This window comes from Schistocerca piceifrons, chromosome 9 (assembly GCF_021461385.2).
Source record: "Schistocerca piceifrons isolate TAMUIC-IGC-003096 chromosome 9, iqSchPice1.1, whole genome shotgun sequence".
Taxonomy (NCBI): domain Eukaryota; kingdom Metazoa; phylum Arthropoda; class Insecta; order Orthoptera; family Acrididae; genus Schistocerca; species Schistocerca piceifrons.
Window position 1 is genome coordinate 216,541,980 of NC_060146.1, and position 144,179 is coordinate 216,686,158.

General features: G+C 44.1%; 1 protein-coding gene and 1 non-coding gene across 2 annotated transcripts; one reads left to right on the forward strand and one right to left on the reverse strand.

The window, feature by feature from the left end:
- Positions 1–42,506: 42,506 nt before the first annotated feature.
- On the reverse strand, positions 42,507–110,465 carry LOC124716874 (extensin-like). Its single transcript, XM_047243426.1, has 2 exons — positions 109,535–110,465; positions 42,507–42,568 (listed from the first exon to the last, which is right to left on the reverse strand). The coding sequence occupies exons 1-2, from the start codon at positions 110,463–110,465 to the stop codon at positions 42,507–42,509; spliced, it is 993 nt and encodes a 330-aa protein (XP_047099382.1).
- Positions 48,200–48,274, forward strand: Trnat-ugu. Its single transcript has one exon. It is a non-coding gene; the product is annotated as a tRNA-Thr (tRNA).
- Positions 110,466–144,179: the final 33,714 nt, after the last annotated feature.

The following is a 144,179-nucleotide window of genomic DNA, read 5'->3' on the forward strand; positions in this document are numbered from 1 at the left end:
TGTTGTGAGAGAGTGGGGCAGATGGAGTGTACACTGCATAGAACAGAAGTCGTATAGAAAAACGCACGGAACGAAAGCTATCGACGACACTGTCTGAGAAACGGTGACAACACCTGCACTGGGGGTGAGCGACTGGTGTAGAGAAGCAGTGGGGGAGGCTCAGTTCGCAAACACCTCGTTACGGAGCCGGTTGCTCGGGACAGCTTCGCTACCTGCTGCACCCTTGTAGGAAACCCCACGGTAGGAAACCCCACGTAGCCGAACAGCCGACCTCCCTAATGCGAGTGCAGTGGGCGTCTGTGTAGAGAGATGTCTGCGGATGATCTCACGAAGTTGGGGAGCTCTGGTCACTGCGAGGAGGAGTCGGAGGAGGTGAGGGGGGGGGGGGGTGGCGAGAGTAGAAAGGGGGGAGAGGGTATGATGGGAGGGGGCAGGGGGGACTTCCGCGTGCCTCGTTCCGCATCGTCCCGCCGTCTCAGCGCTGCGGCCCACATACTCGGTTGCGGGCCGCTACCGCCACTTGCTGTCACACACATTAGCTCCCGAGGACCTCTGCCTGCGTCGCGCTGACCTCCGCCTCCCCCTCCCCCTCACGCCATCGCCCTCCTGGATCAGGCCGACACACACATACTGCACTCACCTTCTGCAGCGGTGAGGGTCGAACCCCGTCCCGGCATCCAAGTTTTCGACTTCTGCCTTCTCTCCAAACTTCTTCTACACTACTGGCCATTAAAATTGCTGCACCACGAAGATGACGTGCTACAGACGCGAAATTTAACCGACAGGAAGACGATGCCGTGATATGCAAATGTTTAGCTTTTCAGAGCATTCACACAAGGTTGGCGCCGGTGGCGACACCTTCAACGTGCTGACATGAGGAAAGTTTCCAACCGATTTCTCATACACAAACAGCAGTTGATCGGCGTTGCCTGGTGAAACGTTGTTGTGATGGCTCCTGTAAGGAGGAGAAATGCGTACCATCACGTTTCCGACTTTGATAAAGGTCGGATTGTAGCCTATCGCGATCGCAGTTTATGTATCGCGACACTGCTGCTCGCGTTGGTCGAAATCCAATGATTGTTAGCAGAACACGGAATCGGTGGGTTCAGGAGGGTAATACGGAACGCCGTGCTGGATCCCAACGGCCTCGTATCACTAGCAGTCGAGATTACAGACATCTTAACCACATGGCTGTAACGAATCCTGCAGCCACGTCTCGATCTCTGAGACAACTGATGGGGACGTTTGCAAGACAACAACCATCTGCACGGACAGTTGGACGACGTTTGCAGCAGCATGGACTATCAGCTCGGGGACCGTGGCTCCGGTTACCCTTGACGCTGCATCACAGACAGGAGTGCCTGCGATGGTGTACTCGAGGACGAACCTGGGTGCACGAATGGCAAAATGTCATTTTTTCAGATTAATCCAGGTTCTGTTTAAAGCATCATGAGTGTCGGATACGTGTTTGGCGACATAGCGGTGAACGCACATTGGAAGCGTGTATTCGTCATCGCCATACTGGCGTATGACCCGGCATGATGGTACGGGGTTGTATTGATTGGCGACTCCATGTTGTCTTGTGCACTACGACCAGATAACAGGTATAGACTCTATGTGATTGCCGTAAGCTTAGTGACAACAGTGCATCCCAATTTAAGTTATACAATATAGCACTGACGATGGTCACTCAGTGACAGAAAATCGATTTTGCAATAGTAAAAAATATACGAACATTGCTGTCTCTTTTTTCAAGTATATATGGTACGGGGTGCCATTGGTTACACGTCACGGTCACCTCTTGTTCGCGTTGACGGCACTTTGAACAGTGGACGTTACATTTCAGATGTGTTACGACCCGTGGCTCTACCCATCATTCGATCCCTGCGAAACCCTACATTTCAGCAGGATAATGCACGACCGCATGTTGCAGGTCCTGTACGGGCTTCTCTGGATACGGAAAATGTTTGACTGCAGCCCTGCCCAGCACATTCTCCAGATCTCTCACCAACTCAAAACATCTGGTCAATGGTGGCCGAGCAACTGGCTCGTCACAATACGCCAGTCAGTACTGTTGATGAACTGTGGTATCGTGTTGAAGCTGCATGGGTGGCTGTACCTGTACATGCCATCCGAGCTCTGTTTGAGTCAATGCCCAGGCGTATCAACGCCGTTATTACTGCCAGGGGTGTTTGTTCTGGGTGCTTATTTCTCTGGATCTATGCACCCAAATTGCGTGAAAATGTAATCACATGTCAGTTTTAGTATAATATATTTGTCCAATGATTCCCTGCTTATCATCTACATTTCTTCTTGGTTTAGCAATTTTAATGGCCAGTAGTGTATATTTAAACACAAGTCATCAAATATGAAGGAACCTATTCAATATGCTCGAACATTCGCTTTAGAGTTTGCAGTGGGGCAGCGTGTGAAACGCTTTTCTGAGATATATGAATACAGCATCTTCCTGTCGTCCTTTATCCATGGTTCACAGGATATCATCTTAGGAAAGGACAAGGTGAGTTTCGCAGAAGCGATGCTCTCCGAATCCCTGATGATTTGTGAACAAAAGCTTCTCCGACTCAAGCAATTTTTTTTACTCTCTAAGTGTGAAGATATGGAAGAATTCAGCAGCAGACCGATGTTAAGAACATTGGTTCAAATGGCTCTAAGCACTATGGGACTTAACATCTGAGGTCATCAGTCCCCTAGACTTAGAACTACTTAAACCTAACCAACCTCAGGATATCACACACATCCATGCCCGAGGCAGGATTCGAACCAGCGAGCATAGCAGCAGTGCGGTTCCAGACTGAAGCGCTTAGAACCGTTCGGCCACAACGACCGGCTAAGGACAAATGTACAAAATTTCATCAAGAGCGGAGGAACACTGTGGCTTTTGTTGAAATCCGGGTTCGTCCTTTCAACAATCTTATATACAGGAATCACCTGTACGTTTTTCTCGTCTCTTGGGACTTTGCGGTGGGAGATAGATTCGCGTAAAATACAAGGCAGCTAAGCGGTCAGCGCCGTAGAGTACTCTTCGTAAAACTGTATTTGGTTTCCATCCGTAGCTGGCGACGAATTTGTTTTCAGCTCTTTCATTTGCTTCCGTACGTGCTCCTTACGGGAGTCTGAGAGATGGTCGAATGATCCTCTAGCGTGAACAAATTCTTAAATGAGAAATTTAGAAGTTCAGCTTTCCTTTTGGTATCTTCTGCTGCCACACCAGACTCATCAGCGAATGACTCGATAGAAGCCGCGTGGTTCGAGACGTCTTGTCACGGTTCGCGCGACTCCCGCCGTAGGACGTTCGAGGTCTCACTCGGGCATGGGTGTGAGTGTTGACCTTAGCGTAAGTTAGATTAAGTTAGATTCAGTAGTGAGTAAGCCTAGGGAGCGATGACCTCCCCTTAGGAATTCACATACATTTGAAAAATTTGGTAGAAACCTTCGCCCGCTTATCAATTTTATGTGGAACCAGAATTTTCTCGGTTTCTGGGAATGATGTTTAGCTCATGTATGAAACTGATAGTTGTTGTGTGCTTCGCGCACCGATCTTTTTACAGTCGCGCCTTACGTCCCGACAAGTACTTATCTTTACAGGCGAGAAGGTGTCACTTTCGTTACGTCGACACAGGCCAGGTGTAGCAGTTAGCACTGCTTGGTTGAAGTTCCTTGTTACTAATCACAGTGTGAGAGATAACAGTGGGAACATCCTACATTTTCCTGGATACAGGTTCAGCATTTTCCGCAAAGCACTGTTTTTTCTTGTTACGTAAATATGTTTCGGCACCTCTGTGTCGGGGTCAGCGGAATTTGTGTATTGAAAACGTAGTTTTACGTTATACGGTTTTGCACGGCCAACTGTACGGTGTCCTGCACTGTTTCCTTGCGACTGATTCTTCTTTTGCGTTCTCAGGGCACTGCACACACGTATTAAATGTAGTTTGTGTAACTTCGTTTTTACAAGCACCTTCTCACTTCGCAAAACGCGGTGAGCACTACAGAACAGCAACATAGTGATCACTGCGTTTTGTGAAGTGAAAAGCTGCTTGTAAAAACGAAGTTACACAAAGTACATTTAATATGTGTGTGCAGTGCCCTGAGAACGCAAAAGACGAAGGATCAGTCACAACAAAACATGACAAGCTATCAGTGCGGGACACCACAAAGCTAGTCCCGCGAAACCATATAATGTAAAATCACGTTTCCATTAAATAAGATCCACCAATGATATCACAGAGATGTCGAAACATGTTTGGGTAACAGGAGAAAACAGTATTTTGTATAAAAAGGCGGATCATAAAGCGAATAATTTAATTACGAACAGGGAAAGATAGACAGGAGCTGCAGATCAAAAATATGAACAATTTAACGTTGGTGGAGTGCAGAGGGATACTGGTTTAACGTTTGTAATATGTTACGTAAGACTGTGACAAATCACAATAAAAAATTCCAGTTACTGAAAACTAAAGTTGACAGCGATAACTGTTAGTGCATCGGAATGTGTGTGTCCGCCCAGAAGAGGCGCCGACACACATACCTGCCGCAGTTCCTCCCCCTTCCCCCCCCCCCCCCCCCCCAGCGCACAGTGCGGCTGCACCCCTACCTCCCTCCCACCCTCTCACTTTCCCGCAATCCCAACTAGCCAACACTGCAGCTCGACGTCGGTGCGCGGACATTTGCCACGCTGGACATTTGCCACGGTAATCTCTGCTCCCTTGTCTCTGTCCCCCCCCCCCCTCCTCCTCCTCCTCCTCCTCCTCCTCCTCCTCCTCCTCCTCCTCCTCCTCCTCCCACCCCCATCGCTTACTGAGTCTATCCGCTGCTTTACTTAACATAGAACCAGAATCTCTCTGGATTTTCCGCTAAATGTCTAGAGGGAGTTTCGTTGTGGAAACAATTAATTGCATCTCGTATTGAAATCCGCACCTAATTTCGAGCCTCAGTAAAACTTCGCCAATCTTGGAGATTTTCCCTTCGTCTAAATTATACGTGCCTTTTTCGGTGCTCCTGCAGCAGCTTTCTGTCATGTTTTGTGTACCGTGGGTGATCAGTTCCGTCTCTTATTAATTTATTTGGTATGAATCTCTCGAGTGCTGTTGATACTACTTCTTTGAACTTAAGCCACACATGGTCTTCACTTACATGGTTTGGAAGGATTGCAGACTGTCTCTTAGAAAGGCGTCAACCGAATTTTGAGTTGCTTTTATAAATAGATATATTTCACGTTTAGTTTTGGTGAATTTCTTTGTTACGGAATTGAGCCTCGCTACGACTGTGTGTTCAGTAATCCCTGGATCCGTCGTGATGCTCAGGATTATTTGTGACTAAGAGGTCAAGTGTGTTTTCGTAACCATTTACAATTTGAACGGCCTCGTGAACTAATTCTTCAAAATAATTTTTTAAAAAAGCATTTAGAACAATTACGGAAGTTGCTTTCTGCCTACAATATAGTCTGAAAATGTATTTTTGTCAAAATAAGGAAGGTAGATTGAAGTCACTGCCAACTATAATTTTACGAGAAGGGTACCTATTTCTGATGAGACTCAAGTTTTGTTTGAACTGTTCAGCAACTGTTTCATCTGAGACCGGGGGTCGGTAAAAGGAGCCAGTTATTAATTTATTCCGGATGTCGAATATAACCTCTGCCCATACTAAGTCACAGGAACTATCTGCTTCAATGTCGCTTGTGAGCTGGAACATACATTACATTATTTTTACTTAAGTTGTGCTTCTTGTTTCTGTTCTAATGCAGATCATTACAATTACGGGTATTCCCTCCAAAACCTAGGATTCTTTCTCTGTGACTCTGTAAATACGAGAGCTATACAATGTGGAACAACAACGTACGTTGCAAGCATAGCATTCTGTATTACTTCATTTCCTTATTTCTAACATTTTGAAATTGTACGTCGACATTAGATGACATGTCAGTCATAGATGTTCTTATTTCTGTTTAGTGAACGTATTTTCAGTCATGTTTTAAATATTGTCCCGCTACACTTTATTAACTAACGTTTCGCCGCAAGGGATATCGGATTTTAGAGAGTAAATTAATATGGAGTATGTCGTTCTTCTTTTCAAACGTTCACATACCCATTTCTTCTTTCCTTGTTGTCTTTTGGGTGTGCAGTTGTCGTAATTAAAGTAGGCACAAATGCAGTGATCAAAAAGAAATGATTAGCGTACATTCGCATTCTCCTGACATCGTTCTTTTCTTGTTGCTCCCATGGCGATGGACCTTTTCTATCGCAATCAGTAAGCGTGAAAGGAAGCTACCGTACAGACAGAGGAATCTATATTTATACTTGGCAGAACTAAATACATACTGACATAATCGTCGGAATTGCTTTCGTTTCCCAAAAGATGTAAATATTTCGATTTCGGAAAAGAAGCTCTGTATTTCGCCAAGACGTCGAAGAAAAAGGTCCCTTACGTACTGGTTGTATCGAGTAAGATGTGGAGACGGCGGTTTGAAAGCAGACACAAGTAGTACGTGGAATGGCGTCCGTTACCTGAGGGATCGCTACCTGGCGAAGGGGCAAATGTGGCAAATGTCCGGCATTCCTCGACGTCTGCTTCGCCCAGTGTCAGCGGAGTACACACTGAGTGACGGGCCTGGTCGCTTGCTGTCACACACGTCACAGAACGCCTCCCCCACACCGGCAGTCAGCCGCTACAACAGCCAGCGTGCCGTAACGAACACCTGTCTCTCTCTCTCTCTCTCTCTCTCTCTCTCTCTCTGTCTCTGTCTCTGTCTCTCTCTATGCTTTGATCGGGACGCTTTTTTCCAAAGTGTGTGCCGGAAGAAATGAGGCAGACCCGTGACTGGGCGCCAGTCGAACGTTACGTCAGCGTCCCATTCAGTCGGCGGTTGGTAACTTTTCGTACGAGTTACGGTTCTGCTCCCAGTAGCACAATAGATACATCGGCGTGTGGCCACTCCGAGCGGAACGAACGTTACCCGAGTGCAATAGCCACTGTCGTGTGGTTCCGGCACTTAGAGGGGTAGTATGGAGTTGCAATTTCTTACAGTATTGGAATTGCATACACAACACGATAACGTCTGGTTCGCACAGCTGGTAATCAGTACTGCATTCGTTACATTTGTGACGTGCTAAGGCCGGTGGGTGTAAAGTGTCACCGAGGTCTCCGTGATATAGATGATTCACAAGTCATACAGTAAACAGTTTTTTAATACGGCTACGAAGTCTTTCGCGACGGATTTCTTGAATAAAAATCATTCGGTGTATATGCCGCGTCAATTCAGGATAAAACGCCAAGCTTTCGGCCACTACCTCAATGGTCGTCGTCAGGGCCAAAACTGACTGTCGTGAACTGGCGATGCTCCCACTTTTATATGCAAAGGACGGCACCTGATTGGCTGGAATACGTCATAGCAACAGCGATATGGCGCGTAGCGAAGTGGTGCCCTCTACTTCCATAGATGTAGTTTCTATCCCGCGTTGCTTGCAGCGCCATCCCTTGAATCAGGAGGTAAAGTGCGGGACGTTTTCCTCTGCGATTTTTCTTTATCCAGTGCACTCTTCCAGGTGTTGCTAAGTGCATAGCCGTTGTCTCTGTTAAAGTTATTATCGCTAAGTCTAATTTAGACTGCTTCCCGGATCACAGAGTCCAAGTAATTCGATGCGTGGGCTATTACCCTCGTTTCTTCAAATCTGAGACTGAAGCGCCTAGAACCGCTCGGCCACACCGGCCGGCCGGCCCTCCCTAACAGTACACTCCACTACATTTCTCGCGCGACAGTCTTGACTGTACGTAGAAAAGTTGTGTAGGAGCGGCTCTCAGCCGTTCTGCCGAGTAAATAACATTCTTAAAGAAAAGGGAGAGAAGAACCTTTCCATACTATGTAAAATAATAGCATTCTTATCCATAAGAGGCAATCTACTGTTCCGAAAAGAACCTGGAAATTTATTATTCTTTTATAAGAAAAAGTTTCACTTGATTTCTCAGAATTTTTTGTAACAAATAGTATTTTTCGTTCGTTTGATGTTTTTCTTACACTAACTAGCGATACTCCAGTACCCAAGTATTCCACTAGTTACGTAAGAATATAGAATATTTTTGTGTCTTTTCCTTACAGCGGACGACTCCAGAAGATTTTGTTGCTGAATGTTTTTCAAGCAGTTCTTGTTGGTACATTAGGAGCGTCTGTCTGACTTCTGTAGTAGTGTGAGGTGGAAATTGTTTCTTGCACGACCCAAAGGGTACTTTTTGGATGAATTCATTGCGCAACTTGACAGAATAAAAGCCACACACTCACAGTCCGGCTGCAGAAAATTGCGGACAGTGCTCCCACACCGGCGGCGGCAGCAGCAGCAGCAGCAGTTTGGCGGGTAAATTCAGTAAGGACCAATCAGAATACTCCATTCACACGAAGTTCAATAACGTCAGAGTGTCACAAGACATCATAGCAATACATAGAGACTCGTTCGAACGAGACGGGGCAAGGTATCTCCGTAGGGTTCTGTGAGTTCCGAGAGTCATGTAACGTCTTCTTTGTTCAAGTGTGGCAGTAAACATCGCAAAATTGAAGCAATCTACTCTTCAGCGCACTTTTTGAAAGTGTATTTAGAGATACATTCAAATGGGCTTTGTATTGTATTGTATGGAACTGGGGACCTAGAAACGACGGAGAGGCTTCGTCACCGCCGTAGCCCGCAGTGGTTCACAACCCCACAACAGGCTACAGCAGTCCACCCACCCCACCGCCGTCCCACACCGAACCCAGGTTTTATTGTGCGGTTCGGCCTCCAGTGGACTCCCTTGGAACGTCTCACATCAGGCAAGTGTAGCCACAATGTTTGCGTGGTAGTGTAATTTTGGTGTACGCGAACGTGGAGAAAATGTTTGCGCAACAATCGCCCAGATAGTGAAACTGAGGTGGAATAAGGGGAGCCAGCCCGCATTCACCGAGGCAAATGGAAAACCGCCTTAAAGCTGGCCGGCACACCACACCTCGACCCCAGTCCGCCGGGGGCCGTGCCTTCCCGCACGGAAACCAGTGCGTTAGACCGCACGGCCAACCGGGCGGGCCAGTTTGGTTTTACTAACTCCTGAAGCAGCCCATGCTCAAAGACAAGGAAAGCCTGTGGTACACTACTGGCCGTTAAAATTGCTGCACCACGAAGATAACGTGCTACAGACGCGATATTTAACCGACAGGAAGAAGATGCTGTGATATGCAAATGATTAGCTTTTCAGAGCATTCACACAAGGTTGGCGCCTGTGGCGACACCTACAACGAGCTGACATGAGAAAAATTTCCAACCGACTTCTCATACACAAACAGCAGTTGACCGGCATTGCCTGGTGAAACGTTGTTGTGATGCCTCGTGTAAGGAGGGGAAATGCGTACCATCACGTTTCCGACTTTGATAAAGGTCGGATTGTAGGCTATCGTGGTTGCGATTTATCGTATCGCGACATTGCTGCTCGCGTTGGTCGAGAGCCAATGACTGTTAGCAGAATATGGAATCGGTGGGTTCAGGAGGGTAATACGGAACGCCGTGCTGGATCCCAACGGCCTCGTATCACTAGTAGTCGAGATGACAGGAATCTTATCCGCATGGCTGTAACGGATTGTGCAGCCACGTTTCGATCCCTGAGTCAACGGATGTGGACGTTTGCAAGGCTGTAACCATCTGCACGAACAGTTCTACGACGTTTGCAGCAGCATGGACTATCAGCTCCGAGACCGTGGCTGCGGTTACCCTTGACGCTGCATCACAGTCAGGAGCGCCTGCGATGGTGTACTCAACGACGAACCTAGGTGCACGAAGGGCAAAACGTCATTTTTTCGGATGAATCCAGGTTCTGTTTACAGCATCATGATGGTCGCATCCGTGTTTGGCGACGTCGCGGTGGACGCACATTGGAAGCGTATATTGGTCATCGCCATACTGGCGTATCACCCGGCGTGATGGTATGGGGTGCCATTGGTAACATCTCTCGGTCACCTGTTGTTCGCATTGACGGCACTTTGAACAGTGGACGTTACATTTCAGATCTGTTACGACCCGTGGCTCTACCCTTCATTCGATCCCTGCGAAACCTTACATTACAGCAGGATAATGCACGACCGCATGTTACAGGTCCTGTACGGGCCTTTCTGGATGCAGAAAATGTTCGACTGCTGCCCTGGTCAGCACATTCTCCAGATCTCTCACCAACTGAAAACGTCTGGACAGTGGTGGCCGAGCAACTGGCTCGTCACAATACGCTAGTCACTACTCTTGATGAACTGTGGTATCGTGTTGAAGCTGCATGGGCAGCTGAACCTCTACACGCCATCCAAGCTCTGTTCGACTCAATGCCCAGGCCTGAGTACTGATTTCTCAGGATCTATGCACCCAAATAGCATGAAAATGTAATCACATGCCAGTTGTAGTGTAATATATTTGTCTAATGAATACCCGTTTATCATCTGCATTTCTTCTTGGTGTAGCAATTTTAATGGCCAGTAGTGTACCTAACTACTACCTAACTTACTGGACGAACAGTAATCAAGTTTCCGTAAACATCACAACACAGCATTTGCCTTAATGAAGGTAACAGATGTACATCTACATCTACGTCTACATTCTTACTCCGCAAGCCACCTGACGGTGTCTGGCGGAGGGTACCCTGAGTACCTCTATCGGTTCTCCCTACTATTGCAGTCTCGTATTGTTCGTGGAAAGAAGGATTGTCTGTATGCCTCTGTGTGGGCTCTAATCTCTCTGAGCGCCTCTCCTGCAGAGTCTTCCACTGGAGTTTATCTATCATCTCCGTAACGCTTTCGCGGTTACTAAATGATCCTGTAACGAAGCGCTCTGCTCTTCGTTGGATCTTATCTATCTCTTCCATCAACCCTATCTGGTACGGATCCCACACCAGCGAGCAGTATTCAAGCTGTGGGCGAACAAGTGTGTTGTAACCTACTTCCTTTGGTTTCGTACTGCATTTCCTTAGGATTCTTCCAGTGAATCTCAGTCTGCCATCTCCTTTACCGACGATTAATTTTATATGGTCATTCCGTTTTAAATCACTCCTGGTGCCTTCTCCCAGATAATTTATGGAATTATCTCCTTGCAGTTACTGACATGCTATATTGTAGCTAAATGATAAAGGATCTTTCTTTCTATGTACTCGCAGCACATTACACTTGTCTACATTGAGATTCAATTGCCATTCCCTGCACCATGCGTCAATTCGCTGTAGATCCTCCTGCATTTCAGTACAATTTTGCATTGTTACAACCTCTCGATGTACTACAGCATCATCCACAAAAAGCCTCAGTGAACTTCCGATGTCATCCACAAGGTCATTTATATATATTGTCAATAGCAAGGGTCCTATGACACTCCCCTGCGGCACACCTGAAATCACTCTTATTTCGGAAGACTTGCTGCGTTCTGTTATCTAGCAACTCTTCAATCCAATCACACAAGTGGTCTGCTAGTCAATATGCTCATACTTTGTTCATTAAACGACTGTGGGGAACTGTATCGAACGCCTTGCGGAAGTCAAGAAACACGGCATCCACCTGGGAACCCGTGTCTATGGCCCTCTGAGTCTCGTGGACGAATAGCGCGAGCTGGGTTTGACACGATCGTCTTTCTCGAAAGCCTTGCTGATTCCTACAGAGTAGGTTCCTAGTCTCCAGAATTGTCAATATACTCGAACATAATACGTGTTTCAAAATGAGCTGGGGGTTGCCATGGATGCACAAGACACAACTGTAAACTTCAGCAAAGTTTTTGACACTGTCGACTTCGACGTTTTGCTTACAAAAATTAGCAGAGTACACGCACCGGTCCCACTCTCGCGTCCCCTAATTTCCAGTTCTGCAGTCTGTATAGTTTTGATCAGATGTTTGTCGGCTGGAGACACGTACACATATCCTGGCGCGGCGAGACTTGTTTACAGTGCGAACGACTTCACGCAGACACTGCCTGCCTTCGCGCTTGGTCTGGGAGGAGCGGCAGCGTCCGCTGGCTCGACAACCGCATCCGCCTCGGTGTCCTGTTCAGGATCCCACCTGCTGGGCGTCGGCCGCCGTGGTTTCCCCCCGCGATACAGTATACGGCTGGATTCTCCAGGCCGCTGGAGAAGTGCCTGTCGGCGCTTGTCTCCAGCAGGGACACTGCGCCAAGGCCGCCCACTGCCGCTGGGTTCTGCCACCTCAGACGTCACACACCTCACACATCACACGTCACGCATAACCGCAGCTGCCTCTGGGCTGTGTCGCTTCTGGAATAGCAACCGTCGCCGCAGTCAACGTACAGTTTGATGACAGAATAATAAATGTAGATTACTTCTTACAAAGAAGAAGACAGAAACAAGCCAATACACTAATGGCCAATAAAATTACTACACCAAGAAGAAATGCAGATGATAAAAGGGTATTCATTGGACAAATATATTGTACTACAACTGACATATGATTACATTTTCACGCAATTTGGGTGCATAGATCCTGAGAAATCAGTACCCAGAACAACCACCTCCGACCGTAATAACGGCCTTGATACGCCTTAGCATTGAGTCAAACACAGCTTAGATGGCGTGTACTGCTACAGCTGCCCATGCAGCTTCAACACGATACCACAGTTCATCAGTAGTGACTAGCGTATTGTGACGAGCCAGTTGCTGGACCTACATTGACCAGACGTTTTCAATTCGTGAGAGATCTGATGAATGTGCTGACCAGGGCACCAGTCGAACATTTTCTGTATCCAGAAAGGCCCGTACAGGACCTGCAACATGCGGTCGTGCATTATCCTGCTGAAATGTAGCGTTTCGCAGGGATCGAATGAAGGGTAGACCCACGGGTCGTAACACATCTAAATGTAATGTCCACTGTTCAAAGTGCCGTCAATGCGAACAACAGGTGACCGAGACGTGGAACCAATGGCACCCCATACTATCACGCCGGATGAAACGCCAGTATGGCGATGACGAATACACGCTCCCAATGTGCGTTCACCGTGATGTCGCCAAACACGCATGCGACCATCTTGATGCTGTAAACAGAACCTGGATTCATCCGAAAAAATGACGTTTTGCCACTCGTGCACCCAGGTTCGTCGTTGAGTACACCATCGCAGGCGGTCCTGTCTGTGATGCAGCGTCAACGGCAACCGCAGCCACGGTCTCCCACCTGACAGTCCATGCTGCTGCAAACGTCGTCCAACTGTTCGTGCAGATGGTTGTTGTCTTGTAGACGTCCCCATCTGTTGACTCAGGTATCGAGACTTGGCTCCACGGTCCGTTACAGCCATGCGGATAAGATGCCTGTCATCTCGACCGCTAGTGATACGGCGCCGTTGGGATCCAGCACGGCGTTCCGTATTACTCCCCTGAACCCACCGATTCAATATTCTGCTAACAGTCATTGGATCTCGACCAACGCGAGCAGCAATATCGCGATACGATAAACCGCAATCGCGATAGGCTACAATCCGACCTTTATCAAAGTCGGAATCGTGATGGTACGCATTTCTCCTCCTTATACGAGGCATCACAACAACGTTTCACCAGGCAACGCCGGTCAACTGCTGTTTGCGTATGAGAAATCGGTTTGAAACTTTCCTCATGTCAGCACGTTGTAGGTGTCGCCAACCTTGTGTGAATACTCTGAGAACCTAATCATTTGCATATCACAGCTTCTTCTTCCTGTTAGTTGAATTTCGAGTCTGTAGCACGTCATCTTCGTGGTGTAGCAATTTTAATGGCCAGGAGTGTATTAATATTGCTACTTATTTAGGTAAATAGCGCCGTAACCGATTTCTAGCTGGCAAGGCTCTCTTTGTGTGTGTGTCTGGTGCTTTGCACAATATCGTTATGTACAAATTACATAAGTGCTCGATATATTTTGGAATATTTGAAAAATACAATCCTGCAACTTCGCAACAAAATTGGGCGAATTTTTCGACGGCACCAACACACCAAGAATATTTCGCCACAGTGGAAGAATAAGAATCGAAAGCTGACGAATATGTAAAGTGTATCTTGAAAATCACGCGAACAGCCGTCTGATGATGAACTTGCCAGTTCGAAACCGGTTACGGCGCTATTTACCTAAATCAATAGCAGTATTAATAGTGGTTGGTTGCTGTCTTCTTCTTTGTAAGAATTAAACTACATTAATTGCGGACAGCCACGGTCTCACTATGTGAGTTTTAGACAAAATAGTGACAGAATAATACTTCCGATTTTTATGCTGCATTCCATCATAATACAATCACAAATAATGAACAAAAGGTAGTTTTTTTTTCTTAACCTACATCTACGTCTGTTACTCTGCAAGCCTTGCAAGGTGTAAGGTGATAGGTACATCCGGCACCACTGCCATTTGCGTCGAATGAACGCCTATCGACAATCTCCCGTATGAGCTGTAATTTATCTGATTTTATTGTCATGGTCATTTCGCGAGACATATCTGGCAGGAAATAATATCTTGCCAAATTATTCTTGATCCGCAGCTCGTGGTCGTGCGGTAGCGTTCTCGCTTCCCACGCCCGGGTTCCCGGGTTCGATTCCCGGCGGGGTCAGGGATTTTCTCTGCCTCGTGATGACTGGGTGTTGTGTGATGTCCTTAGGTTAGTTAGGTTTAAGTAGTTCTAAGTTCTAGGGGACTGTTGACCATAGATGTTAAGTCCCATAGTGCTCAGAGCCATTTGAACCAAATTATTCTTGGAGCGTACATTTTCTGAATTTCGACATCAAACATGTGGGTGATAGGCGACCCCTGGATTTCAGCGTCTGCCCCTGGAGTTTGTCGTCCTTCTCCACAACGCTCCCTCGCCGATCGGACGGTCTGCACCCGTAGCCCACCTTAGGTTCAGTAGTGAATCGAACTCGCGTGTGTAAAACAACTTCACATGTCTGGTTACTTTATAAACGAGTTAATGTGCCAAATATTTGACTTTATACTTGATAAAAGCACAACGGTTGAAGACGCCAAACCATAACTGGGTTGAAATTTCCTGACAGATTAAAACTGTGTGCCGGACCAAGACTCGAACTCGGGATCTTTGCCTTACGTGGGCTAGTGCTCTACCATCTGAGCTAGTTTTAATCTGCCAGGAAATTTCATATTTCAAGGTAACAGGGAATAATATGGAGCTGTTTCAAGTAGTTACGTAATTTAAATTTAAAGCACAACAGCAGAGATAATATGTTGGGCAAAATACACCGGAAAATACTTGTTTTGTGTTTTGATGGGCATTGTAGTTCCGTTGCATAGTGTTTTGGCTTTCTTTTAATTGCAAGGAATTATAAAAGTGTGGTGATAAATTTGTCAAATATTATATAATGTATTTAGATTTAAGTATTTAAATCTTATTTAAAAAATTGTAAACGAATTGTGGCCACGTTTAGGGATTATTTTGATTAATGTACTGTCACTTGACCCGACTCAAGACTGGGAATATGAGCGGAAAAATAGTGTCTTCTGTCGTTGGTCCTTCGTGGTGGTAAGTTGGGAGCGGCAAAGTGCCGCGAGTGTAAGCATGGACGCCAGTGTATGTGAAGGAACAAAGTGATGGTGTGTGGGTGCGGTACAAACAGTGTACTAATTGCACATATTAATATTTGTACAGATCGGATTTATTTGTAAACTTAAAAATGCATGGCCACAAAGTTAAAGTGTTTCTTTTGAATAAATAAGTTTCAGTCCGAACGTGTATAGTTCAATTCACTGCTGTTCAAAAGCTAGCCAATATATGACTCAATAGTAGGGGCGCAAATGCAACCGTTTACTACCACCCCATTTGAGTTGAACCACGTGAAAAATAGGTAGTGATCGAGCATGAGTTCAGCTGCAATATCAGCGCACACTCCGCTGCAGACTGAAAATCTCATTTTGGAAACACCCCCCAGGCTGTGGCTAAGCCATGTCTCCGCAGTATCCTTTCTTTCAGGAGTGCTAGTCCTGCAGGGTTCGCAGGAGAGCTTATCTAAAGTTTGGAAGATAGAAGACGAGGTACTGGCAGAAGTTAAGCTGTGAGGACGGGGCGTGAGTCGTGCTTGGGTAGCTCAGATGGTACAGCACTTGCCTGCGAAAGGCAAAGGTCCCGAGTTCGAGTCTCGGTCCAGCACACAGTTTTAATCTGCCAGGGAGTTTCATATCAGCGCACACTCGGCTGCAGAGTGAAAATCTCATTCTGGTGGTATAACTGGGTTGGTTTTATTAGTTTCCGAGTATTCACCAGGAGACTAATGAAAAAGTCAAAAACAAAAACAAGTGTATTGAGTTGTGAAAAGATTTGAAAACATGTTTAAAATTATTTCGAAGTGGCAATGTGCTCTCATTCCGAAACACTGACTGAATGTACACTGGCTTGACAGAAGTCACAGGATAGACATATGCACACATACAGATGGCGATCGTATGGCGTACATAAGGTACAGACCTCATGTAGCGACCTCGGGGAAGATCAGTTTGGATTCCGTAGAAATGTTGGAACACGTGAGGCAATACTGACTCTGCGACTTATCTTAGGAAATAGATTAAGGAAAGGCAAACCTACGTTTTAGCATTTGTAGACTTAGAGAAAGCTTTTGACAATGTTGACTGGAATACTCTCTTTCAAATTCTGAAGGTGGCAGGGGGAAAATACAGGGAGCGAAAGGCTATTTACAATTTGTACAGGAACCAGATGGCAGTTGTAAGAGTCGAGGGGCATGAAAGGGAAGCAGTGGTTGGGAAGGGAGTGAGACAGGGTTGTAGCCTATCCCCAATGTTATTCAATCTGTATATTGAGCAAGCAGTGAAGGAAACAAAAGAAAAATTCGGAGTAGGTATTAAAACCCACGGAGAAGAAATATAAACTTTGAGGTTCGCCGATGACATTGTAATTGTCAGAGACAGCAAAGGACTTGGAAGAGCAGTTGAACGGAATGGACAGTGTCTTGAAAGGAGGGTAAAAGATGAACATCAACAAAAGCAAAACAAGGATAATGGAATGTAGTCGAATTAAATCTGGTAATGCTGAGGGTATTAGATTAGGAAATGAGATACTTACAGTAGTAAAGGAGTTTTGCTATTTGGGCAGCAAAATAACTGATGATGGTCGAAGTAGAAAGGATATACTGGCAATGGCAAGGAAAGCGTTTCTGAAGAAGAGAAACTCGTTAACATCGAGTATAGATTTAAGTGTCAGGAAGTCGTCTCTGAAAGTATTTGTATGGAGTGTAGCCATGTATGGAAGTGAAACATGGACGATAAATTGTTTGTACAGGAAGAGAATAGAAGCTTTCGAAATGTGGTGCTACAGAAGAATGCTGAAGATTAGATGGGTAGATCACATAACTAATGAGAATGCATTGAATACAATAGGGGAGAAGAGGAGTTTGTGGCACTACTTGACCAGAAGAAGGGATCGGTTGGTAGGACGTGTTATGAGGCATCAAGGGATGCTCAATTTAGTATTGGAGGGCAGCGTGGAGGGTAAAAATCATAGAGGGAGACCAAGAGGTGAATACACTAAGCAGATTCAGAAGGATGTAGGCTGTAGTAGGTACTGGGAGATGAAGAAGCTTGTACAGGATAGAGTAGCATGGAGAGCTGCATCAAACCAGTCTCAGGACTGAAGACCACAACAACAACAACAAGGTACAGAAGGGTAGTGCGTTGCCAGAGCTGTCATGTGTACTTAGGAGATCCATGTGAAAACGTTTCCGACGAGATTTTGGCCGCACGACGGGAATTGTCCTGTGACTATCGCCTCCTGTCGAGTAGATTAGATTTACTTTCATTCAAGTTGATCCGTAGTGAGGAGGTCCCTCAGGATGTAGAACATGTCAGAAAAACAATAGTACATGACAAATATTTACTACTCAAACAAATAAGCTAATGTACCATTCCACAGGTCCCAAATGGAATGATCGTCATTTTTTTTAATGAACACTAATGAAAGAATCACGTTACAAATACTAATGCACTGAATTTAAAATAAATTTTTATTTATTCATAAGGTAGTAAATGTGTAATACAACTACTACATTACTGCACTGAAATTGTGCAAAAGTTACATTGTAATATATATAAGTTGGTTCTACTGAGAAATTCATCAATGGAGTAGAAGGAGTTGGCCACCAATAAATCCTTTAGGCTTCTCTTAAACTGAATTTCATTGGTTGTTAAGCTTTTTATGCCTGCTGGCAAGTTACTGAAAATGTGTGTCCCTGAATAATGCACACCTTTTTGTACAAGACTTAGTGACTTTAAATCCTTGTGAAGATTATTCTTGTTTCTAGTATTGATTCCATGAATTGAGCTGTTGATTTGAAAAAGTGATATATTTTTAATAACAAATTTCATTAAGGAATAAGTATGCTGGGAAGCAGTAGTTAGTAGCCTTAGTTCCCTAAACAGGCTTCTGCAGGATGTTCTTGAGTTCACACCACATATAACTCTTACTGCACATTTTTGTGCCCGGGAAACTTTAGCTTGGCTTGATGAATTACCTCAAAAAATAATCCCATATGACATTATGGAATGAAAATAAGAATAGTATGCCAGCTTTTTCATTTTTATATCCCCTATTGCAAATAGAGATTTGTTAAGACGCTTCAGCAGTTGTGTGGTGTGCTCCTTCCAGTTGAATTTTTTATCAAGCTGTAATTCCAAGAATTTAACACTGTCCACTTCTTCTATCTGTTTGTCATCGTATGTTAGGCATATTCTCGTGGGACACCCCTTACAAGTTCTGAACTGCATGTAGTGTGTTTTTTCAATGCTTAGTGACAAAGAATTGGCTAGGAACCAGTGATTAATGTCCACAAATATTTTATTAGCCGATCTTTCTAAGACTACACTTGATTTGCTATTTATTGCAACGTTTGTATCATCGGCAAACAAAACGAACTTGGCATCTGGTAATGTTACTGATGGAAGGTCATTGATATACACAAGAAAAAGTAAGGGCCCCAAAATGGAACCTTGTGGGACCCCACATGTAATTAGTTCCCAGTTGGATGATGCCTGATATCTTGATACATGTCTCTTTCCTAGTAACACCCTTTGTTTCCTGCTAGAGATATAAGATCTGAATCATTTTGCAGCATTTCCTGTTACACTATAATATTGTAATTTACTTAAAAGGATATTGTGATTTACACAGTCAAATGGTTTTGACAGATGACAAAATATAGCACTTGCCTCCAATTTTTTGTTTAATGAATTAAGCACATTTTCACTGTAAGTTTAGATAGCCTTCTCAATATCAGAACCCTTTGAAATCCGAACTGGGACTTTGACAGTACGTTATTTGAGATAGGATGGTAATAAAGGCAATTGTACATTACTTTTTCTAAAATTTTTGCGAATGCTGACAAAAGTGAAATTGGACGGAAATTTGATGCTATTTCTTTATCTCCCTTCGTAAACAGTGGCTTAACTTTAGCATATTTCAACCATTCAGGAAATATTCCACTGATAAACGACTGGTTACACAGATAGCTTAATATGTTGCTTAACTCAGAATCACATCCTTTGATTAACTTTGTTGATATTTCATGACAGCCACTAGATGTTTTTGATTTTAAAGATTTTGTGATGGACGTTATTTCTACTGGGGTAGAGAGGGTCAAATTCATATTACGGAAGTTACTTGAAATGTTTGGTCTGAGGTATCGGGTCTGATTTTGAACGCGAAATAGTAGTTGAAGTTGGCCGCATGGGACATTTCTTTCCGGCAATCGTTCAGGAATTTAGTTTTCCAGGATCCACCCGTCAAGAGTGTGCCCAGAGTACTAAATTTCAGGCATCACCTCTCACCCACCACTCTTGCCCTTCACTTAACGACCGGGAGCAGCAGTGTCTGCGTAGAGTTGTCAGTGCTAACAGACAAGCGGTACTACGTGAAATAATCGCAGAAATAGATGTTGGACGTACGACGAACGTATCGTTTAATACAGTGGAGCGAAATTACGCGTAAATGTGCTATGGTATCGGATGACCGACGTGAGAGCCTTTGCTATCAGCACTAAATCACCTGCAGCGCCTCTCGTGGGCTAGTGACCATATCGGTTGGTCCCTGGACGACTGCAAAACAGTGGCCTGGTCATATCAGTCCCGATTTCACTTGGCTTAGCCGGCACGGTAGTTCAGCGTGCTCGGTCAGAGGGCTGGTTGCCCCCTGCAATAAAAAACTGAGTAAACGAATCAACGATCAACTTAAACGGATGTCATGTGACGTCCACCGAAACCAAACGCAACGAACAATGCCCAATAAAATGAAGAGAATAAAAAAATGAATAAAAATCATCACCAGTGGGGCGGCCGAAGACTTCCGCCAAAAGATGTCACCGTCAAAGAGGGCGGAGGAGCGGACACTCTCTTGTCCTGGGGGTGGGTTCAAATGGTGCAAATGGCTCTGAGCACTATGGGACTCAACTGCTGTGGTCATCAGTCCCCTAGAACTTAGAACTACGTAAACCTAACTAACCTAAGGACATCACACACATCCATGCCCGAGGCAGGATTCGAACCTGCGATCGTAGCAGTCGCCCGGTTCCGGACTGCGCGCCTAGAACCGCGAGACCACCGCGGCCGGCTGGGGGTGGGAAAACTGCCCCTAAAGGCGGAAGGATCAGCAGTGATCAACGGCATGAGGATGCAGAAGGCAATGGAAACCACTGCATTAAAGACACGTAACGTGTATCCACAGGACATGTGGCCTGTAATTGAATAAGTGTCATGATGATCTCTCCATTGGCAAAAGATTCCGGAATAGTCCCCCATTCGGATCTCCGGGAGGGGACTGCCAAGGGGGAGATTACCATGAGAAAAAGATCGAACAACAAACGAAAGGATAACGTTCTACGAGCTGGGGCGTGGAATGTCAGAAGCTTGAACGTGGTAGGGAAACTAGAAACTCTGAAAAGGGAAATGCAAAAGCTCGATCTAGGTATAGTAGGGGTCAGTGAAGTGAAGTGGAAATAAGACAAGGATTTCTGGTCAGATGAGTGTAAGGTAAATCAATACCAGAAGAAAATGGTGTAACAGGAGCAGATTCGTAATGAATAGAAAGGTAGCGCACAGTGTGTGTTACAGTGAACATTTCAGTGATAGGGTTGTTCTTATCGTCGCAAGCAGAATATGAAGAGATACAGAAAGTATATCCAGAACATAAAGTGAGATGAAAATCTAATAGTCATGGGGCAGGAGTAGATGACAGGGTTACGGGAGAACTTTGACTTGGAACTACGATTGAGAGAGGAGAAAGACTAATTGAGTTCTGGAATAAACCTCAGATGATAATAGTGCATACTCTGTTGTGGATTGGCAAGAGAGCCAACCCACTATGAGAGGAAGCCGAAAGGCACGCGTTTTAGCTCACGCAGGCTGGCGTGAGGTCTGGAACAGGTCAAGGAAATGAGACTAGCAAAAAAAGGACGTAGCTGTGGAATACTTAACTTTAATCCATAAATGGTGAACATCGCTCTTGACGGTACATGTTTTACAGCATCAATAGTAACTGGTAATGGCACCTTGCTAGGTCGTAGCAAATGACGAAGCTGAAGGCTATGCTATCGTCTCGGCAAATGAGAGCGTAATTTGTCAGTGAACCATCGCTAGCAAAGTCGGCTGTACAACTGGGGCGAGTGCTAGGGAGTCTCTCTAGACTAGACCTGCCGTGTGGCGGCGCTCGGTCTGCAGTCACCGATAGTGGCGACACGCGGGTCCGACGTATACTAACGGACCTTGGCCGATTTGAAGGCTACCACCTAGCAAGTGTGGTGTCTGGCGGTGACACCACATACTCTGTTCAAGAATCACAAGAGGAGGAGGTATACTTGGAAAAGGCAGAGAGATACGGGAAGATTTCAGCTAGATTACATCATGTTCAGGCAGAGATTTCGAAATCAGATACTGGATTGTAAGGTGTACCCAGGAACAGATATAGAATCAGATCAGAATTTAGTAGCGATGAAGAGTAGCATGAAGTTTAAGAGACTAATCAGCAAGAAACAATACCCAAACAAGTGGGATACGGAAGTACTAAGGAATGATGAGATACTCTTGCATTCTCTAAGGCTATAGATACCGCCATCACGAACTGCTCCGTAGACACTTCATTTGAAGGGGAATGGGTATCTCTAAAAAGGGCACTCACAGACGTAACTGCCAAGAAACCATGGATAGCAGAAGAGATACTTTAGTGGATCACTGAAAGACGGAAGTACAATAAGGGTCAGGGAAATTAGGGAATACAGAAACACAAGTCACTGAGGAATGAAATAAGCAGGAAGTGCAGGGAACCTGAGACGAAATGATTCCCTGAAAAATATGAAGAAATCAAAAAAGAACTGATTGTCGGAAAGACTGACTCGACATATAGAAAATTGAAAACAGCCTTCCGTGAAACGAAAAGCAAGTGTGGTAACATTACGAGTGCAAAGGGAATTCCAGTATCAAATCCACAGGAGAGAGTAAATAGTCGGAAAGAATACACTGAAGACCTCTGTGAGGGAACAGATTTGTCTGAGGTCATAGAAAAAGAGACAGGAGTAGATATAGAAGAGACCGGCGGAACCAGTATTAGAATTTAAAAGAGCTTTGAAGACTTATGATCAGATAAGGGATAGATAACATTCGTCAGAATTCCTAAAATCTATTCGCGACTATTCACGTTGGTGTGTAGAATGTTCGAGTCATGTGATATACCATCTGATTTTCGAAAATATATCATCCTCACAATTCCGAAGACAGCAAGAGTTAACAAGTGAGAGAATTACCGCACAATCAGCTTAACAGGGGTTGGGTTGTTTGGGGAAGGAGACCAGACAGCGAGGCCATCGGTCTCATCGGGAAGGAAGTCGGCCGTGTCCTTTCAGAGGAACCATTCCGACATTTACCTGGAGGGATTTAGGGAAATCACGGAAAACCTAGATCAGGATGGCCAGACGCGGGATTGAACCGTCGTCCTCCCGAATGCGAGTCCAGTATCTAACCACTGCGCTACCCCGCTCGGTCCATCAGCTTAACAGCTCATGATTCCAAGTTTCTGAGAAGAGTAGTACACAAAAGATAGAGTCACCAGAGGGGCAGTTCCGATGTCGCGGTTGATAACGAAAGCAAGACTGAAGAAAAATCAAGACACATTCATGGGATTTGTCGACCTAGAAAAAGAGTTCGACAATGTAAAATGGTGCAAGATGTTCGAAATTCTGTGGAAAATGGTGATAGGTTATAGGGAGAGATGAATAATATAAAACTTGTACAAGAACCAAGTAGGAATAATAAGAGTGGAAGGCGAAGACCGAAGTGTTCGAACTAAGGGTATAAGACAGCGATGTAGTCTTTCGCCACTACTGTTCAACTATAGACCCTAGAATCAATGATGGAAATAAAAGAAAGGTTGAAGAGTGAAACCAAAATTCAGGGTGAAAGGATATTAATAACAAGATCCGTTGATGACATTGCTATCCTTTGTAAAGTGAAGAAGAATTACTGGATCTGCTTAATTTAGTGAACAGCCTACTGAGTGCAGATTATGGACTGAGAGTAAATCGAATAAAGAGGCAAGTAATGAGAAGTAGCAGAGATGAGAACTGCGAGAAACTTAATATCAGGATCGGTGCTCACAAAATAGATGAACTTAAGGAAGTCTGCCACCTAGGGAGCAAAATAAAATGTGACGGACGGAGCAAGAAGGACATGAAAAGCAAACTGGCGATGGCAGAAAGGGCATTCCTGGCCAAGAGAAGTCTACAAGTATCAAACATAGTTCTTAATCTGAGGAATAAATTTCTGAGAATGTACGTTTAGATGACAACATTGTACGTCTGCCCCCGGTAGCTGAGCAGTCAGCGCGACAGAATGTCAATACTAAGGGCCCGGGTTCGATTCCCGGCTAAGGTCGGAGATTTTCTCCGCTCAGGGACTGGGTGTTGTGTTGTCCTAAACATCATCATTTCATCCCCATCGACGCGCAAGTCCAATAGAAAGACTTGCACCCGGCGAACGGTCTACCCGACGGGAGGCCCTAGTCACACGACATTAATTTACGACATTGTATGACTGAATAACATGGATTGTGGTGAAACCAGAAAAGAAGAGAATCGAACCATTTGAGATGTGATGCTACAGAGGAAAGTTGAAAATTAGGTGGACGGGTAAGATAAAGAATGAAAAGGTTCGATGGGGAATCCGTGATGCTAGCCGTAGTGGCCGAGCGGTTCTAGACGCTTCAGTCTGGAACCGCGCGACCGCTACGGTCGCTGGTTCGAATCCTGCCTCGGGCATGGATGTGTGTGATGGCCTTAGGTTAGTTAGGTTTACGTAGTTCTAAGTTCTAGGGGACTGATGACCTCAGATGTTGCTTAGTGCTCAGAACCATTTGAACCATTTTTGAATCTGTGATGAAAGGATTGTATCGGAAACACTGACAAGAAGAAGGGACAGGATGATAGGACATCTGTAAAAACATCAGGGAATGACTTACATGTTACTAAGGGGGCTGTAGAGGGTAAAAATTGTAGGTGAAGACAGAGACTGGAATGCATCCAGCACATAACTGGAGACATGGGTTGCAAATGCTGCTCTGAGGTGAAGAGGTTGGCACAGGAGAGGAATCCTTTAGAATTGTTGGCGGGCCGCATCAAACCAGTTAGAAGACTAATGACTCAGAAGAGCTGATGGTAGGGTTCGAGTGTGGCGGAAACCCGCCGAAGCAATGAAGCCAGGTTTTCAACAGGGCACTTTACAAGCTGTTAATGGCTCTATAATGGAATTAGCTGTGTATACGTGGAATGGACTGGATCCTCTGATCAAACTGTTCGATCGCTGAGTGGGAATGGTTACGTTCGTCTACCTGAAGACCATTTGCAGCCATTCATGGACTTCATGTTCCCAAACAACAGTGCAATTGATGTGGATGACAACACGGCATATCACCGGCCACAGTTTTTCGCTATTGGTTTGAAGAACAGTGTGGACGGCTAGAGCTAATGATGCGGCCTCCATATCGCCCGACATGACTCTCAATGAACACATTTGGGACATAATCGGGAGGTCAGTTTGTGCGCAACATCCTGCACCGGCAACACTTTCGCGATTGTGGACGGCCATAGAGGCAACATAGCTCAGTACTCCTGGAGGGGACTTCCAGCGACGTATGGACTCCATGCTGCATGGAGCTGCCGCACGACGCTGGACAGAGGGGGGCCCAACAAGATATTAGGAAATATCCCATTACTTTTGCCACCTCAGAGCAGTCTGGGTAGTTTGCCACTATTCCTTATGCTGCATCAAGAGAGGTACACCGTTTCAAACTGCAACACTTTTTATGATGTTAAACCATTAGCGTAAGATTATGCCGCTCTTCGAATAGCTTATTTCAGCTTTTTAAGCATGAAATTTCGTCAAAAGCCTATGAAATACTGAAAAGTATAGTTTTGGTGCCCCTGGATCCGTGAGACAGGGAACCTGCAAATGAGATTGGGTGACGGTTTCAGCGGTTCAGTTATACACGTGTCTTCAATCAATCCCACTTGGCAAGGGTGCTAGATTTGACGAAAAATATTGTGCAACCGGGCGAATAAGTGAACGTATGCCTGCTCTTCCGTAGATGAATCGCATTTCCTTAAGACTGACGCAATCAATCTCAGACTGGCATACGTTTTGCCTGCAGTTTGCTTTATGCAGTCATCCCGCTTTAGCATTTCCCGGGCGGATATTTGTAGGTGTTCCGGGGTTGTTACTGTTTGCAGTGACTTTTTGGCAACAGCTTAATCCAACAGCGCAGGATCTTTTCGCCTTTTTTATGCTGTGTATCTTATATTTCTACTACCACTAACGTGAATTGACAGTCTCTGCGTCAGTCATCGATGCTCCACAAATATTTCTTCTGTCCTCTGTCGCTGCAACCTTCCCGCAGCCATCCACATTATCCGTGACATCATTCACTGAATGCTGGGTGGCTATAATTAAAGTTCTGCTTCTCAACAGAGGTCCAGTGTGGGCTGTAATTATCGTATGGCAGCGAAATTTGGTAGATAAGCAAATGCGTTAATGTGATATCGATTGATGCTGGAAAAAAAAATTACATCCAGTTTTGGCCTCCAGGCGCAAATCTGGCGCCGTACACTGTTTGTATGACGTCATCACACCCAGGCTGTCATTTGATGAGCCACAGCGTGAGTGAGCAGTACGGCTATAGGGAAGAGAAACGGTGCGCTGTTAATGAAACTGTTTCAAGTGAACGGCAGCAATTAAAGTACCGGTACTGCATTGAGAGAATATCGCAGGCTGAAAAGTCTGAGGAAGAGTCCGATGTCGTTAAATATGATGAGGACGATGGTGGTGGTGGTGGTGATGGTGGTTTTGGTGATGAGATTCGAAAACAGGGTGGTCCTGGAATGGCACGTGGAATAGGAAGACGTCTTATCCCGGTGGAAGTTACTGACGAGGTTGCTGTTGCTCTAACTGACAATGCAGCTCGTGACCCGGCTAGTGTTAGTGTTCATCCAATGTCGCGGGAATTGTCCTCCTCATGTTCAACAATGCAGAAGATCTTTCGGTCTGTTTTACACTGCTACCAGTACAAGATCCAGACGGTGCAGCAACTGAAACCTCATGATCCGCAGCAAAATTCCGACTTTGATTTTCGGTTTATGACTCGGATCTAAGTTCACCAAAGAAGACGAAGTAGATATTCCTGAATTACAATGAAGAACAACTGCCAAGATGAGAAACATAGAAGTAGATATCCTCGGTGTAACAAAGCAGCTTACAACACTTAATAAAGGCAAGGCCTCCGGTCCAGAATGTATACCAGTCAGATTCCTCCCCGAGTATTCCGATAAAACAGTTCCATATTTAGCAATTATACACAACCACTCGCTCACAGAAAAATCCACATATAAAGACTGGAAAATTGCTCAAGTCACACCAATACCCAGAAAGGGAAGTAGGAGTAATCTGCTGAATTACAGGCCTATAACACTAACGTCGAATTTCAGTAGCGTTTTGGAACATATACTGTATTCGAACATTATGAATTGCCTCAAAGAAAACGATTTATTGACAGATAGGCAGCACGGATACAGAAGATATCGTTTTTGTGAAACACAACTAGCTCTTTATACTCATGAAGTAATAAGTGCTGTCGACAGGGGACGTCAAATTGATTCCATATTTTTAGATTTCCAGAAGGCTTTCGATACCGTTCCGCACAAGCGTCTTCCTATCAAACTGCGTGCCTACGGAGTATCGCCACAGTTGTCCGACTGGATTAGTGATTTCCTGCCAGAAAGGCCACAGTTCGTAGTAATAGACGGCAAGTCATCGAGTAAAACAGAAGTAATATCCGGCGTTCCCCAGGGAAGCGTTATAGGCTCTCTACTGTTCCTGATCTATAATAACGACATAGGAGACAATCTGAGTAGCCGTCTTAGATTATTTGCAGATGATGCTGTCATTTACCGCCTTGTAAAGTCATCAGATGATCTAAACGACTTACAAAATGATTTAAATAAGATATCTGTATGGTGCGAAAAGTGGCAATTGACCCTTAATAAAGAAAAGTGTGAAGGTACTCACATGAGTACTAAAAGAAATCAGCTAAATTTCGATTACGCGATAAGTCACACAAATCTGAAGGCTGTAAATTCAATTAAATACTTAGGGATTACAATTACAAATAACCTAAATTGGAACGATCACATATATAATATTGTGTGTAGAGCAATCCAAAGACTGCGGTTCATTGGCAGAACACTTGGAAGGTGCAACAGGTCTACGAGAGAGATTGCTTACACCACGCTTGTCCGCCCTATTCTGGAGTATTGGTGTGCGGTATGGGATCCGCATCTGGTGGGACTGACGGATGACATCGAAAAAGTTCAACGAAGGGCAGATAAATAGGGCATAGTGCCACAGACATGATATGTGAATTGGAGTGGCAAGTATTAAAACAAAGGCGTTTTTCGTTGCGACGGGATCTTCTCATGAAATTTGAATCACCAGTTTTCTCATCCGATTGCAAAAACATCCTGTTGGCACCCACCTACGTAGGGAGAAATGATCATCACGATAAAATAAGAGAAAAAAAGGGCTCGCACAGAAAAATTTAAGAGCTCGTTTTTGCCGCGTGTCGTTGGAGAGTGGAACGGTAGAGAGACAGCTTCAAGGTGGTTCATTGACCCCTCTGCCAAACACTTTGTTGTTTATAGCAGAGTAATCACGTAGATGTAGATGTAAGTTGATGACACGTGGCCGGGCAATATTCTGTGGAGGGACGAGGCACATTTTACACTACAGGGCGCAGTAAATATACAGAGCTGTCGAATTTTTTATACTGGTCAACCGCGTGCTGTGTACGAAGAGACATTCCACTGCGGCTGCGTGGTATGGATTCACAGGCGCTTTTAGTGTCAGTACGTTCTTTTCTTGGAGAGAATACACCCAGAGGACATATCAGGTGTACAGTGAAGTCCACACGATACAGTTCTTTTCTTGGAGAGAATACACCCAGAGGACATATCAGGTGTACAGTGAAGTCCACACGATACAGTTCTTTTCTTGGAGAGAATACACCCAGAGGACATATCAGGTGTACAGTGAAGTCCACACGATACAGTTCTTTTCTTGGAGAGAATACACCCAGAGGACATATCAGGTGTACAGTGAAGTCCACACGATACAGTTCTTTTCTTGGAGAGAATACACCCAGAGGACATATCAGGTGTACAGTGAAGTCCACACGATACAGTTCTTTTCTTGGAGAGAATACACCCAGAGGACATATCAGGTGTACAGTGAAGTCCACACGATACAGTTCTTTTCTTGGAGAGAATACACCCAGAGGACATATCAGGTGTACAGTGAAGTCCACACGATACAGTTCTTTTCTTGGAGAGAATACACCCAGAGGACATATCAGGTGTACAGTGAAGTCCACACGATACAGTTCTTTTCTTGGAGAGAATACACCCAGAGGACATATCAGGTGTACAGTGAAGTCCACACGATACAGTTCTTTTCTTGGAGAGAATACACCCAGAGGACATATCAGGTGTACAGTGAAGTCCACACGATACAGTTCTTTTCTTGGAGAGAATACACCCAGAGGACATATCAGGTGTACAGTGAAGTCCACACGATACAGTTCTTTTCTTGGAGAGAATACACCCAGAGGACATATCAGGTGTACAGTGAAGTCCACACGATACAGTTCTTTTCTTGGAGAGAATACACCCAGAGGACATATCAGGTGTACAGTGAAGTCCACACGATACAGTTCTTTTCTTGGAGAGAATACACCCAGAGGACATATCAGGTGTACAGTGAAGTCCACACGATACAGTTCTTTTCTTGGAGAGAATACACCCAGAGGACATATCAGGTGTACAGTGAAGTCCACACGATACAGAGACCTCGTTGTAGAGCACAGCATGTGGTTGCTGCTTTTGCGGAGCACAACTATGTGGAAAGTACTGTTTTCGTGCAAGATGGGGCAACGCCTCATGTCGCTCGCTCAGTGAAAGATCGACTCTGCAACTTTCAAAAATGGTTCAAATGGCTCTGAGCACTATGGGACTTAACTTCTGAGGTAGGATTCGAACCTGCGACCGTAGCGGTCATGCTGTTCCAGACTGTAGCGTCTAGAACCGCTCGGCTACCCCGGCCGGCAATGCAACTTTCGACGAACGTGTTATCTCCAGAGGTTTACCAGATGCGTTGCGTGTAAGATGACCTGATCTGAATCCATGTGATTTTTGGGTCTGGTGATATCTAAAACGACGGGTTTACCAAGGACACGTTCTGTCTCAACCTGACCGGAAGGTCAGAAAACAGGGACACGTTGCCCCTAATCCCCCGGACCTGCTGCGAGCAATTGTTGATCACGACTTTTGACGGATGTAGCATTTCGTTGACGTCTACGGTGCTCATACTGAACAAAGAGTGTAAACGGCGGTTAATGCTAAATCAAACATCATTCCTTTCTCACTTGCCTCACTTTTTTTTCCACCCACGTACCATCCCTAATTCACTGCATATGGAAACATTTAGATACGTGCTTCTCGCACTCACATCACTAGATTCGTACCTGGTGGCCCAATTTCGCGTTAACGCATTAACATGTCTGACAACCTTCGCAGCCGGCCGAAGTGGCCGTGCGGTTAAAGGCGCTGCAGTCTGGAACCGCAAGACCGCTACGGTCGCAGGTTCGAATCCTGCCTCGGGCATGGATGTTTGTGATGTCCTTAGGTTAGTTAGGTTTAACTAGTTCTAAGTTCTAGGGGACTAATAACCTCAGCAGTTGCGTCCCATAGTGCTCAGAGCCATTTGAACAACCTTCGCTGCCATACGACAATCACATCGCACACTGTACGTCTGTGAGTTGAAAACACTTTATAAGCGCCCAGTCAAACAGTAACAGTCGTGTCGCGCTTGTTGCGCACTTCTGAAATTTCCATCGTATCTGTCAGTTTGATTCCGTTAAGAGCTACGTGTTGAGTCCTGTCAGCAAGAAAGACCTGCATCCAGCCGCCGGTCTGGTCCGATGCACGGTAAGCTCGGACTTTCTCCACTCTGAACGACAGTGAGGAACCGTGTCACACGCCTTCCGGGAGTCACGGGATGCGGCATCCATCTACGTGGCCGCCTTTGTCTATGGCTCCTTGAGTTCCGTTCTCCAAAAGCATGGAGGTAAAAGTAAGAGGAGTTGTCATAACGTCACAAACTTGGAGCCGACCCAACTGAAGATCCGCCATGTTAGCTACCCCAAAACATTCGCTTGTGGTAGTTTGATTCCGTGTAGTTGTGAAGTGTTTTGATAAAAAATGCCGGCTTGCGTCGCTTACTGGTGAACTAATAGTTCTGATTGTAGCCTAAAGTTTAAACAAATCACACTTCATTCGTAAGTGGACTTATTTAAGCGCTATTTTCTTATATATACTTGAAATTCTGATGCACTGCAAAGTTTTACAGCATGGTTTTATTTCTGTGATTTGACTTCAGATTTCCTATCAATCCAATGCGAAGAGCTCTCTGGAGGTGAGCAATACACGTGGTTTTCATTGCTTGGTTATTCCCAAGTAACTGAAAAGTCCTGGCAAGAAATATCCTGGAAATGGGGCTAATGTTTCAAAATGCGGTAATTTAATATAAAAGTAATGTAACTACATGTATTTCATTAAATCTTAAGTAACCTGTTACAGTGGTTAAATTATGAGTACTTAAAGGGTTTGCCACACTGAATGTCACTTGGTAGGTACAATTTAAAAGCAAAGCAGATGTGTAAAATACAATGGGCCCTACAATCTTAAATTCCATTTTTTTCCTTCGTAATTTAACAAATCTTTCACTTTGTTGACATGACAGCTGGCTTGTTTGTATCATCCCTGCATACATCTATGGGACACCAAGCGAAATACGGCAAGTTTCTTGCAAACTTGAACATTTAAAATTTCCATTTGACTTGAAAATGCAACGAATACAAATCGATGCCTCTAAACTATCAATCACTGCTTTTAGAGTTCTGGCTTTATCAGTTATCGACACAAACACAATGAAAGTGAATAGAAATTGATTATGAAAGCACGCTTGTCATAGCACATACGTCTCTTCTCGGTTATTCGAAGTGTATAAACAAAAAGGAATTACCGTACTGAGGCCAGAAGCGTCATATTCTCGTGTCGTATTACTGTATCGAATACGCGTTTAAGACCAGAAAAACGTTAGAAGTTGCGTTCCTTATGCTGTGTTGTTCACTAAAATAGTGCAACATTAACTATATAAAATAAATATCGCGTGCACACGACAGAAATAACGAACAAAAAGGAATTGTAAACACTCGTCTGCTAATGTTTTGGGTGATCCAAGATGGCGGCAAGCCCAACCCATTGGCTTCAAAACAACGTACAGCGTAAGTCTGTAGCGCCATCTCCCCTTATTCTATCTCCATGTCCAAAAGCATCTTAACGTCTGAGCGTAAAACACCTTCGATGATTTTGCATCAGATTGAAGTCAGCGATATGAGCCCACAATTGTGGGGTAGGGAGAACTGGTTTAGAAAAATTCATTCGAGAGTTGCAAGTGAAAATTACAAGACTCTGTAGGTCATAGCTGTGTCTCCTAAACCGGTGGCCGCCTTACAGAGACTATTAGATTGAAGTCTGATCCTTTGTCTAGCGAGTAAGTTATTCATTAAAAAGGGGTAAAATCGGTGTGATAATTTTCTGTGTGTTTACAAGACGAGACAGAGACGATAATTAGGTAAGTTTGGTCCTTCTGCACGAATGTGTTTTCGGATCTTTTAAATTACTTTGTAGCTCAGTCAATTTGTAATTATTAATTCTGTGGCTGACTTACATTTCCTCAAGATTCTCCTCATGAACCACAGCCTGGTAAGTAGCGTCGAGTTACTTAAAGTGGCGCCCCTTATCTCCTGTGCTGATAACAGCTTTCGACAAGTCACTGAACTGAATCTCTCTTGTCGTGTTCCACTTGCCAGAGCAACCGGTGGGCAGTGTAAGTGTAAAAGCACGGTCTGCCGACGTACATAAAACTCCCAGAGGAAATTCTCTTTTTCGTGATAATTTTATTCGCTTGAGCTACTTGTGCTGGAAACAACAGTTACTCACCGAGCGAGGTTAGCACACTGGACTCGCATTCGGGAGGACGACGGTTCAAACTCGCGTCCGACCATCTTGATTTAGGTTTTCCGTGATTTCCCCAGATCGCTTCAGGCAAATGCCGGGATGGTTCCTTTGAAAGCGCACGGCCTACTTCCTTCCCCAATCCGATGGGACCGATGACCTCGCTGTTTGGTCCCCTCTCCCAAATCAGCAGAGTGCCCCCCCCCCCCCCTGCCCCCCCCCTCTCCCACTGATAACAGCTACTGTCAAATCTGAAAGGTATAGTATAGGAAAAGATGATAAGTTCTGTTATTTGGGCATCGTAATTATAAAAATCGACAGATGTTGGACGGAAATAAGAGAATGTATTGCAACAGAAAATGTTGTGTTCTGTGAAGGAAGACAACTATTCGCGAACGAAACGTTTACTATAAAAGAGAATAAAATTGTTATCTTAAGACGTTTACTTGGAGTGAGTCCCTGTATGGCTTTCAAAGTCAGGCAGGCCTAAGGGCGATTGGAACGCTGGTTCGGAGAAGGCAGGCGAGGACCAGTGGGGCAAAAAGAGAAACCAACGAAGATGTTTTCAAGGAAGTTAGCGAACGACATAAGTATTGAAAACATTATAACCAAATTTTTTCACATTTATGTAGAGACGAAACATGTTACTAAAGGAAAATGCTAAGGAGGAAAACCAAGGCGTGGGCAAGAAAGGAATTTGAAACAGTAGTAATGGAGATAGCCGAATGTCAAACTATAAAAAAAGGAGTCGGAGTGGGAGAGAGAGAGAGAGAGAGAGAGAGAGAGAGAGAGAGAGAGAGTGTGTGTACTACACGAAGTGAAAAAGAGTGGTTGTGGCGACAAGTTAGAGTATTCAGGAGTTGTTTGACCGATGGCAGTCCAAAAGCAAAAACGTGTAAACTGTATTACGCTACAAAGCAAACCGCTGAATCACCGCAACTGTCCCTGAAAAATGTACTGTATTACAATGAGTTTTTCGATCAACGCAACGAATCCCACGTCTTTCTTTTGATTTCTTTCAAACCACGGCGTGGTCCTGGTAATACTTTCAGTATTATGGAAACTCCATTTTTTTCTTTTACTTGCGCTTCAACGGCGATACTACTGATATATTCAGTTTTTAAGAAGGTAATTTAGCAGTTGAAGGTTGTTTAGTCCAACGTTTTGAAACACACCTATGGGGGACCGTTTTGTCGATGAACAAGATGTAATCCGCTGTGCATTGCTTTTCGATGCACGCCGGAAATTCTGCACTAATTGCTACTCAAATTGGTTAATTCTCTCCGCGTAGGCCGCTTCGAGCAGTAATTGAATGTCAGAAGACCCTTCCTGTACTGTCAATCATCAACTATTGCTCCGAGCAGGTATGAATGTTTATCAACCAACAATTTCCGCAATCATTCAGTATGCTTATGCGATGACTTCGCCCGTTCTCAACCACGATAGATTTTTATAATCAAGCGGGACACATATTAAAAGCACTTCCTTGTGATTGTATGCCGTAATGTGACAGGGTGTCCTAATTGTCCCTTTTCGATATTAACCTCTTTTCTGAGTCCTATAACTAATCTTGCTCTAATATGTATTACTTACGAGGTATGTTTTAGCTGCCTCTTTAAATAGTGTATTTTAGTCATCTTTTTCATCAGTTTGGGTAATTATTTATTATTATTATTATTATTATTATTATTATTGTTATTCACGTACGGACCCATTAGGACCACGCGAGGTACAGTCAATCAATGTCGCTTTTGATGGTTGGCCTTGCTTCGTGTCCAAATTTGTTTCATCCTTTCAGAATGAAGTCTCTTTCTTTCATCAAACCACTGTATTCCAGTCCGTTCTCTAATATCCCTCTGACCAACTTTGCAGTCACACATCTTTTGTCTGGATGTTTTGCTATCTGTAACGTCTGTCTGAATTATACAGGCTACTTTAAGATCCCCCCCCCCCCCCCATGAACCATGGACCTTGCCGTTGGTGGGGAGGCTTGCGTGCCTCAGTGATACAGATAGCCGTACCGTAGGTGCAACCACAACGGAGGGGTATATGTTGAGAGGCCAGACAAACGTGTGGTTCTTGAAGAGGGGCAGCAGCCTTTTCAGTAGTTACAAGGGCAACAGTCTGGATGATTGACTGATCTGGCCTTGTAACAATAACCAAAACGGCCTTGCTGTGCTGGTACTGCGAACGGCTGAAAGCAAGGGGAAACTACAGCCGTAATTTTTCCCGAGGGCATACAGCTTTACTGTATGATTAAATGATGATGGCGTCCTCTTGGGTAAAATATTCCGGAGGTAAAATAGTCCCCAATTCGGATCTCCGGGCGGGTACTACTCAAAAGGATGTCGTTACCAGGAGAAAGAAAACTGGCGTTCTACGGATCGGAGCGTGGAATGTCAGATCCCTTAATCGGGCAGGTAGGTTAGAAAATTTAAAAAGGGAAATGGATAGGTTAAAGTTAGATATAGTGGGAATTAGTGAAGTTCGGTGGCAGGAGGAACAAGACTTCTGGTCAGGTGACTACAGGGTTATAAACACAAAATCAAATAGGGGTAATGCAGGAGTAGGTTTAATAATGAATAGGAAAATAGGAATGCGGGTAAGCTACTACAAACAGCATAGTGAACGCATTATTGTGGCCAAGATAGATACGAAGCCCACACCTACTACAGTAGTACAAGTTTATATGCCAACTAGCTCTGCAGATGAAAAAATTGAAAAAATGTATGATGAAATAAAAGAAATTATTCAGATTGTAAAGGGAGACGAAAATTTAATAGTGATGGGTGACTGGAATTCGAGTGTAGGAAAAGGGAGAGAAGGAAACATAGTAGGTGAATATGGATTGGGGCTAAGAAATGAAAGAGGAAGCCGCCTGGTTGAATTTTGCACAGAGCACAACATAATCATAGCTAACACTTGGTTTAAGAATCATGAAAGAAGGTTGTGTACATGGAAGAACCCTGCAGATACTAAAAGGTATCAGATAGATTATATAATGGTAAGACAGAGACTTAGGAACCAGGTTTTAAATTGTAAGACATTTCCAGGGGCAGATGTGGACTCTGACCACAATCTATTGGTTATGACCTGTAGATTAAAACTGAAGAAACTGCAAAAAGGTGGGAATTTAAGGAGATGGGACCTGGATAAACTGAAAGAACCAGAGGTTGTACAGAGTTTCAGGGAGAGCATAAGGGAACAATTGACAGGAATGGGGGAAAGAAATACAGTAGAAGAAGTATGGGTAGCTTTGAGGGATGAAGTAGCGAAGGCAGCAGAAGATCAAGTAGGTAAAAAGACGAGGGCTAGTAGAAATCCTTGGGTAACAGAAGAAATATTGAATTTAACTGATGAAAGGAGAAAATATAAAAATGCAGTAAATGAAGCAGGCAAAAAAGAATACAAACGTCTCAAAAATGAGATCGACAGGAAGTGCAAAATGGCTAAGCAGGGATGGCTAGAGGACAAATGTAAGGATGTAGAGGCTTGTCTCACTAGGGGTAAGATAGATGCTGCCTACAGGATAATTAAAGAGACTTTTGGAGATAAGAGAACGACTTGTATGAATATCAAGAGCTCAGATGGAAACCCAGTTCTAAGCAAAGAAGGGAAAGCAGAAAGGTGAAAGGAGTATATAGAGGGTCTATACAAGGGCGATGTACTTGAGGACAATATTATGGAAATGGAAGAGGATGTAGATGAAGATGAAATGGGAGATAAGATACTGCGTGAAGAGTTTGACAGAGCACTGAAAGACCTGAGTCGAAACAAGGCCCCCGGAGCAGACAACATTCCATTGGAACTATTGACGCCCTTGGGAGAGCCAGTACTGACAAAACTCTACAATCTGGTGAGCAAGATGTATGAAACAGGCAAAATACCCTCAGACTTCAAGAAGAATATAATAATTCCAATCCAAAAGAAAGCAGGTGTTGATAGATGTGAAAATTACCGAACTATCAGTTTAATAAGTCACAGCTGCAAAATACTAACACGAATTCTTTACAGACGAATGGAAAAACTAGTAGAAGCCAACCTCGGGGAAGATCAGTTTGGATTCCGTAGAAACACTGGAACACGTGAGGCAATACTGACCTTACGACTTATCTTACAACAAAGATGAAGGAAAGGCAAACCCACGTTTCTAGCATTTGTGGACTTAGAGAAAGCTTTTGACAATGTTGACTGGAATACTCTCTTTCAAATTCTAAAGGTGGCAGGGGTAAAATACTGGGAGCGAAACGCTATTTACAATTTGTACAGAAACCAGATGGCAGTTATAAGAGTCGAGGGACATGAAACGGGAGCAGTGGTTGGGAAGGGAGTAAGACAGGGTTGTAGCCTCTCCCCGATGTTGTTCAATCTGTATATTGAGCAAGCAGTAAAGGAAACAAAAGAAGTATTCGGAGTAGGTATTAAAATTCATGGAGAAGAAATAAAAACTTTGAGGTTCGCCGATGACATTGTAATTCTGTCAGAAACAGCAAAGGACTTGGAAGAGCAGTTGAATGGAATGGACAGTGTCTTGAAAGGAGGATATAAGATGAACATCAACAAAAGCAAAACGAGGATAATGGAATGTAGTCTAATTAAGTCGGCTGATGCTGAGGGAATTAGATTAGGAAATGAGACACTTAAAGTAGTAAAGGAGTTTTGCTATTTGGGGAGCAAAATAACTGATGATGGTCGAAGTAGAGAGGATATAAAATGTAGACTGGCAATGGCAAGGAAAGCGTTTCTGAAGAAGAGAAATTTGTTAACATCGAGTATAGATTTAAGTGTCAGGAAGTCGTTTCTGAAAGTATTTGTATGGAGTGTAGCCATGTATGGAAGTGAAACATGGACGATAAATAGTTTGGACAAGAAGAGAATAGAAGCTTTCGAAATGTGATGCTACACAAGAGTGCTGAAGATTAGATGAGTAGATCACATAACTAATGAGGAAGTATTGAATAGGATTGAGGAGGAGAGAAGTTTTTGGCACAACTTGACCAGAAGAAGGGATCGGTTGGTAGGACATGTTCTGAGGCATCAAGGGATCACCAATTTAGTATTGGAGGGCAGCGTGGAGGGTAAAAATCGTAGGGGGAGGCCAAGAGATGAATACACTAAGCAGATTCAGAAGGATGTAGGTTGCAGTAGGTACTGGGAGATGAAAAAGCTTGCACAGGATAGAGTAGCACGGAGAGCTGCATCAAACCAGTCTCAGGACTGAAGACCACAACAACTACTTTAAGATCCTCATTAATCGCTGTGATCAATTTAATTGGCTCAGTTTTGACCTTACTTCTGTTTTCGTAGAATTTTACTGTTCGTTTTGTCAACCTAGTGGGTCCCGTTCTTTTAATGTGCCGATAAAACTAACATCTTCGTTTTCTCATGTCACCATGTATGGCTGTGTATTCTTCTATTTCCTTATTACTTGTCACCCTATAAGTTTCTCCATCAGTAATTTTGAGGCATAATATTTTTCTAATAGTCTTTCTTTACTTCTTTTGAATTTCTTCAATATCCCTATTTCTATTTAAAATTAAAGTTCCTGCTCCATAAAGACATTCATGTTTGATTACGGCTCTGTAATGCGTAAGTTTACTGAATTCAGAAAGTTATTTTTATTATAAATATTTTGTGTTAACCTGAATGCAGTTGCCATTTTTTGAAAGCGAACTTAGTTCGCAGCTTTTTCCAGACGGTTTTCTTGTATGATTTCACCCCAAGTATTTAAGCTGAGAAATCTTTTTGTTTTCCATATTTCGTGTTCAAAAACTTTGGTGCTTCTTTGTTGCAAGTTATATATTCCGATTTTTAGAATGATATTTGTAGTCTTACTTTTCCTGCAACTTCCTTAAAATTTCAGTTTTTTTTCTAGCTGTGGTAATATCCCTAGTTAACACTGCCAGATCATCTTCAAAGGTGAGCCAATCTACTCTAATATTAGTTCTACCTAAGTTCATTGATTGATATAAATTTTGACTCGAGATTTGCGCTCGCCATTTCCAAAACACAGTTAAACGGTAATAGGGAGAGTTCATCTCCCTGTGTTGCACCAATCTTAATGTCAAATAGTTCACAAATTTCTCCCGTGGATGTAACTTTAGAACTAGCGTCGGTTAACGTTTCCTTAATCATTGTCAGACTTTCATTTCTAGCACTGGTTAATTTAAAATTTGGAAAAGAGATTCTACATCTACACCTACATTTATACTCCGCAAGCCACCCAACGGTGTGTTGCGGAGGGCACTTTACGTGCCACTTCACCAAGTGCCCATCCGCTGCAGATCTTCCTGCATTTCGCTGCAATTTTCTAATGCTGCAACTTCTCTGTGTACTACAGCATCATCCGCGAAAAGCCGCATGGAACTTCCGACGCTGTCTACTAGGTCATTTATATATATATTGCGAAAAGCAATGGTACCATAACAGTCACCTGTGGCACGACAGAGGTTACTTTAACGTCTGTAGACGTCTCTCCATTGACAACAACATGCTGTGTTCTGTTTGCTAAAAACTCGGCAATCCAGCCACACAGCTGGTCTGATATTCCGTAGGCTCCTACTTTGTTTATCTGTTTCGAACGCCTTCCGAAAGTCAAGGAAAATGGCATCTACCTGGGAGCCTAATATTTTCTGGGTCTCATGAACGACTAAAGCGAGTTGCGTCTCACACGATCGCTGTTGCCGGAATCCATGTTGATTCCTACAGAGTAGATTCTGGGTTTCCAGAAATGACAGGATACGCGAGCAAAAAACATGTTCTAAAATTCTACAACAGATCGACGTCAGAGATATAGGTCTATAGTTTTGCGCATCTGCTAGACGACCCTTCTTGAAGACTGGGACTACCTGTGCTCTTTTCCAATCATTTGGAGCCTTCCGTTCCGCCGGTACACGGCTGTTAGAAGGGCGGCAAGTTCTTTCGCGTATTCTGTCAGGTCCAGTGGACTTTCCTCTGTTGAGTGATTCCAGTTGCTTTTCTATTCCTTGGACACTTATTTCGATGTCAGCCATTTTTTCGTTCGTGCGAGGATTTAGAGAAGGAACTGCAGTGCGGTCTTCCTCTGTGAAACAGCTTTGGAAAAACGTGTTTAGTATTTCAGCTTTACGCGTGTCATCCTCTGTTTCAATGCCATCATCATCCCAGAGTGTCTGGATATGCTGTTTCGAGCCACTTTCTGATTTAACGTAAAACCAGAACTTCCTAGGATTTTCTGTCAAGTCGGTACATAGAATTTTACTTTCGAATTCACTGAACACTTCACGCATAGCCCTCCTTACCCTAACTTTGACATCGTTTAGCTTCTGTTTGTCTGAGAGGTTTTGGCTGCGTTTAAACTTGGAGTGAAGCTCTCTTTGCTTTCGCAGTAGTTTCCTAACTTTGTTGTTGAACCACGGTGGGTTTTTCCCGTCCCTCACAGTTTTACTCAGCACGTACCTGTCTAAAACGCATTTTACGATTGCTTTGAACTTTTCCCATAAACACTCAATATTGCCAGTGTCGGAACAGAAATTTTCGTTTTGATCTGTTAGGTAGTCTGAAATCTGCCTTCTATTACTCTTGCTAAATAGATAAACCTTCCTCCTTTTTTATATTCCTATTTACTTCCATATTCAGAGATGCAGCAACGGCCTTATGATCACTGATTCCCTGTTCTGCGCTTACAGAGTCGAAAAGTTCGGGTCTGTTATCAGTAGGTGCAAGATGTTATCTCCACGAGTCGGTTCTCTGTTTAATTGCTCGAGGTAATTTTCGGATAGTGCACTCAGTATAATGTCACTCGATGCTCTATCCCTACTACCCGTCCTAAACATCTGAGTGTCCCAGTCTATACCTGGTAAATTGAAATCTCCACCTAAGACTATAACATGCTGAGAAAATTTATGTGAAATGTATTCCGGATTTTCTCTCAGTTGTTCTGTCACTAATGCTGCTGAGTCGGGAGGTCGGTAAAAGGAGCCAATTATTAACCTAGCTCGGTTGTTGAGTGTAACCTCCACCCATAATAATTCACAGGAACTATCCACTTCTACTTCACTACAGGATAAACTACTACTAACAGCGATAAACACGCCACCGCCGGTTGCATGCAATCTATCCTTTCTTATCACCGTCTGTACCTTTGTAAAAATTTCGGTAGAATTTATCTCTGGCTTCAGCCAGCTTTCCGTACCTATAACGGTTTCAGCTTCAGTGCTTTCTATCAGCGCTTGAAGTTCCGGTACTTTACCAACGCAGCAACCCTCTGCGATGGCGCCTTCCACTGCAGTTTCAAGTCTCTCTTGGCATGTGTTCGTTATAGAGCCACTGGTTCACTAATTAGTCTTACGAATCCTGAAGCCTTTGGTTTTCGGGCGTGCTCTCCTGAACACACAGGAAACCATCGTTCAACAATTGTAGGGCAAGATGTACTAGCGCAGAACACATTCTTACGTGACAGCGAGCGTGTTTCCTCGTTTTGTTTCCAGTCTGCAACGAGGTTGAAACACGTATGTATTTAGTGTATTCATTGACAACGATGGCGAGGCATGACAGAATCTCTGACCAGAGAGTTATTTATCGTTGCTAGTCTGCGCTTGACCGCGCGAGAGTGCAGTTGCGCTCTGTCTGCAGTAGTAGTCAGTTGCTGTTGCGTGTGTGGAGTCGGCAGAGCGAATGGTTCAGTTGCAGTTGTGAGCTGGAGTCGGCGGGCGTCGACATGGGTCTCTGGTCACAGTTCTGGACGAGGTATATTGTTATCGAAGGTAATGAAGCAGCATTGCGCTCAGCTAATGACATATGTTAATTGTAATTAATTTGTTCAAGAATTGCCCCAATAATAATTTTTCTACAAAGTAACCTTTTTAAAGAAAAAGATTCATTTCAAGTTAAATAATATTTCCTATGCATTCCCTCCAAGAATCAAAGTTAAACATGGGCAGCATTGCACGAAGCTGTGCCGAAAAATAAGAGCAGATATAGATGCAGTTTACTGAGGTAAGAATTTTGGTTTTTGTGTTCAGGTTTAATTATTGCACAGGGCCGTAGGTCAGCGTAGCTGCCCTTGTAAAATTTATCAGGTTCATCTTAACGTTAATTTTGTGAGGACTTAACATTTTTGCACATTTTTATTATCATTGAGATTTATTACTGTGGGAAGCTAACATTTGGCTCTATTTGCATTTTTATTCAATTCTTTTCATAAAAAATTTCACGGGGAGTTTACATTTGGGCCATTATTATTCTTTAATTTTGCAAGGAGGTTACGCACGACTCATTTTTATTATTCGTTTTTGTGTGGAGTCAACATTTGGCTCAGTATCATTGTCGTTTATTTTCACGGGGAGGTTACAAGGTCACAACACTGAAGTTGTTTTCGCAAACGCTGAATGCAACAACTGCAGACAGTAATTCAATACCAAGAAACAAACTTATAACTGCTTGGCCAACTGCAATTTAGAAATCCATCATCACAGATGCAGGGCTCCATCCAGGCACGTTACATTAATACATTAGTAGCTTAAAAGAAAAAAGCGTTCATATGTTTCTCGCTTTTCATTTGGCAGCAAAGCGTAGACAGCTGGAATGGTGTTTGTTTGCTCTCAATAATTATTAAGTCGTTATGGAGTATAAACAACTGTCCAAACTGCTTGCTCGAACTCTTGCAACATTCAATCCACAAAGAATGATTCAGAGTTTTCCGTTTTCGCTGGTAAACACCAGTATTCTAATGGTTCAAATGGCTCTGAGCACTATGGGACTCAACATCTGAGGTCATCAGTCCCCTAGAAGTTAGAACTACTTAAGCCTAATTAACCCAAGGACATCACACACATCCATGCCCGAGGCAGGATTCGAACCTGCGACCGTAGCAGTCACGCGGTTCCGGTCTGAAGCGCCTAGAACCTCTCGGCCACCGCGGCCGGCACCAGTATTGGAACTTCCAGTCCCCTGTTATCATCTGAAAGTAAAAAAGCTACCATTGTTCATCAGTAAATTACTCTCTTGGAAGAATATCCCTCTGGAAGCGATAGGATCTTGCGTAATTCCCATACATTTTCGCCTAATGCTATGTAACGATTGTCTCGCACTTCTGTGTGTCGGTAACGATGTTACTAGGTCGTAGCCTTGACTGAAGAGCCGCCCCACTTGTTCAACGTAAACTCATGAAGCTGTAGCGTCTGCTTCTTTTTGCCCGCTTCTTTGCGCCGATAAAATGGTGTCACACTTCATTTGCTGCTTCATCTGGAAAACAAACATGGCTACCTTCATGCCGTTTTTTCGAAAACTGACATTCCGAGCCCGTGGCTGTGTATAGAGAAGACAACAGCAACCAACCACTTTCCACATTGCTATTTATTTACCGAAATAGCGCCGTTACCGGTTTAGAGCCGAAAGGTTCATCTTCAGATGGCTAGTTCACGTTTTACACTAGCTTTCACTCTTTTCTTTCCCAACTGACGATATTTTCTTGGATGGTGGTGTCCTACAAGTGAAACAAGATGTGAGACAATGTCTCTTTAACTGTAACTGTGGCTCACAACGATTTTAAAGGAAGTAAACGACTTATTCTACTGAAGATGTTTGGGTTACTTACCTTGAAAAGCACGCGTCATTACGCTCCAGTGCGGCATGATCACAAGCAGTCAGCACTGGAACGTGTTAGCGCGGTTTTTTCAACGTAAGTAACCAAAACATCTTCACTGGAGTAAGTTGTTTACATCAATTAAAGTCGTTGTGAGCCGCAGTTATAGTTAAAAAGACATTGTCTCACATCTTGTTTCACTTGTAGGACACCACCATCCAAGAAAATATCGTCAGTTGGGAAAGAAAAGAGTGAAAGCTAGTGTAAAACGTGAACTAGCCATCTTAGGATGAACCTTTCGGCTCTAAACCGGTAGCGGCGCTATTTAAATAAATAATAGCAGTGTAGAAAGTGGCTGGTTGCTGTTGTCATCTCTGCAAGAATCAACCTATATGTGGTCACCTTCCCCTAGAACTTCGCTATTTTTTTCTGGACAGTCTTCCTTTGCATATGTACTTTTTAAAGTTTAGACAACGCCAGTAACTCACTTCTGATTATTTGTGAAGTCCACTATATGCTGACCCCATTGTGAATCAGCAAAAGCTTCCCTTTGGTGACTTCAGGGAACTCCATTATCTCAGCACTAAAACACGGACCACTACTTGCCAGTCAGAGGTCAACTGCAGCACTGGACTCTGGTAGAGAGCCACAGGTGAAGTTGGCTGTGATTGGTTGATCAGCTTTGGCGCCATTTTTCTGCCAAACGTCTCTCGCGTTTCCTATGTTAGCCGTGCTTTTGAGTTTAATTGAAGTTCAGAGGACTTTTAGGAAACGATTAAAGGGTATTTGAATTATTGAGAGACTTGTTATGCGTTGTGCATGCATGTTCGATTTAGTTGTATATCGTTTTTAGTACGTAATTAGCGTTTGCGTGCATACTGGTAGCATCAGAAGCTTTTCTGAAGCCAACATCTGACAGTCCTTGCTGGAAACGGAAAGTTCCTGTAATTTTTGTGCCATGCTCATTCGACTTTACAGCGTCAAGCTTCATTTCGTTCCGAATCAGAACACTAGGTATTATTTTGGTTTCAGTATTACTGCCTGACTGTTGACGCAGGCAAGTTGTAAGCACGTTTTCCGCGGTTGTTGTGGTTGCTGAAACATTATTCGCAGTAAATTATCGTAGGTACTCTTGAAGACAGTTTTTAATAGGCCTACTTACTGTGGGGTAGAAGGGATACGGTAGTTTTCTTGTTATAAAGAAATGGCTCTGAGCACTATGGGACTTAACTTCCGAGGTCATCAGTCCCCTAGAACTTAGAACTAATTAAACCTTACTAACGTAAGGACATCACACACATCCATACCCGAGGCAGGATTCGAACCTGCGACCGTAACGGTCGCGCGGTTCCTGCCTGTAGCGCCTAGAACCGCTCGGCCACACCGGCCTGCTTTCTTGTTATATTTGGTCGTTATTACAGTAGCCTACATTTAACATTACCCGATTTTTGTAATCTTTTTCGTTTGTTATCTACGAGAGGTATTCTGTACATATATGAAACAAAGTCGGAAGCAGTTGTTTACTTGCGACATGCAAAAAGTTTGAAGACCTGACACGAAGTACTAACACATCTCACACTTTTTGCATGTCACAAGTAAACAACTGTTTACGACTTTCATTCATCTGACGTAACAGAGGTACGTTAAATCTTTAGCGTTATGCACTTCCGATACAAAACAAATGCTATACACTATATTTTTTTTATTTACGTTACTTTCATTTCAATATGCGTAGTAAACGAACTTTAAAGGAGATAAATGCAAGTAACGAATAATTTTTGCAGCCACTGTATCAAATTTTCCCCTGCTGTACGTAGTAGGCTACTATGAGTATATTATAACTCTAAAGAAAGTCATTTATCGAATGACTTCGCCATATTTTCTTGTGCTTTTGATTCTGTGAGTTTGTACTCCAGTACTCCACTACTGGCCATTCAAAAGTCCCGCCCGCAGTTTGGCAGAAAAATGGCCGCCGTATCGTCCGGTTGGCCACTCTCCCTATACAGGGTCTCTAAACTCTGGGAGAAAGCCGCGCTCACTAAGAACTGGTGCGGGGACAAGGAACTTACGGCAGGAGATGCGCTTTGTCCTTCTCCGGAATGCGTCACAGGTATCGGCGGACACGCCGGCGTATCCTGCTTCTGGAACACCCTGTCTATCACCTGCAGTGTCCTGGTATCCGAGAAGACGTCAACACTTTCCCTCTCCGTATAAGTGTCACTCGGTGCAAGTGTCACTAACTGCAGAGACGCGGCGTACTTTCTGAGACGATACTTCTGAGACGTGCTGCAGGGCGCACTCTCGGAAGAGGCTCTGCTGATGCACTGCTGAGTACCTGCAGAGTGGCCAGGGTCAGCAGTAGAGGTGGGTAGTTCGCGAACGAACGGGTGCAAAGGAACGGTTCACGAAGATGAACGAAAGGACCGAGGAACGAATTCCGAGGAAAGATCGGTTCATAGTTCACTAGTTCACTTCGGTCGCGGCGGTCACTTCGGCAGTTCTCGCTCCAGCCTCGGTCGCATGCTCATCTCACTGTCGGTCTCCCTCGGCCGCACTCGTCTTTCTTCGCATGTCCACCTGTCTCAGTTCCACTGCCGACTGCTCCTAGTTAGTTCAGTATCCAGTTGTTCGTTTCGTTCACTGCGCTCGCCTATTTTACATCTGTTCCAAACTGTTCTTGCTCTTGGTTCTGGCTATTCAGCGTCCACGACCGGTAATCAAAAAGTATTTGATAGTAACGTAAATTACATAAAAATTACGTTGTACGTAATAGGTACGTCTTTTCAGGTAACAAAAGGGCACATCAGCTCATTTCATTATATCGATGAACAGCAGAAGACATAACAAGGCGAGTTTTTTTCTGTTATTCATATATTTTTTTGTTTCATCGACTTGCTTTAGCAACTAACTTTCAATAATTTGCTTAATTTTTAGTGTAAGGAAATTCATATAAAACGATTTTCCTGCATCTTTCATATACAAAACATTACATTTAGAAGGCTCTAATTATTTTTAAGTTTGGTTGTTTCCAATTTCCATTACCTGCTACTTTGATTTCTTTGAGAAAAAAGAAAAAGTGGGTTGTGGGTCATTTTGGCTCAGTAGGAAAAGCGGTGCCTCTCCATTTGTGAAGACATAGATTGCCATAAAATCGTATTTACTTATTATCTCAAAAACATTTCTTCAGAAGGAGCTTTCAAACGAAAAACTTTATTGCGCGAACTTAATTATTATGATTATTATTATTGCTGCATTAACTTTAATAATGCAACATAAAAACCTAATTTTTACTAAGCGTGTGACGCAAGTATGATGAGAAAACCACATTTTATTTTATGCTTCCATAAAGTCTACTTCGCCTACGAACTCAGAGAGAACGTGACGTATATATAGGGTATAAACGATTATTGTTTACAACGTAGCATAGCTATATAGTGGAAGTCGAAACGAAGAATTTTGTACATGACACTTATGGTCTATTAAGTTGGGAAACAGCCACCAACAGGTTTACCAGACTACATGTGCTATAGCCCATGCGCATGCGGTAGCGTTCTCGCTTCCCACGCCCGGGTTCCCGGGTTCGATTCCCGGCGGGGTCATGGATTTTCTCTGCCTCGTGATGACTGGGTGTAGTGTGATGTCCTTAGGTTAGTTAGGTTTAAGTAGTTCTAAGTTCTAGGGGACTGATGATCATAGATGTTAAGTCGCATAGTTCTCAGAGCCATTTGATCCATTTTGAACCCATGCGCGTCGCGTGAGATTTTCATGTTCTCTTCTCCAGCTCTCTACACATCGTCATCGATTGTTTCGCAATTGTTGCTTGCATTAGCTTGTTATTTCTTTACTGCCTAATTATTACATGTTTGTCTGTTTGTTGTATCTGCTCGTAACGGGCAACACATCGTCGGTAATTGGCGAGCAGTCTGTACTCGGGGCCGGTTTTCCGTGCGCCACCCTATATTATTTCCCTGCGATCAGCCACACAACGCTACAGTTGGCTAAACGAGAGGTCCTGCAGAATCACAGAAATTACTTCTAAAAGTGTGCAAGAATTCTGTAATGAATGAAAACTCTATACTCCAGGGTGGGGGAGGCAACTGACCCCTCTTGGTGCCCTCCATCCTTCAGTCGTGTACACTACTAGTTTTCAGTTTTTCATAAGAACCATATACCATATACCAATGAACGGTGAACGAAAAAAAAATGAACGGTTCTCAAAAGAGAACGATCAGCAGTGAACTGGTTCCCAAGGATGAACGAGTTTGCCCATCTCTAGTCAGGAGACCGGGCAGGACAGCAGGCGGCTGTGACGTGTGGGCGCACGCGCGCCTCTGCCAAGGCCGGCACAAAGCGATTCTCCGCCATCACTCCCTCCCTCCCCCTCGGTCAACTCGCTCTGTGAGGCAGTACCTGCCGCCCGCCTCTCACGCGGCGTACAACACACCGGCTGGACCTAGTGAGCGGCCCCTGCGTTACAGAGCAACACGATTCTAGGTCCACTGGAAGTATGTTATAGATTTTCCAGAGTAAGTTTGCGAGTAACTGAATTTGCGACAAAAATAGCTGTGTCTTTTGACTGCGTTGGCTGAGATGTTCAAATATTTTGCACCGCCTTAGCACGGTATATAAATTTATACTCGATATCCTATCGCGATCTTTAGAAAACTGAGTGTATCAACGCCTGCTTGCAGCTAGGGTGTCCATTTAATTATCATTTCATTTCTAGCAAAGCTGCGTGGTCATTGACGGTAACTGTTTTTTCGGGAACAGATACTACCGTCATATATAGTTAAAAATATGGGTTCCCGGCCTTTGACCTTCTTGTGCGAACGCACACGCTATGCCCGAACTCGTACGGGACTTGGTAGATTAATCTGCCACGAGTAATGGGTATGATGGGCAAACATCTATTAGGCGCACTACGAATGTAGTGGTGTGGACATGTTGGGAATGTGGATCTCACGGGGAGCGTGCAAGGGATAACCCTGCAGACGCACTGTTCTCTGTGCCCGCGGTGGCTCAGATGGATAGAGCGTCTACCATGTAAGCAGGAGATCCCGGGTTCGAGTCCCGGTCGGGGCACACATTTTCAACATGTCCCCAATGAAGTGTATCAACGCCAGCTTGCAGCTAGGGTGTCCATTTCATTATCATTTCATTTCTAGCAAAGCTGCATGGTCATTGACGGTAACTGTTCTTTCGGGAACAGATACTACCGTCATATATACACTCCTGGAAATTGAAATAAGAACACCGTGAATTCATTGTCCCAGGAAGGGGAAACATTATTGACACATTCCTGGGGTCAGATACATCACATGATCACACTGACAGAACCACAGGCACATAGACACAGGCAACAGAGCATGCACAATGTCGGCACTAGTACAGTGTATATCCACCTTTCGCAGCAATGCAGGCTGCTATTCTCCCATGGAGACGATCGTACAGACGCTGGATGTAGTCCTGTGGAACGGCTTGCCATGCCATTTCCACCTGGCGCCTCAGTTGGACCAGCGTTCGTGCTGGACGTGCAGACCGCGTGAGACGACGCTTCATCCAGTCCCAAACATGCTCAATGGGGGACAGATCCGGAGATCTTGCTGGCCAGGGTAGTTGACTTACACCTTCTAGAGCACATTGGGTGGCACGGGATACATGCGGACGTGCATTGTCCTGTTGGAACAGCAAGTTCCCTTGCCGGTCTAGGAATGGTAGAACGATGGGTTCGATGACGGTTTGGATGTACCGTGCACTATTCAGTGTCCCCTCGACGATCACCAGTGGTGTACGGCCAGTGTAGGAGATCGCTCCCCACACCATGATGCCGGGTGTTGGCCCTGTGTGCCTCGGTCGTATGCAGTCCTGATTGTGGCGCTCACCTGCACGACGCCAAACACGCATACGACCATCATTGGCACCAAGGCAGAAGCGACTCTCATCGCTGAAGACGACACGTCTCCATTCGTCCCTCCATTCACGCCTGTCGCGATACCACTGGAGGCGGGCTGCACGATGTTGGGGCGTGAGCGGAAGGCGGCCTAACGGTGTGCGGGACCGTAGCCCAGCTTCATGGAGACGGTTGCGAATGGTCCTCGCCGATACCCCAGGAGCAACAGTGTCCCTAATTTGCTGGGAAGTGGCGGTGCGGTCCCCTACGGCACTGCGTAGGATCCTACGGTCTTGGCGTGCATCCGTGCGTCGCTGCGGTCCGGTCCCAGGTCGACGGGCACGTGCACCTTCCGCCGACCACTGGCGACAACATCGATGTACTGTGGAGACCTCACGCCCCACGTGTTGAGCAATTCGGCGGTACGTCCACCCGGCCTCCCGCATGCCCACTATACGCCCTCGCTCAAAGTCCGTCAACTGCACATACGGTTCACGTCCACGCTGTCGCGGCATGCTACCAGTGTTAAAGACTGCGATGGAGCTCCGTATGCCACGGCAAACTGGCTGACACTGACGGCGACGGTGCACAAATGCTGCGCAGCTAGCGCCATTCGACGGCCAACACCGCGGTTCCTGGTGTGTCCGCTGTGCCGTGCGTGTGATCATTGCTTGTACAGCCCTCTCGCAGTGTCCGGTGCAAGTATGGTGGGTCTGACACACCGGTGTCAATGTGTTCTTTTTTCCATTTCCAGGAGTGTAGTTAAAACGGAGTCTGAAGACAGACAGACAGACAAGAAATGACAAAACAAATGTTTTTTCCTGTGATGTAATTATAATTCCACAATTTTCTCACTTTTTCTTTTGCTTGTACTACGAAACCTTGCTTCATACCAAATTTTACACTACTGGCCATTAAAATTGCTACACCAAGAAGAAATGCAGATGATAAACGGGAATTCATTGGACAGATATATTATACTAGAACTGACATGTCATTACATTTTCACGCAGTTTGGGTGCATAGATCCTGAGAAATCAGTGCCCAGGACAACCACCTCTGGCCGAAATAATGGCCTTGATACGCCTGGGCATTGAGTCAAACAGAGCTTGGATGGCCTGTACAGGTACAGCTGCCCATGCAGCTTCAACACGATACCACAGTTCATCAAGAGCAGTGACTGGCGTATTGTCACGAGCCAGTTGCTCGGCCACCATTGACCAGACGTTTTCAATTGGTGAGAGATCTGGAGAATGTGCTGGCCAGGGCAGCAGTCGAACACTTTCTGTATCCAGAAAGATCCGTACAGGACCTGCAACATACGGTCGTGCATTGTTGTTGTTGTTGTGGTCTTCAGTCCTGAGACTGGTTTGATGCAGCTCTCCATGCTACTCTATCCTGTGCAAGCTTTTTCATCTCCCAGTACCTACTGCAACCTACATCCTTCTGAATCTGCTTAGTGTATTCATCTCTTGGTCTCCCTCTACGATTTTTACCCTCCACGCTACCCTCCAATACTAAATTGGTGATCCCTTGATGCCTCAGAACATGTTCTACCAACCGATCCCTTCTTCTGGTCAAGTTGTGCCACAAACTTCTCTTCTCCCCAATCCTATTCAATACTTCCTCACTTATGTGATCTACCAATGTAGTCTTGAGCATTCTTCTGTAGCACCACATTTCGAAAGCTTCTATTCTCTTCTTGTCCAAACTATTTATCGTCCATGTTTCACTTCCATACATGGCTACACTCCATACAAATACTTTCAGAAATGACTTCCTGACACTTAAATCTATACTCGATGTTAACAAATTTCTCTTCTTCAGAAACGCTTTCCTTGCCATGCCAGTCTACATTTTATATCCTCTCTACTTCGACCATCATCAGTTATTTTGCTTCCCAAATAGCAAAGCTCCTTTACTACTTTAAGTGTCTCATTTCCTAATCTAATTCCCTCAGCATCAGCCGACTTAATTAGACTACATTCCATTATCCTTGTTTTCTTTTTGGTGATGTTCATCTTACATCCTCCTTTCAAGACACTGTCCATTCCATTCAACTGCTCTTCCAAGTCCTTTGCTGTCTCTGACAGAATTACAATGCCATCGGCGAACTTCAAAGTTTTTATTTCTTCTCCATGAATTTTAATACCTACTCTGAATTTTTCTTTTGTTTCCTTTACTGCTTGCTCTATATACAGATTGAACAACATCGAGGAGAGGCTACAACCCTGTCTTACTCCCTTCCCAACCACTGCTTCCCTTTCATGTCCCTCGTCTCTTATAACTGCCATCTGGTTTCTGTACATTTGTAAATAGCCTTTCGCTCCCTGTATTTTACCCCTGCCACCTTTAGAATTTGAAAGAGAGTATTCCAGTCAACATTGTCAAAAGCTTTCTCTAAGTCTACAAATGCTAGAAACGTAGGTTTACCTTCCCTTAATCTTTCTTCTAAGATAAGTCGTAAGGTCAGTATTGCCTCACGTATTCCAGTGTTTCTACGCCATCCAAACTGATCTTCCCCGAGGTTGGCTTCTACTAGTTTTTCCATTCGTCTGTAAAGAATTCGCGTTAGTATTTTGCAGCTGTGACTTATTGAACTGATAGTTGGGTAATTTTCACATCTGTCAACACCTGCTTTCTTTGGGATTCTACGTGTTTGCGTTTCTCAGATACACGTATTTAGTTATGTAACTGTGTACAGGCATATTCTCTCTTTGTTTGCAGATTTTACATTTTTTTGAGATGAACTTTTTAGTAGATGCTATCGAGAACTCTGAGATCCATTACTTCAGTTGTTAAATTAGATTTTGCGTTATTCATGTTTGTATGTCTCACTCTGATATCTTTCATTACTTTCTTTCTTTCTTTCTTGTACATTATTTTGATATCTCTTGTATATTAGTTATTACTTTCGGCATAAATCTTCTAGATTAATGAAGCGATTAGTTGCTCAATGTAATCTTCGCTCGTGCAGCATTTCGAAGTGTAAAATATTTTGTTTCACTTACAGTCTTTCTTTACTTGAACAGGTGAAGACTGTTCGGCAAAATAATCTGACTGAAACTAAATTATTACCTTATTGCACTCGACTGACATTCATTGGTAGTTATCGTCTGCAGTATTATACTCCACAATTTCAGAGCATGGTGACAATTTTTGAGTTCGATCATATGTTAGGCAGCCTTCCAGTGCGAGTCAAAAAGATAAAGGCTGAGCATTACAACAACACCACGTTTCCGACTTTGATAAAGTTCGGATTGTAGCCTATCGCGATTGCGGTTTATCGTATCGCGACATTGCTGCTCGCGTTGGTCGAGATCCAATTACTGTTAGCAGAATATGGAATCGGTGGGGTCAGGAGGGTAATACGGAACGCCGTGCTGGATCCCAACGGCCACGTATCACTAGCAGTCGAGATCACAGGCATCTTATGCCGCATGGCTGTAACGGATATTTCAGCCACATATCGATCCCCGAGTCAGCAGATGGGCACGTTTGCAAGACGACAACCATCTGCACGAACAGTTCGACGACGTTTGCAGCAGCATGGACTATCAGCTCGGAGACCTGCGGTTACCCTTGACGCTGCATCACAGACAGGAGCGCCTGCGATGGTGTACTCAACGACGAACCTGGGTGCACGAATGGAAAAACGTCATTTTTTTCGTATGAATCCAGGTTCTGTTTACAGCATCACGATGGTCGCATACAGGTTTGGTGACATCGCGGTGAACGCACATTGGAAGCGTGTATTCTTCATCGCCATACTGGCGTATCACCCGGCGTGATGGTATGGGGTGCCATTGGTTACACTTCTCGGTCACTTCTTGTTCGCATTGACTGCAGTTTGAGCAGTGGACGTTACATTTCAGATGTGTTACGACTAGTGGCTCTACCTTTCATTCGATCCCTGCGAACCCTACATTTCAGCAGGATAATGCACGATAATATAAAAATGCAGTAAATGAAGCAGGCAATGGATAGGTTGAAGTTAGATATAGTGGGAATTAGTGAAATTCGGTGGCAGGTGGAACAAGACTTCTGGTCAGGTGGCTACAGGGTTATAAACACAAAATCAAATAAGGGTAATGCAGGAGTAGGTTTAATAATGAATAGGAAAATAGGAATGCGGGTAAGCTACTACAAACAGCATAGTGAACGCATTATTGTGGCCAAGATAGATACGAAGCCCACACCTACTACAGTAGTACAAGTTTATATGCCAACTAGCTCCGCAGATGACGAAGACATTGAAGAAATGTATGATGAAATAAAAGAAATTATTCAGATTGTGAAGGGAGACGAAAATTTAATAGTCATGGGTGACTGGAATTCGAGTGTAGGAAAAGGGAGAGAAGGAAACATAGTAGGTGAATATGGATTGGGGCTAAGAAATGAAAGAGGAAGCCGCCTGGTAGAATTTTGGACAGAGCACAACATAATCATAGCTAACACTTTGTTTAAGAATCATGAAAGAAGGTTGTATACATGGAAGAAGCCTGGAGATACTAAAAGGTATCAGATGGATTATATAATGGTAAGACAGAGATTTAGGAACCAGGTTTTAAATTGTAAGGCATTTCCAGGGGCAGATGTGGACTCTGACCACAATCTATTGGTTATGACCTGTAGATTAAAACTGAAGAAACTGCAAAAAGGTGGGAATTTAAGGAGATGGGACCTGGATAAACTGAAAGAACCAGAGGTCGTACAGAGTTTCAGGGAGAGCATAAGGGAACAATTGACAGGAATGGGGGAAAGAAATACAGTAGAAGAAGAATGGGTAGCTTTGAGGGATGAAGAAGGGAAGGCAGCAGAGGATCAAGTACGTAAAAAGACGAGGGCTAATAGAAATCCTTGGGTAATAGAAGAAATGAATTTAATTGATGAAAGGAGAAAATATAAAAATGCAGTAAATGAAGCAAGCAAAAAGGAATACAAACATCTCAAAAATGAGATCGACAGGAAGTGCAAAATGGCTAAGCAAAAAGAAACACGGGGCGCACCACGCCAAAGCTTCACACAACCAAAACACGATGAAATAATAATTCTACAAACTACCTTTAATAATGTTAGAAGTCTGTGGTAATGAAACTAAAGAAAATTAGATTATATGAACCTATCCTCTTGGTTGTGGTTTCAGTCCATACTATAGATGAATACTCTGTTTCACAGTGCCTGCACGGTTATGTGATTTAGGTAAAAACTTATATCTCCGAAAGTATTGGAGTTATTGATTTGAAATTTTAACGGTGTGGTTGTGTTAACCATAGAATTTAGTATACAAAGTATGAAAAAGATTGATTAATATTTAATAGTACTTCTTTAGATCCTTCGAGAGTATGTGCAACGTATTGCAAGCAGCGTTAATCAAGTACACTGCTCGCTCGGCCGGCCCAGTAGCCAAGCGTGAGAACCAAACATCTGCTGTCCTACCGGCTACACGGCAAGCTAAGCTTTCAGTCCAAGGTGACAATTCTCAACGATATGCTAACGTTACACACCGACTCATAAAAGTGAAGTGGCGACAGAAGTGCCTCGACGGATAAATAAATGCTAATCGCATCTTCTTTAGTCTGTGGGCCCGTCTACGGTGTCGTGGGGTTTCCTACGAGCAGTGGCGCGTCAAACCTGCCAGAGGCACGGGCCGGCAGAACAAATTGAGCCTCCCCTTGCTGCCCCCTCCCACCGTTCCCCATCGCACAGGATTTCTCCGAGAGTTTCAAACGCAAACGGAAGGAAGTCCCACATTGCTTATTATCTTCATTTTGTGTCGTGATAATTTACAAGGTATAACGATATTTTACGTAACACTGAAAGTGACTGCTCTCGTAATCTCGTTACTATTATTTAATAGCTATATTGTCCCTTATACGACAGAAATCATTACATGATTTCTGCTGTTCGAATCTATCATTTATGTTTCGCATCTAAGGCGGCATAGAGCGAGCGGGGTGTATAAAAATGAATTCCTATTTCCCAAACCAAGGGGAAGGTCACTGTGTACATAAAACTTTGTTCAGTGCATGGCGGAGGGTACTTTACTTACGGATTTCAACAACAGCCACAGTGTTGCTACGATCTTGATGAAATTTTGTACATTTGATCTTCAAAAGAAGGGGAGCCTCACCGTCTACGTCAAATTTCATGCGGTGTATGGCGGAGGGTGCCTTACAACAGAATTACACACCATTTGACTGATCAGCTTGGGAGTTGACTCGCGTATATACAGGGTTATTACAAATGATTGAAGCGATTTTACAGCTCTACAATAACTTTATTATTTGAGATATTTTCACAATGCTTTGCACACGCATACAAAAACTCAAAAAGTTTTTTTAGGCATTCACAAATGTTCGATATGTGCCCCTTTAGTGATTCGGCAGACATCAAGCCGATAATCAAGTTCCTCCCACACTCGGCGCAGCATGTCCCCATCAATGAGTTCGAAAGCATCGTTGATGCGAGCTCGCAGTTCTGGCACGTTTCTTGGTAGAGGAGGTTTAAACACTGAATCTTTCACATAACCCCACAGAAAGAAATCGCATGGGATTAAGTCGGGAGAGCGTCGAGGCCATGACATGAATTGCTGATCATGATCTCCACCACGACCGATCCATCGGTTTTCCAATCTCCTGTTTAAGAAATGCCGGACATCATGATGGAAGTGCGGTGGAGCACCATCCTGTTGAAAGATGAAGTCGGCGCTGTCGGTCTCCAGTTCTGGCATGAGCCAATTTTCCGCGGGCTACGCGTGAAACTTGCCCGCACGCGTTCAATCGTTTCTTCGCTCACTGCAGGCCGACCCGTTGATTTCCCCTTACAGAGGCATCCAGAAGCTTTAAACTGCGCATACCATCGCCGAATGGAGTTATCAGTTGGTGGATCTTTGTTGAACTTCGTCCTGAAGTGTCGTTGCACTGTTATGACTGACTGATGTGAGTGCATTTCAAGCACGACATACGCTTTCTCGGCTCCTGTTCCCATTTTGTCTCACTGCGCTCTCGAGCGCTCTGGCGGCAGAAACCTGAAGTGCGGCTTCAGCCGAACAAAACTTTATGAGTTTTTCTACGTATCTGTACTGTGTCGTGACAATATGTCAATGAATGGAGCTACAGTGAATTTATGAAATCGCTTCAATCATTTGTAATAGCCCTGTATCTTTTCGTGGTGAAGGCATTTACACAAGCCAACGTAGGCTGGATGGCAGATGGTTGGCCTACCTTTAAATAAATTCAACGTCGTCTCGTCAATCAGCATGAAAGTTGGCAAATATACATATTTTTTCGTAGACGTGGAAAGAGAAGATGGCATGACGGAGGCGGTGGAGGAGATATACGGAGAGAGGAGAACGTGATAGGGGCGGGGAAGGGGGAGGAAGTGCATCCAGAGAAGTGAGAGAACCAGATTAAAAGAGAGAGGGAGCAGCAGGTAAACAGAGAAAGGGGAAGGTGATGAATGACTAATGGAACACAGTAATAAATACATAAATTAGGGGTGTTACTGTGAATTTGATGCACTATTAAAAAAAGCAGAGGAGGAGGTGGATAGAGACGGGAAGATGGATGGAGAAGGAGAGGATGATGGAGAGGAGGAGGAAGTGTTGTAAGAGGGGGGGGGGGCAGATGGAGGAGATGGAAAGAGAGACGGATAGGCGGAAGGAGGAGGTGGATAGAGAGACGAGATGGGACTAAGTGGACAAGAGAGATGAGAGAAGAGGGAATGAACTGACATAAAACTGGGATTAATAAATATCCGGTCAACGCCGGGTTTACAGTTAGTAATTAGATAAAGATTTACGCGACAACGGGCGTGTTCATCTGAAAGAAATTACAGAATATTTCCCTATGGTTAGATGCGGCGTATAAAGTCTCGATAACTCGAGTGTTGCTCTTGATGTCTACAGATGATAAAATTCGTTGCTTAATATAGATGACTCCACGAAAGTTCATCTAGTTGGAATTTCATCTTTATAAAATTAACTACATAATAATCAGCTGAAAAATACTCCTGTTGGAGCACAATAAAGGTAAATATGATCGTGTTTAATAGTTTCTGACAGAAAAGTGGGCCACCAGCTGTCTGAGTCCTCATTCCGCCTTCCTCACTAAAAATTCTGGAAGCTTCACAGGACGAGTGACCATGTTATGTAAGAAATTTACGAAATAAAAGTTCAGTTTTGCTGAGATAAAAATTCAATAAATAGTAGATTGTGTATTAGAACTTTAGAAATACCGTGAAGAGCGTACTTTTGTGAATGAGATCCGCCAAATACAAATAATTAGTTTCGTATGACATATATGACGAAACTCTAGAATCGGCAAGTTAACTTTGCGAAATTATTGATGCTGATCGACGACGACACTGTCTGAGAAACGGTGACAACACCTGCACTGGGGGCGAGCGACTGGGGTAGACAAGCAGTGGGGGAGGCTCAGTTCGCAAACACCTCGTCAGGGAACCGGCTGCTCTGGACAGATTCGCTACCTGCTGCGCCCTTGTAGGAAACCCCACGGTAGGAAACCCCCACGTAGCCCCGTCTACAGTGCCATGTAACGTAAATGCGAACAAGGAACGAAAGAAGACGTGTACCAGGGGTTTGGGCAGTCTGACGTCGACCGAATATTACGGCAGACAGACTGCAGTGGGTTGGCCACATTTCTCAGGCTGATGGATTCCTCCACTACCGACTCCCCAACTTATTGGCAACCCCCCAAGAGAACGTCCAAGGACACGACGGAAGGATCGAGTACTAACAGCCCCTAAGCAAGTGCAGCCGACAGCGGTTGAAGATGAGACTAGAGGCCGACAGCGAGGGACTGCCGTCTGCAGTAAATTACATCCTCTGTTGTGACTAAGTGACAGACTTTCCTTTTTTTATTGTGCTTTTCTTAATGTGTTTCTTTATAATTTTTTTGTTATTTATTTTCCTTGTGTGGGAGGCTTTTTTTCTGCTGTAGTGGTGGTGGTGGTGGTGGTGGTGATTGGAAAGAAATATTTACCTTATATTGCTCAGGCGTTAAAGACAGCAATGTCATCGGAAATTCCGTCACGCTACAGTAGACTGAAACAGATGCTGTATGTGTTGAATTCGTTTCCAATCTCTGTCTTCTGCTACAGATTTTTACCCCCTACAGCTCCTTCTAGTACCACAGAATACATTCCCTGATGTCTTAACGCGTGTCCTATCGCCCTGTCCCTCCTTCTTCTTGTCACTGTTTTTCACGTATTCTAATCTTGCCCGTCCTCTGGAAGACCACCTCATTTCTTGTCCTACCAGATCAGTTCATTTTCGGCAACCTGTAGCACCTATCTCAACCGCTTCTATTCTCTTCTCTTCCAGTTTCCCCACAGTTCATGACTCACTGCCATACACTGCTGTCCTCCAAAAGTACACTCCTGGAAATGGAAAAAAGAACACATTGACACCGGTGTGTCAGACCCACCATACTTGCTCCGGACACTGCGAGAGGGCTGTACAAGCAATGATCACACGCACGGCACAGCGGACACACCAGGAACCGCGGTGTTGGCCGTCGAATGGCGCTAGCTGCGCAGCATTTGTGCACCGCCGCCGTCAGTGTCAGCCAGTTTGCCGTGGCATACGGAGCTCCATCGCAGTCTTTAACACTGGTAGCATGCCGCGACAGCGTGGACGTGAACCGTATGTGCAGTTGACGGACTTTGAGCGAGGGCGTATAGTGGGCATGCGGGAGGCCGGGTGGACGTACCGCCGAATTGCTCAACACGTGGGGCGTGAGGTCTCCACAGTACATCGATGTTGTCGCCAGTGGTCGGCGGAAGGTGCACGTGCCCGTCGACCTGGGACCGGACCGCAGCGACGCACGGATGCACGCCAAGACCGTAGGATCCTACGCAGTGCCGTAGGGGACCGCACCGCCACTTCCCAGCAAATTAGGGACACTGTTGCTCCTGGGGTATCGGCGAGGACCATTCGCAACCGTCCCCATGAAGGTGGGCTACGGTCCCGCACACCGTTAGGCCGTCTTCCGCTCACGCCCCAACATCGTGCAGCCCGCCTCCAGTGGTGTCGCGACAGGCGTGAATGGAGGGACGAATGGAGACGTATCGTCTTCAGCGATGAGAGTCGCTTCTGCCTTGGTGCCAATGATGGTCGTATGCGTGTTTGGCGCCGTGCAGGTGAGCGCCACAATCAGGACTGCATACGACCGAGGCACACAGGGCCAACACCCGGCATCATGGTGTGGGGAGCGATCTCCTACATTGGCCGTACACCACTGGTGATCGTCGAGGGGACACTGAATAGTGCACGGTACATCCAAACCGTCATCGAACCCATCGTTCTACCATTCCTAGACCGGCAAGGGAACTTGCTGTTCCAACTGGACAATGCACGTCCGCATGTATCCCGTACCACCCAACGTGCTCTAGAAGGTGTAAGTCAACTACCCTGGCCAGCAAGATCTCCGGATCTGTCCCCCATTGAGCATGTTTGGGACTGGATGAAGCGTCGTCTCACGCGGTCTGCACGTCCAGCACGAACGCTGGTCCAACTGAGGCGCCAGGTGGAAATGACATGGCAAGCCGTTCCACAGGACTACATCCAGCATCTCTACGATCGTCTCCATGGGAAAATAGCAGCCTACATTGCTGCGAAAGGTGGATATACACTGTACTAGTGCCGACATTGTGCATGCTCTGTTGCCTGTGTCTATGTGCCTGTGGTTCTGTCAGTGTGATCATGTGATGTATCTGACCCCAGGAATGTGTCAATGAAGTTTCCCCTTCCTGGGACAATGAATTCACGGTGTTCTTATTTCAATTTCCAGGAGCGTACATTCTCAGCAATCTCTTCCTCAGATTGACGCTTATGTGCTGTACTGACAGACTTCTTTCAGCCAGCAATGTCCTCTTCGCCTCTGTTACTCTGCCCTCTATGGATTCCCTGCTTCATCTGCATTTACATCTACATGGATACTCTGCAAATCACATTTAAGAGCCTGGAAGAGGGTTCATCGAACCACCTTCACAATAATTCTCTATTATTCTAATCTAATACAGCGCGAGGAAAAAACGAACACCTATATCTTTCCGTACGAGCTCTGATTTCCCTTACTTTATTATGTTGATTGTTTTTTTCCTATATAGGTCGGCATCAACAAAATATATTCGCATTCGGAGAAGAAGTTGGTGATTGAAATTTCGTGAGTAGATTCCGCCGAAACGATAAACGCCTTTGTTTTAATTATGCCCACCCCAAATCCTGTATCATTTCAGTGACACTGTGTCCCCTATTTCGTAAAAATACAAAACATACTGCTCTTCTTTGAACTTTCACGATGTGCTCTGTCAGTCCTACCTGGTAAGGATCGCAGACCGTGCAGCAGTACTCTAAAATAGGACGGACTAACGTAGTGTAGGCAGTCTGTTTAGTAGATCTGTTACATTTTCTAGCCCATTACAAACAGTATTGTAAGGTGCTTAAAAAAGTTATTAGGAAGGCAAAAAGTATGTGGTATGCAGATAGAATAGCTAAGTCTCAGGATAAAATTAAAACCATATGGTCAGTCGTAAAGGAAGTGGCTGGTCTGCAGAGACAGGTCGAGGATATAGAATCAGTGCGTAGTGGGAATGGCCGTGTTACTGATAAGTCGCATATATGTACAGTATTTAATAATCACTTTCTGAATATAGCAGGTGAACTAAATAGAAACCTAGTCCCAACAGGGAATCATATAGCGCTCGTAGAAAAAAGTGTTCCGAGACTGTTACCTGAAATGCTCCTCCATGATACTGACAAGAGGGAGATTGAGTTAATAATTAAATCACTAAAGACCAAGAACTCTCATGGATATGACGGGGTATCTAGCAGAGTACTGAAGTATTGTTCCATGTATGTTAGCCCAGTACTTAGCCATATTTGTAACTTTTCCTTTAGGAGTGGTCGGTTTCCTGACCGATTAAAGTACTCGGTAGTGAAGCCACTTTATAAAAAGGGAGACAGGGATAATGTTGATAATTATAGACCTATTTCTATGCCATCGGTGTTTGCTAAAGTTATCGAGAGGGTTGTATATACAAGGTTACTGCAGCATTTAAATTCACATAATTTGCTGTCAAATGTACAGTTTGGTTTTAGAAATGGCTTAACAACTGAAAATGCTATAGTCTCTTTTCTCTGTGAGGTTTTGGACGGATTAAATAAAAGGTTGTGAACGATTGGTGTTTCCTTTGATTTAACGTAGGCTTTTGACTGTGTTGACCACAAAATATTACTGCAGAAGTTGGAACATTTTGGAGTAAGGGGAGTAGCTTACAATTGGTTCGCCTCTTACCTTAAGAACAGAAAGCAGAAGGTATTCTCCGCAATATTGAGAGTGGTAATGATGTTCAGTCCCAATGGGGCACTGTTAAATGGGGCGTTCCCCAAAGATCGGTGCTGGGGCCACTGCTGTTTCTTATTTATATAAATGATATGCCTTCTAGTATTACAGGTGATTCAAAAATATTTCTGTTTGTTGATAACACCAGCTTGGTAGTGAAGGATCTTGTGTGTGATATTGAAACGTTATCAAATAATGTAGTTCATGAAATACGTTCGTGGCTTGTGGGAAATAATTTGATGCTAAATCACAGTAAGACTCAGTTTTTACAGTTTCCAACTCACAATTCAACAAGAACTGATATTTTAATCAGACAGAATGGGCATGTTATAGGCGAGACGGAATAGTTCAAGTTCCTAGGCGTACGGATAGATAGTAAGCTGTTGTGGAAAGCCCATGTTCAGGATCTTGTTCAGAAACTAAATGCTGCTTTATTTACCATTAGAACAGTATCCGAAATAAGTGACATTTCAACACGAAAAGTAGTCTACTTTGCATATTTTCATACGCTTATGTCATATGGTATTATTTTTTGGGGTAATTCTTCTGACTCAAAAAGGGTATTTTTGGCTCAAAAACGGGCTGTTCGAGCTATGTGTGGTGTAAGTTCGAAAACCTCTTGTCGACCCCTATTCAATAGTCTGGGAATTTTGACATTGCCCTCACAGTATATATTTTCTTTAATGTCGTTTGTTGTTAGCAATATTAGCTTATTCCCAAGAGTTAGCAGCTTTCATTAAGTTAATACTAGGCACAAATCAAATCTGCATGTGGAATGCACTTCCTTGACTCTTGTGCAGAAAGGAGTGCAGAATTCTGCTGCATCCATTTTCAATAAGCTACCACAAGAACTCAAAAATCTTAGCAGTAGTCCAAACGCTTTTAAGTCTAAACTGAAAAGTTTCCTCATGGCTCACTCCTTCTACTCTGTCGAGGAGCTCCTGGAAGAGCTAAAAAATTAAGCAAATTCCAGTGTTACATTCTTGATTTTCTTTATTTAAACTAACGACGTGTCACCTGAATATGTTTCTTATATTTCATTTTATCTGTTTCTACAATCTACAACTGAATATGTTTCTTATATTTCATTTTATCTGTTTCTACAATCGTGTTGTAATTTCATGTATTGACTCGTTCCATGACCATGGAGACTTCTCCTTAATGTGGTCCCACGGAACAATAAATAAATAAATAAATAAAAATAAAATAAATAAGTATCATGCCAATAAAACGCATTCTTTGGTTTGCCTTCCCCACGATATTTTCTGTGTGTTCTTCCCAATTTAATTTGTTCGTCATTGTAATTCCCAGGTATTTAGTTGAATTTACGTCCTTTTGATTTGACTGATTTATCGTGCATCCGACGTTTGAGGGATTCCTTTCAGCACTCTTGTGGATGAACTCACACTTTTCGTTATGTAGGGTCAATTGGCAATTTTCGCACCATACAGATATCTTTTGCAATTTGTTTTGCTCCGTTTCTTATGTGTTATTTTGCTTACAACGCAGGAGAACTCCTTCACTTCGCCATCTTCTTGGTACCTAGTTTTGATGTTAAGTTTATCGCTAGTCTCTTTTCTTTATTTGGTTTACTTTCAGTTCATACTCTGCGTTCTTTAGACTGCTCATTGCATTCAACAAGTCACGTAATTCTTCCGCACTGTAACTGAAGATTATCAGCGAATTTTGTCAGAGGGAATGTTTCACGTTGAATTTCAGTCCCACTCCTGAAACTTTATTTTATTTCCGCCGTTACTTCTCCAATGTACAGGTGCTTGAGTAGTGGATTCTTGCATTACACCCTGTTTCAGCCGAGCACTTCACTCTAGACCTTTCATTCTTATTGTTCTTTCTTTCTTTCTTATTGTACACCATTTGTCATTCTCCACCGGCTGTAGTCTCCACCTGTTTCTGTGGAAATTCCATCTATGTTGAACTATTTACCTCGTCAAACTCTTTGTCTAGGTGTTCAGACCCAATGATAGTGTCTGATTTTTGAAACCTGGCCACATTATCAACCTTTGAGGCTTCTCATTTCCTAAAGCCAAAGTGATGGTCATGAGTCATATCCTACATTTGCATTTCCACCCTTCTGTACATTAACCTTTTCACGAATTTCCTGCGCCTGAGTTGACAAGCTGAATGTGCTACACCTGTCGCATGTATCTGGCTTTCTTATCTTTGAGAAAGTGTGCCTCATATTCTCCTGCAAGACCGATGTTGTATCTCCACACTCATAAATTCTACATAATAACTTGAATAAAATGATTTTATGAATTCCTTCGGAATTATTTGGGCCTTTTGGTTTATTTCATCGCAAGCCCTCCTAAGCTCTTTCAGTCTCTGACTCTAATACTAAATCCCCAATGTCTTCTGTCTTACGTAACAATATAATTATAATATCGATAGTTCCTTAATACTCTACATAAAGTCTGAGTTATGTAATTCAGACTGGAAAGAGGCGTCCGCCAGAGTTGTTCGTGGTTTCCCCGTACGTCTGCAGCCGTGTCCTGTCTGCTAGTATTCGTCGTGTGTGTCCTCGATTGACATACAGCGTGTTTTTCTTACACACGTCCGCTCACTTGGCTCTTACTCTCGTTTCATTAGTATACAAATGACGCCAAACGAAGCAATATTACAAGGGAAGCTCAAACACGATTTATCTGCAATGTTCACAACTTTCTTATTTGAAAATCTAACACTCACCATTAAAAACATCTCCATTAACATCGGAATGTATTTCCAGATTACATTCAATACCATGTTGTTTACATTTTCTCGTTAGTGACGCTGTGGTTGCGTAGTTAGCTTTCGCAGCGATGGAGTCGTTTCGCAAGTGGTTTTTACTGGTGTTTACTGGAATTAAACTCTCTTTTTACGAGCTACACATCTTGTTTCGCTAGCGAACGATATTATGATGAAACATTACCGTTCTCCCAAAATTCGTCATTTGTTATTGTTAAAACAGTGGCAGCTTATCCGTTGGCCAAGTAGTTTGTACAGAGAGTGGGCAATTATAGAAGCAGTGTAGTGGAAAAAAATGAAATTTCACTGAAAAGTATTCATTGGATGAGTTCATTTACGGTTTTAATAAAGACTTACGTCAGGTAGCGGGTTTCGAATCGTTGTGTTGAGCTTTCGGTAATGAGTCATGCCCAGGAAAGACTTTGCAGCTGGTTTGCAGAGTTTCCTCTAGATGGGTGGTCCCGACAGAGGTGAATTTTGTGAAGGTCCACCAAAATTTATTGTTGTGCCAGGAAACATTTACACATTATGCATCATCATTGAAGGGGATCGGCATGTTGTAGCGTCTCAATCAATCAATATTTCAAACACAATATTTTACAAGAGTAACAAATTATGTTAGTAGGTTAGCAGCGTATGCTTGGTACAGCAGAAACGAAGCGCGAGTAATTTAAATCTCTGTTTAAATCTCTGCCATCGGATATACTTTTGCTCTCTGCCTTATACTGACAGGATCCTTGGACAAGACGCTAATACAGGGTGTTTCAAAAATGACCGGTATATTTGAAACGGCAATAAAAACTAAACGAGCAGCGATAGAAATACACCGTTTGTTGCAACATGCTTGGGACAACAGTACATTTTCAGGCAGACAAACTTTCGAAATTACAGTAGTTACAATTTTCAACAACAGATGGCGCTGCGGTCTGGAAAACTCTATAGTACGATATTTTCCACATATCGACCATGCGTAGCAATAATATGGCGTAGTCTCTGAATGAAATTACCCGAAACCTTTGACAACGTGTCTGGCGGAATGGCTTCACATGCAGATGAGATGTACTGCTTCAGCTGTTCAATTGTTTCTGGATTCTGGCGGTACACCTGGTTTTTCAAGTGTCCCCACAGAAAGAAGTCACAGGGGTTCATGTCTGGCGAATAGGGAGGCCAATCCACGCCGCCTCCTGTATGTTTCGGATAGCCCAAAGCAATCACACGATCATCGAAATATTCATTCAGGAAATTAAAGACTTCGGCCGTGCGATGTGGCCGGGCACCATCTTGCATAAACCACGAGGTGTTCGCAGTGTCGTCTAAGGCAGTTTGTACCGCCACAAATTCACGAAGAATGTCCAAATAGCGTGATGCAGTAATCGTTTCGGATCTGAAAAATGGGCCAATGATTCCTTTGGAAGAAATGGCGGCCCGGACCAGTACTTTTTGAGGATGCAGGGACGATGGGACTGCAACATGGGGCTTTTCGGTTCCCCATATGCGGCAGTTCTGTTTATTGACGAAGCCGTCCAGGTAAAAATAAGCTTCGTCAGTAAACCAAATGCTGCCCACATGCATATCGCCGTCATCAATCCTGTGCACTATATCGTTAGCGAATGTCTCTCTTGCAGCAATGGTAGCGGCGCTCAGGGGTTGCCGCGTTTGAATTTTGTATGGATAGAGGTGTAAACTCTGGCACATGAGACGATACGTGGACGTTGGCGTCATTTGGACCGCAGCTGCAACACGGCGAACGGCAACCCGAGGCCGCTGTTGGATCACCTGCTGCACTAGCTGCGCGTTGCCCTCTGTGGTTGCTGTACGCGGTCGCCCTACCTTTCCAGCACGTTCATCCATCACGTTCCCAGTCCGTTGAAATTTTTCAAACAGATCCTTTATTGTATCGCTTTTCGGTCCTTTGGTTACATTAAACCTCCGTTGAAAACTTCGTCTTGTTGCAACAACACTGTGTTCTAGGCGGTGAAATTCCAACACCAGAAAAATCCTCTGTTCTAAGGAATAAACCATGTTGTCTACAGCACACTTGCACGTTGTGAACAGCACACGCTTACAGCAGAAAGACGACGTACAGAATGGCGCACCCACAGACTGCGTTGTCTTCTATATCTTTCACATCACTTGCAGCGCCATCTGTTGTTGAAAATTGTAACTACTGTAGTTTCGAAAGTTTGTCCGCCTGAAAATGTACTGTTGTCCCAAGCATATTGCAACAAACGGTGTATTTCTATCGCTGCTCGTTTAGTTTTTATTGCCGTTTCAAATATACCGGTCATTTTTGAAACACCCTGTATTTAGTACGTGCAATTCGTCGACTCTGATCATGCTCCAGTCACGTCACGTCGTTTAAAGTCGGTTCGGAGCCTCTTTCCAATGCGACGGAAGACAGTACATAATGCAATAAAGATTGTTCTCACAGTCATGTAGCTTTAAATGTAAAATAGTACTTGCGTACGTCAGAGACTTCGTCACATTGTCCGCTGAAACTAGCAAGAACGGGTCCTAAGTATCACCACACAGTCCAGTCAGTCCAGTCGTATGCTGTCCGACAGCGAAAAGTGGACCACTCACAAAGGGAGGAAGAAACACAATTAATCTTCACTGTTTTGAAGGGTATACGATGTTGTTTCAGTTGTTTCAAAATCTATTCAAATGTACAAATAAGGTGGTATTACGTCACCAGTTATCAGTGCGACTTTGCACCCTCGCTGGTCTGGGTGAACGCACTGATGCAGCTGCTAAAGGTGTCATACGGCCGCTGTATCTGCTCCGTAGACAAACTGACCCACGGCCGTTGTATCTGGTCTTTGGTAGCCTTTATGCAGGGTTGACTTTTCAGCTGGCCCCACACACGCACTATCGGCCACAGACCTGGCCATCTCGCTGGCCACAGCAGTGACCCAACATCACGCACACAGCCCACGAACACATTTGCCACGTGTAGACAAGCGTTGTCCTGTTGAAAAATGCCACCACGGTAGTGACGCAAAACAGGTAATGGACAGCCGGGCTATTCTGCACATTTCAACTGTAAGCCCTATATAATATGACTTCAAACTTCTAAAAAATCTCTCAATGTGGTACAATTATGGTTACTTAATTGTGAATACAAACCAGTATATGTTGTTGTTGTTGTGGACTTCAGTCCTGAGACTGGTATGATGCAGCTCTCCATACTACTCTATCCTATGCAAGCTTCTTCGTCTCCCAGTACCTACTGCAGCCTACATCCTTCTGAAGCTGCTTAGTGTATTCATCTCTTGGTCTCCCTCTACGATTTTTACTCTTCACGCTGCCCTCCAATACTAAATTGGTGATCCCTCGATGTGTCAGAACATGTCCTACCAACCGATCCCTTCTTCTAGTCAAGTTGTGCCACAAGCTCCTCTTCTCCCCAATTCTATTCAGTACCTCCTCATTAGTTATGGGATCTACCCATCTAATCTTCAGCATTCTTCTGTAGCACCACATTTTGAAAGCTTCTATTCTCTTCTTGTCTAAATTATTTATCGTCCAATATAAAAGGTCTAAATTCCTGTAGATGTACAAAGTATTAAACAACATCTGAAGAAGGCAGAAATTACAGTATATAAAAATGGTGAGGCTATTTCACCCAGTCAAGACGGTATTCTGCCCAGTGAATTTCAGTGTCAAAAGCACAAGCATTTATCGCAAGTAAACCTTTTTCCTTCTTTTGCACCCACATACACTCAAAGACTGTAGCACATTCCTGGCACGTTATCCACAGGAGCTGCCTATAACTGTTGCTACTGCTCGTTTGATATCTTCGTCGGACCCTGAAGCACTTAGCTTTCTCCTTTTGCAAGTACGGACCATCTTAAAAGAAACAAAGAAATCACGTTCTTTATATTTTCGCCGTAAAACATCAATTACAGTAATAACTTCACTGACTGTAAATAGCCCCACGTGTACGGGGCGAAGTTGCCCCATGTGCAGACATTTCGAAACATGTGCCAAATCATAGCTCTGTGGAAAAAGCCAAGAATTTTTGTTGATACGCACACAGCTTAATCTGTGTCCTTATACTAATAACCATACCAGTTTAAAATTTCACGTTATTGTGCATGGTACACCTTACTCTGTTAGGTTGTATTCTTTAACTATGGCATCACAATTTTCTTACCTCTAAAGTTTGTTCTTCTGTCCTGTCTTCCTCATTAGTTACGTGATCTAGCCATCTAATCTTCAGGATTCTTCTGTAGCATGACGTACACTATGTGATCAAAAGTATCCGGACACCTGGCTGAAAGTGACTTAGAAGTTCGTGGCACCCTCCATCGGTAATGCTGAAATTCAGTATTGTGTTGGCGCACCATTAGCCTTGATGACAGCTCCTACTCTCGCAGCCATACGTTTATTCAGATGCTGGAAGGTTTCTTGGGGAATGGCAGCTCATTCTTCACGGAGTGCTGTACTGAGGAGATGTATCGATGTCGGTTAGTGAGGCCTTGCACGAAGTCGATGTTCCAAAAAATCGCAAAGGTGTTCTATAGGATTCAGGTCAGGACTCTGTGCAGGCCAGTCCATTACAGGGATGTTGTCGTGTAACCGCCACAGCCTGTCCATTATGAACAGGTGCTCGATCGTGTTGAAAGATGGAATCGCCATTCCCGAATTGCTCTTCAACAGCAGGAAGCAAGAAGGTCCTTAAAACATCAATGTAGGCCTGTGCTGTGATAGTGCCACACAAAACAACAAGGGGTGCAAGCCCCCTCCATGAAAAGCACGACCACACCATAACGCCACCACCTCCGAATTTCAGTGTTGGCACTAGACACGCTGGCAGATGACGTTCACCGGGAATTCGCCATACCCACACCCTGCCATCGGCTCGCTACATTGTGTACCGTGACTCCTCACTTCACACGAGGTTTTTCCACTGTTCAATCGTCCAATGTTTACGCTCCATACACTAAGCGAGGCGTCGTTTGGCATTTACCGGCGTGATGTGTGGCTTATGAGCAGCCGCTCGACTATGAAATCGAAGTTTTCTCATCTCCCGCCTAACCGTCATAGTAGTTGCAGTTTGTAATTCCTGTGTGATGGTCTGGATCGATGACTGCCTATTAAACATTACGATCATCTTGAACTGTCGGCGGTCTCTGTCAGTCAACAGACGAGGTCGGCCTGTACGCTTTTGTGCTGTACCTGTCCCTTCACTTCACTACCACATCGGAAACAGTCGAGCTAGGGACGTTTAGGAGTGTGGAACCCTCGCGTACAGACTTACGACACAAGTGACACCCAATCACCTGACCACGTTCAAAGTCAGTGAGTTCTGCGGAGCGCCCCATTGAGCTCTCTTACAATATCTAAATGACTACTGAGGTCGCTTATATGAAGTATCTGTCACTAGGTGGTAGCACAATGCACCTAAAATGAAAAACATATGTTTTTGGCGGTGTCCGGATTCTCTTGATCACATAGTGTACGATTGGACCGACATATTTGCTCAATCAATAGCGTTCAGTGCGTGTGTGGATCGTCCGGGAGGTTACCGAGACAGCCGGTGCTCTTGCGGTAACGCTGTGTCCCGGATGGCGCCTAGTAAGCAGGAGATCCCGGGTTCGAACCCCGGTGTCGGTACACATTTTCACTCGTCGCCACTGATTCCGCGTCATGTACCACTGCAGCTGGCAACAGTGACCACCCTTCCATTTACACACTGTCAAGGAGTTCCTGTGGCAGGGCTTTAAATTCCTCTGACGGCGCGGTTGCCAATCGGTCGATGATCGTTGGTGCATATGGACGTACTCTAATGCGTCTCCCCACGCATCTCACACATGTTGTATAGGATTTTAAGTATGGGGAATGGGCAGGCCAGTCCATTCGCCGAATGTTTTCTAATTTCAAGAGCTCCTCTATCACTGCTATATTCGATGCGGTCGCGCGTTGTCAGCCATAAAAATGGAGTCAGCACCTACAGTACCAAAACGATCATGGCCGACCATGTTTCTGGCTTCATTACCTGTTTCCACCTCTCGCCATATGAGAGCACCGCAGAACTCTCGCCGGCCGCTGTGGCCGAGCGGTTCTAGGCGCTTCAGTGCGGAACCGCGCTGCTGCTACGGTCGCAGGTTCGAATACTGCTTCGGACATGGATGTGTGTGATGTCCGCTTCAGTGTGTCCACGATTTTTGCTGCCGTCCTTTCACAAAGTAAAGTGTTTCGTGCGTGATCAGCTCTTGTTGAAAGAAAGCTTAAGGCAGTTCTTATTGCAAGGGCCGTTGTACGCTAGAGACGAGTTCCTGGCTAGAATGAGTAGTTTCATGTATCTGAAAATCTCAGATACATTCCCAGACCTTTATTAGTGGTCCTGTCTGTTTATTATTGTAAACGTCTCTATAATATATTTTCTGCAATATTTATTTCTTCAGTACTGTTTATTTAACCAAAAATGGTTCAAATGGCTCTGAGCACTACGGGACTTAACTTCTGAGGTCATCAGTCCCCTAGAACTTAGAACTACTTTAACATAACTAACCTAAAGACATCACACACATCCATGCGACCTGCGACCTGCGACCGTAGCGGTCGCGCGGTTCCAGACTGTAGCGCCTAGAACTGCTCGGCCACTACGGCCGGCGTTTATTTAACCATAAAAATCACGTTTCTCTGATAGAACCTAAGCTGTAGATAACTTTAATATGTAACTGATTAGTTCTTTTTACGAAATGCCATAAAAAATTTGTGTAATTGGCAGATTCCATATGCTGTGGTACATTCACAACATGGATCACCGGAACAGCAAATAAATAATTAAGATAAACAGCACGAGCAAGTTGCGCATGCTTAACACAAGGCTCTTGCAAAGGTAATGGAAGACAACGACTGCTGCAAAATGGCGGTAACTGCCGCACTATTAGCCTTGCGTTGTCGACACCATTTGGTAATTGCAACGGAATGGGGTGGAGAGCTGCTCTCTCGACTGTTTAAAGACTCGCTCGACGAAATACAGTTCAACTCCATGGTATACGAAAAAGTCCTTGTAGCCAGCCGAAGAAAAGTTGGATGTGTAGCTGTTCCCATTATTCTGGCCGACTGGAGCGGCTGAGATCATGCCTCCAGGTTGGGTGGTCCGAACGGGCGCAGGTTCCCAGAACGCGGGAGACTTTTTACGTCTCTGCCACCGTGTAGCCTCAAACGATGATTCCAAATAACGCCAGGCAACCAAGCTAGATTTCGCCATCTGTAGCGTTGTTGTTGTTGTGGTCTTCAGTCCTGAGACTGGTTTGATGCAGCTCTCCATTCTACTCCATCCTGTGCAAGCTTCTTCATCTCCCAGTACCTACTGCAACCTACATCCTTCTGAATCTGCTTGGTGTATTCATCTCTTGGTCTCCCTCTACGATTTTTACCCTCCACGCTGCCCTCCAATACTAAATTGGTGATCCCTTGATGCTTCAGAACATGTCCTACCAATCGATCCCTTCTTCTAGTCAATTTGTGCCACAAACTTATCTTCTCCCCAATCCCATTCAACACCTCCTCATTAGTTATGTGATCTACCCATCTAATCTTCAGCATTCTTCTGTAGCACCACATTTCGAAAGCTTCTATTCTCTTCTCGTCCAAATTATTTATCGTCCATGTTTCAGTTCCATACAAATACTTTCAGAAACGACTTCCTGACCCTTAAATCTATACTCGATGTTAACAAATTTCTCTTCTTCAGAAATGCTTTCCTTGTCATTGCCAATCTACATTTTATATCCTCTCTACTTCGACCATCATCAGTTAATTTGCTCCCCAAATAGCAAAACTCCTTTACTACTTTAAGTGTCTCATTTCCTAATCTAATTCCCTCACCATCACCCGACTTAATTCGACTACATTCCATTATCCACATTTTGCTTTTGTTGATGTTCATCTTATATCCTCCCTTCAAGACACTATCCATTCCGTTCAACTGCTCTTCCAAGTCCTTTGCTGGCTCTGTAGCGTTATCAACATTAAAAAAAGGGGAATGTCAAAAATATACTGCGCCTCGAACCGATCACCGCCTTCGAAGACAATACCTCCGGTGCGTCTGCTGACCTGGGAAAATTATTGAGTTGGCGCACAAGTTCCTAGGATTTTTCAGTAAGTTTGATAAACCTAACAGATACTAGTCATCAATGATACATCCTCCTTCGCTATTTACAACACCCTGCCAACGCTGGAGTAACATTTCGATTCCGCGACTGCAGAAATCACGTGGTTTTGAGGCGAAGGACTTGTTGATCTGTGTTCGGACTGTACTTTCACCTGGAAAGGAAGTTCCTTCAAGGCTGTTCGACAGAGAGCGTGAAAGGTGAAAATTTGAGGACGCAAGATCGGGTGAATAACGTGGGTGCGGAATGGCATTCCAACAAAACTCCTGTACAGTATTTTTTGGCAATGTAGCAGAATGCAGGCGGGCTTACCGTGGAGTAGCATGATTTCACGCAGCCTTCCTGGTCGTTGTTCTTGAATTGGGTTACCAAGACGTCTCAATTGTTGACAACAGATGTCAGCAGCGATGCTTATACCTCGGGGAATCAATCCACGGTACACCACACCGCCGCTGTTGCGGCAGATGCATAACTTAAGTTTTGCGACTGTGTGCAGGTCTTCGTACGGGAAGTTGCTGTTTTGTTTGGGACCAGCCGTTCTTTCCTCTTCCTTATGTGAGCATCAAGACATGATTTGTCGTCACCAGTCACGATAGAGGATACGAATGGTCGGTGTTGTTCACGTGCCAGCCTACGGAATATCAGACCAGCTGTGTCGCTGGATTGAAGAATTTTTAGCAAACAGAACACAGCATGTTGTTCTCAATGGAGAGATGTCTACAGACGTTAAAGTAACCTCTGGCGTGCCACAGGGGAGTGTTATGGGACCATTGCTTTTCACAATATATACAAATGACCTAGTAGATAGTGTCGGAAGTTCCATGCGGCTTTTCGCGGATGATGCTGTAGTATACAGAGAAGTTGCAGCATTAGAAAATTGCAGCGAAATGCAGGAAGATCTGCAGCGGATAGGCACTTGGTGCAGGGAGTGGCAACTGACACTTAACATAGACAAATGTAATGTATTGCGAATACATAGAAACAAGCATCCTTTATTGTATGATTATATGATAGCGGAACAAACACTGGTAGGAGTTACTTCTGTAAAATACCTGGGAGTATGCGTGCGGAACGATTTGAAGTGGAATGATCATATAAAATTAATTGTTGGTAAGGCGGGTGCCAGGTTGAGATTCATTGGGAGTATCCTTAGAAAATGTGTTCCATCAACAAAGGAGGTGGCATACAAAACACTCGTTCGACCTGTACTTGGGTATTGCTCACAAGTGTGGGATCCGTACCAGGTCGGGTTGACGGAGGAGATAGAGAAGATCCAAAGAAGAGCGGCGCGTTTCGTCTCTGGGTTATTTGGTAAGCTTGATAGCGTTACGGAGATGTTTAGCAAACTCGAGTGGCAGACTCTGCAAGAGAGGCGCTCTGCATCACGGTGTAGCTTGCTGTCCAGGTTTCGAGAGGGTGTGTTTCTGGATGAGGTATCGAATATATTGCTTCCCCCTACTTATACCTCCCGAGGAGATCACGAATGTAAAATTGGAGAGATTTGAGCGCGCACGGAGGCTTTCCGGCAGTCGTTCTTCTCGCGAACCATTCGCGAGTGGAACAGGAAAGGGAGGTAATGACAGTGGCACGTGAAGTGCCCTCCGCCACACACCATTGGGTGGCTTGTGGAGTATAAATGTAGATGTAGATGTAGATGTAGATGCAGATGCCGAGCAAGTAGAGATGCACATATGGGCACCCACTGATATTTGTGATTTCGGCTCAGAGCGTGCAGAAGCCATACATTCGATGTTTGAACCTCCCCCATTGCTTGAAAATGTCACACGATGGTGGAATGATGACAATTTATTACATCTGTAAGTCCTCGAGTGCACGGATTTGAATCGTTGTGGATTAATGCCTTTAAACGATCTTTATCAAACCCCGAGTGGTCAGCACAACGGAATGTCATACCTAACGGTCCGGGTTCTATTCCCGGCTGTGTCGGAGATTTTCTCCGCTCAGGGACTGGTTGTTGTGTTGTCCTTATCATCATTTCATCCCCATCGACGCGCAAGTCGCCGAAGCGGCATCAACTCGAAAGACTTGCACCTAGCGAACGGTTTACCCGACGGGAGACCCTAGCCACACGGCATTTATTTTTACCAAACCCCGAAGGCCTTCTTGAACGTGGAGTGTCACTAGTGTGAAAACGACCTTTCTTAAAAATTAGAAAACCATTTTATTTCCGTGCTCTGTCCAACGACATTATCCTCACATACACCGCAGATGTTTCTGACTTCCTCCGCTGATTCCAGATATTTATTGCTGAAAGTTTTTCAGGCATTTCTCTTTAGAACGTTAGGAGCGTCTGTCTGACTTCTGTAGTAGTGTGGGGGTAGAAATTGCATGTAGCAGGAGCCACAGGGTAAAGGGTACATCTCAGATTAATCCGTTGCGCAGAATAACAGAATAGCAGTTCAACCCCACGCTCAGAGTAGTATTAATGGAGTTATTAACATTGACGACTTGTTCATTAATTACCTGACCGCCCTGTGCCTGGGGAGTTCAAATCTGTGATCAGAACTGAAGGATTAATGTCGTTACTCTCTTTGCCTTTGTGGTGGGTGCGGTCTGGACAAACGCTGTAGCTTCGTCACTTTGTGTTACGTGTTAGAGTAGCAGTAAGTCACTGTGTTACACGGCGGCTATCAGACTCTCACTTTGGGTTGTGTCCATAGCGTACTCTATTACTTAGTGGACAGCGTTTGATGCCCCGCGATGCCTGGTAACGCAGCGGTTGCCCCGTCGCGAGCTGGCGCGTTGCGTTTCGCCGCGTCAGCGAGGCGGATTCCTCAGGAGGCCGGCCGTGACGCAACGGCTGTGTCCGCAACAGCCGGGGAAAGCAGGCAGCCAGGCAAGCGAGCGAGCCGGTCAGGCGTCGCGGACAGAGGCGCGCCGCTCTGGTATAAAGCGGAAAGCGGTCCACCAAGCACCTTGCGGGCCCCGTCTACAACGTAGCCTTCCTCCTCCCACTTCGGCTCCCCCCCCCCTCCCCCCCGTCGTGCTTTGACCAGTGGAAGTCCTCGATGTCCGCAATGGCTCAGACAGAAACACGATCCGCGGCCCAAATCCTGCCTACGAAGGAATTTCGTGCGGCACGCGAAGCGATTTAATCCGGCTCGCTCATGAATGAAAGTGTTTTAAAGTAGCGCCGATTCTTCCCGATCGTTTAACTGAACATTGTAGCTGGTAACTCACTATACAAATATTTTTAAAAAATGCTGAAAACTGCCAGATTTTTACCTTACCAGACGGTTGGAGAACTTGAAACGTCCCCTTTAAACAATTATACAGGACTGTGCTTAAACTGACACACAATATTTTTAGCGCAACGCAATCTGACTTTCAAAAATCCCGACAAACGAATGGCCCTGACTAACATTAACCTATACCTTTCACAAATCACTTACCTCACCAAAAATCTTCGTTACTCGAACTACTGCAATACAGCGAGCGCCACTCTTGCCAGCTAAATAAAAGATTCAAACTACTGAAGGCAGTAACTACTGATAGGCATAGTTAGCAAATGAAAGATTTTGATAGAGGACAAACAATGTATTTACCTTAATAGTGTTGAAAAATCATAATATACATAGCAGTTCATGACATCCAGTCTTACAAATTTCAAACCTCCGCCATTTCTCTCCCCACATCTATCACTGCTGGCGACTCACCTCCAACTGCGCAACGCTACGCGCTGTTCACATCCAGCTGCCGCTGCCCAACACTACAATGGTAGACAACAATGCAAACTAGCCACAGACTGCACACAGCACAGCCAGTGATTTTCATACAGAGCGCTACGTAACGTTGCCAATAAGAAAACAGACAGCCTACTTACAAACTGTACGCCGCAACGGAAGCTGTAGGAAACTGCGCAAGCGCAACAGGGAAGGCGCATATCCCTGGTTGACGGAGCATCAGACAACAGATAAAACAACTTGGCGCGGTCTAATTTGTGAAGCGAATTTCACATTTAATCTTCGTACATCCATAGTTGAAATGGAGTACAGTGGGACGTCAGCTGCTATAAATTTATTAAAAAATGGAGAAATTCCTCCAGCTGTATTTAAGGTGTCGATTTTATTTTGGCAACTAGTTTCAGCGTTGAAACAACGTCGTCTTCAGGTCCATACACTTGTTGACGTCAACTGGGTGCGGCTGATACTAGAAGTCAGTGGTGAGATACGGACGTGCCACTCTGAGCACGTCCGTATCGTGTAGGCCTGTAGGGGTTTCATGTCCTGCTCTACCCCCCCCCCCCCTTCCTCTCCCCTCTTTTCCCGGTTTCGCATTTTCTTTAATTTTCTGAGATTTTTCCTGTTAAATTAATGCGAATACTAAAAGTGTCTATAAAATAACAGGGCTCATCTCTCAGAGTAAGCGCACATGCGCGAAATATGAAGGAATAATATCTGTGAGAGTCCTCGTGTATTTAGACAAACCAGTGTGGCCATCTCCTTCGTTTGTGTGAGAGCTGCTATGAATTATTCTTCCAATATTCGCGTCGTTTCTTTCTTATTTTCACATGAAGTTCAGCAAGAAACTCAATCTAGTGGTGTTCATTAATAATTTGACCTTCTGGAACACAGTGGATATAGACAATTCCGTGAATATCGAATAAAATAGGACAATCATCACCCCTTTCATTTCCTCACTCAAGCTTTTTTCGCTCTCTTGAAGTTCATCCCTTCCAGTGCATTGATTGCTGCTTAGTTTGTGGATCATAGGTGAAAAACCGAGATTCGTTACATTTTGTCACTACTTCTAAGAAATTAGTATCATTTTCAGTGACATTGAATGTGTCAATAAGACATTTTCATGAGCTTATTTTTGTTCAATCGTGAGAATTTTCGGCACCAGTTGCGCACACACTTTTCTCGTGTTAAATTTTCTATGTAAAATTTGCCTTACGCATTCTTTGTAAAGTCCTATAGTTTCAGCAATCAACGGTCGGACAGAATCAGAAAAAAAGAATGAAACTGAAGTTTTCTCACGCATTCTCGAAATACTAAAATCATTTCAAGATAATAAAACTGGTAATAAAACTTCACTTTGAATTCTAGTTCTTACTTTTGATTTTCACTTCACTTTGTAAACAAATACGTCTGTAGCTGAAGCTGCAGTATGGGTTTTTAACTTACACTCTTAATTCGACTTTCTCCTACTTCTATTTTGATCAGACGAACTCGTGTTAGATCGAATTTTCATTTACTCGAGCTTCTCGTCAGGTCTCTAAAAATATAACCGTCTTAGTTTATTTTTTCAGCACACTATTTCATCTGTATCTTTAATCGAGAAATCGATTCATTCTTACATTTCCATCTTATAACTCGTCATTTCAAATTATAGCCAATAACACACAATTTTAGAGTCAAGAATTACACTTCGGCTTATTTATTGAAGTATTTTGTGTTGTCCTGACATCCAGTATCAAATCTACATAATTTACTACCTGTTATAACAACAAGCCCGTCATGGGTACATCACTGTTTTACGTGATGTTAATCGACTGTTTTGCATATGAAAATAAGAACGTGTGTGTGAATTCCTAAGGGACCAAACTGCTGACGTCATCGGCCCCTAAACTTATTCACTACTTAAACTAACTCATGCTAAGAACAACACACACACACACACACACACACACACACACACACACACACACACAGCCATGCCCGAGGGAGGTCTCGAACCTCCGTCGGGAGGGGCCGCGAAATCCTGAAAATAAGACAGTTGGTGTAAGACAAAGGGTTAACGAGCTTATGTGATATATAATTACTATATACATGAAAGCATTTAACAAACATTAAAAGTCCGCCACCCGGTAGCTAAATGGTCAGCACGACAGAATGTCAATCCTAAGAGCCCGGATTCGATTCCCGGCTGGGTCAGAGATTTTCTCCACTTAGGGACTGGGTGTTGCGTTGTCCTAATCATCATCATTTTATCCTCATCGACGCGCAAGTCGCCGAAGTGGTGTCAAATCGAGAGACTTGCCCCCGGCGAACGGTCTACCCGACGGGAGGCCCTAGTCACTCGACATTTATTTATTATACAAACATTAAACACGTATGTATTTAAATAAATGTACTATAGTTTGTGAGAGGCAAATTTTGTAGAAGATTTTGATATCTACGAATTTATCGAAGTGTACTGAATAACTTATCACGCATAATATGAAAAAAATTTTGAAGTATAATAAACGATGTAAGATTAAAATTTAACAAAGAGGGAGATATAGTGATCGCGGAAAAATTATAAATGGCATGGTGGCTGTGGCCGTGTGGTTCACTACACCTAGGCTCAGCATTGACTGACTCGTTGATCCACTCTTGTTTTAGCTGGGCTCAGTGTGCGTTCGGTGTAATACGTATTACTCACGTTTCAGTGCTTAGATGAGATATTGTTATAAGCACCTGAATTCAAGTGAGGCAGAAATTTTTGCATTTGTATCTTCAGTCACGCAAAGCAAATCATTCCATCAACGAGCCAAGTATCTTTTTATTGCATAACGTGCTATTCTGCATATATTGTTTGTGTACTAAAAAAGCAGTAAATGTTGTTAAAATGTTCCAGGAAGTGTTCTATCAGCCGATCGCTTCTTTTACTGAAGTTCCGCCGAAAATATCTTTTTCACCCCATACGGTTCAGAGAAGCTGAACGGAATGGACAGTGTCTTGAAAGGAGGATATAAGATGAACATCAACAAAAGCAAAATGAGGATAATGGAATGTAGTCGAATGAAGTCGGATGATGCCGAGGGAATTAGATTAGGAAATGACGCACTTAAAGTAGTAGAGGAGTTTTGCTATTTGAGGAGCAAAATAACTGATGATGGTCGAAGTGGGGAAGATATAAAATGTAGACTGGCAATGGCAAGGAAAGCGTTTCTGAAGAAGAGAAATTTGTTAACATTGAGTATAGATTTAAGTGTCAGGAAGTCGTTTCTGAAAGTATTTGTATGGAGTGTAGCCGTGTATGGAAGTGAAACGTGGACGATAAATAGTTTAGACAAGAAGAGAATAGAAGCTTTCGAAATGTGGTCCTACAGAAGAATGCTGAAGATTAGATGGGCAGATCACATTACTGATGAGGAGGTATTGAGTAGAATTGGGGAGAAGAGGAGTTTGTGGCACAACTTGACTAGGAGAAGGGATTGGTTGGCAGGACATGCTCTGAGGCATCAAGGGATCACCAATTTAGTATTGGAGGGCAGCGTGGAGGGTAAAAATCGTAGAGGAAGACCAAGAGATGAAGACGCTAAACAGATTCAGAAGGATGTAGGTTGCAGTAGGTACTGGGAGATGAAGAAGCTTGCACAGGATAGAGTAGCATGGAGAGCTGCATCAAACCAGTCTCCGGACTGAAGACAGCAGCAACAACAACAACAACAACAACAACACGGTTAAGTAACTCCTCGTCAGTTATTCAGTCGACCCATCTGATCGTCAGCATTCTTCTGGAACATAGCATTCGAAAAGCTTCTAGTCTGTTCTTGTCTGAACTGATAATCGCCCACGTTTTACTTCATGCAGGGCTACAATCCAGATAAATACTTAAGAAAAACATTTCCTAACACTTAAATTTATATGAAATGTTTCATTTTCAGAGACGCATTTATGGCTATTGCTAGTCTACATTTTACATCCTCTTTACTGTGACTGTAGTGGCCGAGCGGTTCTAAGCGCTTCAGTCTGGAGCCGTGCGACCACTACTGTCGCAGGTTCGAATCCTGTGACGTCCTTAGGTTATTTAGGTTTAAGTAGTTCTAAGTCTAGGGGACTGATGGCCTCAGATGTTGAGTCCCATAGTGCTCAGAGCCATTTGAACCATTTGAATCTACTGCGACCACCATCATTTACTTTTCTGCCCAAATAGCAAATCTCTTCGACTAGAGTCCCGTTTCGTAATCCAGTTCCCTTAGCATCGACTGATTTAATTCGACCACATTCCGTTACCCTTTTATTAACTTCTTCATGTACGGGTCTACAGCCTCAATGTACCGTCCAAATGATGGAACCAGCTTAACCACTGTTGGATGTCGGGTTTATTCCTTTAATGCACCATGGATATAAATTACATTACTAGCCATGTATCAAACATCTACAGTGTAACACCAAAAGCACAGTAACTGGGTAAAACATATTAGTGGATAACATTACTCTTGAAGATTACAGTTGTTTAAACTACTTGCCTGATTTTGGTGACGTGTGTAACACGTTAAAAAGAATTTTTTCGTGTTATATGAGGACAGACATGTTCCCACACAGCCACAAGTCGAATGTTACAGGTATGATCTTGCACATACCAATCAGCTTACAAGAACAACTTTCACAACACGTCATGTTGGCAAAAACCGTACTAACAGGTAGCTTACTAGCCTTTGCACATTCGTTTAGCAGTATACCGTGTACTTTTCGCATTCGTACGTACACATAACTGTTACAACTCACGGGAAACGTTCATCAAGCAAAGAGCATGCTAAGACCTGTAATTTTGCAGAGACGATGGACATCGTCGCCGGAGGAAGCTGTAGTCATATGAACGCCGTCTTGCGCTCATGTCGTACATTCTTATTAAACTTCTTACATGATGTCCTTCGACAATACATATAACCATTATAGGCATAATAAATCTTACTTTATTGCTGCAATGATGCTACATGATCTTATTGCATCTTTTCAAAAATTGGCCTCAGTTTTACATGCCATTGCTGAAAATAGCCTCTATACTTGTTATTGTACAAATTATAAAGTGGCTCAGCATTGCTGTCCCTCGCTACTATAGTAAAAGCTGTCCACTAGCGTAATTTATATGCTTGGTACATTAAGGGAACAACATTAACAGCCTAGGGTGGCTAAAATGGTTCCATAATGTACACTACCCTCGTTTTACTTTTGTTGATGTTCTTCCCGTTGGCTGTAACTGCTTCTCCAAGTCCTTTGCCGTCTCTGGCAGAATTACAGTGTCATCGGAAAAACTAAAACTATTTTATTTCTTCTCGCTGAAATTTAATTCTCCTCCCAAATTTCTTCTCGGTCAGCGATTTTTAGAACTGCATTATGTTATACAAATGCACTTCGAATTATCCGAAGTCGCCTGTGTCTCCATCGTTTTCCAAATTTTTGAGAATGTGATGTATTCTGGAATAGTATCCCACCTGATCAACAATAACATTCTCAGTAAATCACAATTTGGATTTCAAAAGAGTTGTTGTACTGAGAACGACACTTACACGTCCACTGGCCAGATTTCGCAAGCGTTAAATAATAAAATAGCACTGGCTGGTATTTGCTGCAACCTATCTGAAGCATTTGATTGTGTGAATCACAACATTCTCCACGACAAATTGAATTTTTTGGGACAGATGATGTAGCCAAACGATGGATACAGTCATATCTAACCAAAAGAATGTAGAAACTTATACTTAGTTGTTCAGGCACTGTAGTCCTTAAACGTTATTCTGACTGAGTGGAAATCACGAAGGGATTCCCCAAGCCTCAATCTTAGGTCCGCTATTAATCTTGCCTCTAATATGCAACAAGCAGACTTAGTTATTTTTGCAGATGGCACTAGTATCGTATTCAATCAAAACGTAAATACAGGAACAGAAGAAATGGTAAACAACCTTCTTAAAAGTATAATTGACTGGTTTCCTGCGAATGGTTTTACATCAGTTTTAAAAAGACATAACATACTAAGTTCTGCATATCTACAGGTGCTACAACAGTGATAAGTAAGACGCATGGTGAAGAAATAATAAATAGTGCGCAAACTTGAAATTTCTTAGGTATCCGCATTGATGAGAATTTAAACTGGAAAAAGCACATTTTGAAATTCAGAAATAACGTAGTTTAGCCATACTTGGACTTGAAATCACTGCAAATCTTGGGGAGAGACAAATCTGTAAGCTGACGTATTCTGCGTTTCTTCATTCAATAATGTTATATGGAATAATGTTCTGGGGTAGCTCATCTTCAACAAAGAGAGTCATAATCGCTCAGACACGAGCTGTAAGAATATTATGTGGCGCTCGTTCACGATCATGTAGTAGACATGCGTTTCAGCACTTGGGCATTCTGACTATTGCTTCACAGTATACAGGGTGTTACAAAAAGGTACGGCCAAACTTTTAGGAAACATTCCTCACACACAAAGAAAGATAATACGTTGTGTGGACATGTGTCCGGAAACGCTTACTTTCCATGTTAGAGCTCATTTTATTACTTCTCTTCAAATCACATTAATCATGGAATGGGAACACACAGCAATAGAACGTACCAGCGTGACTTCAAACAGTTTGTTACGGGAAATGTTCAAAATGCCCTCCGTTAACGAGGATACATGCATCCACCCTCCGTCGCATGGAATCCCTGATGTACTGATGCAGCCCTGGAGAATGGCGTATTGTATCACAGCCGTCCACAATACGAGCACGAAGAGTCTCTACATTTGGTACCGGGGTTGCGTAGGCAAGAGCTTTCAAATGCCCCCATAAATGAAAGTCAAGAGGGTTGAGGTCAGGAGAGCGTGGAGGCCATGGAATTGGTCCGCCTCTACCAATCCATCGGTCACCGAATCTGTTGTTGAGAAGCGTACGAACACTTCGACTGAAATGTGCAGGAGCTCTACCGTGCATGAACCACATGTTGTGTCGTACTTGCAAAGGCACATGTTCTAGCAGCACAGGTAGAGTATCCCGTATGAAATCATGATAACGTGCTCCATTGAGCGTAGGTGGAAGAACATGGGGCCCAATCGAGACATCACCAACAATGCCTGCCCAAACGTTCGCAGAAAATCTGTGTTGATGACGTGATTGCACATTTGCGTGCGGATTCTCGTCAGCCCACACATGTTGATTGTGAAAATTTACAATTTGATCACGTTGGAATGAAGCCTCACCCGTAAAGAGAACATTTGCACTGAAATGAGGATTGACACATTGTCAGATGAACCATTCGCAGAAGTGTACCCGTGGAGGCCAATCAGCTGCTGATAGTGCCTGCACACGCTGTACATGGTACGGAAACAACTGGTTCTCCCGTAGCACTCTCCATACAGTGACGTGGTCGGCGTTACCTGGCACAGCAGCAACTTCTCTGACGCTGACATTAGGGTTATCGTCAACTGCACTAAGAATTGCCTCGTCCATTGCAGGTGTCCTCGTTGTTCTAGGTCTTCCCCAGTCGCGAGTCATAGGCTGGAATGTTCCGTGCTCCCTAAATCGCCTATCAATTGCTTCGAACGTCTTCCTGTCGGGACACCTTCGTTCAGGAAATCTGTCTCGATTCAAACGTACAGCGCCACGGCTATTGCCCCGTGTTAATCCATACATTAAATGGGCATCTGCCAACTCCGCATTTGTAAACATTGCACTGACTGCAAAATCACGTTCGTGATGAACACTAACCTGTTGATGCTACGTACTGATTTGCTTGATGCTAGTATTGTGGAGCAATGAGTCGCATGTCAACACAAGCACCGAAGTCAACATTAGCTTCCTTCAATTGCGCCAACTGGCGGTGAATCGAGGAAGTACAGTACATACTGACGAAACTAAAATGAGCTCTAACATGGAAATTAAGCGTTTCCGGACACATGTCCACATACCATCTTTCCTTTATTTGTGTGTGAGGAATGTTTCCGGAAAGTTTGGCCGTACCTTTTTGTAACATCCTGTAGAGGGCGTTTCCTAAGAGCGTGCAAAAATGTAACGGGACATAGAGAGTGCTCCACTGAACAATCTGAGATACGAAACCTGGGGTCGGAGAAGCCACCTTAACGAGATACGGAAGTCAACTTGTCTACCGCTCTGTATAACATTCCTGTTTCCAGCTTATTTACAACTAACATGAGTGCAAATTTACGAGTAGTGTACTGTTTATTTACATGTACATTATTTATTTCATGCAAGAAAACAAGGACGACGAGCCTGATCACAAGGAAATCTACCTCCCCCCCTCAGTGGTCAACTGTACTCTAGATTCATGCAAAGACTTCTACCTGAGTTCTTGGAGAACATATACCGCTGACTGTTCGAGAGGGCATGTGGATACTACAGACGGAGCACCGCCTCACTTCAGTGTGGATGTCCGCAACCATCCCAGTGCTGTTTTTCCTGGTCGCTGGACTGGAAGCGGAGGTTCTGTTCCATTGCTTGCGATATCACCTGACCTGAATCCCCTTGATTATTTCTTATGGGCATATCTAAACTCACTCGTGTGTGAGACCGCAGTGGATTGTTGTTGTTGTGGTCTTCAGTCCTGAGACTGGTTTGATGCAGCTCTCCATGCTACTCTATCCTGTGCAAGCTGCTTCATCTCCCAATACCTACTGCAACCTACATCCTTCTGAATCTGCTTAGTGTATTCATCTCTCGGTCTCCCTCTACAATTTTTACCCTCCACGCTGCCCTCCAATGCCTAATTGGTGATCCCTTGATGCCTCAGAACATGTCCTACCAACCGAACCCTTCTTCTGGTCAAGATGTGCCACAAACTTCTCTTCTCCCCAATCCTATTCAATAGTTCCTCATTAGTTATGTGATCTACCCATCTAATCTTCAGCATTCTTCTGTAGCACCACATTTCGAAAGCTTCTATTCTCTTCTTGTCTAAACTATTTATCGTCCATGTTTCACTTCCATACATTGAAACACGTATGTAACGCAGCAGCGATGGCGAGGCATTGCAGCGTCTCTGACCAGAGAGCCTGCGCTTGACCGCGCGAGTGTTGCGAGCGGTTCTCAGTCTGTAGCTCGGTTTAGTTGCGTGCAGTATGTCGGTAATAGCAGTCGAGTGGAGTTGCGTGTGTGAGGAGTCGGCGAGCGTCGACATGGCATTCTGGTCAAGAGGCTAAATGAGGTATATTGTAAATTTAGCTAATCAACAGATAATGTAAAGTTTATTTATTGCAATTAATCTCCAACAAGTGCCCCAATAATAATTTTTATTTCAAAAGCATTTTTTTCAAAAATTTTATTTTTTATCGAACTAAAGATTTAATTGCACTTCCCCTTTCATTCCACTTCCGTTAAAGAAAAATTTCAGTAAAATCACAAAAAAAAGGAATATTGTTATTTGCAATGCAGTTCCTCCAAGCCGTGCGCACGAATAAGAGCAGAAATTTGACATCCAGTTATTCTGAGGTAAGACTTTAATTCTGATTGTTTTGCACAGGGCCAAAGACCGATATTTCGGTTTAATTGTATTTTCTTATCACTGAATTCACTTTAAAGTTTTTATGAGGAATTTATATTTGAGTTAGATTGCTAATTTTTGTTTAATTGTCATTGTCAGTAGATTTCATTGTGGCGAGGTTACACTTAGCGCCATGTCCATTAGTATTCTTAAATAATATTGTCATTACTTTAAAATTTCGGTGGGAAGGTTACACTCGGCTCCCATTTGTATTAAGTATTGTCATTCATTTTCTTTTAAAATTTTTGTGGGGAGGTTACACTTGGCGACACCCAGTCCAGGATCGAATTTCGTTGAGAGTCTTTTGAGCAACAGTCAGATATCTGCTCTTATTTGCTTAGATATAATTAGGATTTGGCGCTACGCTTTTACTAATCTTGTGACTTTCTTTCTACAGGTCAACGGCAATTCGTTGCTCTGTTGTATTTGTGTGTTGTTTTTGCACTGTGCTTCTTTGTTTTGTGAATATTTGTGACTATTCTAAAAAAATGCCGCGAAAGACTGTGAATAGTGTATCGCGAGGTATTGTGAACGAAATTACCGACTTAAGCAACTTTACCGATAGGATATGTGACACGCAGTGTAATGATGACAATCCTGCGTTCACTAACAATCAGTGCATTACAACCATTAATGATGACTTTTATCTTAATGATTAACAAACGAACTCAATTGTCTCTTCTGTTAATTTGACGACAATTGATGACGCGGGACGCTCCATTGTAATGAGCGCTACCCAGCTTAACACACCCGATTTGGAAAATTCAAGTAACATACAAACAAATTTTTCGAATGAAAATGGTCAGTGTAGTGAAAGTACGATGGATTTATTTAATTCTGAAATAGGGACTGACAGTGTATGTTTAACTGGCAAACCTTTTTGTAAACTACAGAATGACCAAATGGTCACGCAAAACGAGACAATTCCAGATCGACCATTGAATAGCACAGAGAATAGAAATGCTAATTTTGAATCGGATCCAATTATGGCATTTTTGCGGCAAAATTTCAAACAGTTTAATGAAAAACTAGACAAACTTATTGAACGGATCGGACAACAGAGTGAAAGTTTCGACAACCATTACAAACAACTTAGCGAAACAATTGATAAAAGTTTCGAACTCACAAACGAAAAACAAGACGATCTTAAAGAACAGAACAAACAAGTTAGTGAGCAGATTACAGCTGTTACCGTGCAATGTCGGGACAATAAAGTACATTTACGTGAGGATACTGAGGCTTGTGCTAAAAACAGTAATAAAGAAGTTGGCACTGTTGCACAAGAATTAAGTAGCACACGTGTAGGCACAACAGAATCACATAAAGACGGGATTATTGCAGTCACCGAACAATGTTCAGCAAACGAAACACAGGTACACGAAATTAATGCAATCACTGAACAATGCCCTAAAAACGCAGTACAGATTTGCGACGAAGTTAATTTAGAGTCAGTGGAAGTTTCACACACTGCGAATACGGAAGTCAATTATAAGAGTGAACGACAGAACAACCAAAATGTCGAAAGTGTTACAGTAACAGAGTTGAAAACTATTTCAGTCACCAATACGTCACAGAATACGCCACGTTGCGAGCATTTGCCTGACTCACGCAGCGTGTATAATGTGAGCAATTTACAGAGACTGCGAGATGTAAAATCCGAAAAGCCACGCGACTTAAAATATGAAAAGATACGCAACTTGAAGTACGAAATGACACAGACAAACAGACTTTCACATAAACCTGAACGTGTTCTCAAATTCAGTGACGAGAGCGTTGATAATAAGCAATTTGTATTTGTAAGAAAATCTAAGGAATTTAATAATGGCAGAACACAGTTACACGATTTGCACTGTATACGACAATTTATCTTTGTACATTCACCGCTATTACCTGTAATGCAGAAACTAGCTTTGAACCAGATGCGACAATTTATTTTTGTATTTACAACAGCATTACGTTTTATGCAGAAACTGGAATTAGCAAGAATACAGCGATTTACTTTTGGAATTTTACCGCTATTGCCTGTAACGCAAAAACTAAAATTTATTCTCAGTGCGTAATTGACCTCAGGGGATTCATTACGCTTTAATGAATATGTGCCGTAGCGAGCATAGGGCCCCGAGCTGTAGTAGTGCTGTTTCATCTTTAGTTTTCTGCACTGCTGCCTTTTCTTCTACTATCCTTTATATCTATCAAAACTGCTCTTTAACTATAGCTCTTTGTAGAATTAAGAAACGTATGTAATGAAAACCGGATATGACAAATCTTTTACCGAATGTGACAATTTTCAGTAGGCACTCCAGAACCAGCGTAATTTTAATAACAGATAAAATCGTAATCATCAGTATGTACAAAATTATCAGCAATAGGAACCATATTTTTGTAACAATAGATGTTTTTCACCACAACAGCATGAAAGTAAGCTGCTTAGCATACCTATCCAACAATGCAGTCTACAAGGTCAACCAAACTTTAATGTTTCGCCGCGTGCACGTATAGTCCCAGCCCCAACAAATAGTAACGCATGGCAGCAAAGAAATAACCACGTACAGACAACACACTATTTCAACTCGTATCGCAATGCGCCGTATAGAAATTACTATCATGACAGAAGTAAAAAAATGATGAGTACAATTTTCAACGTACATTTAATAACAGTCGATCTTATGAGCAGCAACAACATCAGCAACAACAAATAATCATGAATGAAACAGACAATAGGTGTCATCCATGGCGTAACACGTCAGTAAGAAATAACAGAACAGTTCATATAGTGGATATGCCACAATATTCTCCCGTAAATAACTGCACGTACGACAGAATTTCACCAGACACAGTACAGGTTTTATATTCCAGTAACGTAAGCAATAATTTTGACACGCAGAATCTTCTTCACGAAAATGTTATTAATTTTGACGCTATCCGACACACGTTTGCATTAAGGACAGAATTACGACGTATGTAGACGACATTCTTATCGCAGAAGCTAACTGATCGGAACACAGTATGATTCTTGAACAACTGCTACAAACTTTTCATGCACAAGGACTTACAGTTAATCTTAGTAAATCGCACTTTGGCAAAACTTCTATAAAATTTCTTGGACACGTAATTTCAGCAGAAGGCATTGCACCTGATCCGGAAAACTTCAAGCTCTACGTGACATTACTGTTCCTACGACAAAGAAGCAATCACGCAGTTTTTTGGGCTTAATTAACTTTTTTCGTAAATTTATTCATCACTCTGCTTTAGACACACCCAGATTATGCCAATTAACAGGTAAAAACAGTATTTGGTCTTGGGATAAGCAAGCACATTCTGAATTTGTGAACCTGAAACATGCTTTGTTGAATGCTCCACTTTTATCGCACCCAGATCTTACCAGAAATTTTTCCATTGCTACCGACAGTTCCAACACCGCTTTAGGCATACACATTTTCCAGGAAATAGAAGAAGATGGTTCAACAGTAATTAAAAACATCGCATTTGCAAGTCGCATTTTGTCACCTGCTGAACGAAATTACTCTGTTACAGAATCGGAAACATTATGTGTTGTATGGGCTTTTACGAGATTTAGGCATTTTCTTTATGGCAGACATACTACCGTTTACACAGACCATAGAGCGATACAGTTTTTACTTTCGGCTAAATTCACTCACGACAGATTAAGCAGATGGAAACTTTATTTACAGGAATTTAATTTTACAATAGTTCACATTCCCGGCACGCAAAATGTTATAGCAGACGCACTATCGCGTTCTCTCGGCAACAATCAGCAAGACGTAGCAACCAACTTCTGCAAAACAAATTTCAGTGTCATGTACATTCAGCAAGTTGCATTTGAAAACTTTATTTCATCGTCATTACAGGACATAGCAAAGGAGCAAAATAAAGACAACGTGTGGAAAGAAATTAAACACCTTTGGCAAGATAGGAATAATGTTACGATTAGAAACCATTACACTGTACGCAATGACATTCTGTTTCGCCGCTCTCATCCTGACAGCAACAATTGGTTATTATGCATTCCTGACGAACTGGTTAACAAATTAATTTGGTACACTCATTTAAGTTACGCACATTACGGAGCACGAAAATGTTTTCTTATACTGAGACAGAACTGTTATTTTACCAACATGGAGAAACGTATACGACGAGTTTTAGCGTCTTGTAAAATTTGCCAGAAAGCTAAATCAGACACCACTTCACATATTCCTCCTTTATATCCCATTGTACCTGTTAAATTAAGACATATGGCCGCAGTAGATATTTTTGTTCCGATTCCGAGAACTAACAGAGGTTTTTGCTACATCTTTGTCGCTGTTGAACTCACTTCAAAATTTGTTACTTTCACTCCATTACGCAAAGCTACTGCTAAAACTGTTTCGAAAGCATTTGTAAAACATTTTCTATCTCATGTAGGGCATGTGATGAAAGTAATTTCTGACAATGGATCTCAATTTCGTAGTAGCGTATGGACACGCATGTTACGAGCCAGAAACATTTCTCCGATCTATATATCCAAGTACCACGCTTCTTCGAACCCCTGTGAAAGATTAATGAAAGAAATTGGTAAACTGTGTAGAATATACTGCCACAAAAGACATATTGATTGGGATACACACATACTCTCATTCCAAGATGTAATTAATTCCATTCCAAATGAATCCACTATGCTATCTCCGTCTGTTATACTGAAAAACGTTGAACCACCAAACAAAATTAAAGAATTAGTAAAATGTCGGCGAATAAGACACCACGAAATAATTGACATTGCGCTGAACAACATCAAACGTGCCGCAGAGCACCGGAGAAGACAGCAAAAACAGGTTTGTAGACGCCGAGACTTTCAGGTTGGACAGAAAATATTAGTACGTACACACTATTTATCCAGCAAATTAAAAGGTAAGTGCAGTAAATTTGAACTTCTATACGCAGGTCCATATCGGATTCGCAGCATCCCTCACCCCAATGTTGTACACGTCGAGACTTTGAGAACTAGAAAATCGAAAGGCAATCACCATATCTCGAACATTAAACCGTTTATTGAATGAAGATACTTTATGATTCAACACACTATGATGTCGTTTACTAATGGAATTATTTCACCTGACTAATTACTGATGATTATCGTATTTTTTCTTGGCAAGTGCCCGGCAAGGTAAGGTTAGCAGGTCGCTTTTCTTGTTGTTACACATCAGACCGTGCATATTTTTTCAGAGACACTTACGTATTTTATGACTAATTATGCAATGTTATCTAATGACATGTTAATTTCGTTACATTTTTTTCCATTAAAGTCTTTAATTCTCGCCTCTATACAAGCTGAACACAACGAACGTCACATTTTGTCTTTTTATGTACGATTGTTTTCAGTTTTGTTTGAATGCACTGTGCAATAGTTAAGATATAACACACACCAGTCGACTTTGACATTTTTTTGCCTTATGACATCTCAACATCGTGACTGTTTTACATTTTGGCTGCTGCATTGTGATATTCTCTGTACATTTTGGCTTTGAACACTGTCAATGTCTTTGACATATTACGTTTTCTGTCATGTTATGCTGTATGGTTAATTATGTCACCATAAACTAGTCATTATTTAGTGGGTATATGATTTAAATGCAGGACATTAATCTTTGTTCATCAATTTCAGAAAGGAATGATGATTCTAAGAAATAAATTTAACATAAATGGGAATTTCACCTACGGAATAAACGATAAAAGATGCAATAACTTTATGAGGAAGAGTAAATGGATCAGGATTAACAAGCATTAACAAGAATATACTATACTCATCATAGAATAGCAGTCTTAACTAATTTTTTCTTTCAGAATACAAGGTGATTGATGCAGGCTGTCAGACAGAACTACACATCTTAGTTTTAGTGATGAAATATGCTAGAGATAAGGATTAGTTATGTAATGAGTAATGAAGTGATTTTTTGCAGATGATAATGAATACTGATGAATAATGATGAAGGATATGATGTTATGAATAATGAAGTTTTTCTTTACAGGTGATGATAATATTGAAGTTATGATAATATGGATAATGAAGTGATGGATAATGAAGTTTTTTCTTTACAGATGAGGATAATGTTGAAGTTATATTTAGACTATGTAGTTATTTAAGTATTTGTTGCAGTTTGCTTTGACAGCAGGTGTTACATTGCATAGTAGGATGACGGAAAGTTTTGGAAAGGACAGCTATGGAACACATTTTTATACACATTTCACTACCTGTTAATTCGAGGTTCACTACTTTTCAGCATAGTATGCGTTTCTTCCTTCAGGTCAATAATCCATTTTGTATTTTTTTTTTTTCAGGAGAAGCTTTCATGATACTTGCTAAACCAGTTACTTATTATACCTGTTCTAGTACTTGCATTTTCATTTTTTACCCATTTGTGTTTATGATTTATAAATGTGATCACATATACTGCCTTGTTACATAACCTTGCTACAGCTGACTCATGACGAATGACGTTACCTATCCTCATTTGCAGCAATAGGTCAAAAGCAAATAGTGTTATGCCTCAGCAATTAATTAACGATCCCAACTCAATGCATTGCTAACAAAAAAAAAATGTATTACCAGTCCCAAATAGTGATACCAGTCTGAGAAAATTCTGAATAATACTGATCAACTCTGAATAGTATGTCACTTCAGTAATGACTTCTTAATGAGACAAAAAAAAAGTATATATATAAAATAATGCTTTGTCACTGGCTAATAACTGCCACTGTTTATTGTAATGAGACTATTTATAATGCGCATGATTATTAATGCTATGACTGTAATTAACTGATTTTAATAATGACTTTGTAATGATCTGAATACTACTGAATGAGGAACACTGTTTATTGTAATGAGACTACTTATAATGCCTATGATTATTAATGCTATGACTGTAATTAACTGATTTTTAATAATGACTTCGTAATGATCTGAATAATACTGAATGATGAACTATGTTTTATTCTATTCAATACTTGCTGGCCACTGAGTGCCAATAATTAATGTCACTTGATGAATTGTTATTAATTATGCCATTAATTAGCTCTTGTTTTCAATGTAATGATGCTATGCTTTGTAATTAGAAGGCTAATGAATCTTAATTACTGTTTAATAATGCTTTGTAATTAGGAGAAGGCTAATAATTCTTACTATATTGGAATGACAAATAATTAATTAACTATGCCATACTTTGCAACTGGATGCGACTGTTTAATAATGCTTTGTGATTAGGAAAAGGCTAATGGTTATTACTGTTGGAATGACAAATAATTAATTAAATATGCCATACTTTGTAACTGGAAAAGAATGTGACTGTTTCATAATGCTTTGTAATTAGGAGAAGGCTAATGATTCTTAATTATGCTTTATAATTGGGAAAGAATGTGATTGTTTAATAATGCTTTGTAATTAGGAAAAGGCTAATGATTAATACTATTGAAATGACAAATGATTAATTAACCATGCTATACTTTGTAACTAGTAAAAGAAGGGTACTGATTCTATGTAAAACAATTAATGAACATTTTTCTGTAATACTACATACTTGGTACAGAAATGTTCAATAACTGGGCTATGAATGCCACAAACTGCTAATTAAGTCTGTAATTGTCAATATTATGTGACTTGATGTCCTTCACCTCATAAGCTGACTACCCTGAATTACTGCAATGTCCATTTGTCCTGTTTATCCTAGTGATCATGGAGCACTATATTTGGTTTTTGCACTAATTCTACGTTGGTGTGCCTTGTAAGAGAGTGGTGTTGACACGACATGCTGTCCACCACCGTGAGCGATGAAGACATTATTATGGTCCCACTGTTTGGTGTACCTAATGTACTGCCAAAATGAGAACATGGAATATTATTACGACAATTCAGTGTCTTGGCTACGCTGATTAATTCTGATGGGAAAAGAACTTCAAGTTGTGTCACTTGGTGTTGTACTTCTGTGGAAAGATATGGACTTTCAGAACAGCTGTGTGCAATCTAAAGTGCTACAACCATGATGCAATCCTTCCCTTTCCTATCCTGATTCTTGTCACATAGTGAAAATCGTTTTTTGCTAACATTATTTATGTTCATGGCTATACATTTTTTTCAATTCGCTGAACTCCAGTGCAAGTACACTTATGTCACTGGTCGACATGATGTTTTGCCATTATGTTTATTTGTTGTGAAAGTGCTAAAAACATTTCTTCAGTGCATGTGCACTTTGGACATGATTTTTTGCCATTATGTTTATTTGTTGTGAAAATGCTAAAGACATTTCTTCAGTGCGTGTGCACTTTGGACATGATTTTTTTTGCTATTATGTTTATTTATTGCCAAAATGCTAAAGACATTTTTCGAATTGTTCTCAAGTACAGTATGTGCACTCTTGTCTTTTATATTGTGTATACATTTTTTATGTTAATAATATGTTCTGAATTACAGTGCATGTGCACTTATGATAGGTGTTAATATGTTTTCTACTGAACTTCAGTGCATGTGCACTTTTCTCATTTTTCAATATGATTTGTACTATTCTGTATATTCAATACTTCAATGCGTATGCACTTATGTCATTTGTTACTAATTGTATATACATTTCATCATTTACTGATATGTTCTCAACTGCAGTGCATGTGCACACATGTCACTTGTCAACATAATATTTTTTGCCAGTCTGTTTATTTGTTCTGAATATGCTAAAGAATTTTTTCAGTGCCTGTGCACTTTGTTATCTGTCAAATAATTTGTATATACTTTTTTCTGATTTGTTACTATGTTTTGTACTCACATTTTGTCTTTGTCTTATATATTTTGTACTTAGTGCGTGTGCACAACATCTAATTCATGTACTACATCTAAATATTCTGTAAATTGTAGAAGTTTATCAATTAGAAAAAAATTTTGCCGCGATTGGCAAGTCCAAATGACTCACCATCGCTGCCAAATTTTTGCCCCCCCAGTGGAGGGTTATAAAACACGTATGTAACGCAGCAGCGATGGCGAGGCATTGCAGCGTCTCTGACCAGAGAGCCTGCGCTTGACCGCGCGAGTGTTGCGAGCGGTTCTCAGTCTGTAGCTCGGTTTAGTTGCGTGCAGTATGTCGGTAATAGCAGTCGAGTGGAGTTGTGTGTGTGAGGAGTCGGCGAGCGTCGACATGGCATTCTGGTCAAGAGGCTAAATGAGGTATATTGTAAATTTAGCTAATCAACAGATAATGTAAAGTTTATTTATTGCAATTAATCTCCAACAAGTGCCCCAATAATAATTTTTATTTCAAAAGCATTTTTCAAAAATTTTATTTTTTATCGAACTAAAGATTTAATTGCACTTCCCCTTTCATTCCACTTCCGTTAAAGAAAAATTTCAGTAAAATCACAAAAAAAGGAATATTATTATTTGCAATGCAGTTCCTCCAAGCCGTGCGCACGAATAAGAGCAGAAATTTGACATCCAGTTATTCTGAGGTAAGACTTTAATTCTGATTGTTTTGCACAGGGCCAAAGACCGATATTTCGGTTTAATTGTATTTTCTTATCACTGAATTCACTTTAAAGTTTTTATGAGGAATTTATATTTGAGTTAGATTGCTAATTTTTGTTTAATTGTCATTGTCAGTAGATTTCATTGTGGCGAGGTTACACTTAGCGCCATGTCCATTAGTATTCTTAAATAATATTGTCATTACTTTAAAATTTCGGTGGGAAGGTTACACTCGGCTCCCATTTGTATTAAGTATTGTCATTCATTTTCTTTTAAAATTTTTGTGGGGAGGTTACAACATGGCTACACTCCATACATGGCTACACTCCATACAAGGCTACACTCCATACAAATACTTTCAGAAACGACTTCCTGACACTTAAATCTATACTCGATGATAACAAATTTCTTTTCTTCAGAAACGTTTTCCTTGCCATTGCCAGTCTACATTTTATATCCTCTCTACTTCGACCATCATCAGTTATTTTGCTCCCCAAATAGCAACACTCATTTGCTACTTTAAGTATCTCATTTCCTAATCTAATTCCCTCAGCATCACCCGATTTAATGCGACTACATTCCATTATCCTCGTTTTGCTTTTGTTGATGTTCATCTTATACCCTCCTTTCAAGACACTGTCCATTCCGTTCAACTGCTCTTCCAAGTCCTTTGCTGTCTCTGACAGAATTGCAATGTCATCGGCGAACCTCAAAGTTTTTATTTCTTCTCCATGAATTTTAATACCTACTCCGAATTTTTCTTTTGTTTCCTTTACTGCTTGCTCAATATACAGATTGAACAACATCGGGGAGAGGCTACAACCCTGTCTCACTTCCTTCCCAACCACTGCTTCCCTTTCATGTCCCTCGACTCTTATAACTGCCACCTGGTTTCTGTACAAATTAAAATAGCCTTTCGCCCCCTGTATTTTACCCCTGGCACCTTCAGAATTTGAAAGAGAATATTCCAGTCAACATTGTCAAAAGCTTTCTCTAAGTCAACAAATGCTAGTAACGTAGGTTTCCCTTTCCTTAATCTTTCTTCTAAGATAAGTCGTAGGGTCAGTATTGCCTCACGTGTTCCAACATTTCTACGGAATCCAAACTGATCTTCCCCGAGGTCAGCTTCTACCAGTTTTTCCATTCGTTTGTAAACCTGTAACCGCAGTGGATAGCGAGTTGTAATTAGTTGCCAGAATTGTAGCTGCCTGTGATGTGATCCGAAGCACACCACTGATAGTTTTCAGGGTGCGTCAGAATTTTGTTCGCCGATGTCATGGTTGCATTGAGGTTGATGGCCACCAGTTGCAGCACATTTTGTAAAATACAGTACAAATAGTAAATTCATTGTGTCAGTGATGCTATTTGTGGTTAATTAATGGAAATAAAAATGTACACACTAATGTGGCTTTATTTATGTTATCGCCTTAAACTGGCTTCTCCGACACCAGTACCTCCACCTCAAATTGTCCAGTGGAGCATCCTCTACGTTCTGTTAAATTTTTGCACGCTCTTACGGAAGCACCCTGTCCCTCATGACGAATGTTGTAAATAATCCTCAGCGTTTCAAAAGGGACATTGATGTACATAATTACAACACCAGAAGGGAAAAATGACATTCATTACTCCACATGTTGGTTTTCTCTAGCTCAAAAAGGTGTGGATGACCCTGTAATAAATATTTTTGATAACTTACCCAGTGATATAAAAGGTTAGTGATGTAGGGAAGTGAAATTTGAAAACAAACTAAAAAGGTTTCTCCTTGACACCTCCTTCCAATCTGTAGAAGAATTTCTGTTAGTGTAATGTGTAAAAGCCGGTGGGTAGGTATTACTAACTCACATCTTTAGATATTTACAAGAAATAGAACAATTTTACAAAAGTTCAACATGTAGTCACATTTAAAAGTTAAGTTGCAATGCGTATGTAAAATGCCACGTTCCACATCGTCACAGTTTATCATGCAAAATAATCCATGAAACTGACTATACTGACGCGCGAAAGAAATAGGCACGCGTATTCAAATACAGAGATATTTAACAGGCAGAATATGGCGCTGCGGTCGGCAATGCCTATGTAAGACAAGTATCTGGTGGAGTTGTTAGATCGGTTACCGCTCCTACAATGGCAGGTTGTCAACATTCAAATGAGTTTTCAGGTGGTGTCATAGTCGGCGCACGGGCGATAGGACACAGCATCTCCGAGGTAGCGATGAAGTGGGGATAGCCCGTTAGGAGGCCGCGCGGGACTAGCCGAGCGGTCTTAGGCGCTGCAGTCATGGACTGTGCGGCTGGTCCCGGCGGAGGTTCGAGTCCTCCCTCGGGCATGGGTGTGTGTGTTTGTCCTAAGGATAATTTAGGTTAAATAGTGTGTAGGGACTGATAACCTTAGCAGTTGAGTCCCATAAGATCTCACACACATTTTTTTGATAACACGTTACACCATTTCACGAGTGTACCGTGAATATAGGAATCCGGTAAGACATGAAATCTCTGACATCGCTGCGCACGGAAAAACATCCTGCAAGGGCAGGAGCAACGACGACTGCAGAGAATCGTTCAACGTGACAGAATTGCACTCCTTCCACAAATTGCCGCATATTTCAGTGCTGGGCCAACAACAAGTGCCAGCGTACGAACCATTCCACGAAACACCAACGATATGGGCTTCCGAAGCCGAAGGCCCACTCTTCTACCCTGGATCATAGCACGACACAATGCTTTACGCCTCGCCTGGGTCCGTCAACACCGACATTGGGCTGTTGATGACTGGAAACATGTTCCCTGGTCGGAAGGGTCTCGTTTCAAATTGTGTCGAGCGAATAGATGTGGACGGGTATGGAGACAACCTCATGAATCCGTGGACCCTGCATGTCAGCAGGAGATCCTTCAAGCTGGTGGAGGCTCCGTAATGGTGTGGGCCGTGTGCATTTGGAGTGATATGGGACCCCATATAGGTCTAGATACGACTCTGATAGGTGACACGTATGTAAGCATCCTGTCTGATCAGCTGCATCCATCCATGTCCATTGTGCATTCCGACGTACTTGAGCAATTCCAGCAGGACAACGCGACCCCCCACCCGTGCAGAATGGCTCCAGGAACACTCTTCTGAGTTTCAACACTTCCGCTGGGCACCAAACTCCCCAGACATTATCATTATTGACCAAATGTGGGATGCCTTGCAACGTGCTGTTCAGAAGAGATCTCCAGTCCCTCGTACTGTTACGTATGTATGGACAGTCATGCAGGATTCATGGTGTCAGTTCCCTCCAGCAGTACTTCAGACATTAGTCGAATCCATGCCGCGTCGTGTTCATCAACATTTATGTGATTACTCTGCTGTTCACAATAAAGTGCCTGGCAGAGGGTTCAATGAACCACCTTCAATCTGTCTCTCTACCGATCCACTCTCGAACGGCACGCGGGAAAAACGAGCACTTAAATTTTTCTTATTTTATCGTGATGATCATTTCTCCCTATGTAATTGGCTGCCAACAGAATGTTTTCGCAATCGGAGGAGAAAACTGGTGATTGAAACTTCATGAGAAAATCCCGTCGCAACGAAAAACGCCTTTCTTTTAATGGTTGCCACTCCAAGTCACGTATCATGTCTGTGACACTATCTCACCTATTTCGCGATAATACAAAGCGAGGCTGCCCTTCTCTGTACTTTTTCGAAGTCATCCGTCAGTCCCACCTGATGCGGATCCCACACCGCACAGCAGTACTCCAGGATAGCGCGGACAAGCGTGGTGTAAGCAGTCTCTTTAGTAGACCTGTTGCACCTTCTAAGTGTTCTGCCAATGAATCGCAGTCTTTGGTTTGCTCTACCCACAACAATATCTATGTGATGATTCCAATTTATGTTGTCTGTAATTGTAATCCCTAAGTATGGAGAAGAGATAAAAACTTTGAGGTCCTCCGATGACATTGTAATTCTGTCAGAGACAGCAAAGGACTTGGGAGAGCAGTTGAACGGAATGGACAGTGTCCGGAAAGGAGGATATAAGATGAACATCAACAAAAGCAAAACGAAGATAATGGAATGTAGTCGAGTGAACTTCGGGTGATGCTGAGGGTATTAGATTTGGAAATGAGACACTTAAAGTAGTAAAGGAGTTTTGCTATATGGGGAGCAAAATAACTGATGATGGTCGAAGTAGGGAGGATATAAAATGTAGACTGGCAATGGCAAGGGAAGCGTTTCTGAAGAAGAGAAATTTGTTAACATCGAGTATAGATTTAAACGTCAGGAGGTCGTTTCTGAAAGTATTTGTATGGAGTGTAGCCATGTATGGAAGTGAAACATGGACGATAAATAGTTTGGACAGGAAGAGAATAGATTCTTTCGAAATGTGGTGCTACAGAAGAATGCTAAAGATTAGATGGGTAGGTCACATAACTAATGAAGTATTGAATAGAATTGGGGAGAAGAGAAGTTTGTGGCACAACTTGACAAGAAGAAGGGACCGGTTGGTAGGACATGTTCTGAGACATCAAGGGATCACAAAGTTAGCATTGGAGGGCAGCGTGGAGGGTAAAAATTCTAGAGGGAGACCAAGAGATGAATACACTAAGCAGATTCAGAAGGATGTAGGATGCAGTGAGTACTGGGAGATGAAGAAGCTTGCACAGGACAGAGTAGCATGGAGTGCTGCATCAAACCAGTCTCAGTACTGAAGAACACCACAGCAAACATCAAGAATGTAGCTGAAGCTACAGCCTTCAGATTTGTGTGACTTATCGCGCAATCGAAATTTAGCTGATTTCTTTTAGTCCTCATGTGAATAACTTCACACTTTCCTTTGTTCAGGGTCAATTGCTACTTTTCGCGCCTTACAGATATCTTATCTAAATCATTTTGCAATTCGTTTTGATCATCCGATGACATTACAAGACGGTAAATTACAGCATCATCTGGAAACAATCTAAGATGGGTACTCTGATTGTGTCCTATGTAGTTAATATAGATCAGAAACAATAGAGGGCCTATAACACTTCCTTGGGGAACGCCGGATATTACTTCTGTTTTACTCGACGACTTTCCGTCTATTACTACGAACTTTCTGACAGGAAATCACAAATTCAGTCGCACAAGTGAGGCGATACTCCGTAGGCACGCAGTTTGGTCAGAAGACGCTTGTGAGGAACGGTGTCGAAAGCCTTCTGGAAATCTAAAATTACGGAATCAATTCACAGCACTTCCTTGTGCTCGCGCGCGGACCTACACGATATAGGCTGTCTGTAAACTCAAGAGCGAGCAGTGCTTTTTGTGGGGGAAGTGGCCTTTCCCGGAAGAACGCTGCCACCGGCCTACAGGGGCACCCAAAAGTCTGTTGCCCGTTACCTGTCTAGCGGTGTAGACCGGCGTGCAGTGATATACGTCGTTTGTGTTCGTGGGATCTTAGTTGCCAGTGTCAGTCAGTTAACTTTGTATACTTACTGATGTACTTCGATATCCGGACGTGATGGGTAATCGTATAGCATTGCAACATAATGTGCAGAATACGAAGAAGAGGAGGCATTTGGGGAGTAACGAGCGTTCCATCGCGTCTAATGGTATTGCAACGTGTATTAAAGGGGCGACCCAAAAAGAACTGTGTGCTAATACTACTACCAGTCCCAACCACAGGTGTTGCAATCTATGCAAATGTCAGCCTGACCCAATAGGACGCATAAGGAAGGAATGGAAAAGTAAGCCGCATGGTTTACTGGAATCGCCACGAAGGGAAACTAATAATTTTGGGAGGAAACCCATCGTTACAGACAGTTTCAAAATCACGTAAAACCTTTGCTGCTTATGGAACACTAAATCTCTATCTGGGTCACTGTTCACCTGATTCTAAGACATATTGCTTAAAACATGTGCGCAATAGCTATTCTAAACACTACTGAAATTTCCTTCGAAATATGTACACCGGTTTTGGACTTCTAAGCAGAAAGCTTGACATACGAGGTGCGTTCACATATTTTTATTTTTTTTGGTAAGAACTTAATGTACAGCAATGTTGTCCTCTTCAAAATATTCCCCATTACATACTATGCACTTATGCCACTGCTTTTTCCAATTCCCCAAACACTTTATGGTTTCGTTGGGATAGTTTATAGGTCTCTCAACTGTGCATTTTTAACCTCATCCATCCTTGTAAAACCACTGTCCTTTAAGGCCTGCTTTGAAATGTTTATACCACTTGTCTGCCCTGCACATAACAGGGTCACCAAAAGCAATATTTAACATTTCTAAAAATTTCATACACTTCATTCCGTTCTTATAACAAAATTTAATACAGATTCAATAATTTATTTTTATACCAAGCAAATAATCGTTGATGCTACAAAAACACATGTAACCTTTGGCCCAAATGGTTCCAATGGCTCTGAGCACTATGGGACTTAACTTCTGAGCTCATCAGTGCTCACATGTAACTTTTCTGACAGCTGACAACAGAGTAAATACCCAATATGCATAACATTGAACACATACTTTTGAGGCATGTTTACGAAGACAGTGACAAAAAGGTAGTGCAAATCAGACTAATACAACATACAAAATTATAAGTTTCTGCTTAATTTTTTAAACACTCTTTGTGTTGCAAGAATTGTTGAGTTTCAATGCAGTCCTTCAAAGAAAACTACGTTTTAGTAATAACACAAATTAAGAACAAGCTATAATTCTACAGACTGACTGCATTATATGGGCTTCGTTTTACGAGTAGCAATAGAGGAACATACACTCCTGGAAATTGAAATAAGAACACCGTGAATTCATTGTCTCAGGAAGGGGAAACTTTATTGACACATTCCTGGGGTCAGATACATCACATGATCACACTGACAGAACCACAGGCACATAGACACAGGCAACAGAGCATGCACAATGTCGGCACTAGTACAGTGTATATCCACCTTTCGCAGCAATGCAGGCTGCTATTCTCCCATGGAGACGATCGTAGAGATGCTGGATGTAGTCCTGTGGAACGGCTTGCCATGCCATTTCCACCTGGCGCCTCAGTTGGACCAGCGTTCGTGCTGGACGTGCAGACCGCGTGAGACGACGCTTCATCCAATCCCAAACATGCTCAATGGGGGACAGATCCGGAGATCTTGCTGGCCAGGGTAGTTGACTTACACCTTCTAGAGCACGTTGGGTGGCACGGGATACATGCGGACGTGCATTGTCCTGTTGGAACAGCAAGTTCCCTTGCCGGTCTAGGAATGGTAGAACGATGGGTTCGATGACGGTTTGGATGTACAGTGCGCTATTCAGTGTCCCCTCGACGATCACCAGTGGTGTACGGCCAGTGTAGGAGATCGCTCCCCACACCATGATGCCGGGTGTTGGCCCTGTGTGCCTCGGTCGTATGCAGTCCTGATTGTGGCGCTCACCTGCACGGCCCCAAACACGCATACGACCATCATTGGCACCAAGGCAGAAGCGACTCTCATCGCTGAAGACGACACGTCTCCATTCGTCCCTCCATTCACGCCTGTCGCGACACCACTGGAGGCGGGCTGCACGATGTTGGGGCGTGAGCGGAAGACGGCCTAACGGTGTGCGGGACCGTAGCCCAGCTACATGGAGACGGTTGCGAATGGTCCTCCCCGATACCCCAGGAGCAACAGTGTCCCTAATTTGCAGGGAAGTGGCGGTGCGGTCCCCTACGGCACTGCGTAGGATCCTACGGTCTTGGCGTGCATCCGTGCGTCGCTGCGGTCCGGTCCCAGGTCGACGGGCACGTGCACCTTCCGCCGACCACTGGCGACAACAACGATGTACTGTGGAGACCTCACGCCCCACGTGTTGAGCAATTCGGCGGTACGTCCACCCGGCCTCCCGCATGCCCACTATACGCCCTCGCTCAAAGTCCGTCAACTGCACATACGGTTCACGTCCACGCTGTCGCGGCATGCTACCAGTGTTAAAGACTGCGATGGAGCTCCGTATGCCACGGCAAACTGGCTGACACTGACGGCGGCGGTGCACAAATGCTGCGCAGCTAGCGCCATTCGACGGCCAACACCGCGGTTCGTGGTGTGTCCGCTGTGCCGTGCGTGTGATCATTGCTTGTACAGCCCTCTCGCAGTGTCCGGAGCAAGTATGGTGGGTCTGACACACCGGTGTCAATGTGTTCTTTTTTCCATTCCCAGGAGTGTACATTCACATGAACAGCCATTCGGTCCTATGTTTGTAGTAGAATCCTGACTTCCGTTCTTATGTTAATATTACTGTGACGTAGCTGGGTTGGCAGAGTGGGGACACGCTCGCTCGCTCCTCAGTTTACCGACAGACTATATTAGATAGTTTCTTCGGCTCTTCAGTGCAACTAGTGCCGTTCCCAGAGAAGGCCTGCGTCACTCCCTTTCGAGGCACACCTCCACCGAAACAGGGCAGGGAGAACTGAGGTTAGCCGTGGAGTGTTGAGACTGTGGGCAGAGTACGGATTGTGGGCGTGTCAGGCGCGGCGCAGGGATTGCGCGAAAGTGAAAGGCCCCGGCCAGCAGCGGTCGCGCAATGCCGCCTCCCTGAGTGGAGCTGAGCGTGGCTTGCCTTAGCCGTGCCGCGGTCCCCTGAACTTGCCGCCAGCCAGCCAGCCGGCCAGCTTTCTCCCTCCTGCCCCGGCCGCTGCTCTCGCAGTTCCTCTCGTGGCGGTCTCCCCCCCCCCCTCCCCCCCCTCCCCCCCCCCTGAGCAAACCACTGTGCGGCGTGCCACTGCGCCATTGACACACATTTTTACTTTCACGCCGCGGTCGTCCGCCGTTCCCAACCATACTGCTCTCCTCTCGGTGTGCGGACATTTGCCACGGCGGACATTTGCCCATGGAGGTAGAATAAGGGGAGTTGACACTGCAGAATGAATGCCGGACATTTGCCAAACCGGACATTTGCCAAACCGGACATTTGCCACGCCGGACATTTGCCACGATTTTACCTGCTCCGAAGGGTTCGGTCCCTTGTCTCCCCTACCCCCCTCCCCCTCCTCCTCCTCCTCACCCACCCGCCCAGTTTGCTTTCGAATTTCCTAACGTGACCATCAGTATGGAAGTTATTACAACGAACAAGGGCGAGCCTCCTGCTCGTTACAATGGTTACGCTTATCTTAAACAGAGGGAATCTAAAGAAGGTGTTGTTACGTGGATGTGCTTACGCCGACAATGGGATCATTGCGAGGGAAAGCTGCTTTCGAAGAACGGGGAAGTCTTGAACGTGTCAGAACATCTCTGTGGACCACCTGACGATGTGGCTCTGGAAATGAGAAAGCAAGTGGAAAGGGCGAAGAGAAGGTCTCGAGAAGAAACTACACAGTTATCGGAGATATACGCGGATGAAATGGGAAATCTTCGTAATAAAGATTATGACTTTGTTACAGTGATGCCTAATTCAGAATCTATGAAGAGAACCATGCGTCGTCGACGGAGTCAAGCGCGGGGGAACCAACATGACCCTACGAACTCTTATGAAATTGATCTTCATGAAGATCTATTAAAAATGGGAGATTGCACTAGTTTTCTTCTGGAAGACGATAGATTAGAGGAGAGAATAATGATTTTTAGTGGAAGCAAGGGAAAAGAAAGTTTAAAAACATGTTCCCATCTTTTTATGGATGGAACATTTAAGAGCTGCAGCAAGCAGCTCGCACAAATCTACACCATACACGTAGACGTAGGAGACCCGATTAAAGAAACAAACATTCTTCCTATTGTATTTGCACTGCTCCCAAATAAGAAGAAAGACACATACGTTCGTCTGTTCCGTCTGATAAAACAGACTTACGCTGTACGTTGTTTTGAAGCCAGTAGGCTGGGCCTGCCGCCATCTTGGATCCCCCAAAACATTAGCAGACGACTGTTTACAATTGCGTCTTGTTCGTTAACTCTGTCGTGTACACGCGATATTTGTTTTATATAGTAAATGTTACACTATTTTAGTGAACAACACTGCATAAGGAACGCAACTTCAAACGTTTTTCTGGTCTTAAATGCGTATTCGATACAGTAATACGACACGAAAATATGACGCTTCTGGCCTCAGTACCGTAATTCCTTTTTGTTTATACACTTCGAATAACCGAGGAGAGAAGTATGTGCTATGAAAAGCGTGCTTTCGTAATCTATTTCTATTCACTTTCATTGTGTTTGTGTCGATCACTGATAAAGCCAGAACTCCAAAAGCAATGATTGATAGTTTAGAGACACCAATTTTTATCCGTTGCATTTTCAAGTCAAATGCAAACTTTAATTGTTCAAGTTTGCTAGAAACTTACCTTATTTCCTTTGGTGTCCCGTAGATGTATGTAGAGATGATATAAACAAGCCAGCTGATATGTCACCAAAGTGAAACATTCGTTAAATTACGAATGAAAAGAACCGAATTTAAGATTGTCAGGCCCATTGTAGTTTACACATCTGCTTTGTTTTTAAATTGTACCTACCAAATGACATTCAGTGTGGCAAGTAACAGCAATTTACAGGGTAACACGACAACACAGTCACTAATGTAATGATCTAAGCCTGCACTTAAATAGGGAACTTTGCTTTAACAAATATAGTTTAACCACTGTAACAGGTGTTCCACACATTTTACTGAAGATTTAATTAACTACATGTAGTTACATTACTTTTATGTTAAATTATTGCATTTTAAAACATTAGTCCCCATTTCCAGGATATTTCTTGTGATGACTTTTCAGTTACTTGGGAATAACCAAACAATGAAAACCATGTCTATTGCTTACCTCCAGAGATCTCTTCGCGTTGGATTGATGGGAAATCTAAAGTCAAACCACAGAAATAAAACCATACTGTAAAACTTTACACTGCATCAGAATTTCAAGTATATATAAGAAAATAACGCTTAAATAAGTCCACTTACGAATGAAATGTGATTTGTTTAAACTTTGGACTACAATCAGAACGATTAGTACAGCCGCAAGCGACGTAAGTCGGTATCTTTTTTATCAAAACACTTCAACACTACACGGTATCAAACTAACAGAAGCGAATGTTTTGGGGTAGCTAACATTGCGGATCTTCAGTTGGGTCGGCTTCAAGTTTATGACGTCATGACAACTCCTTATTTTTACCTCCATGCATTTGCCACGCTTTTACCTGCTCCTAAGGGTTGGGTCCCTTGTCTCCTCCCCTCCCCTCCCCTCCTCCTCCTCCTCCTCCTCCTCCTCCTCCTCCTCCTCATCGCTGTCGCGCAGTAAAGGTACCTACTGAGCCTTTCCACTGGTTTACGTAACATAGGACCAGAATCTCTTTGGATTTTCTGACACATTTTTAATGAGACTTTCGTTGTGGAAACAATTAAATGCATCTCGCATTGAAATCCGCACCAAATTTCGAGCCTCAGTAAAACTTCGCCAGTCTTTGAGATTTTGCCTTCGTCTAAATTATAAGTGTTTTTTTCGGTGCTCCTGCAGCAGCTTTCTGCCGTGCTTTGTGTACCATGGGGTATCAGTTTCGTCTCTTATTAATGTATTTGGTATGAATCCCTCGAGTGCTGTTAATACTATTTCTTCGAACTTAAGCCACATATGGTCTTCACTTACATAGTTTGGAACGATTGGAGACTGTCTCTTAGAAAGAAGTCAACCGAATTTTTAGTTAGTTTTATATATATATATATATATATATATATATATATATATATATATATATATATATATATCGCATTTAGTTTTGGTGAATTTCTTTGTTATGGAATTAAGCCTCCCTCGACTGTGTGTTCACTAATCCCTGTATCCGTCGTGATGCTCAGGATTATTTTTTTTCGAGGTCAAGTGTGTTTTCGTAACCATTTACAATCTGAATGGCCTCGTGAACTAATTGTGCAAAATAATTTTTAAAAAAGCATTCCTAACAATTACGGAAGTTGTTTTCTGTCTACAATAGGGTCTGAAAATGTACACTCCTGGAAATGGAAAAAAGAACACATTGACACCGGTGTGTCAGACCCACCATACTTGCTCCGGACACTGCGAGAGGGCTGTACAAGCAATGATCACACGCACGGCACAGCGGACACACCAGGAACCGCGGTGTTGGCCGTCGAATGGCGCTAGCTGCGCAGCATTTGTGCACCGCCGCCGTCAGTGTCAGCCAGTTTGCCGTGGCATACGGAGCTCCATCGCAGTCTTTAACACTGGTAGCATGCCGCGACAGCGTGGACGTGAACCGTATGTGCAGTTGACGGACTTTGAGCGAGGGCGTATAGTGGGCATGCGGGAGGCCGGGTGGACCTACCGCCGAATTGCTCAACACGTGGGGCGTGAGGTCTCCACAGTACATCGATGTTGTCGCCAGTGGTCGGCGGAAGGTGCACGTCCCCGTCGACCTGGGACCGGACCGCAGCGACGCACGGATGCACGCCAAGACCGTAGGATCCTACGCAGTGCCGTAGGGGACCGCACCGCCACTTCCCAGCAAATTAGGGACACTGTTGCTCCTGGGGTATCGGCGAGGACCATTCGCAACCGTCTCCATGAAGCTGGGCTACGGTCCCGCGCACCGTTAGGCCGTCTTCCGCTCACGCCCCAACATCGTGCAGCCCGCCCCCAGTGGTGTCGCGACAGGCGTGAATGGAGGGACGAATGGAGACGTGTCGTCTTCAGCGATGAGAGTCGCTTCTGCCTTGGTGCCAATGATGGTCGTATGCGTGTTTGGCGCCGTGCAGGTGAGCGCCACAATCAGGACTGCATACGACCGAGGCACACAGGGCCAACAGCCGGCATCATGGTGTGGGGAGCGATCTCCTACACTGGCCGTACACCACTGGTGATCGTCGAGGGGACACTGAATAGTGCACGGTACATCCAAACCGTCATCGAACCCATCGTTCTACCATTCCTAGACCGGCAAGGGAACTTGCTGTTCCAACAGGACAATGCACGTCCGCATGTATCCCGTGCCACCCAACGTGCTCTAGAAGGTGTAAGTCAACTACCCTGGCCAGCAAGATCTCCGGATCTGTCCCCCATTGAGCATGTTTGGGACTGGATGAAGCGTCGTCTCACGCGGTCTGCACGTCCAGCACGAACGCTGGTCCAACTGAGGCGCCAGGTGGAAATGGCATAGCAAGCCGTTCCACAGGACTACATCCAGCATCTCTACGATCGTCTCCATGGGAGAATAGCAGCCTGCATTGCTGCGAAAGGTGGATATACACTGTACTAGTACCGACATTGTGCATGCTCTGTTGCCTGTGTCTATGTGCCTGTGGTTCTGTCAGTGTGATCATGTGATGTATCTGACCCCAGGAATGAGTCAATAAAGTTTCCCCTTCCTGGGACCGTGAATTCACGGTGTTCTTATTTCAATTTCCAGGAGTGTATTTTTGTCAACATACGGAAGGTAGATTGAAGTCACTGCCAACTATAATTGTATGAGTAGCGTACCTATTTGTGACGAGACTCGAGTTTTCTTTGAACTGTTCAGCAACTGTTTCATCTGAGAGCGGGGGTCGGTAAAAGGAGCCAGTTATTTATTCCGGTTGTCGAATATAACCTCTGCCCATACTAAGTCACAGGCACGACCTGCTTCAATGTCGCTTTTGAGCTGAGACACACATTACATTATTTTTCCTTAAGTTGTGCTTCTTGTTTCTGTTGTAGCGCAGATCATTACAATTACGGCTTCTCCCTCCAAAACCAAGGAGTCTTTCTCTGTGACGCTGTAAATAGCAGAGCTAAACAATGTAGAACAGCAACGTACGTTACAAGCATAGCATTCTGTATCACTACATTTCCTTATTTCTAACATTTTAAAATTGTACATCCACTTTAGATGACATGTCAATCATAGATGTTCTTATCTCTATTTAGTGAACGTGTTTTCAGTCATGTTTTGAACATTGTCCCGCTACACTTCATTAACTAAGGTTTTTAGAGAGTAAATTAATATGAAGTATGTCGTTCTTCTTTTCAAACATTCACATACCCATTTATTCTTTCCCTATTGTCTTTTGGGTCTGCAGTTGTAGTAATCAAAGTAGGCACAAATACAGTGATAAAAAACAAATGAGTAGCGTACATTTGCATTCTCATTTCATCGTTCCTTTCTTGTTGCTCCCATGCTGATGGACTGTTTCTATCACAATCAGTAAGCGTAAAGGAAGCTACCCTACAGACAGAGGGATCTATATTTATACTTGGCAGAACTAATTACATACTGACATAAACGTCGGTATTGCTTTTGTTTCCGAAATGTTATAAATATTTGGATTTCGGAAAAGAAGCTGTGTATTTCACCAAGACTCGAAGAAAAAGGTCCCTTACGTACTGGTTGTAACGAGTAAGATATGGAGACGGCGGTTTGAAAGCAGACAGAAGAAGTACGAGGAATGGCATCCCTTACCTGAGCGAACGCTACTCAAGGTACCTGACAAAGGGGCAGGTGAGGCAAGTGTCGGGCGTGGCAAGTGTCTGTCGGGCGTGGCAAGTGTCTGTCGGGCGTGGCAAGTGTCTGTCGGGCGTGGCAAGTGTCTGTCGGGCGTGGCAAGTGTCGGCCATGGCAAGTGTCGGGGGTGGCAAGTGTCGGGGGTGGCAGGTGTCGGGGGTGGCAGGTGTCGGGGGTGGCAGGTGTCGGCCGTGGCAAGTGTCGGCCGTGGCAGGTGTCGGGGGTGGCAGGTGTCGGGGGTGGCAGGTGTCGGGGGTGGCAAGTGTCGGGGGTGGCAGGTGTCGGGGGTGGCAGGTGTCGGGGGTGGCAAGTGTCGGGGGTGGCAAGTGTCGGGGGTGGCAAGTGTCGGGGGTGGCAAGTGTCGGGGGTGGCAAGTGTCGGGGGTGGCAGGTGTCGGGGGTGGCAGGTGTCGGGGGTGGCAGGTGTCGGCCGTGGCAGGTGTCGGGGGTGGCAGGTGTCGGGGGTGGCAGGTGTCGGGGGTGGCAGGTGTCGGGGGTGGCAGGTGTCGGGGGTGGCAGGTGTCGGGGGTGGCAGGTGTCGGGGGTGGCAGGTGTCGGGGGTGGCAGGTGTCGGGGGTGGCAGGTGTCGGGGGTGGCAGGTGTCGGGGGTGGCAGGTGTCGGGGGTGGCAGGTGTCGGGGGTGGCAGGTGTCGGGGGTGGCAGGTGTCGGGGGTGGCAGGTGTCGGGGGTGGCAGGTGTCGGGGGTGGCAGGTGTCGGGGGTGGCAGGTGTCGGGGGTGGCAGGTGTCGGGGGTGGCAGGTGTCGGGGGTGGCAGGTGTCGGCCGTGGCAGGTGTCGGCCGTGGCAGGTGTCGGCCGTGGCAGGTGTCGGCCGTGGCAGGTGTCGGCCGTGGCAGGTGTCGGCCGTGGCAGGTGTCGGCCGTGGCAGGTGTCGGCCGTGGCAGGTGTCGGCCGTGGCAGGTGTCGGGGGTGGCAGGTGTCGGGGGTGGCAGGTGTCGGGGGTGGCAGGTGTCGGGGGTGGCAGGTGTCGGCCGTGGCAGGTGTCGGCCGTGGCAGGTGTCGGCCGTGGCAAATTTCCGGCATTGCTCCTCTCACCAGCTCGTCCGCTGTATCTTGCTGATGTCATCAGACTCGTAACACATCTGCGAGGTACGATAAACGCTCTCAGTTGACTTGGCGCATCAAATCTTGGTACAGTTTCGGGGCTTTCGACGACATCTTCCAACCCCTGGGAGCAACTGTCGAGGCTGTTATAGTGGTGACCACGTACAACCCACAGAAGACTGGAGATTGAGCAGCACACATGACAATTAGGCCACCCTGCCAGAAATGGTATCCGTACCGGTAGGTTCGAACAACACGTAAGTGTTACGGAGAAGCAGCACACATGACAATTAGGCCACCCTGCCAGAAATGGTATCCGTACCGGTAGGTTCGAACAACACGTAAGTGTTACGCAGAAGCTTCAAGAAATCAAATAGGAATCCCTGGAGGGACGGCCACGTTCTTTCCCAGAAACGCTATTGAGAAAATTTAGAGAACCGGCATTTGAAGTTGATTGCCGAACGATTCTACTGCCACCAACATACACTGTGCGTAAGGAGCACAAAGATAATGAGGGATCGTGCGGAGGCATTTAGACAGTCGTGTAGCCCTCGCTCTGTATACGAGTGGGACGGGAAAGGCTCAAACGGTTCAAATGGCTCGGAGCACTATGGGACTTAACTTCTGAGGTCATCAGTCGACTAGAACTTAGAACTACTTAAATCTAACCAACATAAGGACATCACACACATCCATGCCCGAGGCAGGTTTCTAACCTGTGACCGCAGCGGTCGCGCGGTTCCAGACTGTAGCCCCTAGAACCACTCGGCCACCTCGGCTGGTCAAACACGTTTCTGCAATTATTTCGGTTAATGAGCACTGTGGTATTAGAGTGCTGTGTTGTAACCTACAATAGCTCTCTCCTGTAGCAAGAAGTCACAGTGTCATGGTGGGCCTGCCTTCTGCACGTACAGCTTTTCTTAAGTGAGTCTTCTGTTTTGTAACAAGAGAAGCTACTTTACTGGGCAAATACTGTCAACCATTCGTAAGTAATTTATATAAGACCTGATGTCTCCACTTGCTGCTCTTGTAACAAATTTTTGTGAATGCTTTTATTATCTCGACTTAATACCCATGTGGCTTCACCCAAGTACGCTTCCTTTCTTCTGTGCCGCTTTTTCTTCCAAACGCGCAGACAGTGCAACTGTGCTACAAGCAACTGCAGCGCATAACAAGTTGTTGTCCGAATATGTGACGAATATTTGATTTTATCATATTGTAAAGCTGATGCATTAAGTTGTTCTGAAAGCGGTTCTGATATTCTGATATTCAAGACAATAAAAGCGGGTTAAAAGCTGTGAGCTGCCTGGGGAAGTTAACATTGCATCACTGAGCAACTGTTTCACCAGGTATCCAGTCTAGCTTACCAAATTCCTAAACAGACTAACATTAATTATAATCTTTTTAGTAGTCATCTTACGATAACTGGTGATTATATATATATATATATATATATATATATATATATATATATATATATATATAAGAGAATTTAAATAAAAGAAATAAATCAGTTTATATTTCGACATTTATTTTAACATTGATCATTGTTCTGTTAAAATTTCAGCATATTAAACTTGATTCATAACTAAACTGGTACCTTATTTAGGATTGTGAAAATGTGAGTTTGTAATCTTACAGAACACATCAAATATGGAGCCAAGATTGGGAGACTGCATACAACACTGCATTCATAAAATAACACACGAAGAACGTTGAAACATATGCAAATTAACCACAACAAACCGATTCAATTTTCACCCAAAGAAGATACGTTCGTAGCGCAATCCTGTCAGTCATGAAATTACTACACACTGTTATACTAAATTCATAGTAACTCTCTGTGAAATCTTCCCGGAAAGAATAGCTAAGGGCTACTTTGATGATTACACCACATGCTTCACGTGGTCAACTTGGTTTACACAAAGAGTGTAACTCCACAATAATTGTGATAATTAAAATAAATTACATCGAAACGCAATTTACAAAAGAAAAACAGCAAACTGGTTACTATCGTCTTACTATTAACCTGATGGGTCAAATAATTGTATAAGCACGTGGTGCTGGTCTCACAAAGTACACCACACGTGGGTTGAACATAAAGAAAAGTTGCTATATTGAAAAATATTGTCAAGACGAGATGTTATAATCTCACGCACATTCGCATTTAAGACTGATTATCATAGTTGGAGTTACGGATCATAACACGTGGTTCCACTTTACTCACAGAGTAGTGACAAAGCAACTACTGGAAGATATTCTGAACTTCACACTCGAATTACACTGTGTTGCAATTTAAGATAACATAAGATATTTTAGAGCTAAACCTAAAATAAAGGTGGTTAAATTTTCAGTTAGGCTGAATTTAAGAAATCCATTGTCCTACGGACTTAGCAGAGACGCGCTTAGCTGGAGATCTTACCACTTGAGACGCTCGCCGCGGACAGACTGGCGTGGGCCCTACCGAGGGTGCTTCACAGATACAAACGGAAGTGACCAGAGAGGCAGCTTCCTATACGAACATGACAAGGAATGGACAAGACCATACGAAGAATAGAAACCTCTTTGCCTTTAGAAAGCGTAGCTACCTGTTCTGACGTAGGTCCTACTGTTCTCTAGCAGACCGGCTTGTCTGCTACCCTCAAGCATGCAACTAGAAATACATTTGCTCATTCATCCTCTCACACAGAAGGGAAGGGGGATGACTGTATCTTATCATATACAATAGCAGATGGGATTGTGTGACATGAATTACATATAAACTGTGTTTTAAAGTGTACTAGTGTGACAGATGGTTCTTGATTATGTGTAAAAGTAACACGTTCCACAGCTCAGTCTCGTCCTAGATAGTCAGAAACACCACAGTAAATTTAGAAGTGGAATTTATGGCGTAAATGACAACAGATTTAAGAGTTTAACATGAAAGGACCTTTCAGTATTTCTATATCAAAGAAATATGATAGTAGTAGTACCGGCCGTGTCCTGGTGCTCGTGCGCAACCGGTCGAGCGTGCCACTCGCGTAATCGGAATCGCTCGCTCTGGCCGTTAACCGGAGCCGGTGGTCAGCTGTGAGCGTCCGTCCTTGCCAGGCAGCCGGCCGGCCCACTTGCTGCGGTCCCGTGCGGAAAGGTGAGGGGTGAGCTCCAGCTGCCAGCTGCCGGCTGCCGGCTGCCGGCTGTTGCAGTCTGCTGGAGAAAGTGGCCTCGCCGAGCCGCCACCACCGAGGCCGACGAAAGCCCAGCCCTGCCCAGGCGCGCCCTGTGGGAGGAAGGAAGGACGGAAGCGAGGGCACGGTTGTAAGGTGTCAGGCAAATCCAACACCTTCCATGAAAACCCTGACATGATAGCAAATCCGGCAGTATGTCACATAGCACCGAATAAATCCTGACATTAAATTAACCAAAGTAATACGATCAACGAGTGAGCAAATGGAATACCACAAACTAACACAATAACGCCTAAATGCTTGTCATACCTTCCCACCGTGAAACAGACACAGTTCCGAGGGGAGAAACGAGAACAGAAGCCGAGAGCAGAATCGTATAGGCTAGAAGGCCCTACGATAAGGGACGGTCACCCAAGTCGTCAGCCGACCGCCAAAACCACCCCCCAGACCATGTTAAAACATAGAGCCCTCCAGAAGAACAGTATAGATCTTACGATAACACTAAAAGGGCCACACCAGCTGCAAGTTTCAGCGTCAGACTTTTGCGCGTCTCTGTTACGTTGCAAACGTTAAAAACATTGCCCCACCACGAAAAGTGTAACGTTTCTCATTGGGTAGACAGAAGTTTTGTAGGCAGAGCTTAAGGTTAACTTTGAGACCCTGCTTGGTCTGTTGAGAACACAGCCAGATAGCTTTTCTTAAACCAACTTTGGTAAATTGTAGTAAGGAGAAGTTAGGAGAGAGTTGCTTCCAAGATGGCGAGGTGTGTGGAGCTGCGCCGCCCGCCGCACCCTGACGCTGCCTAAATAAACACCCACAAGGTAATAAATGCACGTGATGCCTCATTTTTGAGCGCATAAGACTTCACTCAGAACTGCAGAAGTCTCATCTCTTAAACCCCCGTTTTGCATAATACTAGTGTCGATCGTCAATTAAAGCTCATGGTATTCACATTTGCTACGTGAAGTAAAAATCTGAAATGCGAAGATTTTTCTGTTATATAATTATTGAGAAGCCAAATCAGTCACTGTAATTTACGACAAGTTAGATAAGTAATTAAAGATAATTCAGCGTCACTGTAGATCATTTTGATACTTTTCTCTTTTATGAAACTTAACTTAAACATAGATTATAGATGTGATGTGGCATAGGTCATCCTTCGATCCATTGTAGAACTTGGAAACCCATTCAGGGAATATTCGTTCACATTTTTGTTGAACGCAGTAGGTTTTTACCATCCCGTATTAAAACATTTCCTTTTATCAATAGTGCAATTTATAAACAATGTTTTGTCAGTAGAATAAAATTTCCAATGGTAAACTTAACTGCTTTTTCGACGTTATTTTACGAGCTAACTAAAAATAGGCAAGCCTTGAAGCCCTTCCACTAAATTTAGTTAGTATTAAGATTCTTTTACAGGGAGTGCAGTGGAGCTGACGCTGAAACCATTAAGTATTTGATTATATCATCGCTAGTCTCACTGAACTCTTCTGAACTCTACATGTCATGTGTGGTCTGGCGTCTCCTTACCAGCAACAGGTCTCAGGTTCAAACTAGTCAATTCCCTAAAAAAACACGCTCAGAGCGTCGTTGCGCGAAAGTGGTAGGGAGACACGACTTAGAACAAACAGAAACCACGCAGAATGTTAGACGGTTTAACGTCCCGTAGACATGGAGGTCATTACAGACGGAGGAGAAGCTCGGGTTGCTTCAAAGCTGGGGAAGGGAATCGGCCGTGCCATTTCAAAGATACCGACCCCAACATTCACCAGGAGCGATTTAGGAAAATCACAGAAAACCTAACCCTCGAGCGCAGGACGGGGATTTGACCCGCCGTCCTCCCAAATGGGAGTCCAGTGTGCTAACCACTGCGTCACCTCTTTGGGTACCACTGCACAACGCCAGGTTCCTTCTCGTTATGCACAGTTCTGGCACCTCCAAGTGATACGGTAACTCACTTCTGTGGTACGAGTGACATTCCGTAGCTAATGCAACATACACTACTGGCCATTAAAATTGCTACACCAAGAAGAAATGCAGATGATTAACGGGTATTCATTGGACAAATACATTATACTAGAACTAACATGTGATTACATTTTCAAGCAATTTGCATGCATAGATCCTGAGAAATCAGTACCCAGAACAACCACCTCTGGCCGTAATAACGGCCTCGATACGTCTGGACATTGAGTCAAACAGAGCTCGGATGGCGTGTACAGGTACGCTTCAACACGATACCACAGTTCATCGAGAGTAGTGACTGGCGTATTGTGACGAGCCAGTTGCTCGGCCACCATTGACCAGACGTTTTCAATTGATGAGAGATCTGGAGAATGTGCTGGACAAGGCAGCAGTCGAACATTTTCTGTATCCAGAAAGGCCCGTACAGGACCTGTAACATGCGGTCGTGCATTATCCTGCTGAAATGTAGCGTTTCGCAGGGATCGAATGAAGGATAGAGCAACGGGTCGTAACACATCTCAAATGCAACTTCCACTGTTCAATGTGCCGTCAGTGCGAACAAGAGCTGACCGAGACGTGTAACCAATGGTACCCCATACCATCACGCCGAGTGATACGCCAGTATGGCGATGACGAATACACGCTTCCCATGTGTGTTCACCGCGATGTCGCCCAACACGGATGCGAGGATCATGATGCTGTAAACAGGACCTGGATTTATCCCAAAAAATGACGTTTTGCCATTGGTGCACCCAGGTTCGTCGTTGAGTACACCATCGCAGGCGCTCCTATCTGTGATGCAGCGTCAAGGGTAACCGCAGCCATGGTCTCCGAGCTGATAGTCCATGCTGCTGCAAACGTCGTCGAACTGTTCGTGCAGATGGTTGTTGTCTTGGAAACGTCACCATCTGTTGACTCAGGGATCGAGATGTGGCTGCACGATTCGTTACAGCCATGCGGATAAGATGCCTGTCATCTCGACTGCTAGTGATAGGAGGCCGTTGGGATCCAGCACGGCGTTCCGTATTACCCTCCTGAACCCACCGATTCCACATTCTGCAAACAGTCATTGGATCTCGACCAACGCGAGCAGCAATGCCGCAATACGATAAACCGCAATCGCGATAGGCTGCAATCCGACCTTTGTCCAAGTCCGAAACTTGATGGTATGCATTTCTCCCCCTTACATGAGGAATCACATCAACGTTTCCCCAGGCAACGCGTCAACTACTCTTTGTGTATGAGAAATCTGTTGGAAGCTTTCCTCATGTCACCACGTTGTAGGTGTAGCCACCGGCGCCAACCTTGTGTGAATGCTCTGAAAAGCTAATCATTTGCAATCACAGCATCTTCTTCCTGTCGGTTAAATTTCGCGTCTGTAGCACGTCATCTTCGTGGTGTGGCGAGTAGTGTATGTTTTTCCTTGGCCAATTTCTGTTGGAAAAATTGCGGAATTTGTTGTGGGACATTGTGGAATATTCCTGTAGTATCATGAAGTTCCGATAGGAGGCGTCCCAAAAGTAGCCTTCAGAATGGCGTACCGAGCGAGGTGGCGCAGTGGTCAGCACACTGGACTCGCGATCGGGAGGACGACGGATCAAACCCGCTTCCGGCCATCCTGATTTAGCTTTTATATGTCCATCCTTTTAGCAGGAGCTCTCTGGGACAACGGCCGTTTACTATCGTGACAAATAAATTAAAACACCTGCTGCCGTCCTTATGATTTTATTTTATTTTGTCGCTATCAGTTTCGACGCTTCAGTGCGTCATCTTCAGGCTGTTTTTGATTGCAATCCAGGTTGATATGATCCCCATGCATAACCCATCAGTTGCCAGCATTACTGGATACGCAGACAATGTGTCAGCACTCCAACCATCAGCTGCCAACAACCGGTGAACTAGAGCGTTACTGACGTACTCAGTTTGTGAAGCTCTTCCTCCCGAATAAATCATCCAATTTTTTTCCGAAACTGTAATCCTTGTTTATCTTTACGTGTACATCGCATCTACTGATCTCCGTCCATTCAGCACACTTCCTTCGTGGGACTCTTTTTTTTATTATTTTATATTTTTTGTCTTAGTGTGTTTTTGCAGTACAAACAGAAAGTGTGACCTTTTTAATACTGAAAATCCACTTTCATGCCTAATATTAGTTCATAATCGATGCAAAAATATTTGTAGAGTTTTCACGAACGCACAGCCCCAGTCGAGTGGCTCTGTCCACTTGTTCTTCACTCTCGACGGCAAATTGTCTTTTTTTTTTTTTTACTTCTCTTTTTGAAAGACGTCGTTACCAGCACTATCTGAATAAGAACGATAATATTTGCCCGATAGCACGAACTGGCGAGCACTTCTGCTGATAATGCGGCACGCGTAAGTTCTTCAGAACAGCGGGCGGTCGCTACGGCAATGAAATTTTGGGTCGATTGGCCAGGCTGAGAAGCTGAAGAATGAACCAGACCTCCGTTCTCTAAGGTGTCGACGAAGAGCACGTAGATAGCTTATCCTACGGCAAGGTCAGTTCTTTTTTTATATGATGCAAGCATCAGATGGACCATTCAAGCGTCCACAGAGAAAACAGTAAATGACCTTTTCGTTAACGTTATTAAAGGATTTTGCAGAAATAGAAGACTACCCCAACTATTATGAGTATAGTTCAACAACAAAAGTAATAAACGTGGTAAAAAATTCCGAGTTCTTCGGTATGCACATCGATGAAAACTTAAATTGGAAAAGAGTATAACACATCTACTTAAAGTTTGGATTCAGATACATTTGCCCTAAGATTAACTGTCAAATTAAGGGAGACAGTAGTCAGTTATGTACGAACGAAGTCATCCGCGATGGCACAGTTTGTATGTAGGCTGTTTATTTAGGTTTTTATGTTGGTAACGCCACGTAGCGCTCTGTATGAAAATCACTGGCTGCGCTGTGTGCAGTCTGTGGCTGATTCGCATTGTTGAAATATTCGCTATTGCAGTGTTGGGCAGCTGGATGTGAACAGCGCGTAGCGTTGCGCAGTTGGAGGTGAGCCGCCAGCAGTGGTGGATGTGGGGAGAGAGATGGCGGAGTTTTGAGCGGGCGATCTGGACGTATGTCCGTAAGAAAAAGGAAATTTGTTTATATATATAATGACTTTTGAACACTGTTAAGGTAAATACATTGTTTGTTCTCTATCACAATCTTTCATTTGCTAACTATGCCTATCCGTAGCTAGTGTCTTCAGTAGTTAGAATCTTTTATTTAGCTGGCAGTATTGGCGCTTGCTGTATTGCAGTAGTTTGAGTAACGAAGATTTTTGTGAGGTAAGTGATTCATGAAAGCTGTAGGTTATTGTTAGTCAGGGCCATTCTTTTGTAGAGATTTTTGAAAGTCAGACTGCGTTGCGCTAAAAATATTTTGTATCAGTTCAGTGATGATCAGAATAAGTAAAGAGAGAACTGTCTGAGTACGTTCAGTTTTACTCAGCTGTCTTTGTATCAAATAACGGAGAAGTTTACTAGCAAAGTCATTCATAATTTTTCTAAGGGGACGTTTCAACTTGTATAAAATAATCTTGGACGTTTTGTTGTTTAAGTTCAGTATAAAATCACGAGGTTTTATCCTGAACTGATGCGGCAAGAAGTCCCAGAATGTTCTATGCAACAGTAGTCTGTTAGGTGACATACCCTGATTTATGTCCTACAGGATAACACAGTACATGATCAAAAGTATATGGACACGCCTATCTAATGCGGAATTGACCACCAGATGTCACGAGATGCTGTCGCCACAGTATAAAAGAAGGCAGGGTGTATTGTGTAACGAGGCTTCCACGTGAGGGCTGACGGAGGTACGACCACAGATCGGTGCGTAAGTGCAGGTGTGCCGCAGGGGACTGTGGTCGGCCCCCTGCTGTACGCCCTGTACAGTGCCGACGCTCCGAAAGTGGCAGGAGTTGAACTGGCGCTGTACGCGGATGATACAGCCCTGTTGCGCCGATATTCGGCACGATTGTTTTGAGCGTGTGGGGCTGATCTGAGATTCTGTTATTCTGTGTAACAGATTAATCTGAGATGTACCCTTTACCCTGTGGCTCCTGCAAGACGCAATTTCCACCCCCATACTACTACAGAAGTCAGACAGACGCTCCTAACGTTCTAAAGAGAAATGCCTGAAAAACTTTCAGCAATAAATATCTTCCGGAGTCGTCCGCTGTAAGGAAATGACACCAAAAAGTCACAAAATTTCTTACGTAACTAGTGGGATACTTGCGTACTGGAATAGTCCTAGTTAGTGTAAGAAAAACATGAAACTAACGAAAATTATTATTTATTTTGCAAAAATTCTGAGAAATCACAATGGCGCTTTTAGTTATGAATTTAACAAGTTATATCCTGGTTCTTTTCAGAATCTGAAGTTACCTCTCAAGGATAGGATTCGCTAATGAAATTTCTATACAAAGTTTAAGATTGTTGTTAACTTGGCAGAATGGCTGAGAGTTGTGCCTACTCAACTTGAATAATTATGCTTTAGAATGTTGCTAGGTATGGTCGAGGCTGTCGCGTGTGAAATGCAGTGAAGTGTAGTGTTGTGGAGGAAATATGGGGCTCGCAATAGCTGTAGCGCACAATACCGTAAGCTGCGATGACTGCTGTCTGCGCCGCTCGCTGCTGACAAATAAGATAGCTCACATTCTATCTGGATTGACCTTCACCAATCAAACTCTCCCTATGCCTTGATGAAGTCAAGGATTCCTATTCGCCCCTAGTCTAACTATTTGCGTGGTACACCGGTCAGATAACCAGTCCACTGCAATGCCACTCAAAAATTCGCTCGCAGGCGTTTAACTATGTCCGTTCACACTGCACAATAAGTGTGTCGGCCAACACAGTGAACAACGCTTAATCGCAAGGACTCAATATGGAGTCGCACTTGGATTCGCTCTCAACAGAGGTGCTCTCCCAGTGAAGTACTGAGGAGATACTTGTTCCTTGCTCCAAGGGCGACAACGGAACGGCGCCTCTCCACGCCAGACGTAAAGGGGTATTATTCCTTCAGCTCAAGGCATCAGAAATATCGTCTACCAATCAGCATTGCTCTTCTAAAACGGGATAATGATGTTTCATTTAAGGCGAAGTCTGTAGTATCGGCGTTTGGCGTTTGCTGTCTCCATTTGAAAATCTCTGAAACTGCGTGCTATGGATAAAGAATGTGTAGGCTGGCCGCTCCCAGACAATGTAGCGGAATTTGCTTTTAAGCTGAACACGGGGTCGTTCCTCCTTTCCCTCAGGCGAATGCTGTCGCTCCATGGGCGGCCACCGACCGACGTAGATGGGTTGGGACCGGCCTCCTGGCATGCAATTGCCTCTCTCGAACTAAAAGCTCCTGTGACCGTTGTGTCTGGAATGTATGTGTGTACGCCAGCCTCAAGGATTTCAACCATGGTGTGCACTTGTGATTTATTAGTTATTTGCATATCGTTTACATGAATTGATACAACATTGACATTATCTTACCGAGTGTGGGTTCGAATGAAGCATCTTGATGTGCGGAATATGATTGTGAGGGCGGAATATGTAAGTAGTGAAGGTCAGGAGACCACGACGTCTTACATTGTGTTCCGGCCGTGAGTGTCAAGGTCGATATTGGCCTCACCAGAGGTACTGGGGATGATGAGTTGGAGCTGAGTGGCCCTCTGGCGATGAGGAGAGGAGGATTAGACAGTACCGAGCGAGAAGGACAGAACGGCAGAGTGTTAGGGGTCCGGATAGTCTGAATTGTGCGTTTAATAATTTTGGTACTCTGTAGTTGTGGACTAAGGGTGGGACCGAGATGCTCGGGAATTCAACACTGCTGTGGAACGATAACCTGGCAAGCAAGCAATTTACGGTGAGCTGTGTCCGATGTCGTTTGTGGGGGTTTTGCCATGGCAGATATACAAGACAGCGTGGGCCCAACCTGAACACGCTGTACTGTGGCATGTTCGCCCACAGTAAGGATATGATATTGGAGAAGAAAGCAGTGGAATACGGTACGTGTATTAACCTTCAGTGACTCCTGAGGTGTTAGTTTGCTTAACTGTGTGGAGATTAAGCAGTAACTGTTACTTTTCAACGAAATTTAAGATTGTGTAAAAGTGTGGCCAGTACCGGATGGGCGTTGTCATAAAATCATTATATTACATGTAACTCTAATTTTGTTATCAGGATTACTCATTGGATAGATTTGAAAATCACTTCTGCGCTGTAGTTCAGGGCATTATAAATACAGGAATCTAGAATATCTACTAACTGCGAGTTTTGTATATGTTTTTATATCTGTGTGTTAAATGAAAATTTTGAATGCTGAAAGGTACCTTTCTACCATTACGATTCTGTGAGTTTTTATTTGGAAGTGATGTCGTTTGCTACTGTTATTGGTTGAGAATTTATTACCCAAAGGAACAGTTATTTCAAAAAATGGTTCAAATGGCTCTGAGCACTATGGGACGGCAGCTGAGGTCATCAGTCCCCTAGAACTTAGAACTACTTAAACCTAACTAACCTAAGGACATCATACACACATCCATGCCCGAGGCAGGATTTGAACCTGCGACCGTAGCGGTCGCGTGGTTCCAGACTGAAGCGCCTAGAACCGCTCCGCCTCGGCAGGCAACAGTTATTTAATCAGTCTTTTATGAAGTGTTCAAGACTTCTTGTTGTTGGTGAACTATTACTAATAAATTACGTAAATTAGTAATGTTTTGTAAGCAGTTATTAAAGGCACCCAATCAACCATGGTCAATTGAGAACTGGCATTGATTAGGGAACTAGAGACTACTTGCTAAGTTGTGGCAACGCTAATCCTGTTGTTTGTTGTTATTGTTGAAGTGTCTAGTCGCCCCTAAATTAAATAATTCTGCAGCATGAACGCCCAAGTGCTGAGATACTGCCTCCAAAGCGGGGTGACGCCTTGGGCTCATGGGCAACAAAGTGGCGGCTGAAATTCAACGCCACGAAGAGCCAGGCAGTTGTCTTCACCTAGTGGTGGGGGGGGGGGGGAAAGCTATCCCGTGGAGCGGGACGGCGAAATACCTGGGGGTGATCCTGCAGGCTCACCTGGAAGCATCACATTCGTGACGTCAGAGGGAGAGCAATAGAACGCCTTCGCGCTCTGTGTCCGCTGCTAAACCCGCAGTCGTTGTTGCCACCGCAACACACGGCATCACGCTATACCTAACATTGGTTCGCCCACTGTTGGAGTATGCTGCCGTGGTCTGGGGGAAAGCTGCAGATGTTCACATTCTGACTCTGCAGCGGATACAGAATCGCGCCCTGAAGACGGCCATGCATTTTCCGAGGCGCTATTCGACGCTCCATCTCCACAAGGTCACCGGGATCCTGCCCCTCCGAGATAGGATCGGCGCCGCCGCCAGGAGGTTCTACGAGGAGGCGGGCCACTCCTGCAACTGGCTCATACGAGGATCGGGCCAACAACCACACCACAGGCCAACCACGCATTGGCCTGACATGCTGACAGATTAGGTTTTATTAATCCCCCAGCAGACTGTGTTTACTTCGCCACCACGTTTTCACCGGCAAGGACGAATCAAGAAGATAGGTAATATCTCCCGTACAGGAACAGAAGGAATGGCAATTCTGTCCAAACTGCACCATCTAGAGCCAAGGACCGGCTCGTCATACAGCGTCAGCGTGCGTTGTCAGTAGTGAGACAGTAGCACCAGAATGGGTCGGTGACGAGAGCTCACTTTCTTCGAAAGTGGACCAGTCATCGGGTGTCACCCAAGTAGCATATCCGTCAGGGACATTTCAACCCTTCTAGACCTGCCCAAGCCGACTGTTGGTGACGAGAATGTGAAGTGGATACACGAAGGAGCAACCACAGCTAAACGCCGTATTCGAATGGACTGCAGCAATTTCTGTTGTAGGTAAAGAAACAGCAGGGACGCGTTAGGGACGTCTGCAGAACAGTAGAGTGAACATCCGACATGCCGCGAAGGAAAATCGCGTCCACTGACTGGGTTCATGTCATCAGCTTATGCGGAGAAGAATTGTCAACCAGGGAAGTCACTCGACATGTGTACTGGAGTCAAAGTGGTGTGACATGGAATTGATTCTAGTTGAGAGGTAGTGTTGGAAACTTACATCGCACGTGCCCTCCACGGTTGACAGGTGCACAGGATGATCGATATTTACAACTTTTGGGTCAAAGGAAGACTGGTCAGAGACCTGAATTCTGTGTTCGAAGAGGCTACAGGACGTCACGTATCGCATCAAACTGTTAGGAGTCGACTGCGTGACGCGAAACTCCATTCCTGACGACCACAGCGAGCACGACGTGGTGCACCGTAGTACCATGGGCCCAGTTACAGGTGGGCAATAAAGAGTGCAGAATGGACGCCACAGGACTGGTGTCGCGTGTTGTTTATAGACGAAGTTCGGATCTGTTTCTCCATGGCAGTCGCTGACAGAGTTGTTTGCAGACAATTTGGTAATATCAAGTGCCACCAATCGTGTGTCCTACATGTGGAATTAGTTGGTAGTTGAGTGGTGTTCTGGAGTGGCATTACATGGGACCACCATATGTCTCTGGACGCTGTTGGGGCAATCGCATTGCTCTACAATAGAAGGAGGGGCTTCTGCAAGCTGTGGGACCATATCGCCTGTGTTTTAGTGACAGTTTCATTTTGACTGATGATAACTCGCGAGCTCATACTGCTCTTCTCGTGAACATGTTCCTTTAGCGTAGTGCGATCTTCAGAATTGAGTTGTCCGCCTGTTCTCAGGACATGTACCCCATCGAACATGTGTGGGATCAATAGAGACTAGGTGGTTTTGGGTGTCATCAACGACCATGTAGTGGCACCACCGTTTGGGATAGGGAAAGTTAGTTTTGTGCAATATTCTGAGCACAAGTTACAGCCAGGTGTGGGCCGGATTGCAGTGAGTTACGCATACCAACAGTTGCGAAGTAGAATAGAGGCCACAGGGCTGTCAAATTGCTGAAAGGGTATACGTAGCAGTTCTGCATGTCGCAAATCACAGACAGAAAGGGCACACTGGCCAACCTAGCGTGTTATGAGTAGGTGACGCAAAGTGGCACATATGGCATAACAGAGGCACACAGCCCTGTATAAATAGGTGCGGGATTCTAACGAGATTCATTCAAGTGTGGCAGCTCTCCTGGATGGCGGGGCGTGTCACACCACCAGCCACACGCAGCAGCAGATGGGGCGCCAGCATTCCTGTCCACGGCGGGTCCCTGGTTCAACCCTCTGAGGCCGAAGCATGGTCTGTAGCGAGCCAGCGGTGGGCCACTCCATGGCTTGCTACGGTGGGCAGTCGTCCTGGTTTCCAACACACGCCGGATGCATCCCGAGGCGAGGGCCGCAGATTCGGACTCCAGATCACAGTTGCTTGTTGTCGCCACGATCTCAGCCACGTCAGCAAGAAGCATACAGTTGGTCGCCTGCAGCTCACACCGAGTGGTGCTGATTTGGCAGGGACGCAGACCGCTGACCCGACTGCCGGCATCCTGACAATGCCACACTCCACTGCTGTACAAGGCATGCATGTGTTGCTGAAGCAGCCATTCTGCACCAAGCTGTTTTGCAGACAGCAAAGTGGTGTCCTCAGCATTGTGGGACCTAGTGACGCAAATCACAGACAGAAAGGGCACACTGGTCAACCTAGCGTGTTATGAGTAGGTGACGCAAAGTGGCACATATGGCAAAACAGAGGCACACAGCCTTGTATAAATAGGTGCGGGATTCTAACGAGATTCATTCAAGTGTGGCAGCTCTCCTGGATGGCAGGGCGTGTCACACCACCAGCCACACGCAGCAGCAGGTGGGGCGCCAGCATTCCTGTCCACGGCGAACATGGCACTATAGTTGGATACAACAAATGCCTTGGAAAGCTCAGACGAGTCTTAATATGGTGCTTTCTACCTCTTCCTTCTGCATTCGGTGGCAGAGGTCCCCACTAAAACCACATACTGGTCATTGAAGAGTGGAACAGTTTGGACAAGGGCTACCTTGATGATGTCGGCGATGAAATGCCATGACGTGTTCAAGCGTACATCTGAGCAAGGGGGTGTTCCACCACATACTGATGTTGATCAGAAGGGCTGTGAAAGACCCTCCATGGGGAACAAACGATTTTACCATTGTAGAAATGCTCTTAATATAGGCACAATGCAATACAGAGTGCTTGTTTTAACTTGAGACAACTAGATATGTCCAAAACGACAAAACGCACGAAAATGATGTTCTAGGTGAGCAGTTAATAGCTACAACTGGCCACCTCCTAACCGCACCTCTAGCGTCGGTGGCGTCAAATTCGTATTTTTAAATGCAAACCCACCGTTTTTATTCCATATTGGGGTTCTGCGCCAAAAAATACATACAGTTTACGCAAACCAAGGTTTTCCATTCGTGGTACATGGCGCTACAAATATCAAGTGTGCTTGTTTCTTCAATTAAGAATGGACACATTTGATTCTACATTTCATTTACGATGTAAATGTAAATATTTGTGTCCTAACGGTTGGTATTGGTGTTTCGAAATTTACTTTAGTGTTGCAAATTTGATTCTACAGTACAGTATGGTTAGTCATTTCAGTCCGTGGTTAGAAACTTCGCTTAGCATGATCCAGGAACAATGACTTGGCTGTAAGAGTTTTCTGTTCCCACCGGGATACTTGATGTCGGTGAGTCCCCTTCCCCTCTCACCGTTGGGGTGCTTGATTTCATTGGGTGTCCACGGCAGGTGCTCCTGTCACTATCACTTCATGGACATTTTGCCTCATTACAGTGGTTGTGGTTTGTATTCCGCTGGTAGCCATGTACAGGCCAGCCCTACAGTCACCGTGATTGGATGGAAACTACTGTGTACATAGTTCCGCGTAGTCAACACGTACACAACTTTCCCAATAGAGCGCGCCCCACTAAGCACAACAGCGCAGGAGCAGCGCTCGTCCGTCTCTGCATTACGAGATGGCGCTGCCTTAGAGACGGACCAAATTCTGCTTCCGCCGATCCGTGTATTAATATGTAACGCAGCCAATCAGATTGCTGCTAACGTAGAGCCTATTCTCTCAGATCACACTCGCGCAGTGATACATGAATGCATGAGGTATTATAACGAGTGTACAGACCTCTGATTAGTCAGTCTGCATTAGTCTGTGCGAGTCTGCATTAGTCTGCACCAGTCTGTACCAGTCTGCATTTCTCTGTACCAGTCTATAGTCAAGTTTCAGTCTGCACCTAAGAAGATAATCATATTCCTGTACATAGCCATGAAGATAAATGTATAGACATTTTGTCAAGTATCAGAGATATGTGCGAATAAGATTAACGTACCAAGACCAAAGGAACTTCATATTGTCAATTGTAAATAGTATCCAGAATCAAGTTTAGTAATGTCTATCCTTTTTATTAGTTTAATAAATGTGTGTGAAAATTAATCAAGTTCTGTTTAAAGTTGGTCACCGTCAATCTGCTACTCTAAGTGTGCAAGTGGCATTTCTATTGTCTGACCTATCGACAGAAGATAAACACGCCACGATAAGACCACGAGACATATTGCTGACACTCGCCTACTTCGTTAGAGCGACAAGTCAAATAATCTGATGGTGTGTGTACCGAAGGTCTTACAGTACAAACACCACAGAAACACACCGACATCAGTCACCACGATGGTGGGTTTCTAGTGCGGCCACCGAAATCAAGCGTCCCGATGGTTTTGTGACTTACCATATTCAAACCCGTATGGGAAAGGAAAATAAGTTACCAAACACGTAGCTTATTTCCCATAAATGTCAATGTATAGCCAAATTATTGAACTGCACAATTTCATCTGCAGCACAAAAATTAACTTCGAACTTAGAGAGTGACAATTATTGAACTACATGAAAAAAAAACGTAAATTAGTTACAAACTACGTCGTGCACACACTTTATGATTGTGAAGCGTTGGATATGCCTGCCATGATTGGCGATGTGGCGCAGACGAATAGCGATATTCTGCATGACCCGCTGAAGTGTCGGAACATCGATACTGTCGATGAACTCCTGAGTGGCGGTTTTCAGCTCAGAAATGGTTTTCGGGTTATTGCTGCACACCTTGTCTTCAATACAGCCCCACAAAAAGAAGTCGCATGAGTTCAGATCTGGAGAATATGGCGGCCAATCGAGGTCCATGTCAATGGCGTCTGGATACCCCAGAGCCAGAATGCGGTCCCCAAAGTACTGCTCCAGGACATCAAACACTCTCCTGCTTCGATGGGGCCGATCTCCGTCTTGCATGAACCACATCTTGTCTAAATCAGGGTCACTTTGGATAACGGGGATTAAATCATTTTCCAAAACCTTCACGTACCATTCGGTAATCACTGTACCATTAAGTAACATTGCACCGATCATTCCGTGACTGGACACTGCACACCACACAGTCACACATCGCGGCTGGAGACACTTCTCGATCGCGAAATGCGGATTCTCAGCCCCCCAAATGCACCAATTTGGCTTATTCACGAACCCATCCAAATGATAGTGGGCTTCGTGGCTAAACTAAATCACGCACGTGCATACTAATTTCCGTCATGCCCCGCGGCCAACTGTGCAGTTTGAATGTCCTGACGCAAACTGTTCAATAACTACGACGATTCATATAGTTCAGTAATTGTCACCCTGTAAATATCAACCATCAGAACACAAAGGTTTACATTTACATCGGAAATGAAATGTAAAATGCTGCAGCTCTTAATTGCAATAATAGATACACTCGTTACTTGTCGAACTATTAGGAATGGGAAGGAATGATTTGAGTAAACTGTACGTATTTTTTGGCGTAGATTCCGAATATGCAGGAAAATAGGGTGGGGGTGGGGGGAGGGTTCCCATTTGAAAATACGAAGTTGGCCCCGCTCAGACGGGAGGGGTGGTTAGTAAGAAGTGGTCGGTTGCAGCACAAAACGATGTCCACTTTACTAATATTAATTTTTCACGTTGAACATTTTTTTCGCACGATGTGTCGTTTTCGAGATATTTAACCGTCTCAACTGAAAACAGACACCCGTTATATGCGTTCCTCATGGCCTATTTCTGTTTCTCTATCATGAATTTCGAAATAAAGCGGTGGTGCAAAACTTATATTGATGTGCGTACTAAACCATCATCCAGGGACAGCTCCATTGCGGTTCCGACGATACGCGCTTGGTTATTCATATGTACTGAGAGCGACACTGATCCTTCGACACACCCTTTGGATGCCCCTGTACCAGTTTAGCCTGAGAAAAGTATTTTTTTTTTTTTTCAGTGTGGCGTATAGTAACAGCAGCAATGTGACATTCAGATTCCGCTAGCTCTTAATGAGAACGCAGAGTTCATGTCGATGAACTCGTGTTTTGTATTGAATTTCTCAACTGATATGTTGTGCTGACGTAAAGCGAAGCTGTACGATAGCGATCTCAGAAGAGTGGCTTTTGAAAAGCTGCAGATTACGCGATAGGGGCAAATTTCCACTTGATCAGCCTACACCTGGGGACATTAATAAGCAATAACGGTTCTCTCTTTCACGATACGGCACGACTTGGTATTTCGTTCGGCGATATATGCTTGGTGACAGAGACAGTTCACGAGATGATCTACTAGCAAGAGCGTCAACGAATTTACTGTTTCACACAGTCAAGCTGTTTTACACGGCTTGAGTCGTTTAGAGTCTAAAGTTCGCGTAGTTGATCTGAGTACAGAACACTGATATAAACTATTTAGAGAAGAATGGAATGACCGACACAGTTTGCGTCCCCTAGAAATTTAGTGACACTCGCTATAATTCTAACTATACGATATAACTCAGAGATATGAGGGTGAGTCAAATGAAAATCTTAAATTTGTAATAAAAAATCGAAATCTCGCGCCGTTATCTTGTAAGTTAGCGAGCATGCTACAAACAGCGTGCAGAATGGCTTCTAGGTGGCAGCATAGTGCAGATGCACACATGCCGTCGCAGTATCAGTATAAAGATGGCCGCCCCACTTGCGACTTGCACCAGAGAAGAACAGCTTTCCATTATTCGGCTTTTGCGTCGTGAAGGTGTGAAACCTATTGAAATTCATCGACGAATGAAGGTTCAGTACGGTGATGCATGTTTGTCACAGCAGCAAGTCTACGAATGGAGTAGGAAGTTCGCAAACGGTGTGACTTCAGTGGAAGATGCTCCCCGTCCAGGTCAGGCACAACGAGTTGTGACTCCACAGAACATTGCAGCAGTTCAAGCCATAGTGAAGGAAAACCGCCGAGTGACACAGAATGACAGTGCAGCATGTTTACAGATTAGTCACGGGTCAGCACACCACATTGTGCATGATGTGCTCCTGTTTCACAAAGTGTCTGCAAGATGGGTGCCACAGCAGCTGACTCCTGAAATGAGAGAACGACGTGTTGATGCTCGTGAAGAAATTCTTCGACGCTTTGAACGAGAAGGTGATGGCTTCTTTGTAAGAATCGTTACTGGGGACGAAACCTGGGTTCACTTCCACCAACCGGAAACGGAGAGAGCGAGCAAGGAATGGCACCATTCCTCATCACCAAAACCAGAGAAGTTTCGAACAGAACCATCAGCAGGGAAGGTTATGCTGACTCTCTTTTGGGACGAAAAAGGCGTCATTTTGGAGCATTACATGCCTAGAGGGACCAGGGACCACTGTCACCAGTTCATCATACACAGATCTCCTAAAAAATCATCTGTGGCTTGCAATCAAATCAAAGCGACGTGGATTGCTGTCAGAAGACGTCCTTTTGCAACATGACAATGCAAGGCCCCACACTGCCCGTACAACAGTTGCAACAATCACAGACCTGCATTTTGAGTGTCTTCCTCATCCACCATACTCACCAGATCTTGCCCCAAGCGCTTTTCCATGTATTTGGACCACTCAAAGACGCAATCTGAGGAAAGAAGTTCCGTTCTGATGAAGAGGTACGCCACGCAGTGCATGAGTGGTTGCGCGCAGTACCAAAAGAATTTCTTTCTAAAGGAATTTATGCACTTTGTAAGCACTGGAAGACTTGCATTGAGTGTGGGGGAGATTATGTTGAAAAGTGATACAGCTTTGTACCATTTCTGCACAATAAATAATATTTAAAAAATATTTAAGGTTTTCATTTGACTCGACCTTCTACAATAGAACAGACACAAACGTATGTGCATAGCATCTTTCCACGTATCCTGGAACGTATCCTGAAATGCTGAAGTTATCTGAGGTAAAATGCACTGAGCCAAACGTTACCTATAACTTGTACAGGAACCAGACTGCTCTTACAAGATTCGAAAGACATGGAAGAGAAGCTGGAGTGGAGAAGGGACTGCAATGGAGTTGAAGCCTATTCCCTATTTCACTAAATTTCTACATCTACATCTATACTCCGCGAGCCACCTTACGGTGTGTGGCGGAGGGTACTTATTGTACCACTATCTGATCCCCCCTTCCCTGTTCCATTCACGAATTGTGCGTGGGAAGAACGACTGCTTGTAAGTCTCCGTATTTGCTCTAATTTCTCGGATCTTTTCGTTGTGATCATTACGCGAGATATATGTGGGCGGTAGTAATATGTTGCCCATCTCTTCCCGGAATGTGCTCTCTCGTAATTTCGATAATAAACCTCTCCGTATTGCGTAACGCCTTTCTTGAAGTATCCGCCACTGGAGCTTGTTCAGCATCTCCGTAACGCTCTCGCGCTGACTAAATGTCCCCATGACGAATCGCGCTGCTTTTCGCTGGATCATGTCTATCTCTTCTATTAATCCAACCTGGTAAGGGTCCCATACTGATGAGCAATACTCAAGAATCGGACGAACAAGCGTTTTGTAAGCTACTTCTTTCGTCGATGAGTCACATTTTCTTAGAATTCTTCCTATGAATCTCAACCTGGCGCCTGCTTTTCCCACTATTTGTTTTATGTGATCATTCCACTTCAGATCGCTCCGGATAGTAACTCCTAAGTATTTTACGGTCGTTACCGCTTCCAATGATTTACCGCCTATGGCATAATCGTACTGGAATGGATTTCTGCCCCTATGTATGCGCATTATATTACATTTATCTACGTTTAGGGAAAGCTGCCAGCTGTCGCACCATGCATTAATCCTCTGCAGGTCCTCCTGGAGTACGTACGAGTCTTCTGATGTTGCTACTTTCTTGTAGACAACCGTGTCATCTGCAAATAGCCTCACGGAGCTACCGATGTTGTCAACTAAGTCATTTATGTATATTGTAAACAATAAAGGTCCTATCACGCTTCCCTGCGGTACTCCCGAAATTACCTCTACATCTGCAGATTTTGAACCGTTAAGAATGACATGTTGTGTTCTTTCTTCTAGGAAATCCTGAATCCAATCACAAACCTGGTCCGATATTCCGTAAGCTCGTATTTTTTTCACTAAACGTAAGTGCGGAACCGTATCAAATGCCTTCCTGAAGTCCAGGAATACGGCATCAATCTGCTCGCCAGTGTCTACGGCACTGTGAATTTCTTGTGCAAATAGGGCGAGCTGAGTTTCACATGATCTCTGTTTGCGGAATCCATGTTGGTTATGATGAAGGAGATTTGTATTATCTAAGAACGTCATAATACGAGAACACAAAACATGTTCCATTATTCTACAACAGATTGACGTAAGCGAAATAGGCTTATAATTATTCGCATCTGATTTATGACCCTTCTTGAAAATGGGAACGACCTGCGCTTTCTTCCAGTCGCTAGGTACTTTACGTTCTTCCAGCGATCTACGATAAATTGCTGATAGAAAGGGGGCAAGTTCTTTAGCATAATCACTGTAGAATCTTAAGGGTATCTCGTCTGGTCCGGATGCTTTTCCGCTACTAAGTGATAGCAGTTGTTTTTCAATTCCGATATCGTTTATTTCAATATTTTCCATTTTGGCGTCCGTGCGACGGCTGAAGTCAGGGACCGTGTTACGATTTTCCGCAGTGAAACAGTTTCGGAACACTGAATTCAGTATTTCTGCCTTTCTTCGGTCGTCCTCTGTTTCGGTGCCATCGTGGTCAACGAGTGACTGAATAGGGGATTTAGGTCCGCTTACCGAGTTTACATATGACCAAAACTTTTTAGGGTTCTTGTTTAGATTGTTTGCCAATGTTTTATGTTCGAATTCGTTGAATGCTTCTCTCATTGCTCTCTTTACGCTCTTTTTCGCTTCGTTCAGCTTTTCCTTATCAGCTATGATTCTACTACTCTTAAACCTATGATGAAGCTTTCTTTGTTTCCGTAGTACCTTTCGTACATGATTGTTATACCACGGTGGATCTCTCCCCTCGCTTTGGACCTTAGTCGGAACGAACTTATCTAAGGCGTACTGGACGATGTTTCTGAATTTTTTCCATTTTTGTTCCACATCCTCTTCCTCAGAAATGAACGTTTGATGGTGGTCACTCAGATATTCTGCGATTTGTGCCCTATCACTCTTGTTAAGCAAATATATTTTCCTTCCTTTCTTGGCATTTCTTATTACACTTGTAGTCATTGATGCAACCACTGACTTATGATCACTGATACCCTCTTCTACATTCACGGAGTCGAAAAGTTCCGGTCTATTTGTTGCTATGAGGTCTAAAACGTTAGCTTCACGAGTTGGTCCTCTAACTATCTGCTCGAAGTAATTCTCGGACAAGGCAGTCAGGATAATGTCACAAGAGTCTCTGTCCCTGGGTCCAGTTCTGATTGTGTGACTATCCCATTCTATACCTGGTAGATTGAAGTCTCCCCCTATTACAATAGTATGATCACGAAACTTCTTCACGACGTTCTGCAGGTTCTACGTAGAAAACGTAGTAGCAGAAACTAAGGGGTATGATCGGTGGTAATGAGAGACCCCTCCACACTCAGCCATGATTGCTCCAGGTGCGCGAGATTTGAGGATGGTTTCCCTGTATACAGTACAAATAACCGACATGGCACCTCTCGAACCACCTCGGTGACGGAAGCTCTCACCTACGGGCACCAACAATTTTCCCACGTTCGCCTTGACTTCGGTGCAACATAACGCACTGACAAGTTAGTAGAAAACCGTTCTGAGCAGGAACGACACTTCCAATGTACTGAACACACTGCACAGGTGGCGTTCGTGGTCACATACAACAGCGCAAGCTGCAACCTTACGTTCACGCATATATTTCTCGGAGTGTTTCCATATTTTTTTCCAACTTCCGTGCATCAACATCCACATTAAGCGCTCCACAAGTCAACGAGCGATGAGTGTTGGAGGTTAGGGGTGCACCATTGTCACACCCCTTCTTACCCCGTTGATGAACACACCGAAATGACTCGGCTCCCAAGGTCACCTCACGCTAACACAGTCGAGAATTTATGGTAAGCGGGCCGCTGTGGCCAAGCGGTTCTAGGCGCTTCAGTCTGGATCCGCGCTGCTGCTTACAGAGGTTTTCGAGAAGGTCGCCTGCCATTCAGATCCACAGCTCTAAACGATGTTTATCTGCCGAAACATGGACCTACAACCCGTGTGTAAGTAGGCTGTTTAGGTTTTTATGTTGGTAACGCCACCTAGTGCTGTGTACGAAAATCGCTGACTGTGCTGTGTGCAGTCTGTGGCTGGTTGGCACTGTTGTTGGAATATTCGCCATTGTAGTGGGCAGCTGGGTGTTAACAGCGCGTAGCGTTGCGCAGTTGCAGGTGAGCCGCCAGCAGTGGTGGATGTGGGGAGAGAGATGGTGGAATTTTGAGAGCGGACGATCTGGACGTGTGTCCATCAGAAAGAGTAAATCTGTAATATTGGATATCATGGACTGATATATATATTATGACTTTTGAACACTGTTATGGTAAATACATTGTTTGTTCTCTATCAAAATCTTTCTTTTGCTAACTATGCCTATCAGTAGTTAGTGTCTTCAGTAGTTAGAATCTTTTATTTAGCTGGCAGTAATGGCGCTCGCTGTATTGCAGTACTTCGAGTAACGAAGATTTTTGTGAGGTAAGTGATTTGTGAAACGTATGGGTTAATTTAGTCAGGGCCATTCTCTTGTAGGGATTATTGAAAGTCAGATTGCGTTGCGCTAAAAAATATTGTGTGTCAGTTTAGTGTTGATCAGAATAAGTAAAGAGAGTAATGTCGGAGTACGTTCAGTTTTGCTCAGCTGTTTGAAAATCAAATAACGTAAGGGGTTTATCAGCACAGTAATTCATTAATTTTTCTAAGGGGACGTTTCACGTGTTTTACTTGTATATCAGCAGGTTTTGCCCCCTCTGTTTTTTTTTTGGGGATCCGTCGTTGATTGCTTTCGGATGATCCTGTCGCCTTTCTGGGTGGTTCTTCGGTGCCGACCGTTTCGTGCATTGTTCTCCATCGTCCCTCTTTTGTTCCTGAACCTGGGGCCAGACACCCAAAAGTTGTTGTTGAGACACTGAACACCTTCGCAATGAACGACTAAGTGTGGTCTCCTGTCAGTGCTGCTGAGACAGCCTGTCTCAAATCTATTGAATATTCTTTAATTTTAGGCACTGCTGCAAAAAAAAAAAAAAAAAAAAAAAAGAGGTTCAAATGGCTCTGAGCACTATGGGACTTAACATCTGTGGTCATCAGTCCCCTAGAACTTAGAACTACTTAAACCTAACTAACCTAAGGACATCACACACATCCATGCCCGAGGCAGGATTCGAACCTGCGACAGTAGCGGTCTCGCGGTTCCAGACTGCAGCGCCTAGAACCGCACGGCCACTTCGGCCGGCTGCACTGCTGCAAATAAATGAAAATATTAGACTTAGGTAGGCTTCATGTAGTGGTTTATGTTGCACTCCTCCCACTCCACAAAATACACTCCTGGAAATTGAAATAAGAACACCGTGAATTCATTGTCCCAGGACGGGGAAACTTTATTGACACATTCCTGGGGTCAGATACATCACATGATCACACTGACTGAACCACAGGCACATAGACACAGGCAACAGAGCATGCACAATGTCGGCACTAGTACAGTGTATATCCACCTTTCGCAGAAATGCAGGCTGCTATTCTCCCATGGAGACGATCGGAGAGATGCTGTATGTAGTCCTGTGGAACGGCTTGCCATGCCATTTCCACCTGGCGCCTCAGTTGGACCAGCGTTCGTGCTGGACGTGCAGACCGCGTGAGACGACGCTTCATCCAGTCCCAAACATGCTCAATGGGGGACAGATCCAGAGATCTTGCTGGCCAGGGTAGTTGACTTACACCTTCTAGAGCACGTTGGGTGGCACGGGATACATGCAGACGTGCGTTGTCCTGTTGGAACAGCAAGTTCCCTTGCCGGTCTAGGAATGGTAGAACGATGGGTTTGATGACGGTTTGGATGTACCGTGCACTATTCAGTGTCCCCTCGACGATCACCAGTGGTGTACGGCCAGTGTAGGAGATCGCTCCCCACACCATGATGCCGGGTGTTGGCCCTGTGTGCCTCGGTCGTATGCAGTCCTGATTGTGGCGCTCACCTGCACGGCGCCAAACACGCATACGACCTTCATTGGCACCAAGGCAGAAGAGACTCTCATCGCTGAAGACGACACGTCTCCATTCGTCCCTCCATTCACGCCTGTCGCGACACCACTGGAGGCGGGCTGCACGATGTTGGGGCGTGAGCGGAAGACGGCCTAACGGTGTGCGGGACCGTAGCCCAGCTTCATGGAGACGGTTGCGAATGGTCCTCGCCGATACCCCAGGAGCAACAGTGTCCCTAATTTGCTGGGAAGTGGCGGTGCGGTCCCCTACGGCACTGAGTAGGATCCTACGGTCTTGGCATGCATCCGTGCGTCGCTGCGGTCCGGTCCCAGGTCGACGGGCACGTGCACCTTCCGCCGACCACTGGCGACAACATCGATGTACTGTGGAGACCTCACGCCCCACGTGTTGAGCAATTCGGCTGTGCGTCCACCCGGCCTCCCGCATGCCCACTATACGCACTCGCTCAATGTCCGTCAACTGCACATACGGTTCACGTCCACGCTGTCGCGGCATGCTACCAGTGTTAAAGATTGCAATGGAGCTCCGTATGCCACGGCAAACTGGCTGACACTGACGGCGGCGGTGCACAAATGCTGCGCAGCTAGCGCCATTCGACGGCCAACACCGCGGTTCCTGGTGTGTCCGCTGTGCCGTGCGTGAGATCATTGCTTGTACAGCCCTCTCGCAGTGTCCGGAGCAAGTATGGTGGGTCTGACACACCGGTGTCAATGTGTTCTTTTTTCCATTTCCAGGAGTGTACTTATGGAACCCTTGGAGTCGTCCGGGGTGGCCGATCGGTTCTAGGCGCTTCAGTCTGGAACCGCGTGACCGCTACGGTCGCAGGTTCGAATCCTGCCTCGGGCATGGGTGTGTGTGATGTCCTTAGGTTAGTTAGGTTGAAGTAGTCCTAAGTTCTAGGCGACTGATGCCCTCCGATGTTAAGTCCCATAGTGCTCAGAGCCATTTGAACCATTTTTGTTGCACTCTTCCCACTCCACAAAATACTTATGGAACCCTTGGAAACACCGTAGTCGATGCTCACCTGCACTTAGCAATCAATACATGTAACCGTGGCGAGATCAAACAGGCTTCTATCTGAACAACCTGTCTGTTTTGATTTCGCGTATAGATAAACAGATCAAACAGACTTCTATCTGAATAACCTGTCTGTTTTGATTTCGCGTATAGATAAACACGCCCACCAACCTACTAGTTCGACTACAAAATGCATTTGAGCGATGTCATACCTTCACGAGACACACAGCTTACGCTGGTCGCCTTTTTCCCCATGAAGACTGCCTAGCCTGTGCGGCATAGCGATTTACGATCGTCTCGTAACGCTCCACGGCATCCGTACGTCCGTGGAGGAGGTGATTCTTCAGCTGTCAGAGCGGCTACTGGAACGATACGCGCCGGCGAATCCAGTCGCCGGTCCCCGATGCGAAATGAGCGTCTGTTACGTTTTCTTCGCCTACCTCAGACGTCTGCCGCGCTGCCCGGATCTCCAGGCCGCCCGCTTTTTCCAGTTCCAGGCGGCCGCGGAGCGTGTCGGCTCCAGCGAAGTAAACACGCTCCTCGCAACACTGGGTGGCAGACGAGATGCTCGTGTCTGAATACGAAAACCGTTCTAGGGAGCAAACTTGGCTGTAGCAACTGCTGACGCCTTTCGCTCCCACGCCGTTATTCCGTAAGCCATGCCATCACCGGGGCGGCAGAATCTTTGAAGAAGTGTCCCATAATCTAGGCTATGGTCAAAGTAAAAAGTATTACGTATCACCGTCCTCGTCGACTGATGTCAGTAATCATTTTTCTGTTAATGTGGCTGAAAAGAAAATAATTGTTTTGGTTGGCAGGAGAGCCAACACCGGGTATGAGAGGAAGCCGAAAGGCACGCGTTTTAGTTCACGCAGGCTGGCGTGAGGTCTGGAACAGGACAAGGAAATTAGACTTCAGAAAAACGGACGTAGCTGGTGGAATACTTGACTTTAATCCGGTAATGAAGAACGTCGGTCTGGCCAGTACATCATTCACAATATCAATGGTAACTGATAATGGCGCCTTGCTAGGTCGTAGCAAATGACGTAGCTGAAGGCTATGCTAAACTGTCGTCTCTGCAAATGAGAGCGTATGTAGACAGAGAACCATCGCTAGCAAAGTCGGCTGTACAACTGGGGCGAGTGCTAGGAAGTCTCTCTAGACCTGCCGTGTGGCGGCGCTCGGTCTGCAATCACTGATAGTGGCGACACGCGGGTCCGACGTATACTAACGGACCGCGGCCGATTTAAAGGCTACCACCTAGCAAGTGTCGTGTCTGGCGGTGACACCACAATAATAGCATGGCATACGGCGTCGAATCATGCAACTTCTTCCAGAGAATCGGGCTGTATGTTTCAGTCCGAACACTGCTTTCATGCAGTTCTCGATGCTACTCGATCCTGTGTAAGCCTCATCATCTTCAGGTAACTGCTGCAACCTACATCCATCCCAACCAGCTTACTGTATTCATTCAAAGATCCCTATCTACAGCTTTTGTTCCTCCACACTTCCGTTCATTACTAAACTGGTAAATCCTTCAAGTCTCTTCTTTTAGACACGTCGGGCCATGCGTCTCTTTTCCCCTATATGACTCATTACTTCCTCATTAGTTACTCGACGTAGATTGGTGTCCAGAAATACAGCAACGAACCTTTGTTTTCCCATGTTATGTCTAATTCACCGTATAACCATACAAACTGCCAACACATGTTCGTCCAACCATCTTCTTCACGGAAAATGATATTCCGGTCAACGGACAGCTACGTCAGCGATGACGTCAGGGCACCTATGAAACGGGTTAGTGTTTGCCCGGTAGTCCCACATCCACAATCGCTGTGTATACACTCACAGGTGGCAGGGGTAAAATACAGGGAGCGAAAGGCTATTTACAATTTGTACAGAAACCAGAAGGCAGTTATGAGTCGAGGGGCATGAAAGGGAAGCAGTGGTTGGGAAGGGAGTGAGACAGGGTTGTAGTCTCTCCCCGATGTTATTCAATCTGTATATTGAGCAAGCAGTGAAGGAAACAAAAGAAAAATTCGGAGCAGGTATTAAAATCCATGGAGAAGAAAGAAAAACTTTGAGGTTCGCCGATGACATTGTAATTCTGTCAGAGACAGCAAAGGACTTGGAAGAGCAGTTGAACGGAATGGACAGTGTCATGAAAGGAGGGTATAAGATGAACATCAACAAAAGCAAAACGAGAATAATGGAATGTAGTCGAATTAAGTCGGGTGATGCTGAGGGAATTAGATTAGGAAATAAGACGCTTAAAGTAGTAAAGGAGTTTTGCTATTTGGGGAGCAAAATAACAGATGATGGTCGAGATAGAGAGGATACAAAATGTAGACTGGCAATGGCAAGGAAAGCGTTTGTGAAGAAGAGGAATTTGTTAACATCGAGTATAGATTTAAGTGTCAGGAAGTCGTTTCTGAAGGTATTTGTGTCGAGGGCAGCCATGTATGAAAGTGAAACGTGAACCATAAATAGTTTGGACAAGAAGAGAACAGAAGCTTTCGAAATGTGGTGCTACAGAAGAATGCTGAAGATTAGACGGGTAGCCGGCCGAAGTGGCCGTGCGGTTCTAGGCGCTACGGTCTGGAACCGCGTGACCGCTACGGTCGCAGGTTCGAATCCTGCCTCGGGCATGGATGTGTGTGATGTCCTTAGGTTAGTTAGGAGTAATTAGTTCTAAGTTCTAGGCGACTGATGACCTCAGAAGTTAAGTCGCATAGTGCTCAGAGCCATTTGAACCATTTTTGATTAGACGGGTAGATCACATAACTAACGAGGAGGTATTGAATAGAATTGGGGAGAAGAGGAGTTTGTGGCACAACTTGACTAGAAGAAGGGATCGGTTGGTAGGACATGTTCTGAGGCATCAAGGGATCACCAATTTAGTATTGGAGGGCAGCGTGGAGGGTAAAAATCGTAGAGGGAGACCAAGAGATGAATACACTAAGCAGATTCAGAAGGATGTAGGCTGCAGTAGGTACTGGGAGATGAAGAAGCTTGCACAGGATAGAGTAGCATGGGAAGCTGCATCAAACCAGCCTCGGGACTGAAGACCAGAACAACGAACAACACTCACAGGCAGTGCGACACAGAGAAGAAGCCTACAGACTCTCTACTGTGGAGGGCCAAAGGGAGAATGGAAGCAGGAGAGTCGCAACTGATGACGCACGACGGATTTACGTGACTCGTTCTGTTGTTTCCCAGATGTGGCAACAATTAATAGAAGCCGAAACAGCACCCCAAAGACCAGGGCATGGCAGACCACGTGTGATATCAGAGGACCGTTACTTGAATGTAAGGGCACGAGGGCACCATCTTAGCCCTGCGCGGCAACTGGCATCCGACCACGGAGCGTCCACTGGACGTGTTGTATCGAGAGTAACGGTGTACAGAAGGCTTCGGCAAAGTGGTGTTTGTTGTTGGTGACCTGCTGTCTGTTAACCTCTGGCGTGTCTTCACAGAAGGGAACGTCTAGAGTGCAGTCGTCAACATGTCACCTGGGCGGTCGAACAGTGGGCTAATTTTCATTTCACAGATGAGTCCCAGTTTCGTCTGGAATGTGAATCTCGATGGATGCGCATCTGGAGGGAATGTGGAATACGATTTCTGCGCCCAAACATTATAGAAAGAAACCGATATCGAGGAGTATCCCTAATGTAGTGCGCAGGGAGTATGTTGACCACATGAACTCCTCTTCATGGAATTGTATGGATGAACTGTCAAGGTTTGACTGCTGCCAGGTATCGTGTTGGAATGTTGGAAGGCTTTTCACACTGCACCACACAAGCGGCTCGTAGTGAAATTGCGTGCTTATGGAATATGGTCTGAGTTATGTGACTGGATTTGTGATTTCCTGTCAGAGAGGTCATAGTTCGTAGTAACTGATGGAAAGTCATCGAGTAAAACAGAAGTGACTTCTGGCGTTCCACAATGTAGTGTTATAGGCCCTTTGCTGTTCCTTATCTATATAAACGATTTCGGAGACAATCTGAGCAGCCGTCGTCGGTTGTTTGCAGATGACGCTGTCGTTTATCGACTAATAAAGTCATCAGAAGATCAAAACAAACTCCAAAACTATTTAGAAAAAATATCTGAATCGTGCGAAAAGTGGCAGTTGACCCTAAATAACGAAAAGTGTGAGTTCATACACGTAAGTGCTAAAAGGAACTCGTTAAACTTCGGTTACACAATAAATCAGTCTAATCTAAAAGCCGTCAATTCAACTAAATACCTAGGTATTACAATTACGAACAACTAAAATTGGAAGGAACACACAGAAAATATTGTGGGGAAGGCTAACCAAAGACTGTGTTTTATTGGCAGGACGCTTAGAAAATGTAACAGACCTACTAAGGAGACTGCCTACACTACGCTTGTCCGTCCTCTTTTAGAATACTGCTTCGCAGTGTGGGATCCTTTCCAGCTAGGACGGACGGAGTACATCAAAAAAGTTCAAAGAAAGGCAGTACGTTTTGTATTATCGCGAAATATGGCAGAGTGTGTCACAGAAATGATACAGGATTTGGGCTGGACATCATTAAAAGAAAGGCGTTTTTCATCGCGACGGAATCTTCTCACGAAATTCCAATCACCAACTTTCTCCTCAGAATGCTAAAATATTTTCTTGACACCGACTTCCATAGGGAGGAACGATCACCAAAATAAAATAAGGGAAATCAGAGTTGGTAGGGAAAGATACAGGTGTTCATTCTTTCCGCGCGCTATACGAGATTGGAATAGTAGAGAATTGTGTAGGTGGTTCGATGAACACTATGCCAGGCACTTAAACGTGACTTTCAGAGTATCCATGTAGATGTACATGTAGATGTAGACCTCATGTGCGGTTGTTGTGAGGTGGTACGGTCCCAGGCTTAGTAGCAGTAGTAGTAGTAGTAGCAGTAGTAGCTTTATTCATCCGTAGATCTCTTTTGACAAGGATTAGTCCATGTCAAAGTATTTACAAGTTTAGACTAATTTAAAATAAGCTAACTCGTATCCACATACATTTGCAGACTTCTAGTTACAGACAATTATCAGATTTACTCCTGGTATACAATACTTTGTTTTACAAATAACTTATTTAATAATGTAATGGCACACTTCACTCGTATCTCACTATCAGGCACTGCACACACTATACACATACAGTTTCATAACACCACAGACACACACACACACACACACACACACACACACACACACACACACACACACTAGTGATCTCTGGGCCACTTTGTATACCACAACTTCCCATTTGCTGTCCTGAAAACGTAAGTAAGCGTCCGTCTATAGTGAGTGAGATATTGAGCTCACAAAAAGGAAGAGGTGGTACTATTATGCAATGCCTAGCTTGGGGGTAAGTTTCTCTAGAAAAGGAAAAAAGAAGGAAAAAAACATAGTGTCGAGGTTTTATGTGGAATGTTGGATGTCTGATAATAATTATTCTTATTTATTTGTACAACTTTTTTTTACCAAACCCATACTCTGTTTTATCCAAGTAATCCTTCAGTGTATTAAATGTATTGCATAACAGGTACTTCTTAACTGCCTTTTTAAATAAATGTATTTTTGCAATTTCTTTTACCTCTTTCGCTAATTTATTGTACAGTTTTATTCCTTGGTAGCAAATGCTGTTTTGAGTCTGAAACGTCCCCTTAGAAAAATTATACATGACTGTGCTTAAACTGACACACAATATTTTTAGCGCAACGGAATCTGACTTTCAATAATCCCTACAAAAGAATGGCCCTGACTATCAATGTAGATGTAACCTATACCTTTCACAAATCACTTACCTCACAAAAATCTTCGTTACTCAAGCTACTGCAATACAGCGAGCGCCACTACTGCCAGCTAAATAAAAGATTCAAACTACTGAAGGCACTAACTACTGATAGGCATAGTTAGTAAATGAAAGATTTTGATAGAGAACAAACAATGTATTTACCTTAATAGTGTTCAAAAGTCATAATATATATATATCAGTTCATGACATCCAGTCTTACAAATTTACTGTCTCTGTCCAGATCATCCGCTCTTAAACTTCTGCCACCTCTCTCCCCACACCCACCACTGCTGGCGGCTCAGCTCCAACTGCGCAACGCTACGCGCTGTTAACATCCAGCTGCCCAACACTACAATGGCAGACAACAATGCAAAGTATCTACTGACTGCACACAGCACAGCCGGTGATTTTCATACAGAGCGCTACGTGGCGGTGGCGTTACCAATATAAGAACCTAAACAGGCTGCTTACAAATTTTATGTTTATTTTTTCTTGGCAAATGTAAGTTGAATCTAACTCTAATTCGATGGCAATGGACAGAACTGTTTTTGCAGTAATTACCAATGTTATTTTTGACATGTACAGCTGACTGGTAAATGTATTCACACGGAACAGTTAAAATCCCCAGTGTTTTGAACAGATGTTTACAGGGAGCTCGACTACCATTTTTGGTTATGATTCTTATGGCTCTTTCCTGGTCCAAAAGTAAAAATTATCGACATACCGCAATATTACAAGCAACCGAGGGATACAGGATTGCAAAAGTTGAAGACGGTTTCTTGTCATATTCAGGTTTCGACACACTTCAGGGATGATTTCTACTCGAAGTTCCTGGTATTTCTCATTATCGCTCCTTCTGTTAATGCAGTACATCTAATTGCTCCCTTAAAAGTGGTGAATAAACTATGTCAGTTGCCTTGCGGTCTTCTCCAATATTGCGAGGGCACACAAAACAAAACAAAACACAGAAAACGAAGCACAGGGTTTCCAGTAAATTATTAGTCGAAGAATGTTCACTTTTACGCAGTTGCAGCAGCGCCTAGGGACCGATGACCTTCGCAGTTAGGAATCATAGGAAGTTACCACAAATTTCCAAAAATATACGCAGTTGCACAAAATCAGGCCATATCTAATTTGATGGCTAAACAGTTATGTCAGTCGTCTTTAGCACCGCTGGAGGCTTACCGGACACGGTCGCCGACAAGGTCACAGCACGTCCTGTGGCGGAT

What these genes read in the sequence shown, in the direction of transcription:
- LOC124716874 (XM_047243426.1), bottom strand. Translation starts at nt 110,465, where the DNA reads ATGCCGGAAATTTGCCACGGCCGACACCTGCCACGGCCGACACCTGCC. An exon ending in CACCCCCGACACTTGCCATG is followed by an intron (nt 42,569 to 109,534) that starts GCCGACACTTGC and finishes TTTTACTTTCAG; the next exon opens with ATGATAACAGGGGACTGGAA.